This window comes from Caretta caretta, chromosome 3 (assembly GCF_965140235.1).
Source record: "Caretta caretta isolate rCarCar2 chromosome 3, rCarCar1.hap1, whole genome shotgun sequence".
NCBI classification, from domain to species: Eukaryota; Metazoa; Chordata; order Testudines; family Cheloniidae; genus Caretta; species Caretta caretta.
Window position 1 is genome coordinate 193,084,284 of NC_134208.1, and position 123,583 is coordinate 193,207,866.

A 123,583-nucleotide genomic window follows, 5' to 3' on the forward strand; every position below is an offset into this window, starting at 1 on the left:
GCAAACATACAATCCCTGCTGAGAAGACTGTTGGGTGACAAAATACACTGGTGGGTGACTGGTGGGTGGCAAACTGGACCCATTCAAAGCAAAGAAATTTGACCAGAGCCAAATGCAAGGTCCTATAACTAGCAACAGGGCATGCCGGTCACACCTCCAGAATGGGGAAGTATATCCAGGAAAGCAGTGACTCTGAAAGGGTTTTTGGGGCCATAGTGGAGAAGCCTGTCATCATGAGCTCCCAGTGTGATTCTGTTGTGAACAGAGCTGAAGCAATCATTAGACGTAGGAGCAGAGCGGTGAGTAGGATAGGGTGGTGACAGATCATGAGTGAGACTGAGATTGGAATACGGCATCCGGTTTTGGTGTCCTCATTTGAAAAAGATGTTGAGACATTGGAGCTGGGGCATCAAAGAGCCACCAAATGTTCTGAGAGCTGGAGAAAAATGCCTTCCAGTGAGGTATTGAAAGAGCTCAACCTGTTTAGTTTATTGAAACAGGATTGAAAGGTGACTTCATTGAAGTGTTGAAGTGCCTTAATGGAGAGAAAATATTGGGTATGAAGGGGGTCGTTAATCTAGCAGAGCACGGCATCACAAGACCCAATGGCTGGAAGGTGAAAAGAGAGAAATTCATATTTCAAATAAGGAACAAATATTCAACAGCGAGGATGATTCACCACAGGAACTAGCCACCAAGGAAAGTGATGGATTCTCCATCTCTTGATGTCATTTAATGAAGACTAGATGCCTATCTGGAATGTGTTTTCCCCGAAAGGAGCTATTGTGGTCTACAGGACTATCACCAGCAGGAGAGTGAATTTGTGTGGGGGGGTGGAGGGTGAGAAAACCTGGATTTGTGCTGGAAATGGCCCAACCTGATGATCACTTTAGATAAGCTATTACCAGCAGGACAGTGGGGTGGGAGGAGGTATTGTTTCATATTCTCTGTGTGTATATAAAGTCTGCTGCAGTTTCCACGGTATGCATCCGATGAAGTGAGCTGTAGCTCACGAAAGCTCATGCTCAAATAAATTGGTTAGTCTCTAAGGTGCCACAAGTTCTCCTTTTCTTATAGGAGGCCTCTGATATGCAGGGGGTCAGATGAAATGCTGTAATGGCCTCTTCTGGGCATACAGTCTCCTAGTTTCTGAAAAACTGAGTGTAGCATTGGGAGCAGCCTCTGATGTTTTACTGTCAAGCCGGCTTGCTTCCTGGAATGAACCCTCATTGAGTGGGATGATCCACAGGGTACTAGTCACTGAAACCTCCAAAGTGTCTGGACAGCTGCAGGACATCAGCTCTGCAGGGGAGGGGTGGGTGTGGCATTGAGATCACAAAGGCCTTTTGCAGGAGCTCAGCCTATTGGTCAAAGGTGATGGGGAGGTGGTGACCTCACAGAGAGATGCTAACATCAGCCAGGTAGGACAGGGGTGTAGGGCCAGGGGAACGTCAAGAGATCCCTGTGGCTTTGCTTCAGCAAGTCTCCTTCTCGAGGTCTCTCTTTGAGGACTGAGAGAGTATTAGGGTTCACGTACGTGAGGACGAGGAGGAACCTCTTTGAAGTTTTCTCCTTTCCTTTTACAGATTTTACGAGAAAACAGATGTCCCTTTTGAGAAGGTAAGAGCCTCTGAGAGGTTTGGAACCTGTTCAATCTGATCCATCTGGTGCCAGGTGAATTCTAGGCATGGAAAACCCTAGTTTAAGGTGGCAGAATTTTATTCCCCACCTAGGATTTTGTCCCTTAGAATCACTGGGGACATTAGGGTTTGTCCTTTGGGTGGTTTTACCTTTTCCTCCATCCCTCCCTCCTTTCTCTTCATCTCTTACTTCTTTTGTCCTTTCCCCAGTTCCCCATCCCACCACCAGGAGAGGGGTGTGTGTTTGTGTCCCCCGGGGGGTGCTCTGCAGCTTCCATTGTGGGATGTCCACCCAAAAATGTGGGGCTGAAATAGTGCTCGGAAAGTGATCCGCACCGGCGACCGGGGCCATCCTTTGTGCTCTCTGGTGAGAAACCACAGCCTCCCGCCCTTCAGTCTTTACCCTGATTGACTGAGGTGGACCTTGACGTGGGGAATGGTTTTCTAGGAGAAGTCTGGACTCCTGGATTCTGTTCCTTCTCTAGCCTGGGTTGGGAGTGTGGCCTGGGATGGCAGGAGGCAGCTGCTTGTTCAAAGTGACCAATGGTCTTTGTGACTGACCCCAGTGCTGGAAAAGGAGGAGACTCCCCAGGTATTGCTGCACCAGGGATGACGAGGCGGAACGCTGGGACTAGATGATGCAATGAACTCCTGGCAGTGTGTGTAGATTGCACTCCCTGCACCCCTGTGTCTAGCTGGCTTGCTTCCCAGAATGAACCCCCATTGACAGCAGCAGGACATTAGCTGTGGAGGGGAGGGATGGGTGTGGCAGTGAGATCACAAAGGCCTTTTGCAGGAGCTCAGCTTATTGGTCAAAGGTGATGGGGAGGTGGTGACCTCACAGAGAGATGCTGACATCATCCAGATAGGACAGAGGCACAGGGCCAGGGAAACGTCAAGAGATCCCCGTGGCTTTGCTTCAGCAAGATTCCTACTCAAGGTCTCTCTTTGAGGACTGAGAGAGTATTAGGGTTTACGTTCATGAGCGCAAGGAGAAATCCCCTTGGAGTTTCCTCCTTTCCTTTTCCAGATTTTACGAGAAAACAGATGTTCCTGTTGAGAAGGTAAGAGCCTCTGAGAGGTTTGGAACCTGTTCAGTCTGATCCATCTGGTGCCAGCTGAAATCTAGGCATGGAAAACACTAGTTTAAGGTGGCAGAATTTTATTCCCCACCTAGGATTTTGTCCCTTAGAATCACTGGGGAGATTAGGGTGTGTCCTTTTCGTTTTACCTTTTCCTCCATCCCTTCCTCCTTTCTCTTCATCTCTTACTTCTTTTGTCCTTACCTCTGTTCCTCATCCCACCACCAGGAGAGGGGTATATGTGTGTCCGGGGGTGCTCTGCAGTTCCCATTGTGGGATGTCCCCCAAAAATGTGGGCTGAAATAGTGCTCGGACAGTGATCCCCACTGGTGACCGGAGCCATCCTTTGTGCTCTCTGGTGAGAACCCATAGCCTCCCGCCACTCTCCCCTGATTGGCTGAGCAGGGGATTATTAACAGGGAGTTGACTCAGGTCCTTGTTGGTCTCTTCTAAGACCAAGTAAATAAGACCTAACCAGTCGTATGGTTGACAAATTTTGCTGCTTCTCTGCATTAATTGTCTCTGAGCAGTTCATGATTCTCTCTAACATTCCAGTTATTATAAAATACTTTGTGAATAATTACTTTGAACTGTGGTTGTTCATTTGAGAACACTTTATTCAGGTCTCAGAGTAACAGCCGTGTTAGTCTGTATTCGCAAAAAGAAAAGGAGTACTTGTGGCACCTTAGACGAACCAATTTATTTGAGCGTAAACTTTCGTGAGCTACAGCTGACTTCATCGGATGCTGTAACTCACGAAAACTTATGCTCAAGTAAATTGGTTAGTCTCTAAGGTGCCACAAGTACTCCTTTTCTTTATTCAGGTCATTCAATGTATGAAATTCAAGATGCAATGGTTAGTCTGAAAGTCTGGGCTCTTGGGTCCTATTCCCAACTCTGCAAATGACTGCTGTGTGACCTAAGACAAGTCAATTCTCCTTTCTCAGTCTTTGCTTCTCCCTCTTTCAAGTAGGGATAAGAATCCGCTCCTACCTACCTCACGGTGCGGGGAGAATGGGTATCCATTGGAGAGTATCACTTGGAGCAGGAGATAATAAGAGGTGTCCTATCACGTTTACTCAGATCAGATTATGACCTAATCGAAGAGCTGAAATATTCTATTTGATTTGTATTTTATTATTTTGAAATTGTTAAGAGCAGCAGTCTCCAGGAAAGTGTGTAAAGTGCTGGGATGTCAGGATCTGGGAGGCGATGTCTCCCCTGCACTAGGGCAGTGTTCTGCACCCCCTGCTGCTGGCTGAGTTACTCCGTCCCTTGGCAATAAGACAGACTTTTGGTGGCTCTTTGCAGCCCCAGCTCCAAGGTCTCAACATCTTTTTCAAATGAGAACACCAAAACCGTATTCCAGGGTATGTCTACACTACGAAATTAGGTCAAATTTATAGAAGTTGGTTTTGTGGAAAGCGTTTTTATACAGTTAATTGTGTGTGTCCCCACCCAAATGCTCTAAGTGCATGTAGTCGGCGGAGTGTGTCCACAGTACCGAGGCAACCATCCACTTCCGGTAGCTATCCCACAGTTCCCGCAGTCTCCGCTGCCCATTTGAATTCTGGGTAGAAATCCCAGTGCCTGATGGGGCTAAAACATTGTGGCGGGTGGTTCTGGGTACATATCGTCAGGCCCCCTTCCCTCCCTCCTTCCGTGAAAGCAAGGGGAGACAATCATTTTGTGCCTTTTTTCTTGAGTTACTTGTGCAGACGCCATATCACAGCAAGCATGGAGCCCGCTCAGCTAACCTTCACCGTATGTCTCCTGGGTGCTGGCAGATGTGGTAATGCATGCTACACAGCAGCAGTTTATTGCCTTTTGGCAGCAGACAGTGCAGTATGACCGATAGCCGTCGTCGATGTAGTCCTAGGTGCTCTTTTAACCGACCTCGATGAGGTCAGGGGCGCCTGGGCAAACATGGCAGTGACTCAGCCAGGTCATTTCCCTTTTAAGTTTCGTCTCATGGCGATTCAGTCCTACCGGCAGTGCACTGTCTTTTAATCAGCAGCCAGAAGATGATGGCCAGCAGTCATACTGCACCATCTTCTGCCGAGCACCCAGGAGATGATGATGGCTAGCGGTCGTACTGCACAGTCTGCTGCCAGCAAGATGTACAAAGAGAGATGAAGTGGCTCAAAACAAGAAATAGACCAGATTTGTTTTGTATTCATTTTCTCCTCCCTCCCTCCGTGAAATCAACGGCCTGCTAAACCCAGTTTTGAGTTCTATCCTTGAGGTTTTGAGTTCTATCCTTGAGGGGGTCATTCTGTTTCTCGCAAAGCCACCCCCTTTGTTGATTTTAATTCCTGTAAGACAACCCCGTAAGCCATGTCGTCAGTCGCCCTTCCCTCCGTCAGAGCAACGGCAGACAATCGTTCCACGCCTTTTTTCTGTGCAGACACCATATCACGGCAAGCATGGAGCCCGCTCAGATCACTTTGGCAATTAGGAGCACATTAAACACCTCATGCATTATTCAGCAGTATATGCAGCACCAGAACCTGGCAAAGCGAAACCAGGCAAGTAGGCGACGTCAGCGTGGTGACAAGAGCAATGAGGATATGGACACAGACTTCTCTCAAAGCACGGGCTCCGGCAATGTGGGCATCATGGTGCTAATGGGGCAGGTTCATGCCGTGGAACACCAATTCTGGGCTCAGGAAACAAGCACACACTGGTGGGACCACATAGTGTTGCAGCTCTGGGATGATTCCCAGTGGCTGCGAAACTTCTGCATGCATAAGGGCACTTTCATGGAACTTTGTGACTTGCTTTCCCCTGCCCTGAAGCGCACGAATACCAAGATGAGAGGAGCCCTCACAGTTGAGAAGCGAGTGGCAATAGCCCTGTGGAAGCTTGCAATGCCAGACAGCTACCGGTCAGTCGGGAATCAATTTGGAGTGGTCAAATCTACTGTGGGGGCTGCTGTGATGCAAGTAGCCAACGCAATCAAAGATCTGCTGATATCAAGGGAAATGTGACCTGGGAAATGTGCAGGTCATAGGCGATGGCTTTGCTGCAATGGGATTCCCTAACTCTGGTGGGGCCATAGATGGAACCCATATCCCTATCTTGGCACCGGAGCACCAAGCCGGCGAGTACATAACCAAAAGGGGTACTTTTCAGTAGTGCTGCAAGCACTGGTGGATCACAAGGGACGTTTCACCAACATAAACGTGGGATGGCCGGGAAAGGTACATGACGCTCGCATCTTCAGGAACTCTGGTCTGTTTCAAAAGCTGCAGGAAGGGACTTTATTCCCAGACCAGAAAATAACCCTTGGGGTTGTTGAAATGCCTATTGTTATCCTTGGGAACCCAGCCTACCCCTTAATGCCATGGCTCATGAAGCCGTACACAGGCAGCCTGGACAGTAGTCAGGAGCTGTTCAACTACAGGCTGAGCAAGTGCAGAATGGTGGTAGAATGTGCTTTTGGACTTTTATAAGCACGCTGGCGCAGTTTACTGACTCGGTTAGACCTCAGCAAAACCAATATTCCCATTGTTATTACTGCTTGATCTGCGCTCCACAATATCTGTGAGAGTAAGGGGGAGACGTTTCTGGCGGGGTGGGAGGTTGAGGCAAACCGCCTGGCCGCTGGTTTCGCACAGCCAGACACCAGCGCGGTTAGAAGAGCACAGGAGGGAGCGGTGCACATCAGAGAAGCTTTCAAAACCAGATGCATGACTGGCTAGGCTACGGTGTGACAGTTCTGTTTGTTTCTCCTTGATGAAACCCCCTGCCCCTTGGTTCACTTTACTTCCCTGTAAGCTAACCATCCTCCCCTCCTCCCTTTGATCACCCCTTGCAGAGGCAATAAAGACATTGTTGCTTCACATTCATGCATTCTTTATTCATTCATCACACAAATAGGGGGATAACTGCCAAGGTAGCCCAGGAGGGGTGGTGGAGGAGAGAAGCACCAGGAGGGGTGGTGGAGGAGAGAAGGACAAAGCCACACAGCACTTGAAAAGTTTAAAACTTTAAAACTTATTGAATGCCAGCCTTCTGTTGCTTGGGCAATCTTCTGTGGTGGAGTGGCTGGGTGGCCAGAGGTCCCCCACCGCGTTCTTGGAGGCTATGGAACTTGGGGAGGAGGGCGGTTGGTTACACAGGGGCTGTAGCAGCAGTCTGTGCTCCTGCTGTCTTTCCTGCAGCTCAACCATATGCTGGAGCATATTAGTTTGATCCTCCAGCAGCCTCAGCATTGAATCCTGCCTCCTCTCATCACGCTGCCGCCACCTTTCAGCTTCAGCCCTCTCTTCAGCCCGCCACTTACTCTCTTCAGCCCGCCACCTCTCTTCCCGGTCATTTTGTGCTTTCCTGCACTCTGACATTGTCTGCCTCCATGCATTCGTCTGTGCTCCGTCAGTGTGGGAGGACAGCATGAGCTCACAGAACATTTCATCGTCAGTGCGTTTTTTTCACCTTCTAATCTTCGCTAGCTTCTGGGAAGGAGAAGATCCTGTGATCCTTGAAGCACATGCAGCTGGTGGAGAAAAAAAAGGGAGAGTGGTATTTAAAAAGACACATTTTATAGAACAATAGGTACACTCTTTCACGGTAAACCTTACTGTTAACATTATATACATAGCACATGTGCTTTCGTTACAAGGTCACATTTTGCCTCCCCCCAGCGCGTGGCTAACAGTGGGGAACATTTCGTTCAGCCACAGGCAAACAGCCCAGCAGGAATGGGCACCTCTGAATGTCCCCTTAAGAAAAGCACCCTATTTCAACCAGGTGACCATGAATAAGATCACTCTTCTTAGGATAACACAGAGAGATAAAGAACGGATGTTGTTTGAACGCCAGCAAACATACACTGCAATGCTTTGTTCTACAATGATTCCCGAGTACGTGCTACTGGCTTGGAGTGGTAAAGTGTCCTACCATGGTGGATGGAATAAGGCTGCCCTCCCCAGAAACCTTTTGCAAAGGCTTTGGGAGTACATCCAGGAGAGCCGCGAATGCCAGGGCAAATTTTTCATTCAACATGCTTGCTTTTAAACCATGTATAGTATTTTAAAAGGTACACTCACCAGAGTTCCCTTCTCTGCCTGGTAGGTCCGGGAGGCAGCCTTGGGTGGGTTTGGGGGGGTACTAGCTCCAGGTCCAGGGTGAGAAACAGTTCCTAACTGTCGGGAAAACTGGTTTCTCCGCTTGCTTGCTGTGAGCCATTTACAACCTCATCATCATCATCTTCTTCATCCCCAAAACCTGCTTCCGTGTTGCCTCCATCTCCATTGAAGGAGTCAAACAACACAGCTAGGGTAGTGGTGGCTGAACCCCCTAAAATGGCATGCAGCTCATCATAGAAGCAGCATGTTATGGGCTCTGACCTGGAGTGGCCGTTTGCCTCTCTGGTTTTCTGGTAGGCTTGCCTCAGCTCCTTAAGTTTCACGCGGCACTGCTTCAGGTCCCTGTCATGGCCTCTGTCATTCATGCCCTGGGAGATTTTGAAAAATGTTTTGGCATTTCGAAAACTGGAACGTAGTTCTGATAGCACGGATTCCTCTCCCCATACAGTGATCAGATCCCGTACCTCCTGTTCGGTCCATGCTGGAGCTCTTCTGCTATTCTGGGACTCCATCATGGTCACCTCTGCTGATGAGTTCTGCATGGTCACCTCTGCTGATGAGCTCTGCATGGTCACCTGCGGCTTGCCACGCTGGCCAAACTGGAAATTGAAATTCAAAACTTCGCGGGCCTTTTCCTGTCTACCTGGCCAGTGCATCTGAGTTGAGAGTGCTGTCCAGAATGGTCACAATGGAGCACTCTGGGATACCTCACGAAGGGCAATACTGTCTAATTGTGTCCACAGGACCACAAATTTGACCCAGCAAGGCCGATTTCAGCGCTAATCCCCTTGTCGGGGGTGGAGTAAGGAAACTGATTTTAAGAGCCCTTTAAGTCGAAAAAAAGGGCTTCGTCGTGTGGACAGGTGCAAGTTTAAATCGATTTAACACTGCTAAATTCGACCTCAACTCCTAGGGTAGACCAAGGCTTACTGATGCTGTGTCACCTCCCTATCCTGCTCACGGCTCTGCTCCTACGTCTAATGATGCCTTTAGCCCTGTCCACCACAACATCACACTGGGAGCTCATGTTGACAGGCTTCTCCACTATGGCCCCGAAAACCCTTTCAGAGTCACTGCTTTCCTGGACACACTTCCCCATTCTAGAGGTGTGACCGGCATGCCCTGTTGCTAGCCATAGGACCTTGCATTTGGCTCTGGTCAAATTTCTTTGCTTTGAATGCGTCCAGTTTGCCAAATGAGCCAGATCCTTCTGTATCACTGCCCTCTCCTCATCAGTAATTACCACACTGCCAGTATTCTGTCACCCATCAATATTATCAGCAGGGATTGTATGTTTGCTCCTAAATCACTGATAAAAATTATTTTAAAAAATTTGTCCTTGAGAGCTTCTTCAGAGGCTTAGTACCCAGGACCTGTGCCGCACAGCACAGTGAGAAAAGGACCCCTGCCCCTCCCCTGTCTCTGTCCTCCCTCCAGCAGCTGGGCGCTGTGTCTCGCTCACCATAATCCTCTCCACCACAGCCACCTTGCAGCAGTGTGGCTCCAATGTGTCCTGTGCTCTCTGCTGTGCAGGGAGACACGCAGGGTGGATGGCATGCAGGAATATGAGTTGCTGGGCCTCATCCTGCACCCACCAGGAGTGGGGTTAGGGGAGAGAGAGCCAGTGAGCCAGGGACCTCCCTGCCCCACCACACCAGCTGCAGGACTCAGGCCTGAATGGGGGACAGTGGGGACCCGGCCATTGTCCAAATCACCCACAGCTCCTACACAAACAGGGTCAGGAACTGGGACAGTGCATGTTGGGGGAGGAGACTCTGACTGGTCTGTGACAAACACCCCTATTTTGGGGATCCACGATCATAGTGGAGAAAAGTCCCTGTTAGAGCTGGTGGATCATCAGAGACAAGACCCTCTGCAGGGGGTCAGGGTGCTGGGAAGGGGAAGGAAAATCTCAGTTCCAGCACAGCTGGGGAAGGTTTCTACCTTTTCTCAGCCTTGGAACTGCTCTCGCATGTTCTTGAGAGCAGCCTCCTCATGGCCATGTCCACGGCTACCTACTCCTCGTCCTCTGGGTCCCTGGCGGTCCCTGCACCAGGGAGAGAAAGGGACAGGTTGACTCCTGTTGCCACGCAGGGGAAGGACAGGGGTATGGTGGGGCAATGTGCCCCCTTCCCACCTGCGGGACCCAGGGAAGATCAGGAACCACACTTCCCCCTCTCAGTGATGCCTTCAGCCCCCAACTCCTTCAGATGCCCATAGCAAAGAGACCCTCCCTCCCCCACAGTGTCCTGGACTCCCTGCGTGGTGTCTCACCCGCCCCCAACTGGAGCATCAAGGACCAAAGTGGCAGCATCTAGTATCAGTGGCGTTCATGTGGCTCAAGTCAGACACCTGGGCTGGGGACCCATCCCCACAGCACTGGTCGAGTGCCTGGGCCCAGGGTGTTCACAGTCCCCTCCTCACCCCTCCCTGAGCCCAGCCTGGTTCCTCACCTGGAACAAAGCAGCGGCGCACCTCGGCCTCGCTGCTTCCTGATTCCCAGGTGCTGCTGCTGTCCCATGGGGAGCGGGCTGAGTTGCTGGTGCTGGGACAGAGATCCACCACCTTCTCCCCTGCGGAGTCTGGAACGTCCTCAGTGTCGGGGCAGGGCAATGCCTCCTCCTGGGAATCAGGGCTGGGCTCCTGGGACCTGTGCTTCCCACACAACAAACCCCAGAGCCACCCAGCCCGGCTCCCCTCCTTGTCTGAGTCTTGCCTGCCCAACCGCATCCTGGGACAGCTCCATTTCGGCCTGGCCTCTGCCCCTCCCATCTCGGCGCTTATGCCGGGAGCGGGTTTCCTCCGCCAGAAAGCTGGGCGCTTCCACTTCCTGGCTCGGGCGGGAACTCCTTCCCCGCCAGAGGGGACAAAGGGACCGTTCTGTTCCTGCGGAAGATGGCAGCTGCTTCCCTCAGGCTCTGAGGCCACCTGCAGAGCCTTCTTCCTCAACATCATCAGGAGCCTGGCCAGAATGGAACCAAGCAGGGAGCAGGCGTGAGTCTGGGCTCAAGGCAGCCTGTCACTAACCAGCCTCTTTGTCCCTCCCCATCCCTGTCTCTGCCAGAGCAGCTCCTCATCCCCCCACAGAGGTGCAGGGAGTGCAATCTACACACACTGCCAGGAGGTCATTGCATCATCTGCTCCCAACGTTCCCCTTCGTCATCCCTGGTGAAGCAATACCCTCAAGGGGAGTCTTCTCCTTTTCCAGCACTGGGGTCAGTCACAAAGACCACCTGTCACTTTGGACAAGCAGCTCCCTCCTGCTGTCCCAAGCCACACTCCCGCTCCAGGCTAGAGAAGGAACAGAATCCAGGAGTCCAGACTTCTCCTGGGAAACCATTCCCCATGTCAAAGTCCCTAGGCATAGCAAGCCCAGGGTTTGACGAAGTGGGACTGTTCTTAATGTTTCCTTTGAATATTAAGGGGGTGCCTCAGCTTCCCCTATGCAGTTCTTAAGTATCTAGGTGGTGGGAGAAGGGTGTAAGATTGTTGCAGAGCCCTAGAGGGCAGGTGTGTGCAGGGGTCTGGACACAGAGAATGGCCGACATCCTGTTTCCTGGCAACTGATGGCCTGGCCCTTCCCCCCTGCAAGGTGAGAGCTAAAGGGTTGGAGAACAAAGGAATCAGGTGGCCTCCTGACCTGGGAAAGGAACAAAGCCCAGAGGAGGAGGGGCTGGAGAGAGTTTCAGTTTGGGGCTGGCTGGGGACATGGAGTGAAGTGCAGACGGGGTTGTCTGGCTCACTGACCCCCAAAATGGACCCAGCTGAGGGGTCCTGTTCTCTGCACCTACAAGCTCTGGTTGAGACCATGTTCCTCTCATCTAATAAACCTTCTGCTTTACTGGCTGGCTGAGAGTCATGTCTGACTGCGAAGTTGGGGTGCAGGACCCTCTGGCTTCCACAGGACCCCGCTTGGGCGGACTCGCGGTGGGAAGCACATGGAGGGGCAGAGGAGGCTGAATGCTCCGAGATCAGACCCAGCAAGGTGGAAGCTGTGTGAGCTGTGTGTCCTGAAGACAGTCTGCTCACAGAAAGGAGACTTCCCCACAGTCCTGACTGGCTTCATAGGGAGTAGTTCCAGAGCATCGCCCAGGGACTCCGTGACACAGGGTCCCCTTGTTTCCCATTGATTTCCATGCTCAGCAGTTCACAGGGTCTGGCCCAGTTCAGAGACTCTCAGGCTTGGGAACAGTCTCCCACAAGGGAAGGCCTGGGAGCCCCATTGCTGGGACCTTTCCAAACACACTGGAGATGGCTCTGGAGAGACTCCTGGGGTCGGTTTGCAAACCCAATCTCCTTTGGGAGAAGCCCATCCCTGGACTGAGAGCAAGGGGCTCCTTGGGTCGGTTTGCAAATCCGGTCTCCTTTCGGAGACATTCTCTCCACCTCTTTCTGCCTCTCCCCAGACAGACGGGGGACGCCACAGGGGAACCCTAATGCCACTCACTTCCTCTAGGTGATGGACCGATGAAGGGCGGATGTTCAGGGTCGCCAGCTATCACTCGCCCTCCTCCTCATTCTCCAAACTCAAGGCAGGCTGGAAAGGGTGGTGACCTGAGGAATTACCATGCCGAGCCAGCAGGCAGGGTGGTGACACTGGGTGATCAACTGGCTGTGAAGAAAGAGTCTGTCTTATTGCCAAGGACGGAGGAACTCAGCCAGCAGCAGGGGGTGTAAAACACTGCCCTAGTGAGGGGGGGACAGCGCCTCCGAGCTCCTGACATCCCAGCACTTTACACACCTTCCTGGAGCCTGCTGCTCTTAACAATTTCAAAATAATAAAATACAAATAGAATATTTCAGCTCTTCTATTATCTCATAATCTGATTTGAGGAAACGTGATAGGACACCTCTTATTATGCCCTGCTCTGAGTGACACTCTCCAAAGGATCCCCATCCTCTCCCCACAGTGAGGTAGGTAGGAGCGGATTGTTATCCCTACTTGAAAGAGAGAGAAGCTAAGGCTGAGAAAGGAGAATTGACTTGTCTTAGGTCACACAGCCAGTCAGTGGCAGAGTGGGGAATAGGACCCAAGAGCCCCGACTTTCAAACTAACCTTCGGACCTTGAATTTCATACATTGAATGACCTGAATAAAGTGCTCTCAAATGACCAACCACAGTTCATAGTAATTATTCAGAAAGTATTTTAGAAGAGCTGGAATGTTAGGGAGAATCATGAACTGCTCAGAGACAATTAATGCAGAGAAGCAGCAAAATTTGTCAACCATATGACTGGTTATGACTTATTTCCTTGGACTTAAAAGGGACCAACAAGACTTGAGTCTCCTCCCTGTCAATAATGCCCTGCTCAGCCAATCAGGGTAGAGGGGTGGGAGGCTGCGGGTTCTCACCAGAGAGCCCAAAGGATGGCCCTGGTCACCAGTGGGGATCACTGTCCGAGCACTATATCAGTCCCACATTTTTGGGTGGACATCCCACAATGGGAGCTGCAGAGCACCCACACACACACACACACACACACACACAGACACCCCTCTCCTGGTGGTGCGAGGGGAACAGGGGAAAGGACAAAAGAAGTAAGAGATGAAGACAAAGGAGGGAGGGATGGAGGAAAAGGTAAAACCCAAAGGACAAATCCTAATGTCCCCAGTGATTCTAAGGGACAAAATCCTAGGTGTTTGGCCGAAAATTCTGCCACTTTAAACTAGTGTTTTCCATGCCTAGATTTCAGCTGGCACCAGATGGATCAGACTGAACAGGTTCCAAACCTCTCAGATTTCAGAGTAACAGCCGTGTTAGTCCGTATTCGCAAAAAGAAAAGGAGTACTTGTGGCACCTTAGAGACTAACCAATTTATTTGAGCATGAGCTTTCGTGAGCTACAGCTCACTTCACCTATAGCTCAAGAAAGCTCATGCTCAAATAAATTGGTTAGTCTCTAAGGTGCCACAAGTACTCCTTTTCTTTTTGCGAAACCTCTCAGAGGCTCTTACCTTCTCAACAGGGATGTCTGTTTTCTCGTAAAATCAGTAAAAGGAAAGGTGAAAACTCCAAAGAGGTTCCTCCTCGTGCTCACGTACGTCATCTCTTCTACTCTCTCAGTCCTCAAAGAAAGACCTCGAGAAGGAGACTTGCTGAAGCAAAGCCACAGGGTTCTCTTGACCTTCCCTGGCCCTGCGCAAGACCCTATGCAGATCCTGCAAAGCAAGGGAGAGCCATGGCTCAGAGCTAGGGAAACTGGGGCTACACCTGCCACAGGATGGGAAGAAGGGTCTCTGGGAAGCGCTGGTGAGACCCCCAAAACACATATCCTGGCCTCCCTCATTCACATCCCACTGCAGGCAATTAGCCAGGATTCATGGCAGGATGACAGCAGGCCCTTCGATCCATGATTTAAGCATGATCTACCTGGAGGTGGGTGGTGTCCTTCTCCGTGCCCAGGGTGAAGACGGCATGCGGGGCAGCTCGAAGGAGGTGGGTCTCTAGCTCTGGCTCCAGGGCAGCTGTCGTGGTGCTGGCAGGAGAGAGGAGCTGGTATTAGACCGTGCAGTGCGGAGGCGGCACTGGTACCAACCCGGACGTGAAACTGCAGGGAAATAGGCCCAGTCTGGCGAGAATGGAAACTGAGGCACCGAGCCAGGGAATGACAAGGCCAAGGTTTCCCAGACAGACAGTGGCAGGGTAGGAATAGAGCCTGTTCCCTGGACCCTGCTGCCCCCTCTTCTATCTGATCCTGGGAGTGAGCCTCTCCCCAAAGCCACTGCAAAGTAACTGGAGGGAAAAGAACAGCCCAGCCAGGAGAGTGTGTACCTTCCCAGCACCTCTGCCACAGGAGTCACCCTTGGGAGGTGAGCGGGGAGTGGGAGGGGCAGTGACTCCCAGGCGTGGGCCTCAGCAGCACCAGGATTAGGGGAACCAGGCGGGAGGATCTCGGTACCTGAGGTTGCCCACAGCAATCAGGGAGTTAGCGAGGATGGCGCTGGGTGGAGAGATATCAGGCAGCTCCTCAATGAGCTCCTGTGAGACCCAAAGGAGACAAAGGAGCGTGAGATTTGGGCCTGACTGACGCTTCTCAGTGAGGAGATGACACAGCCAGCACCCCACACAGCCCGCAGGTCCCCCCACCTGCCTCCTGCTCCTCCGATTCCTACGCAGTAGTGACCAATCTCAGAATTTCTCCCATCTCTTCTCCCCAATCTTCAGCCCCAGCAATCCCTGGCCTCAGCTGCCCCTCCAGCACCAGCCATCCCCCATCCATTAGCCCGGGGAGACCCCTGCCCCTCCCATATCTCTTTCCTGCCTCCAGCAGCTGGGTGCTGTGTCTCACTCACCACAATAATCTCTAAAACAGCCGCCCTGCAGCAGTGCGGCTCCAATGTGTCCTGCTCTCTCTGCTGTGCAGCGAGACATGCGGGGTGGATGGCATCCAGGAACATGAGCTGCTGGGCCTCGTCCTGCACCCACCAGGAGTGGGGTTAGAGGAGACAGAGCCAGTGAGCCAGGGACCTCCCTGCCCCACCCACACCAGCTGCAGGACTCAGGCCTGAATGGGGGATAGTGGGGACCCGGCCATTGTCCAAATCACCCACAACTCCTACACAAACAGGGTCAGGAACTGGGACAGTGCTTGTTGGGGGAGGAGACCCCGGCTAGTGTGTGACGAACACCCCCATCCTGGGGGTCCCAGATGAGGGTGGAGAAAAGACCCTGTTACGGCTGGTGGATCATCAGAGACAAGACCCTCTGCAAGGAGTCAGGGTGCTGGGAAGGGGAAGGACAATCTCAGTCCCAGCACAGCTGGGGAAGCTTTCTACCTTTTCTCGGCCTTGGAGCTGCTCTCATTCCCATGTCCACGGCCACCTCCTCCTCGGCCATCTGCATTCCTCCTCCTCATCCTCTGAGTCCCTGGCGTTCCCTGCACCAGGCAGAGAAGGGGACAGGGTGACTCCTACTGCCACGCGGGGAAAGGACAGGGACATGGTGGAGCAATGTGTCCCATTCCCACCTCCAGGACTCGGCGCAGATCAGGCCCCACACTCACGCCTCTCAGTGATGCCTTCAGCCCCCAACTCCTTCAGGAGCCCATAGCAAAGACACCCTCCCTCCCCCACAATGTCCTGGACTCCCTGCGTGGTGCCTCACCCGCCCCCACCTGGAGCATCAAGGACCAAAGTGGCAGCATCTAGTATCAGTGGGGTTCATGTGGCTCTGGCCACACACCTGGGCTGGGGATCCGCCCCCACAGCACTGGTCGAGTGCCTGGGCCCAGGGAGTTCACAGCCCCCTCCTCATCCCTCCCTGAGCCCAGCCTGGCTCCTCACCTGGAACAAAGCAGCGGGACACCTCGGGCTAGCTGCTGCCTCAGTCCCCGGCGCTGCTGCTGTCCCATGGGGAGAGGGCCGAGCTGCTGGTGCTTGGACAGGGTTCCTCCACCTCCTGCCTTCGGGAGGCTAGAAGGTCCTCAGTGACCGGGTAGGGCGATGCCTCCTGCTGAGAATCAGGGCTGGACTCATGGGGCCTCTGCTTCCCACACAACAAGCCCCAGAGCCACCCTGCCGGCTCCCGTCCTGGGCTGAGTCCTGCCTGCCCAGCCACATCATGGGACAGCTCCATTTCAGCCTCCCTGGTGCCTCTCCCACCTCGGCGCCTGCGCTGGAGCGGATTTCTTCCGCCAGAAGGCTGGGCGCTTCCACCTCCTGGCTCGGCCGGGAACTCCTTCCCCGCCAGAGGGGACAAAGGGACCGCTCTGCTCCTGGGGAAGATGGCAGCTGCTTCCCTCAGGCTCTCGGGTCACCTGCAGAGCCTTCTTTCTCAACATCCTCAGGAGCCTGGCCAGAATGGAACCGAGCGAGGAGCAGCCGTGAGTCTGGGCCTAAAGCAGCCTCTCACTAACCGCCCTGTTTGGTCCCTCCCCATCCCTGTCCCTGACAGAGCAGCTCCTCCTCCCCACACAGGGGTGCAGGGAGTGCAATCTACACACACTGCCAGCAGTTCATTGCATCATCTGCTCCCAACGTGCCCCTTCATCGTTCCTGGTGCTGCAATACCCGGGGAGATCCCAGCACTGGGGTCAGTCACAAAGACCACCTGTCACTTTGGATGAGCAGCTCCCTCCTGCCGTCCCAGGCCACACTCCCTGTCCGGGCTACAGAAGGAACAGAATCCAGGAGTCCAGACTTCTCCTGGGAAACCGTTTCCCACGTCAAAGTTCCTAGCCATAACAAGCCCTGGGTCCCCTTGTTTCCCATTGATTTCCATGCTCAGAAGGTCACAGGGTCTGGCCCAGCTCAGAGACTCTCGGCCTGGGGAACAGTCTCCCACAAGGGAAGGGCTGGGAGCCGCATTGCTGGGATCTTTCCAAACACACTGGAGACAGATCTGGAGAAGCCCCTCCCTGGACTGAGAGCGAAGGACTCCTGGAGTCGGTTTGCAAATCCGATCTCCTTTCGGAGAGATTCTCTCCCCTCTTTCTGCCTCTCCCCAGACAGACAGGGGATGCCACAGAGGAACCCTAATGCCACTCACTTGCTCTGGGTGATGGAGAGATGGATGGCAGATGTTCAGGGTGGCCAGCTTTCGCTTGCCCTCCTCCTCATTCTCCAAGCTCAAGGCAGGCTGGAAAGGGTGGTGACCTGAGGAATTACCCTGCCGAGACACCAGGCAGGGTGATGACACTGGGCGATCGACTGGCTGTGAAAACAAAAATCTGTCTTATTGCCAAGGGACGGAGTAACTCAGCCAGCAGCAGGGGGTGCAGAACACTGCCCTAGTGCAGGGGGGTGGGGAAACTGCGCCTCTCAGCTCCTGACATCCCAGCACTTTACACACCTTCCTGGAGCCTGCTGCTCCTATCAGTTTCAAAATAATAAAATACAAATCAAATAGAATATTTCAGCTCTTCGACTAGGTCGTAATCTGATCTGAGTAAACGTGATAGGACACCTCATACTATGCACTGCTCCGAGTGACACACTCCAATGGATCCCCATCTTCCCCCCACCGTGAGTTAGGTAGGAGCGGACTGTTATCCCTACTTGAAAGAGAGAGAAGCTAAGGCTGAGAAAGGAGAATTGACTTGTCTTTGCCACAGACTGGCTGTGTGACCACAGTTGGGAATAGGACCCAAGAGCTCCGACTTTCAAACTAACCTTCGGACCTGGAATTTCATACATTGAATGACCTGAATAAAGTGCTCTCAAATGACCAACCACAGTTCATAATAATTATTCAGAAAGTATTTTTGGAGAACTAGAATGTCAGAGAGAATCATGAACTGCTCAGAGACAATTAAAGCAGAGAAGCAGCAAAATTTGGCAACCATATGACTGGTTATGACTTATTTCCTTGGTCTTAAAAGAGACCAACAAGGACCTGAGTCAACTCCCTGTCAGTAACCCCCTGCTCAGCCAATCAGGGTAGAGGGGTGGGACGTTGCAGGTTCTTACCAGAGAGCACAAAGGATGGCCCCGGTCACCGGTCGGAATCACTCTCCGAGCACTATTTCAGTCCCACATTTTTGGGTGGACATCCCACAATGGCAGCTGCAGAGCACCCCCCAGGACACACACAAACACACACACCCCTCTCCTGGTGGTGGGAAGGGAACAGGGAAAAGGACAAAAGAAGTAAGAGATGAAGAGAAAGGAGAGAGGGATGGTGGGAAAGGTAAAACCACCCAAAGGACAAACGCTAATGTCCCCAGTGATTCTAAGGGACAAAATCCTAGGTGTTTGGCTAAAAATTCTGCCATCTTAAACTCGTGTTTTCCATGCCTAGATTTCAGCTGGCACCAGATGGATCAAATGGAACAGGTTCCAAACCTCTCAGAGGCTCTTACCTTCTCAACAGGGACGTATGTTTTCTCGTAAAATCAGTAAAAGGAAAGGAGAAAACTTCAAAGAGGTTCCTCCTCGTGCTCACATACGTGAATCCTAATACTCTCTCAGTCCTCAAAGAGAGACCTCGAGAAGGAGACTTGCTGAAGCAAAGCCACAGGGGATCTCTGACGTTTCCCTGGACCTGCACCCCTGTCCTGCCTGGCTGATGTTAGCATCTCTCTGTGAGGTCACCACCTCCCCATCACCTTTGACCAATAGGCTGAGCTCCTGCAAAAGGCCTTTGTGATCTCAATGCCACACCCACCCCTCCCCTGCACAGCTAATGTCCTGCTTCTGGCCAGACACTTTGGAGGTTTCAGCTACTAGTACCCTGTGGATCATCCCACTCAATGAGGGTTCATTCCAGGAAGGAAGCCGGCTAGACAGTAAAACATCAGAGGCTGCTCCCAATGCTACACTCAGTTTTTCAGAAATTAGGAGACTGTATGGTCAGAAGAGGCCATTAGAGCATCTCATCTGACCCCCTTTATATCACAGGCCTCCTGTAGACCACAATAGCTCCTGTCGGGGCAAACACATTCCAGGTAGGCATCTAGTCTTCATTAAACGACATCAAGAGATGGAGAATCCACCAGTTTCCTTGGCAGCTAGTTCCTGTGGTGAATCATCCTCGCTGTTGAATATTTGTTCCTTATTTGAAATATGAATTTTCTCTCTTTTCACCTTCCAGCCATTGGGTATCGTGATGCCGTGCTCTGCTTGATTAACGAGCCCCTTCATACCCAATATTTTCTCTCCATTAAGGCACTTCAACACTTCAATAGCTCACTAGAAGGCATTTTTCTCCAGCCCTCAGAACATTTGGTGGCTCTTTGATGCCCCAGCTCCAATGTCTCAACATCTTTTTCAAATGAGGACACCAAAACCGGATGCCGTATTCCAATCTCAGTCTCACTCATGCTCTGTCACCTCCCTATCCTACTCACCGCTCTGCTCCTACGTCTAATGATGGCTTTAGCCCTGTTCACCACAGAATCACACTGGGAGCTCATGATGACAGGCTTCTCCACTATGGCCCCGAAAACCCTTTCAGAGTCACTGCTTTCCTGGATATACTTCCCCATTCTGCAGGTGTGACCGGCATGCCCTGTTGCTAGTTATAGGACCTTGCATTTGGCTCTGGTCAAATTTCTTTGCTTTGAATGGGTCCAGTTTGCCACCCACCAGTCACCCACCAGTGTATTTTTTCACCCACCAGTCTTCTCAGCAGGGATTGTATGTTTGCTCTCAAATCACTGATAAAAATTATTTTAAAAATTACTCCTTGAGAGCTTCTTCAGAGCCTTAGTACCCAGAACCTGCGCCCCACAGCACAGTGAGAAAAGGACCCCTTCCCCTCCCATGCCTCTGTCCTCCCTCCACCGGCTGGGCGCTGTGTCTCGCTCACCACAGTCCTCTCCACCACAGCCGCCTTGCAGCAGTGGGACTCCAATGTGTCCTGTGCTCTCTTCCGTGTAGCGAATCACGCGGGGTGGATGGCATCCAGGAATATGAGCTGCTGGGCCTTGTCCTGCACAAACCAGGAGTGGGGTTAGGGGAGAGAGAGCCAGTGAGCCAGGGACCTCCCTGCCCCACCCACACCAGCTGCAGGACTCAGGCCTGAACGGGGGATAGTGGGGACCCGGCCATTGTCCAAATCAACCACAACTCCGACACAAACAAGGTCAGGAACTGGGACAGTGCATGCTGGGGGAGGAGACCCTGGCTGGTCTGTGACAAACACCTCTAATTTGGGGGTCCACGATCATAGTGGAGAAAAGTCCCTGTTAGAGCTGGTGGATCATCAGAGACAAGACCCTCTGCAGGGGGTCAGGGTGCTGGGAAGAGGTAGGACAATCTCAGTTCCAGCACAGCTGGGAAAGGTTTCTTCCTTTTCTCGGACTTGGAACTGCTCTCGGATGTTCCTGAGAGCAGCCTCCTCATGGCCATGTCCACGGCTACCTCCTCCTCGTTCTCTGAGTCCCTGGAGGTCCCTGCACCAGGGAGAGAAGGGGACAGGGTGACTCCTGTTGCCACGCGGGGAAAGAACAGGGGCATGGTGGGGTAATGTGCTCCCTTCCCTCCTGCGGGACCCAGGGCACTTCAGGACCCACACTTCCCCCTCTCAGTGATGCCTTCAGCCCCCAACTCCTTCAGGAGCCCAGAGCAAAGAGACACTCCCTCCCCCACAGTGTCCTGGACTCATCTGCCCCCACCTGGAGCATCAAGGACCAAAGTGGAAGCATCTAGTATCAGTGGGGTTAATGTGGCTCAAGCCAGACACCTGGGCTGGGGACCCGTCCCCACAGCACTGGTCGAGTGCCTGGGCCCAGGGTGTTCACAGCCCCCTCCTCACCCCTTCCTGAGCCCAGCCTGGTTCCTCACCTGGAACAAAGCAGCGGCGCACCTCGGCCTGGCTGCTGCCTCAGGCACCGGCGCTGCTGCTGTCCCATGGGGAGCGGGCCGAGCTGCTGGTGCTTGGACAGGGTTCCTCCACCTCCTGCCTTCGGGAGGCTGGAAGGTCCTCAGTGAATGGGCAGGGCAATGCCTCCTCCTGGGAATCACGCTGAGATGCTGGGGCCAGTGCTTCCCACACAACAAGCCCCAGGGCCACCCTCCCTGGCTCCCCTCCTGGTTTGGGTCTTGCCTGCCCAGCCACATCCTGGGACAGCTCCATTTCGGCCTGGCTGGTGCCCCTCCCACCTCGGTGCCTGCGCTGGGAGCAGGTGTCCTCCTCCAGAAGGCTGGGCGCTTCCACCTCCTGGCTCGGGCGGGAACTCCTTCCCCGCCAGAGGGGACAAAAGGACTCCTCTGCTCCTGGGGAAGATGGCAGCTGCTTCCCTCAGGCTCTGAGGCCACCTGCAGAGCCTTCTTTCTCAACATCCTCAGGAGCCTGGCCAAAATGGAACCGAGCGAGGAGCAGCCGTGAGTCTGGGCCCAAGGCAGCCTCTCACTAACCGCCCTGTTTGGTCCCTCCCCATCCCTGTCCCTGACAGAGCAGCTCCTCCTCCCCACACAGGGGTGCAGGGAGTGCAATCTACACACACTGCCAGGAGTTCATTGCATCATCTGCTCCCAGCGTTCCCCCTCGTCATCCCTGGTGCAGCAATACCCGGAGAGTCTCCTCCTTTTCCAGCACTGGGGTCAGTCACAAAGAGCACCTGTCACTTTGGACAAGCAGGTCCCTCTTCCAATCCAGGCCATACTCCCCCTCCAGGCTACAGAAGGAACAGAATCCAGGAGTCCAGATTTCTCCTGGGAAACCATTCCCCACGTCAAAGTCCCTAGACATAGCAAGCCCAGGGTCTCCTTGTTTCCCACTGATTTCATGCTCAGCAGCTCACAGGGTCTAGCCCAGTTCAGAGACTCTCAGCCTTCGGAACAGTCTCCCACAAGGGAAGGACTGGGAGCCCCCTTGCTGGGAACTTTCCAAACACACTGGAGATGGCTCTGGAGAAGCCCCTCCCCTGACTGAAAGCGAGGGACTCCTGGGGTCGCTTTGCAAATCCGAACTCCTTTTGGAGAGATTCTCTCCCCCTCTTTCTGCCTCTTCCCAGACGGACGCGGGATGCCACAGAGGAACCCTAATGCCACTCACTTGCTCTAGGTGATAAAGCGATGCATGGTGGATGTTCAAGCTTGCCAGCTGTTGCTCTCCCACCTCCTCATTCTCCAAGCCCAAGGCAGCCTGGAAAGGGTGGTGACCTGAGGAATTACCCTGCCGAGCCAGCAGGCAGGGTGGTGACACTGGGTGATCGACTGACTGTGAAGAAAGAGTTTGTCTTATTGCCAAGGGACGGAGTAACTCAGCCAGCAGCAGGGGGTGCAGAACACTGCCCTAGTGCAGGGGAGACAGCGCCTCCCAGATCCTGACATCCCAGAACTTTACACACCTTCCTGGAGCCTGCTGCTCTTAACAATTTCAAAATAATAAAATACAAATCAAATAGAATATTTCAGCTCTTCAATTAGGTCATAATCTGATCTGAGTAAACGTGATAGGACACCTCTTATTATCTCCTGCTCCAAGTGATACTCTCCAATGGATCCCCATCCTCCCTGCACCGTGAGGTAGGTAGGAGCGGATTCTTATCCCTACTTGAAAGAGGGAGAAGCAAAGACTGAGAAAGGAGAATTGACTTGTCTTAGGTCACACAGCCAGTCGGTGGCAGAGTTGGGAATAGGACCCAAGAGCCCAGACTTTCAGACTAACCATCGCATCTTGAATTTCATACATTGAATGACCTGAATAAAGAAAAGGAGTACTTGTGGCACCTTAGAGATCTAACCAATTTACTTGAGCATAAGTTTTCGTGAGTTACAGCATCCGATGAAGTCAGCTGTAGCTCACGAAAGTTTACCCTCAAATAAATTGGTTCGTCTCTAAGGTGCCACAAGTACTCCTTTTCTTTTTGCAAATACAGACTAACACGGCTGTTACTCTGAGACCTGAATAAAGTGTTCTCAAATGAACAACCACAGTTCAAAGTAATTATTCACAAAGTATTTTATAAGAACTGGAATGTTAGAGAGAATCATGAACTGCTCAGAGATAATTAATGCAGAGAAGCAGCAAAATTTGTCAACCATACGACTGGTTAGGTCTTATTTACTTGGTCTTAGAAGAGACCAACAAGGACCTGAGTCAACTCCCTGTTAATAATCCCCTGCTCAGCCAATCAGGGGAGAGGGGCGGGAGGCTATGGGTTCTCACCAGAGAGCACAAAGGATGGCTCCGGTCACCAGTGGGGATCACTGTCCGAGCACTATTTCAGTCCCACATTTTTGGAGAACATTCCACAATGGGAACTGCAGAGCACCCCCGGACACACACATACCCTTCTCCTGGTGGTGGGATGGGGAACAGAGGTAAGGACAAAAGAAGTAAGAGATGAAGAGAAAAGAGGGAGGGATGGAGGAAAAGGTAAAACCAAAAGGACACACCCTAATCTCCCCAGTGATTCTAAGGGACAAAATCCTAGGTGGGGAATAAAATTCTGCCACCTTAAACTAGGGTTTTCCATGCCTAGATTTCAGCTGGCACCAGATGGATCAGACTGAACAGGTCCCAAACCTCTCAGAGGCTCTTACCTTCTCAACAGGAACATCTGTTTTCTCGTAAAATCTGTAAAAGGAAAGGAGGAAACTCCAAGGGGATTTCTCCTCGCGCTCACGAATGTAAACCCTAATACTCTCTCAGTCCTCAAAGAGAGACCTTGAGTAGGAATCTTGCTGAAGCAAAGCCAGGGGATCTCTTGACGTTTCCCTGGCCCTGTGCCCCTGTCCTGTCTGGATGATGTCAGCATCCCTCTGTGAGGTCACCACCTCCCCATCACCTTTGACCAACAGGCTGAGCTCCTGCAAAAGGCCTTTGTGATCTCACTGCCACACCCACCCCTCCCCTCCACAGCTAATGTCCTGCTGCTGGCCAGACTCAATGAGGGTTCATTCTGGGAAGCAAGCCAGCTAGACACAGGGGTGCAGGGAGTGCAATCTACATACACTGCCAGGAGTTCATTGCATCATCTGCTCCCAGTGTTCCCCCTCGTCATCCCTGGTGCAGCAATACCCGGGGAGTCTCTTCCTTTTCCAGCACTGGGGTCAGTCACAAAGACCATTGGTCACTTTGAACAAGCAGCTGCCTCCTGCCATCCCAGGCCACACTCCCAACCCAGGCTAGAGAAGGAACAGAATCCAGGAGTCCAGACTTCTCCTAGGAAACCATTCCCCATGTCAAGGTCCACCTCAGCCAATCGGGGTAAAGGCTGAAGGGCGGGAGGCTGTGGTTTCTCACCAGAGAGCCCAAAGGATGGCCCCGGTCACCGGTGGGGATCACTTTCTGAGCACTATTTCAGCCCCACATTTTTGGGTGGCCATCCCACAATGGAAGCTGCAGAGCACCCCCCGGGGGACACAAACACACACCCCTCCCCTGGTGGTGGGATGGGGAACTGGGGAAAGGACAAAAGAAGTAAGAGATGAAGAGAAAGGAGGGAGGGATGGAGGAAAAGGTAAAACCACCCAAAGGACAAACCCTAATGTCCCCAGTGATTCTAAGGGACAAAATCCTAGGTGGGGAATAAAATTCTGCCACCTTAAACTAGGGTTTTCCATGCCTAGAATTCACCTGGCACCAGATGGATCAGATTGAACAGGTTCCAAACCTCTCAGAGGCTCTTACCTTCTCAACAGGGACATCTGTTTTCTTGTAAAATCAGTAAAAGGAAAGGAGAAAACTCCAAAGAGGTTCCTCCTCGTGCTCACGTACGTGAACCCTAATACTCTCTCAGTCCTCAAAGAGAGACCTCGAGAAGGAGACTTCCTGAAGCAAAGCCACAGGGATCTCTGGACGTTCCCCTGGCCCTACGCCCCTGTCCTGCCTGGCTGATGTCAGCATCTCTCTGTGAGGTCACCACCTCCCCATCACCTTTGACCAATAGGCTGAGCTCCTGCAAAAGGCCTTTGTGATCTCAATGCCACACCCACCCCTCCCCTGCAGAGCTGATGTCCTGCCGCTGCAGGTCCCCCACCGCCGGTGAGGTCCCCCACCGCGTTCTTGGAGGCTATGGAACTTGGGGAGGAGGGCGGTTGGTTACACAGGGGCTGTAGCAGCAGTCTGTGCTCCTGCTGTCTTTCCTGCAGCTCAACCATATGCTGGAGCATATTAGTTTGATCCTCCAGCAGCCTCAGCATTGAATCCTGCCTCCTCTCATCACGCTGCCGCCACCTTTCAGCTTCAGCCCTCTCTTCAGCCCGCCACTTACTCTCTTCAGCCCGCCACCTCTCTTCCCGGTCATTTTGTGCTTTCCTGCACTCTGACATTGTCTGCCTCCACGCATTCGTCTGTGCTCCGTCAGTGTGGGAGGACAGCATGAGCTCACAGAACATTTCATCGTCAGTGCGTTTTTTTCACCTTCTAATCTTCGCTAGCTTCTGGGAAGGAGAAGATCCTGTCATCCTTGAAGCACATGCAGCTGGTGGGGAAAAAAAAAGGGACAGTGGTATTTAAAAAGACACATTTTATAGAACAATGGGTACACTCTTTCAGGGTAAACCTTACTGTTAACATTATATACATAGCACATGTGCTTTCGTTACAAGGTCGCATTTTGCCTCCCCGCAGCGCGTGGCTAACAGTGGGGAACATTTCGTTCAGCCACAGGCAAACAGCCCAGCAGGAATGGGCACCTCTGAATGTCCCCTTAAGAAAAGCACCCTATTTCAACCAGGTGACCATGAATAAGATCACGCTTCTTAGGATAACACAGAGAGATAAAGAACGGATGTTGTTTGAACGCCAGCAAACATACACTGCAATGCTTTGTTCTACAATGATTCCTGAGTACGTGCTACCGGCTTGGAGTGGTAAAGTGTCCTACCATGGTGGATGGAATAAGGCTGCCCTCCCCAGAAACCTTTTGCAAAGGCTTTGGGAGTACATCCAGGAGAGCCGCGAATGCCAGGGCAAATTTTTCATTCAACATCCTTGCTTTTAAACCATGTATAGTATTTTAAAAAAGTACACTCACCAGAGTTCCCTTATCTGCCTGGTAGGTCCGGGAGGCAGCCTTGGGTGGGTTTGGGGGGGTACTAGCTCCAGGTCCAGGGTGAGAAACAGTTCCTAACTGTCGGGAAAACTGGTTTCTCCGCTTGCTTGCTGTGAGCCATTTACAACCTCATCATCATCATCTTCTTCATCCCCAAAACCTGCTTCCGTGTTGCCTCCATCTCCATTGAAGGAGTCAAACAACACAGCTAGGGTAGTGGTGGCTGAACCCCCTAAAATGGCATGCAGCTCATCATAGAAGCAGCATGTTATGGGCTCTGACCTGGAGCGGCCGTTTGTCTCTCTGGTTTTCTGGTAGGCTTGCCTCAGCTCCTTAAGTTTCACGCGGCACTGCTTTAGGTCCCTGTCATGGCCTCTGTCATTCATGCCCTGGGAGAATTTGAAAAATGTTTTGGCATTTCAAAAACTGGAACGTAGTTCTGATAGCACGGATTCCTCTCCCCATACAGTGATCAGATCCCGTACCTCCTGTTCGGTCCATGCTGGAGCTCTTCTGCGATTCTGGGACTCCATCATGGTCACCTCTGCTGATGAGTTCTGCATGGTCACCTCTGCTGATGAGCTCTGCATGGTCACCTGCGGCTTGCCACGCTGGCCAAACTGGAAATTGAAATTCAAAACTTCGCGGGCCTTTTCCTGTCTACCTGGCCAGTGCATCTGAGTTGAGAGTGCTGTCCAGAACGGTCACAATGGAGCACTCTGGGATACCTCACGAAGGGCAATACTGTCTAATTGTGTCCACAGTACCACAAATTTGACCCAGCAAGGCCGATTTCAGTGCTAATTCCCTTGTCGGGGGTGGAGTAAGGAAATTGATTTTAAGAGCCCTTTAAGTCGAAAAAAAGGGCTTCGTCGTGTGGACAAGTGCAAGTTTAAATCGATTTAACACTGCTAAATTCGACCTCAACTCCTAGGGTAGACCAAGGCTTACTGATGCTGTCACCTCCCTATCCTGCTCACGGCTCTGCTCCTACGTCTCATCATGCCTTTAGCCCTGTAAACCACAACATCACACTGGGAGCTCATGTTGACGGGCTTCTCCACTATGGCCCCGAAAACCCTTTCAGAGTCACTGCTTTCCTGGACACACTTCCCCATTCTAGAGGTGTGACCGGCATGCCCTGTTGCTAGCCATAGGACCTTGCATTTGGCTCTGGTCAAATTTCTTTGCTTTGAATGAGTCCAGTTTGCCAAATGAGCCAGATCCTTCTGTATCACTGCCCTCTCCTCATCAGTAATTACCACGCTGCCAGTATTTTGTCACCCATCAATATTTTCAGCAGGGATTGTATGTTTGCTCCTCAATCACTGATAAAAATTATTTTAAAAAATTTGTCCTTGAGAGCTTCTTCAGAGGCTTAGTACCCAGGACCTGTGCCCCACAGCACAGTGAGATAAGGACCCCTGCCCCTCCCCTGTCTCTGTCCTCCCTCCAGCAGCTGGGCGCTGTGTCTCGCTCACCATAATCCTCTCCACCACAGCCGCCTTGCAGCAGTGTGGCTCCAATGTGTCCTGTCCTCTCTGCTGTGCAGGGAGACACGCAGGGTGGATGGCATGCAGGACTATGAGTTGCTGGGCCTCATCCTGCACCCACCAGGAGTGGGGGTAGGGGAGAGAGAGCCAGTGAGCCAGGGACCTCCCTGCCCCACCCACACCAGCTGCAGGACTCAGGCCTGAATGGGGGACAGTGGGACCCGGCCATTGTCCAAATCACCCACAGCTCCTACACAAACAGGGTCAGGAACTGGGACAGTGCATGTTCGGGGAGGAGACCCTGGCTGGTCTGTGACAAACACCCCTATTTTGGGGGTCCACGATCATAGTGGAGAAAAGTCCCTGTTAGAGCTGGTGGATCATCAGAGACAAGACCCTCTGCAGGGGGTCAGGGTGCTGGGAAGGGGAAGGAAAATCTCAGTTCCAGCACAGCTGGGCAAGGTTTCTACCTTTTCTCAGCCTTGGAACTGCTCTCGCATGTTCTTGAGAGCAGCCTCCTCATGGCCATGTCCACGGCTACCTATTCCTCGTCCTCTGGGTCCCTGGCGGTCCCTGCACCAGGGAGAGAAGGGGACAGGGTGACTCCTGTTGCCACGCAGGGGAAGGACAGGGGTATGGTGGGGCAATGTGCCCCCTTCCCACCTGCGGGACCCAGGGAAGATCAGGAACCACACGTCCCCCTCTGAGTGATGCCTTCAGCCCCCAACTCCTTCAGAAGCCCACACCAAAGAGACCCTCCCTCCTGGACTCCCTGCGTGGTGTCTCACCCGCCCCCAACTGGAGCATCAAGGACCAAAGTGGCAGCATCTAGTATCAGTGGCGTTCATGTGACTCAAGCCAGACACCTGGGCTGGGGACCCATCCCCACAGCACTGGTCGAGTGCCTGGGCCCAGGGTGTTCACAGTCCCCTCCTCACCCTTCCCTGATCCCAGCCTGGTTCCTCACCTGGAACAAAGCAGCGGCGCACCTCGGCCTCGCTGCTTCCTGATTCCCAGGTGCTGCTGCTGTCCCATGGGGAGCGGGCTGAGTTGCTGGTGCTGGGACAGAGATCCACCACCTTCTCCCCTGGGGAGGCTGGAACGTCCTCAGTGACGGGGCAGGGCAATGCCTCCTCCTGGGAATCAGGGCTGGGCTCCTGGGGCCCGTGCTTCCCACACAACAAACCCCAGAGCCACCCAGCCCGGCTCCCCTCCTTGTCTGAGTCTTGCCTGCCCAACCGCATCCTGGGACAGCTCCATTTCGGCCTGGCCTCTGCCCCTCCTATCTCGGCGCTTATGCCGGGAGCGGGTTTCCTCCGCCAGAAAGCTGGGCGCTTCCACCTCCTGGCTCGGCCGGGAACTCCTTCCCCGCCAGAGGGGACAAAGGGACCGCTCTGTTCCTGCGGAAGATGGCAGCTGCTTCCCTCAGGCTCTGAGGCCACCTGCAGAGCCTTCTTCCTCAACATCATCAGGAGCCTGGCCAGAATGGAACCAAGCAGGGAGCAGGCGTGAGTCTGGGCTCAAGGCAGCCTGTCACTAACCAGCCTTTTTGTCCCTCCCCATCCCTGTCTCTGCCAGAGCAGCTCCTCATCCCCCCACAGGGGTGCAGGGAGTGCAATCTACACACACTGCCAGGTGGTCATTGCATCATCTGCTCCCAACGTTCCCCTTCGTCATCCCTGGTGAAGCAATACCCTCAAGGGGAGTCTTCTCCTTTTCCAGCACTGGGGTCAGTCACAAAGACCACCTGTCACTTTGGACAAGCAGCTCCCTCCTGCTGTCCCAAGCCACACTCCCGCTCCAGGCTAGAGAAGGAACAGAATCCAGGAGTCCAGACTTCTCCTGGGAAACCATTCCCCATGTCAAAGTCCCTAGGCATAGCAAGCCCAGGGTTTGACGAAGCGGGACTGTTCTTAATGTTTCCTCTGAATATTAAGGGGGTGTCTCAGCTTCCCCTATGCAGTTCTTAAGTATCTAGGTGGTGGGAGAAGGGTGTAAGATCGTTGCAGAGCCCTAGAGGGCAGGTGTGTGCAGGGGTCTGGACACAGAGAATGGCCGACATCCTGTTTCCTGGCAACTGATGGCCTGGCCCTTCCCCCCTGCAAGGTGAGAGCTAAAGGGTTGGAGAACAAAGGAATCAGGTGGCCTCCTGACCTGGGAAAGGAACAAAGCCCAGAGGAGGAGGGGCTGGAGAGAGTTTCAGTTTGGGGCTGGCTGGGGACATGGAGTGAAGTGCAGACGGGGTTGTCTGGCTCACTGACCCCCAAAATGGACCCAGCTGAGGGGTCCTGTTCTCTGCACCTACAAGCTCTGGTTGAGACCATGTTCCTCTCATCTAATAAACCTTCTGCTTTACTGGCTGGCTGAGAGTCATGTCTGACTGCGAAGTTGGGGTGCAGGACCCTCTGGCTTCCACAGGACACACCTTCCTGAAGCCTGCTGCTCTTAACAATTTCAAAATAATAAAATACAAATAGAATATTTCAGCTCTTCTATTATCTCATAATCTGATTTGAGGAAACGTGATAGGACACCTCTTATTATGCCCTGCTCTGAGTGACACTCTCCAAAGGATCCCCATCCTCTCCCCACAGTGAGGTAGGTAGGAGCGGATTGTTATCCCTACTTGAAAGAGAGAGAAGCTAAGGCTGAGAAAGGAGAATTGACTTGTCTTAGGTCACACAGCCAGTCAGTGGCAGAGTGGGGAATAGGACCCAAGAGCCCCGACTTTCAAACTAACCTTCGGACCTTGAATTTCATACATTGAATGACCTGAATAAAGTGCTCTCAAATGACCAACCACAGTTCATAGTAATCATTCAGAAAGTATTTTAGAAAAGCTGGAATGTTAGGGAGAATCATGAACTGCTCAGAGACAATTAATGCAGAGAAGCAGCAAAATTTGTCAACCATATGACTGGTTATGACTTATTTCCTTGGACTTAAAAGGGACCAACAAGACTTGAGTCTCCTCCCTGTCAATAATGCCCTGCTCAGCCAATCAGGGTAGAGGGGTGGGAGGCTGCGGGTTCTCACCAGAGAGCCCAAAGGATGGCCCTGGTCACCAGTGGGGATCACTGTCCGAGCACTATATCAGTCCCACATTTTTGGGTGGACATCCCACAATGGGAGCTGCAGAGCACCCACACACACACACACACACACACACACACAGACACCCCTCTCCTGGTGGTGCGAGGGGAACAGGGGAAAGGACAAAAGAAGTAAGAGATGAAGACAAAGGAGGGAGGGATGGAGGAAAAGATAAAACCCAAAGGACAAATCCTAATGTCCCCAGTGATTCTAAGGGACAAAATCCTAGGTGTTTGGCCGAAAATTCTGCCACTTTAAACTAGTGTTTTCCATGCCTAGATTTCAGCTGGCACCAGATGGATCAGACTGAACAGGTTCCAAACCTCTCAGATTTCAGAGTAACAGCCGTGTTAGTCCGTATTCGCAAAAAGAAAAGGAGTACTTGTGGCACCTTAGAGACTAACCAATTTATTTGAGCATGAGCTTTCGTGAGCTACAGCTCACTTCACCTATAGCTCACGAAAGCTCATGCTCAAATAAATTGGTTAGTCTCTAAGATGCCACAAGTACTCCTTTTCTTTTTGTGAAACCTCTCAGAGGCTCTTACCTTCTCAACAGGGATGTCTGTTTTCTCGTAAAATCAGTAAAAGGAAAGGTGAAAACTCCAAAGAGGTTCCTCCTCGTGCTCACGTACGTCATCTCTAATACTCTCTCAGTCCTCAAAGAAAGACCTCGAGAAGGAGACTTGCTGAAGCAAAGCCACAGGGTTCTCTTGACCTTCCCTGGCCCTGCGCAAGACCCTATGCAGATCCTGCAAAGCAAGGGAGAGCCATGGCTGAGAGCTAGGGAAACTGGGGCTACACCTGCCACAGGATGGGAAGAAGGGTCTCTGGGAAGCGCTGGTGAGACCCCCCAAACACATATCCTGGCCTCCCTCATTCACATCCCACTGCAGGCAATTAGCCAGGATTCATGGCAGGATGACAGCAGGCCCTTCGATCCATGACTTAAGCATGATCTACCTGGAGGTGGGTGGTGTCCTTCTCCGTGCCCAGGGTGAAGACGGCATGCGGGGCAGCTCGAAGGAGGTGGGTCTCTAGCTCTGGCTCCAGGGCAGCTGTCGTGGTGCTGGCAGGAGAGAGGAGCTGGTATTAGACCGTGCAGTGCGGAGGCGGCACTGGTACCAACCCGGACGTGAAACTGCAGGGAAATAGGCCCAGACTGGCGAGAATGGAAACTGAGGCACCGAGCCAGGGAATGACAAGGCCAAGGTTTCCCAGACAGACAGTGGCAGGGTAGGAATAGAGCCTGTTCCCTGGACCCTGCTGCCCCCTCCTCTATCTGATCCTGGGAGTGAGCCTCTCCCCAAAGCCACTGCAAAGTAACTGGAGGGAAAAGAACGGCCCAGCCAGGAGAGTGTGAACCTTCCCAGCACCTCTGCCACAGGAGTCACCCTTGGGAGGTGAGCGGGGAGTGGGAGGGGCAGTGACTCCCAGTCGTAGGCCTCAGCAGCACCGGGATTAGGGGAACCAGGCGGGAGGGTCTCGATACCTGAGGTTGCCCACAGCAATCAGGGAGTTAGCGAGGATGGCGCTGGGTGGAGAGATATCAGGCAGCTCCTCAATGAGCTCCTGTGAGACCCAAAGGAGACAAAGGAGCGTGAGATTTGGGCCTGACTGACGCTTCTCAGTGAGGAGATAACACAGCCAGCACCCCACACAGCCCGCAGGTCCCCCCACCTGCCTCCTGCTCCTCCGATTCCTACGCAGTAGTGACCAATCTCAGAATTTCTCCCATCTCTTCTCCCCAATCTTCAGCCCCAGCAATCCCTGGCCTCAGCTGCCCCTCCAGCACCAGCCATCCCCCATCCATTAGCCCGGGGAGACCCCTGCCCCTCCCATATCTCTTTCCTCCCTCCAGCAGCTGGGCGCTGTGTCTCACTCACCACAATAATCTCTAAAACAGCCGCCCTGCAGCAGTGCGGCTCCAATGTGTCCTGCTCTCTCTGCTGTGCAGCGAGACATGCGGGGTGGATGGCATCCAGGAACATGAGCTGCTGGGCCTCGTTCTGCACCCACCAGGAGTGGGGTTAGAGGAGACAGAGCCAGTGAGCCAGGGACCTCCCTGCCCCACCCACACCAGCTGCAGGACTCAGGCCTGAATGGGGGATAGTGTGGACCCGGCCATTGTCCAAATCACCCACAACTCCTACACAAACAGGGTCAGGAACTGGGACAGTGCCTGTTGGGGGAGGAGACCCCGGCTAGTGTGTGACGAACACCCCCATTCTGGGGGTCCCAGATGAGGGTGGAGAAAAGACCCTGTTACGGCTGGTGGATCAGCAGAGACAAGACCCTCTGCAAGGAGTCAGGGTGCTGGGAAGGGGAAGGACAATCTCAGTCCCAGCACAGCTGGGGAAGCTTTCTACCTTTTCTCGGCCTTGGAGCTGCTCTCATTCCCATGTCCACGGCCACCTCCTCCTCGGCCATCTGCATTCCTCCTCCTCATCCTCTGAGTCCCTGGCGTTCCCTGCACCAGGCAGAGAAGGGGACAGGGTGACTCCTACTGCCACGCGGGGAAAGGACAGGGACATGGTGGAGCAATGTGTCCCATTCCCACCTCCAGGACTCGGCGCAGATCAGGCCCCACACTCACGCCTCTCAGTGATGCCTTCAGCCCCCAACTCCTTCAGGAGCCCATAGCAAAGACACCCTCCCTCCCCCACAATGTCCTGGACTCCCTGCGTGGTGCCTCACCCGCCCCCACCTGGAGCATCAAGGACCAAAGTGGCAGCATCTAGTATCAGTGGGGTTCATGTGGCTCTGGCCACACACCTGGGCTGGGGATCCGCCCCCACAGCACTGGTCGAGTGCCTGGGCCCAGGGAGTTCACAGCCCCCTCCTCATCCCTCCCTGAGCCCAGCCTGGCTCCTCACCTGGAACAAAGCAGCGGGACACCTCGGGCTAGCTGCTGCCTCAGTCCCCGGCGCTGCTGCTGTCCCATGGGGAGAGGGCCGAGCTGCTGGTGCTTGGACAGGGTTCCTCCACCTCCTGCCTTCGGGAGGCTAGAAGGTCCTCAGTGACCGGGTAGGGCAATGCCTCCTGCTGAGAATCAGGGCTGGACTCATGGGGCCTCTGCTTCCCACACAACAAGCCCCAGAGCCACCCTGCCGGCTCCCGTCCTGGGCTGAGTCCTGCCTGCCCAGCCACATCATGGGACAGCTCCATTTCAGCCTCCCTGGTGCCTCTCCCACCTCGGCACCTGCGCTGGAGCGGGTTTCTTCCGCCAGAAGGCTGGGCGCTTCCACCTCCTGGCTCGGCCGGGAGGTCCTTCCCCGCCAGAGGGGACAAAGGGACCACTCTGCTCCTGGGGAAGATGGCAGCTGCTTCCCTCAGGCTCTGAGAGCACCTGCAGAGCCTTCTTTCTCAACATCCTCAGGAGCCTGGCCAGAATGGAACCGAGCGAGGAGCAGCCGTGAGTCTGGGCCTAAAGCAGCCTCTCACTAACCGCCCTGTTTGGTCCCTCCCCATCCCTGTCCCTGACAGAGCAGCTCCTCCTCCCCACACAGGGGTGCAGGGAGTGCAATCTACACACACTGCCAGAAGTTCATTGCATCATCTGCTCCCAACGTGCCCCTTCATCGTTCCTGGTGCTGCAATACCCGGGGAGATCCCAGTACTGGGGTCAGTCACAAAGACCACCTGTCACTTTGGATGAGCAGCTCCCTCCTGCCATCCCAGGCCACACTCCCCGTCCGGCCTACAGAAGGAACAGAATCCAGGAGTCCAGATTTCTCCTGGGAAACCATTCCCCACGTCAAAGTCCCTAGGCATAGCAAGCCCAGGGTCTCCTTGTTTCCCACTGATTTCATGCTCAGCAGCTCACAGGGTCTAGCCCAGTTCAGAGACTCTCAGCCTTCGGAACAGTCTCCCACAAGGGAAGGACTGGGAGCCCCCTTGCTGGGAACTTTCCAAACACACTGGAGATGGCTCTGGAGAAGCCCCTCCCCTGACTGAAAGCGAGGGACTCCTGGGGTCGCTTTGCAAATCCGATCTCCTTTTGGAGAGATTCTCTCCCCCTCTTTCTGCCTCTTCCCAGACGGACGCGGGATGCCACAGAGGAACCCTAATGCCACTCACTTGCTCTAGGTGATAAAGCGATGCATGGTGGATGTTCAGGCTTGCCAGCTGTTGCTCTCCCACCTCCTCATTCTCCAAGCCCAAGGCAGGCTGGAAAGGGTGGTGACCTGAGGAATTACCCTGCCGAGCCAGCAGGCAGGGTGGTGACACTGGGTGATCGACTGGCTGTGAAGAAAGAGTCTGTCTTATTGCCAAGGGACGGAGTAACTCAGCCAGCAGCAGGGGGCCCAGAACACTGCCTCCCAGATCCTGACATCCCAGCACTTTACACACTTTCCTGGAGACTGCTGCTCTTAACAATTTCAAAATAATAAAATACAAATCAAATAGAATATTTCAGCTCTTCGATTAGGTCATAATCTGATCTGAGTAAACGTGATAGGACACCTCTTATTATCTCCTGCTCCAAGTGATACTCTCCAATGGATCCCCATCCTCCCTGCACCGTGAGGTAGGTAGGAGCGGATTCTTATCCCTGCTTGAAAGAGGGAGAAGCAAAGACTGAGAAAGGAGAATTGACTTGTCTTAGGTCACACAGCCAGTCAGTGGCAGAGTTGGGAATAGGACCCAAGAGCCCAGACTTTCAGACTAACCATCGCATCTTGAATTTCATACATTGGATGACCTGAATAAAGAAAAGGAGTACTTGTGGCACCTTAGAGACTAACCAATTTACTTGAGCATAAGTTTTTGTGAGCTACAGCATCCGATGAAGTCAGCTGTAGATCACGAAAGCTTATGCTCAAATAAATTGGTTAGTCTCTAAGGTGCCACAAGTACTCCTTTTCTTTTTGCGAATACAGACTAACACGGCTGTTACTCTGAGACCTGAATAAAGTGTTCTCATATGAACAACCACAGTTCAAAGTAATTATTCACAAAGTATTTTAGAAGAACTGGAATGGTAGAGAGAATCATGAACTGCTCAGCGACAATTAATGCAGAGAAGCAGCAAAATTTGTCAACCATATGACTGGTTAGGTCTTATTTACTTGGTCTTAGAAGAGACCAACAAGGACCTGAGTCAACTCCCTGTTAATAATCCCCTGCTCAGCCAATCAGAGAAGAGGGGCGGAAGGCTGCGGGTTCTCACCAGAGAGCACAAAGGATGGCCCCGGTCACCAGTGGGGATCACTGTCCGAGCACTATTTCAGTCCCACATTTTTAGGGGACATCCCACAATGGGAACTGCAGAGCACCCCCGGACACACACATACACACATCCCTCTCCTGGTAGTGGGATGGGGAATAGGGGAAAGGACAAAAGAAGTAAGAGATGAAGAGAAAGGAGGGAGGGATGGAGGAAAAGGTAAAACCAAAAGGACACACCATAATCTCCCAAGTGATTCTAAGGGACAAAATCCTATGGGGAATAAAATTCTGCCACCTTAAACTAGTGTTTTCCATGCCTAGATTTCAGCTGGCACCAGATGGATCAGACTGAACAGGTTCCAAACCTCTCAGAGGCTCTTACCTTCTCAACAGGAACATCTGTTTTCTCGTAAAATCTGTAAAAGGAAAGGAGGAAACTCCAAGGGGATTCCTCCTCACGCTCACGAACGTAAACCCTAATACTCTCTCAGTCCTCAGAGAGAAACCTTGAGTAGGAATCTTGCTGAAGCAAAGCCACAGGGATCTCTTGACGTTTCCCTGGCCCTGTGCCCCTGTCCTGTCTGGATGATGTCAGCATCTCTCCGTGAGGTCACCACCTCCCCATCACCTTTGACCAACAGGCTGAGCTCCTGCAAAAGGCCTTTGTGATCTCACTGCCACACCCACCCCTCCCCTCCACAGCTAATGTCCTGCTGCTGGCCAGACTCAATGAGGGTTCATTCTGGGAAGCAAGCCAGCTAGACACAGGGGTGCAGGGAGTGCAATCTACACACACTGCCAGGAGTTCATTGCATCATCTGCTCCCAACGTTCCCCCTCGTCATCCCTGGTGCAGCAATACCCGGGGAGTCTCCTCCTTTTCCAGCACTGGGGTCAGTCACAAAGACCATTGGTCACTTTGAACAAGCAGCTGCCTCCTGCCATCCCAGGCCACACTCCCAACCCAGGCTAGAGAAGGAACAGAATCCAGGAGTCCAGACTTCTCCTAGGAAACCATTCCCCACGTCAAGGTCCACCTCAGCCAATCGGGGTAAAGGCTGAAGGGCGGGAGGCTGCGGTTTCTCACCAGAGAGCCCAAAGGATGGCCCCGGTCACCGGTGGGGATCACTTTCCGAGCACTATTTCAGCCCCACATTTTTGGGTGGCCATCCCACAATGGAAGCTTCAGAGCACCCCCCGGGGGACACAAACACACACCCCTCTCCTGGTGGTGGGATGGGGAACTGGGGAAAGGACAAAAGAAGTAAGAGATGAAGAGAAAGGAGGGAGGGATGGAGGAAAAGGTAAAACCACCCAAAGGACAAACCCTAATGTCCCCAGTGATTCTAAGGGACAAAATCCTAGGTGGGGAATAAAATTCTGCCACCTTAAACTAGGGTTTTCCATGCCTAGAATTCACCTGGCACCAGATGGATCAGACTGAACAGGTTCCAAACCTCTCAGAGGCTCTTACCTTCTCAACAGGGACATCTGTTTTCTCGTAAAATCTGTAAAAGGAAAGGAGAAAACTTCAAAGAGGTTCCTCCTCGTGCTCACGTACGTGAACCCAAATACTCTCTAAGTCCTCAAAGAGAGACCTCGAGAAGGAGACTTGCTGAAGCAAAGCCACAGGGATCTCTTGACGTTCCCCTGGCCCTACGCCTCTGTCCTGCCTGGCTGATGTCAGCATCTTTCTGTGAGGTCACCACCTCCCCATCACCTTTGACCAATAGGCTGAGCTCCTGCAAAAGGCCTTTGTGATCTCAATGCCACACCCACCCCTCCCCTCCAGAGCTGATGTCCTGCCGCTGTCCAGACACTTTGGAGGTTTCAGCTACTAGTACCCTGTGGATCATCCCACTCAATGAGGGTTCATTCCAGGAAGCAAGCCAGCTTGAAATTAAAACATCAGAGGCTGCTCCCAATGCTACACTCAGTTTTTCAGAAATTAGGAGACTGTATGCCTAGAAGAGGCCATTAGAGCATCTCAGCTGACCCCCTGCATATCACAGGCCTCCTATAGACCACAATAGCTCCTTTCGGGGCAAACACATTCCAGATAGGCATCTAGTCTTCATTAAATGACATCAAGAGATGGAGAATCCATCACTTTCCTTGGTGGCTAGTTCCTGTGGAGAATCATCCTCGCTGTTGAATATTTGTTCCTTATTTGAAATATGAATTTCTCTTTTTTCACCTTCCAGCCATTGGGTCTTGTGATGCCGTGCTCTGCTACATTAGCGACCCCCTTCATACCCAATATTTTCTCTCCATTAACGCACTTCAACACTTCAATGAAGTCACCTTTCAATCCTGTTTCACTAAACTAAACAGGTTGAGCTCTTTCAATACCTCACTAGAAGGCATTTTTCTCCAGCCCTCAGAACATTTGGTGGCTATTTGCTGCCCCAGCTCCAATGTCTCAACATCTTTTTCAAATGAGAACACCAAAACCGTATTCCAGGGTATGTCTACACTACGAAATTAGGTCAAATTTATAGAAGTTGGTTTTGTAGAAACTGTTTTTATACAGTTGATTGTGTGTGGCCCCACCCAAATGCTCTAAGTGCATGTAGTCGGTGGAGTGTGTCCACAGTACCGAGGCAACCGTCCACTTCCGGAGCTTTGCACTGTGGGTAGCTATCCCACAGTTCCCGCAGTCTCCGCTGCCCATTTGAATTCTGGGTAGAAATCCCAGTGCCTGATGGGGCTAAAACATTGTGGCGGGTGGTTCTGGGTACATACCGTCAGGCCCCCTTCAATCCCTCCTTCCGTGAAAGCAAGGGCAGACAATCATTTTGTGCCTTTTTTCTTGAGTTACCTGTGCAGACGCCATATCACAGCAAGCATGGAGCCCGCTCAGCTAACCTTCACCGTATGTCTCCTGGGTGCTGGCAGACGTGGTAATGCATTGCTACACAGCAGGAGTTTATTGCCTTTTGGCAGCACACAGTGCAGTATGACTGATAGCCGTCGTCGATGTAGTCCTGGGTGCTCTTTTAACCGACCTCGATGAGGTCAGGGGCGCCTGGGCAAACATGGCAGTGACTCAGCCAGGTCATTTCCCTTTTAAGTTTCGTCTCATGGCGATTCAGTCCTACCGGCAGTGCACTGTCTTTTAATCAGCAGCCAGCAGATGATGGCCAGCAGTCATACTGCACCATCTTCTGCCGAGCACCCAGGAGATGATGATGGCTAGCGGTCGTACTGCACAGTCTGCTGCCAGCAAGATGTATAAAGAGAGATGAAGTGGCTCAAAACAAGAAATAGACCAGATTTGTTTTGTATTCATTTTCTCCTCCCTCCCTCCGTGAAATCAACGGCCTGCTAAACCCAGTTTTGAGTTCTATCCTTGAGGTTTTGAGTTCTATCCTTGAGGGGGTCATTCTGTTTCTCGCAAAGCCACCCCCTTTGTTGATTTTAATTCCTGTAAGACAACCCCGTAAGCCATGTCGTCAGTCGCCCTTCCCTCCGTCAGAGCAACGGCAGACAATCGTTCCGCGCCTTTTTTCTGTGCAGACACCATATCACGGCAAGCATGGAGCCCGCTCAGATCACTTTGGCAATTAGGAGCACATTAAACACCACGTGCATTATCCAGCAGTATATGCAGCACCAGAACCTGGCAAAGCGAAACCAGGCAAGTAGGCGACGTCAGCGCGGTGACTAGAGCAATGAGGATATGGACACAGACTTCTCTCAAAGCACGGGCTCCGGCAATGTGGGCATCATGGTGCTAATGGGGCAGGTTCATGCCGTGGAACACCAATTCTGGGCTCAGGAAACAAGCACAGACTGGTGGGACCACATAGTGTTGCAGCTCTGGAACGATTCCCAGTGGCTGAGAAACTGCTGCATGCATAAGGGCACTTTCATGGAACTTTGTGACTTGCTTTCTTCTGCCCTGAAGCGCACAAATACCAAGATGAGAGGAGCCCTCACAGTTGAGAAGCGAGTGGCAATAGCCCTGTGGAAGCTTGCAATCCCAGACAGCTACCGGTCAGTCGGGAATCAATTTGGAGTGGGCAAATCTACTGTGGGGGCTGCTGTGATGCAAGTAGCCAACGCAATCAAAGATCTGCTGATATCAAAGGTAGTGACCCTGGGAAATGTGCAGGTCATAGGCGATGGCTTTGCTGCAATGCGATTCCCTGACTCCGGTGGGGCCATAGATGGAACCCATATCCTTATCTTGGCACCGGAGCACCAAGCCGGCGAGTACATAACCAAAAGGGGTACTTTTCAGTAGTGCTGCAAGCACTGGAGGATCACAAGGGACGTTTCACCAACATAAATGTGGGATGGCCGGGAAAGGTACATGACGCTCGCATCTTCAGGAACTCTGGTCTGTTTCAAAAGCTGCAGGAAGGGACTTTATTCCCAGACTAGAAAATAACCCTTGGGGATGTTGAAATGCCTATTGTTATCCTTGGGAACCCAGCCTACCCCTAAATGCCATGGCTCAGGAAGCCGTACCCAGGCAGCCTGGACAGAAGTCAGGAGCTGTTCAACTACAGGCTGAGCAAGTGCAGAATGGTGGTAGAATGTACTTTTGGACTTTTAAAAGCGCGCTGGCGCAGTTTACTGACTGGGTTAGACCTCAGCAAAACCAATATTCCCATTGTTATTACTGCTTGATCTGCGCTCCACAATATCTGTGAGAGTAAGGGGGAGACGCTTCTGGCGGGGTGGGAGGTTGAGGCAAATCGCCTTGCTGCTGGTTTCGCACAGCCAGACACCAGGGCAGTTAGAAGAGCACAGGAGGGAGCAGTGCACATCAGAGAAGCTTTGAAAACCAGATGCATGACTGGCTAGGCTACGGTGTGACAGTTCTGTTTGTTTCTCCTTGATGAAACCCCCTGCCCCTTGGTTCACTTTACTTCCCTGTAAGCTAACCACCCTCCCCTCCTCCCTTTGATCACCCCTTGCAGAGGCAATAAAGACATTGTTGCTTCACATTCATGCATTCTTTATTCATTCATCACACAAATAGGGGGATAACTGCCAAGGTAGCCCAGGAGGGGTGGTGGAGGAGAGAAGGACAAAGCCACACAGCACTTGAAAAGTTTAAAACTTTAAAACTTATTGAATGCCAGCCTTCTGTTGCTTGGGCAATCTTCTGTGGTGGAGTGGCTGGGTGGCCAGAGGTTCCCCCACCGCGTTCTTGGAGGCTATGGAACTTGGGGAGGAGGGCAGTTGGTTACACAGGGGCTGTAGCGGCAGTCTGTGCTCCTGCTGTCTTTCCTGCAGCTCAACCATATGCTGGAGCATATTAGTTTGATCCTCCAGCAGCCTCAGCCTTGAATCCTGCCTCCTCTCATCATGCTGCCGCCACCTTTCAGCTTCAGCCCTCTCTTCAGCCCGTCACTTACTCTCTTCAGCCTGCCACCTCTCCTCCTGGTCATTTTGTGCTTTCCTGCACTCTGACATTGTCTGCCTCCATGCATTCATCTGTGCTCCGTCAGTGTGGGAGGACAGCATGAGCTCAGAGAACATCGTGAGTGCGTTTTTTTCGCCTTCTAATCTTTGCTAGCTTCTGGGAAGGAGAAGATCCTGTCATCCTTGAAACACATGCAGCTGGTGGAGAAAAAAAAGGGACAGTGGTATTTAAAAAGACACATTTTACAGAACAATGGGTACACTCTTTCACGGTAAACCTTACTGTTAACATTATATACATAGCACATGTGCTTTCGTTACAAGGTCGCATTTTGCCTCCCCCCAGCGCGTGGCTCACAGTGGGGAACATTTCTGTTCAGCCACAGGCAAACAGCCCAGCAGGAATGGGCACCTCTGAATGTCCCCTTAAGAAAAGCACCCTATTTCAACCAGGTGACCATGAATAAGATCACGCTTCTTAGGATAACACAGAGAGATAAAGAACAGATGTTTGAACGCCAGCAAACATACACTGCAATGCTTTGTTCTGCAATGATTCCCGAGTACGTGCTACTGGCCTGGAGTGGTAAAGTGTCCTACCATGGTGGATGGAATAAGGCTGCCCTCCCCAGAAACCTTTTGCAAAGGCTTTGGGAGTACATCCAGGAGAACCGCGAATGCCAGGGCAAATTTTTCATTCAACATCCTTGCTTTTAAACCATGTATAGTATTTTAAAAGGTACACTCACCAGAGGTCCCTTCTCTGCCTGGTAGGTCCGGGAGGCAGCCTTGGGTGGGTTTGGGGGGGACTAGCTCCAGGTCCAGGGTGAGAAACAGTTCCTAACTGTCGGGAAAACTGGTTTCTCCGCTTGCTTGCTGTGAGCTATTTACAACCTCATCATCATCATCTTCTTCATCCCCAATACCTGCTTCCGTGTTGCCTCCATCTCTATTGAAGGAGTCAAACAACACGGCTGGGGTAGTGGTGGCTGAACCCCCTAAAATGGCATGCAGCTCATCATAGAAGCAGCACGTTTTGGGCTCTGACCTGGAGCGGCCATTTGCCTCTCTGGTTTTCTGGTAGGCTTGCCTCAGCTCCTTAAGTTTCACGCGGCACTGCTTCGGGTCCCTGTGATGGCCTCTGTCATTCATGCCCTGGGAGATTTTGAAAAATGTTTTGGCATTTCGAAAACTGGAACGTAGTTCTGATAGCACGGATTCCTCTCCCCATACAGCGATCAGATCCCGTACGTCCTGTTCGGTCCATGCTGGAGCTCTTCTGCGATTCTGGGACTCCATCATGGTCACCTCTGCTGATGAGTTCTGCATGGTCACCTGCAGCTTGCCATGCTGGACAAACTGGAAATTCAAAACTTCGCGGGCCTTTTCCTGTCTATCTGGCCAGTGCATCTGAGTTGAGAGTGCTGTCCAGAACGGTCACAATGGAGCACTCTGGGATACCTCACGGAGGGCAATACTGTCTAATTGTGTCCACAGTACCCCAAATTTGACCCAGCAAGGCCGATTTCAGCGCTAAACCCCTTGTCGGAGGTGGAGTAAGGAAATTGATTTTAAGAGCCCTTTAAGTCGAAAAAAAGGGCTTCGTCGTGTGGACAGGTGCAAGTTTAAATCGATTTAACACTGCTAAATTCGACCTCAACTCCTAGGGTAGACCAGGGCTTACTGATGCTGTGTCACCTCCCTATCCTGCTCACGGCTCTGCTCCTACGTCTAATGATGCCTTTAGCCCTGTTCACCACAGCATCACACTGGGAGCTCATGTTGACAGGCTTCTCCACTATGGCCCCAAAAACCCTTTCAGAGTCACTGCTTTCCTGGACACACTTCCCCATTCTAGAGGTGTGACCGGCATGCCCTGTTGCTAGCTATAGGACCTTGCATTTGGCTCTGGTCAAATTTCTTTGCTTTCAATGGGTCCAGTTTGCCAAATGAGCCAGATCCCTCTGTATCACTGCCCTCTCCTCATCAGTAATTACCACGCTGCCAATATTTTGTCACCCATCAATATTATCAGCAGGGATTGTATGTTTGCTCCTAAATCACTGATAAAAATTATTTTAAAAAATTTGTCCTTGAGAGCTTCTTCAGGCGCTTAGTACCCAGGACCTGCGCCACACAGCACAGTGAGAAACGGACCCCTGCCCCTCCCCTGTCTCTGTCCTCCCTCCAGCAGCTGGGCGCTGTGTCTCGCTCACCATAATCCTCTCCACCACAGCCGCCTTGCAGCAGTGCGGCTCCAATGTGTCCTGTCCTCTCTGCTGTGCAGGGAGACACGCAGGGTGGATGGCATGCAGGAACATGAGTTGCTGGCACTCAACCTGCACCCACCAGGAGTGGGGTTAGGGGAGAGAGAGCCAGTGAGCCAGGGACCTCCCTGCCCCACCCACACCAGCTGCAGGACTCAGGCCTGAATGGGGGACAGTGGGGACCCGGCCATTGTCCAAATCACCCACAGCTCCTACACAAACAGGGTCAGGAACTGGGACAGTGCATGTTGGGGGAGGAGACTCTGACTGGTCTGTGACAAACACCCCTATTTTGGGGGTCCATGATCATAGTGGAGAAAAGTCCCTGTTAGAGCTGGTGGATCACCAGAGACAAGACGCTCTGCAGGGGGTCAGGGTGCTGGGAAGGGGAAGGAAAATCTCAGTTCCAGCACAGCTGGGGAAGGTTTCTACCTTTTCTCAGCCTTGGAACTGCTCTCGCATGTTCTTGAGAGCAGCCTCCTCATGGCCATGTCCACGGCTACCTACTCCTCGTCCTCTGGGTCCCTGGCGGTCCCTGCACCAGGGAGAAAAGGGGACAGGGTGACTCCTGTTGCCACGCAGGGGAAGGACAGGGGCATGGTGCGGCAATGTGCCCCCTTCCCACCTGCGGGACCCAGGGAAGATCAGGAACCACACTTCCCCCTCTCAGTGATGCCTTCAGCCCCCAACTCCTTCAGAAGCCCATACCAAAGAGACCCTCCCTCCCCCACAGTGTCCTGGACTCCCTGCGTGGTGCAGGTTCTCACCAGAGAGCCCAAAGGATGGCCTCGGTCACCAGTGGGGATCACTTTCCGAGCACTATCTCAGTCCCACATTTTTGGGTGGATATCCCACAATGGGAGCTACAGAGCACCCCCCCAGGACACACACACACACACACCTCCTGGTGGTGGGAGGGGAACAGGGGAAAGGACAAAAGAAGTAAGAGATGAAGAGAAAGGAGGGAGGGATGAAGGGAAAGGTAAAACCAAAAGGACACACCCTAATGTCCCCAGTGATTCTAAGGGACAAAATTCTAGGTGTTTGGCTGAAAATTCTGCCACCTTAAACTAGTGTTTTCCATGCCTAGATTTCAGCTGGCACCAGATGGATCAGAATGAACAGGTTACAAACCTCTCAGAGGCTCTTACCTTTTGAACAGGGACGTCTGTTTTCTAGTAAAATCAGTAAAAGGAACTTCAAAGAGGTTCCTCCTCGTGCTCACGTACGTGAACCCTAATACTCTCTCAGTCCTCAAAGAGAGACCTCAAGAAGGAGACTTGTTGAAGCAAAGCCACAGGGATCTCTGACGTCTCCCTGGACCTGCACCCCTGTCCTGCCTGGCTGATGTCAGCATCTCTCTGTGAGGTCACCACCTCCCCATCACCTTTGACCAATAGGCTGAGCTCCTGCAAAAGGCCTTTGTGATCTCACTGCCACAACCACCCCTCCCCTGCACAGCTAATGTCCTGCTCCTGGCCAGACACTTTGGAGGTTTGAATTACTCCCTGTGGATCACCCCACTCAATGAGGGTTCATTCTGGGAAGCAAGCCGGCTAGACAGTAAAACATCAGGGACTGCTTCCAATGCTACACTCAGCAACACTTCAATGAAGTCACCTCTCAATCTTCTTTCAATAAGCTAAACAGGTTGAGCTCTTTCAATAGCTCACTAGAAGGCATTTTTCTCCAGCCCTCAGAACATTTGGTGGCTCTTTGCTGCCCCAGCTCCAAGGTCTCAACATCTTTTTCAAATGAAGACACCAAAACCGGATGCCGTATTCCAATCTCAGTCTCACTCATGCTCTGTCACCTCCCTATCCTACTCACGGCTCTGCTCCTACGTCTAATGATGGCTTTAGACCTGTTCACCACAGCATCACACTGGGAGCTCATGTTGACAGGCTTTTCCACTATGGCCCCAAAAACCCTTTCAGAGTCACTGCTTTCCTCGACACACTTCACCATTCTGGAGGTGTGACCGGCATGCCCTGTTGCTAGCTATAGGACCTTGCATTTGGCTCTGGTCAAATTTCTTTGCTTTGAATGGGTCCAGTTTGCCAAATGAGCCAGATCCTTCTGCATCACTGCCCTCTCCTCATCAGAAATTACCACTCTGCCAGTATTTTGTCACCCAACAGTATTATCAGCAGGGATTGTATGTTTGCTCCCAAATCACTGATAAAAATTATTTGAAAAAATTTGTCCTTGAGAGCTTCTTCAGAGCCTTAGTACCCAGGACCTGCTCCCCACAGCACAGTGAGAAATGGACCCCTGCCCCTCCTCTGTCTCTGTCCTCCCTCCAGTGGCTGGGCGCTGTGTCTCACTCACCACAATAATCTCTACAACTGCCGCCCTGCAGTAGTGCGGCTCCAATGTGTCCTGCTCTCTCTGCTGTGCTGCGAGACACGCAGGGTGGATGGCATGCAGGAACATGAGCTGCTGGGCCTTGTCCTGCACCCACCAGGAGTGGGATTAGGGGAGAGAGAGCCAGTTAGCCAGGGACCTCCTTGCCCCACCCACACCAGCTGCAGGACTCGGGCCTGAATGGGGGATAGTGGGGACCCGGCCATTGTCCAAATCACCCACAGCTCCTACACAAACAGGGTCAGGAACTGGGACAGTGCATGTTAGGGGAGGAGACTCTGACTGGTCTGTGACAAACACCCCTCTTTTGGGGGTCCCAGATCATAGTGGAGAAAAGTCCCTGTTAGAGCTGGTGGATCATCAGAGGCAAGACCCTCTGCAGGGGGTCAGGGTGCTGGGAAGGAGAAGGACAATCTCAGTCCCAGCACAGCTGGGGAAGGTTTCTACCTTTTCTCGGCCTTGGTACTGCTCTCGCATGTTCTTGAGAGCAGCCTCCTCATGGCCATGTCCACGGCTGCCTCCTCCTCATCCTCCCTATCCCTGGTGGTCCCTGCACCAGGGAGAGAAGGGGACAGGATGACTCCTGCTGCCACGTGGGGGAAGTACAGGGGCATTGTGGGGCAATGTGCCCCCTTCCCTCCTGCGGGACCCAGGGCAGATCAGGAACCACACTTCCCCCTCTCAGTGATGCCTTCAGCCCCCAACTCCTTCAGAAGCCCATACCAAAGAGACCCTCCCTCCCCCACAGTGTCCTGGACTCTCTGCGTGGTGTCTCACCCACCCCCACCTGGAGCATCAAGGACCAAAGTGGCAACATCTAGTATCAGTGGGGTTCATGTGGCTCAAGCCAGACACCTGGGCTGGGGACCCATCCCCACAGCACTGGTCGAGTGCCTGGGCCCAGGGTGTTCACAGTCCCCTCCTCACCCCTCCCTGAGCCCAGCCTGGCTCCTCACCTGGAACAAAGCAGCAGCGCACCTCGGCCTCGCTGCTTCCTGATTCCCAGGTGCTGCTGCTGTCCCATTGGGAGCGGGCTGAGTTGCTGGTGCTGGGACAGAGATCCACCACCTTCTCCCCTGCGGAGTCTGGAACGTCCTCAGTGACTGGGCAGGGCAATGCCTCCTGCTGGGAATCAGGGCTGAGCTCCTGGGGCCCGTGCTTCCCACACAACAAGCCCCACAGCCATCCTGCCTGGCTCCCCTCCTTGTCTGAGTCCTGCCTGCCCAACCGCATCCTGGGACAGCTCCATTTTGGCCTGGCCTCTGCCCCTCCCATCTCGGTGCTTGTGCCGGGATCGGGTTTCCTCCACCAGAAGGCTGGGTGCTTCCACCTCCTGGTTCGGCCAGGAGCTCCTTCCCCACCAGAGGGGACAAAGGGACTCCTCTGCTCCTGGGGAAGATGGCAGCTGCTTCCCTCAGGCTCTGGCACCACCTGCAGAGCCTTCTTCCTCAATATCCTCAGGAGCCTGGCCAGAATGGAACCGAGCTGGGAGCAGGCGTGAATCTGGGCTCAAGGCAGCCTCTCACTAACCAGCCTTTTTGTCCCTCCCCATCCCTGTCCCTGCCAGAGCAGCTCCTCATCCCCACACAGGGGTGCAGGGAGTGCAATCTACACACACTGCCAGGAGTTCATTGCATCATCTGCTCCCAACGTTCCCCCTCGTCATCCCTGGTGCAGCAATACCCGGGGAGTCTCCTCCTTTTCCAGCACTGGGGTCAGTCACAAAGACCACCTGTCACTTTGGACAAGCAGCTCCCTCCTGCTGTCCCAGGCCACACTCCCGCTCCAGGCTAGAGAAGGAACAGAATCCAGGAGTCCAGACTTCTCCTGAGAAACCATTCCCCACGTCAAGGTCCACCTCAGCCAATCGGGGTAGAGGCTGAAGGGCGGGAGGCTGCGGGTTCTCACCAGAGAGCCCAAAGGATGGCCCCAGTCACCGGTGGGGATCGCTTTCCGAGCACTATTTCAGCCCCACGTTTTTGGGTGGACATCCCACAATGAGAGCTGCAGAGAACCCCCCGACACACACACACACACACCCCTCTCCTGGTGGTGGGATGGGGAACTGGGGAAAGGACAAAAGAAGTAAGAGATGAAGAGAAAGGAGAGAGGGATGGAGGAAAAGGTAAAACCAAAAGGACACACCCTAATGTCCCCTGTGATTCTAAGGGACAAAATCCTAAGTGGGAAATAAAATTCTGCCACCTTAAACTAGTGTTTTCCATGCCTAGAATTAACCTGGCACCAGATGGATCAGACTGAACAGGTTCCAAACCTCTCAGAGGCTCTTACCTTCTCAACAGGGACATCAGTTTTCTCGTAAAATCTGTAAAAGGAAAGGAGAAAGCTCCAAAGAGGTTCCTCCTCGCGCTCACGAACGTGAACCCTAATACTCTCTCAGTCCTCAAAAAGAGACCTTGAGTAGGAAACTTGCTGAAACAAAGCCACGGGGATCTCTTGACTTTTCCCTGGACCTGCACCCCTCTCCTGTCTGGATGATGTCAGCATCTCTCTGTGAGGTCATCACCTCCCCATCACCTTTGACCAATAGCCTGAGCCCCTGCAAAAGGCCTTTGTGATCTCACTGCCACACCCACCCCGCCCCTGCACAGCTAATGTCCTGACGCAGGCCAGACACTTTGGAGGTTTGAGATACTACTACACTGTGGATCACCCCACTCAATGAGGGTTCATTCGAGGAAGCAAGCTGGCTAGACAGTAAAACATCAGAGGCTGCTCCCAATGCTACTCTCAGTTTTTCAGAGATTAGGAGACTGTATGGCCAGAAGAGGCCATTACAGCATCTCATCTGACCCCCTGCATATCACAGGCCTCCTGTAGACCACAATAGCTCCTGTCGGGGCAAACACATTCCAGAAAGGCATCTAGTCTTCATTAAATGACATCAAGAGATGGAGAATTCACCACTTTCCTTGGTAGCTAGTTCCTGAGGTGAATCATCCTTGCTGTTGAATATTTGTTCCTTATTTGTAACATGAATTTTTCTCTTTTCACCTTCCAGCCATTGGGTCTTGTGATGCCGTGCTCTGCTAGATTAACGAACCCCTTCATACTCTTCTTTCAATAATCTAAACAGGTTGAGCTCTTTCAATAGCTCACTAGAAGGCATTTTTCTCCAGCCCTCAGAACATTTGGTGGCTCTTTGCTGCCCCAGCTCCAACGTCTCAACATCTTTTTCAAATGAGAACAACAAAACCGTATTCCAGGGTATGTCTACACTACAAAATTAGGTCGAATTTATAGAAGTTGGTTTTGTAGAAAGCGTTTTTATACAGTTGATTGTGTGTGTCCCCACACAAATGTTCTAAGTGCATGTAATCGGCGGAGTGTATCCACAGTACCGAGGCAACCGTCCACTTCTGGAGCGTTGCACTGTGGGTAGCTATCCCACAGTTCCCGCAGTCTCCGCTGCCCATTTGAATTCTGGGTAGAAATCCCAGTGCCTGATGGGGCTAAAACATTGTGGCGGGTGGTTCTGGGTACATATCGTCAGGCCCCCCTTCCCTCCCTCCTTCCGTGAAAGCAAGGGCAGACAATCGTTTTGTGCCTTTTTTCTTGAGTTACCTGTGCAGATGCCATATCACAGCAAGCATGGAGCCCGCTCAGCTAACCTTCACCGTATGTCTCCTGGGTGCTGGCAGATGTGGTAATGCATTGCTACACAGCAGCAGTTTATTGCCTTTTGGCAGCAGACAGTGCAGTATGACTGATAGCCGTCGTCAACGTAGTCCTGGGTGCTCTTTTAACCGACCTCGATGCGGTCAGGGGCGCCTAGGCAAACATGGGAGTGACTCAGCCAGGTCATTTCCCTTTTAAGTTTCGTCTCATGGCGATTCAGTCCTACCGGCAGTGCACTGTCTTTTAATCAGCAGCCAGTAGATGATGGCCAGCAGTCATACTGCACCATCCTCTGCCGAGCACCCAGGAGATGATGATGGCTAGCGGTCGTACTGCACAGTCTGCTGCCAGCAAGATGTATAAAGAGAGATGAAGTGGCTCAAAACAAGAAATAGACCAGATTTGTTTTGTATTCATTTTCTCCTCCCTCCCTCCGTGAAATCAACGGCCTGCTAAACCCAGTTTTGAGTTCTATCCTTGAGGGGGCCATTCTGTTTCTCGCAAAGCCACCCCCTTTGTTGATTTTAATTCCCAGAGGTCCCTTCTCTGCCTGGTAGGTCCAGGAGGCAGCCTTGGGTGGGTTTGGCGGGTACTGGCTCCAGGTCCAGGGTGAGAAACAGTTCCTGGCTGTCGGGAAAACTGGTTTCTCCGCTTGCTTGCTGTAAGCTATCTACAACCTCATCATCATCATCTTCTTCATCCCCAAAACCTGCTTCCGTGTTGCCTCCATCTCCATTGAACGAGTCAGACAACACAGCTGGGGTAGTGGTGGTTGAACCCCCTAGAATGGCATGCAGCTCATCATAGAAGTAGCATGTTTGGGGCTCTGACCCGGAGCGGCCGTTCGCCTCTCTGGTTTTCTGGTAGGCTTGCCTCAGCTCCTTAAGTTTCACGCGGCACTGCTTCGGGTCCCTGTGATGGCCTCTGTCCTTCATGCCCTGGGAGATTTTGAAAAATGTTTTGGCATTTCGAAAACTGGAACGTAGTTCTGATAGCACGGATTCCTCTCCCCATACAGCGATCAGATCCCGTACCTCCCGTTCGGTCCATGCTGGAGCTCTTCTGCAATTCTGGGACTCCATCATGGTCACCTCTGCTGATGAGCTCTGCATGGTCACCTCTGCTGATGAGCTCTGCATGGTCACCTGCAGCTTGCCAAGCTGGCCAAACAGGAAACTGAAATTCAAAAGTTCGCGGGCCTTTTCCTGTCTACCTGGCCAGTGCAACTGAGTTGAGAGTGCTGTCCAGAACGGTCACAATGGAGCACTCTGGGATACCTCACAGAGGCCAATACTGTCTAATTGTGTCCACAGTACCCCAAATTTGACCCAGCAAGGCCGATTTCAGCGCTAATGCCCTTGTCGGGAGTGGAGTAAGGAAATCGATTTTAAGAGCCCTTTAAGTTGAAAAAAAGGGCTTCGTCGTGTGGACAGGTGCAGGGTTAAATCGATTTAACGCTGCTAAATTCGACCTCAACTCCTAGTGTAGACCAGGGCTTACTGATGCTGTGTCACCTCCCTATCCTGCTCACGGCTCTGCTCCTACGTCTAATGATGGCTTTAGCCCTGTTCACCACAGCATCACACTGGGAGCTCATGTTGACAGGCTTCTCCACTATGGCCCCAAAAACCCTTTCAGAGTCACTGCTTTCCTAGACACACTTCACCATTCTGGAGGTGTGACCGGCATGCCCTGTTGCTAGCTACAGGACCTTGCATTTGGCTCTGGTCAAATTTCTTTGCTTTGAATGGGTCCAGTTTACCAAATGAGCCAGATCGCTCTGTATCACTGCCCTCTCCTCATCAGTAATTACCACTCTGCCAGTATTTTGTCACCCACCAGTCTTATCAGCAGGGATTGTATGTTTACTCCCAAATCACTGATAAAAATTGTTTTAAAAAATTTGTCCTTGAGAGCTTCTTCAGAGCCTTAGTACCCAGGACCTGCTCCCCACAGCACAGTGAGAAAAGGCCGTCCAGCCCTGCTGGTACTTAGGGGAGAAGCACAGAACAAACACACCTTTAAGACCTGTGTTGTCCATTGGCTCTGAAAAACATGTGGGGGTCAACAGCTTACAAATGCACTACAGGCCTGTAGTGTAGACAGGTCCCAATGGTGTCTCGGTTTCCCACCCTCTAACATAGGGAGAACCAACAAAACCTTGATTAGCTCTATTTGATAGCTGGGGAAACTGAGGCACCTAGCAGTGAAGAGACTCACTCATAAGTCCAAAAGCAGGAATAGAAAATGGCAGGTCTTCTGATAGCCAGTCCTGGGACCTAGCCCCGCTTATCCTGGCCTCACTGCTCTAGCTTTGGTCACAGCCTCCTAACTTTGGTCACAGCCTCCTTGGCTTTTCCTCCATGTCCCTTAACCCCACGTCACTGCAGAAGAAAGATTTTCTGTTAGCCAGCTGGCTCTAATGCACGTGGATGTCATTCCAAAATACGTGGTCTTGCTCAGTCCCATGTTATGGTTGGCGGAAGGAACCACTTGGTGACATTCTAGGGCCAGAATTATACAGGAGGTGCCACTAGATGCACATAATGGTCCTTTCTGACCTTAACATCTATCAATCTCTACATTTTCTGCTGCTAGGAAGATAACTCTGGACCTATTTTCTCTCATTTACTTTCAGTTGGAATGATTTAAATCCAGGCCAAAGGATTTCCTCTTCCATTGTGTCTTCAGCACCTTTGAGAGCAAACAGTTACTGTTAGCCCACAGGTTTCCAGTTCCAACCTGACCCAGGGTGACATGGCCAGGAAAGGGGTTGGAGCTGAACTGCACCTAGCCCAGGTTATGCAGCTCCCTAGGGTGAAGGGAATAATTGTGGGGGTCACGTGACAAGAAGCAGCATATGACTAGGACCCAGGCCTCCTGAGAGATATAAGGGCAACCTGTGCTCAGCCAGAAGAGAGACCCCAAGGGGAGCAGGCATGGGACGGGCTTGGATAGTCCTTTAAAGGTCAGGGACAATTTGTGTGCAGGTGGTTCCCAAGCTGGATTGGGGAAACTGCCTCCTATTTGCACCCCCCGCTTCCCCTCTCCCACAGAGTCAAATTCAGAGTTTAGAAACAGAAAGGGGTATTTCTCCAAGGTGCTCCAAGGGCTCTTTGAACACCATAGCTTGTTTACAAATATAAATGCACAGTGCTCTGAAAGGGTCCATGATGATAGGATCTGCCAGAACTCAGCTCTATTCATTTTAAAGAATAAAGGACATTTGCCCCCAGGATCACTATGGACGTTAAAGGTTTGAAGATTGCTCCAGTTATCCTGGGAGACCCATCTTATTCCCGGCTTCCCTGGCTCATGAGGCCATTCACAGGCCACATGGACAAAAGGAAAGAACTGTTTAACTGTTGCCTCAGTAATTGCAGAGTGACAGTGGAGTGTGTGTCTGTCCGTTTTAAAGGAAGATGGTGCTGTTTGCAGAATAGGTTGGAGGCAGGAGAAAAAAGTACGTCGAAGATTATAGTGGCATTTGGTATTTTGCCGAATATTGGGGAGAGTAAGGGAGAAAATATTAGCAGTGGGTGGGAGGCTGAGGTGCAGAGACATGCTCATTGGGTCCTACCAGCAGCATGTGCTGCAACAGGGCACTTTGGCTTTGAATTGCCTCCAGGAGCTGCCTGTGCCTCTCCCTATATTTTTCCATGTTGTCTTTGGCCATGGCGACACTGTCCCTGGCAATTGCCACCTTGTCTTTGGCCACTGTAACGATCTCCCTGGAAAGATCCCTGTCTGTTTCCCTGTCGGTCTCCAAATTCCACCTCCACTTCTCCACTGTTTTCAGGTATTCGTGGTAGGCGGGTAGGGAACTCTGCAATGAGGTCCACAAACATTTCAACTTTTTTTTCACACTCAGGCTAGACAGCCAGTCAGCACTGATAGAGGCCTGTCCTTGAGAGTGTGGCCACTGAGCTTGCTGTGACTCAGGGACTAGGAAAAAACTGACAAGTTGTTATTGTTCTTATTCCCAAGAGGGTGGTATCATTTTTACATGCATTTCAGACTTACCCTCCTGGAGATTCTTCAGAGATGGTAAGTGCTGTGTGCATGAGGAAGGCTAGATCGGGATATTTGACTGTGCAGCATCTGCTCTTTGAGTTTGCCATTTGCATCCGAGACTGCAGAAGGCTGGGAATTGTGTAATTGGCATTGTAGTTGTGCTGTGCCTTCGAGGTGCTTATATAATGTCAGAGGGCTAAGTGGAAGGCATCTGGGAGCAAGCTGGATTGCAAACCCCTCGACATCTCTGAAGGAGGCCACATATCCACTTTTATACTGGATTGTCCCCTTTTTTGGTCCGATACACAACAGAGGACCTCATTTTAAAGAGCATGCCACTCTGCCCCCGCTGGCATGCAAGGTCACACTGGCAAGTGCAGGGTAGTGCACTCTTCCAAATGACATCCCCCAGGTAGCTTGACCTTACATGCACCATGCGTATGAGGTCGCACAGGCAGGGGCAGGCTCATGCCATTCCTGGAAGTGCCAGAATGTATGGTATTTCAGGAACATGTGAGTGGCCCCTGTGACAGGTTTAGTCACAGAGATCCCCTTGGGACTGTCACCTGAGGTGCTGCAATTACCTCTGAGCCCGTTTTCCCTGCCAGCCTGGGACTCCAGAACCCTGACTTGTTGAGCCAGACATGCTAGCCTGCTGCAACCCAGACTCAGGGTCTGGGCCACCATCCAAAGCTGCAGACTTTAACCAAAAACAGCTCAGCGGGTTACTTCTCCAGCACCCAGACACCCAGTTCCCAATGGGATCCAAACCCCAAATAAATCCGTTTTACTCTGTATAAAGCTGATACAGGTAAATTTGTAAATTGTTCACCCTCTATGTCACTGATAGAGAGATATGCACAGCTCTTTGCTCCCCCAGGTATTAATCACTTACTCTGGGTTTATTGATAAACAAAAGTGATTTTATTAAGTATAAAAAGTAGGATTTAAGTGGTTTCAAGGAATAACAGACACAACAAAGTAAGTAGCTAAGTTGCTACTAGATCTCTCAAGGTCCCTTCCAGATCTAAGATTCTATGAAAAGTAGCACTAGAAACCAACCCCCCCCAACCCCCGCCGCTCACACACACACACCTACCCACCTGATCTCCAAATGTCTCAGGTGGCTAGTGTGAGGTGGGAATAGACCCAGAAAAAGGGGAATATTTTCTCCCCAGTGAAAGAAGCTGTAAGTCTGGCAATCAGATCACCATTATCTGGGTTGAAAAATGTCACTTGCTCAGTTTCATAGTTTACATAGATCCGTACCTTCTTGGGTGGCTCACTCAGTGGCAGGGGGCTCTCAGGGGCGGTGAGAAGTGAGTAGTGATCCCTGGTCTGTTCTAGCTCCCAGATCCCCTCCTCGGGGGTAAATTTGATTTGTTCTTTCCTCCTCACAGACTCTCTGGCGACCCCTATGACCCAGATTCTCCCCATCTCCTCCACTTCCCAGTAAATTCTCCCTGAAGTGAATCCCTCAGAGCCCAGCACACAGGAAACTTGGTCAAATCTCTTGAGATTCTCACACAGAACCTGAGGTTTGGATTGCCATGTCACAGTCTTCAGGTCCTTAGACAGCTTCAGCCCAGGATTAGCTGTGGATGGATCCAGAGTCACCTTCACTTCTGGAAGAGAGGATCAGAGCATCAGAGGCAGAGCTCAGCTCTGGGGGAGGACTTAGCAGCCCTGCTCTGGCCAGGACAGCCCCTAATTTTCTGTCTTGCTGCCAGGAGCTGACACTACTAGAGCTGGCCAAGGATTAACTGCAGCTCCCTCCGCCCAGGTACCTGGATCTGCTGCTGTGCTGTTTGCAGGTCTGGGATGGCCGGGTCTAGGCCCACCCAGGACTAAGGCCCATCCACTCAACTAACGGAGAGGAACCACTAAGCCCAGGCCACAGTTGAGTACCTGGGACAACAAAGGAGAAACCAGGAGCAGGAGTGAGCTAAAATATGAGGGATCTGGAGGGGGACACCAAGCAGAGAACCCCTGCCCGCACCCCCCAGCCCCCACCCGCCACAGGCCTCTCAGAAGTCAGTGGACACTGGCCAGAGGTGTGATCAGACAAGGGAGAGTAAATAGGCTACACAGTCACAGAGCACCACCCCCGTCCAGCTTCCGCCTCCTGGCGTGATGGATGCTGTCTTGGCCAGCACCAGGAGGAGGCTGAAGAGGAGGTCCTGTGACTTAGCTGCCTCTGCCTCTCTCCTCCCTTGCTGTCTCTTCTGCTTTGGTACTCTGCTGACACTGGTCCTGGCATTTGCTCACGGGCAGCAAACGAGGAGTGGGCATATCACTACACTCCTGCCAGGACCCTTTGGCCTGCGCAGAAGTAAAGGGATCCCTGCCCGGCTTTGGGGGAAGAATGGGGTTTCTGTGGCACTAAAACCTCATTCAAAAAAAAGGGCTTGAATGCCACTCTGGAGTGTTCTGGCACCATTCCAGAGCTGCCTACCGCTGCCATTTTTTGGGGAAGATTGTATTGGCCAGGTGCACATTATTTGTAAATACGCAAATTAGCACAAGAAATAATTTGTAGACATTTCACACATGAAGCTTCACAAAATATTGCAGCTATGGTTGTAACAGCTCTGGCATTCTTCATGGGCATACACACACAGATTTGCATCAAAATAACTAAGGATGTGATATCAAACTGACTGAGTTATTTTGGTTCCAGTTACCAGGTCGGCAAACTCAAAAATCTACTAGGCCCAGAGAATGAAGTTAAGATCCCAGGAGGTTTCAAAATGCTTAAGTGACTTAGTCAAAACACTTAGTACCTCAGTTCTGCTTGGGGGCAGATGGCATGGTATGGTATTGCCACTCTTACTTCTGCGCTGCTGTCTGCAGAGCTGGGCCCTCAGTTAGCAGTTGCCACTCTCTGGCCACCCAGATCTGAAGGCACAGGAGAAGTAAGGGTGGCAATACCGCAATCCCCCTAAAATAATCTTGTAACCCCTCTGCAACTCCCTTTTCGGTCAGGACCCCCAATTTGAGAAACACTGGTCTCCACCATGAAATCTGTAGAGTATAGGGTAAAAGCACACAAAAGACCAGTTTTCACAGGGGAAGACGAGATTTCACAGTCTGTGGTGTGTTTTTCATGGGCATGAATTTGGTAGGACCATAACTATAGTTATAGATATCTTGCTACTAGGAAGAGAATATTCAGCAACTTAATGATTAGATAATGTCAATACAGGGTCAATATTTGGCATAAAACAAGGACTAACCCGAAAATGCATGGCTAAATTCAGTGGAGAATTAGGTCCATAATGCCTAGGGGAAAATATCCCCTCACTACTCACCGCTTTAGTAAAGGGGCACATCCCTAGTCTATAAAAAACCTAGGGAACCATCTGTCTCTTCCCATCCCCACTGAAATTACTATTTTTAATCCTTTACTTTTCACGTGAGACTCATTCACTGTAAAAGAGGGGGAAGCAGAGAACTATTGGGGTCAGGTCAGATTTTGACATTGGTAAAACATCAGCTTTATTTACCTCGATATACTTGAGTTTTTCTCCAACCTGAAAACAAGCACAAGCATAGAGATGAGAACTCCCCTGAACACAGATAGTCTGAGTATGACAACAATTTTTACAGAGTTTAGACTAAAGATAAAAGGAACTTACAAAGATCAGTCTTGAGCTCGTCTAAAAAACAAATAAAAAGAAATTAATATCTAATAAATTACAAAGAAGCTCTTGTTCAAGTAAGTCCGTATTTTGATAATGGTTTTGCTCATAAAGAATTCCTTTACTTAGAAACTGAAACCGAAAACTTAGTTAACTTTAAGTTAAGGTTAATATTATCAAAATAAACTGTATAGTCTAGTATAGAGACAGACAGACAGACAGACAGATAGATAAGAGGATGCGTAGAACTCCTCCAATAGCTGTTTCACTGGAGGAATAGAGATGAGAACTCTACTGAACACAGACAGATTCATAGATATTTAGGTCAGAAGGGACCATTATGATCATCTAGTCTGACCTCCTGCACAACGCAGGCCACAGAATTTCACCCACCACTCCTACAAAAAAAAAAAAAACCTCACACCTATATCTGTGCTATTGAAGTCCTCAAATCGTAGTTTAAAGACTTCAAAGAGCAGAGAATCCTCCAGCAAGTGACCTGTGCCCATGCTACAGTGGGAGGCGAAAAACCTCCAGGGCCTCTTCCAATCTGCCCTGGAGGAAAATTTCTTCCCAACCCCAAATATGGCGATCAGCTAAACCCTGAGCATATGGGCAAGATTCATCAGCCAGATACTACAGAAAATTCTGAGTATGATAACATTTCTTGCAGAGTTTATACTAAAGATAAAAGGAACTTACCAAGCTCAAACTGGAGCTTTACTAAAAAAACAAATAAAAATAAATTAATACATAACAAATTACAAAAGAGCTCTTGTTCGATGAATACACATTTACCTAGCTACTGAAACTGAAAACTTAGTTAACTTTAAGGGAAGGTTAATATTTTCAAAACAAACTATAGAAGTATATCTCTATATCTATATAGATATATAGATCAGGAGGATGTATAGGACTGGTCCAATAGCTATTCCATGGGTGGAATAGCAGCTTACACCTGCTGTCATCTAATGTAAGTAGTCCTTTAGCTCAAATGGTAGCGGGACATACTACAATATTAAAGGGCTGGGATGCAAAATTTAATGATGTGAGCTGAAGACATCTTAATTACAGATTTTTTTAAAACTAAAAACCTATGAACCTATTGACAAACTATGTTGATATAATGAAGTGATCTGTAGCTCACGAAAGCTTATGCTCAAATAAATTGGTTAGTCTCTAAGGTGCCACAAGTACTCCTTTTCTTTTTATGTTGAAATAATGTTATTTAGGTTGCCAGGTCAAGCACTCAAAATTAGAAAATGCCAGAATTAAGTTTCCTTGTACAACTTTAATTCAGGCCCCTTTTGCATACTCATACAGTCTTTAATGAAATGATCACATAGTAGTTTTTTCACAGAACCCTTGTCTCATTCCATACACAGGCCTATTCAATCCCCATGTAAACCAAAAGGGCCTCCAGGACCAGAAAAAAAAAACATGGATCAATTGATTCTGGGGAACAACAACTGAAAAAACAGGAATGGAAGTGCGGGTCACAGGTTTACAATCAGGGTTCCAGAGGGAAGACATGGAGCAGAGAACATTGGAAAGTGCACACTGCTCCTCAAAAGAGTCCAGGAAGCTAGCTGATACCGTGCAGAGGAACTCTGCCGAGAGATGTGAATTGACAAGTGCACAAAATTGAGTCCCACAGTCTTAGTCGCAGGGAACTCCTCCATCTAACCCCTCCTCCCTGATTAATATATGGCCAACAGGAGGTTGAGGAGGTTCCACAACTTCATGGAGCCAAGGATAGGAAATGCATAAATAAAAAGGTACAGGGAAAAGTGCAACCAGAACCTCAACAAGAGGTTCTGGAGGAGGCAGAAAAGGGACTGCAACCTGATGCACTGTAGGTATGCATGTGCCAGGGCCTCCATCTCACCACAATAAAAAACATCAGGGGAGTCTGAAAACCACATCAGCAACATGTCCATGAACTGGGGTTCAGCAAGGAGGCCTACACACTCGGTGACTACAATGGACCTGGCTGCAGAGATCAACTTCCAGGTCCTGAGGAGGTTCTTGTGAAAGACCAGCAACCTTGAGAGATCTTGAGGGAGACCTCTTGGATGGAGATAAAACAGCAGCCAGTCATATCAGGTGGCTGAGGAAGGTGTGCTCCATGTCAGACTATGCTCAGTATAAAGGAGATTCTACAGGGCCTCAAGTGGAAAGCATGGACTTTGTTGTGAATGCAACCTATGCTGTGCCCTCCCTCTTCCAGAGGGAGGCTCACAATACTTTCAGAGACCTAGTGCTTCCCCAGCCAGAAGAAAGTCCAGGACTTCCCTCTGGAGGTTGGCCAGAGTATCCAGGGGTGGGTTCAGGCTGTTGAACTGGTGTCCAAATGACTGGAGGATAGCTAATGTGATGCCAATTTTTGAAAAGGCCTCCAGAGGTGACCCCAGCAATTGCGGGCTGGTAAGTCTGACTTCAGTATAGGGCAAACTGGTTGAAGCTGTAGTAAAGAACAAAATTGTCAGACACACAGATGAACATAATTTGTTGGGGAAGAGTCAACATGGTTTTTGTAAAGGGAAATCATGCCTCACCAATCTACTAGAATTCTTTGGGGGGGTCAACAAGCATGTAGACAAGGAGGATCCAGTAGATAAGTGTATTTAGATTTTCAGAAAGCCTTTGACAAGGTCCCTCACCAAAGGCTCTTAATCAAAGTAAGCAGTCATGGGATAAGAGGGAAGGTCCTCTCATGGATTGGTAACTGGTTAAAAGATAGGAAACAAAGGATAGGAATAAATGGTCAGTTTTCAGAATGGAGAGAGGTAAATAGTGGTGTCCCCCATGGGGGTGTACTGGAAAAAGGAGTAAACACTGGGTTATCTGTAGCACAAGAACAGGAGGCGAAAGAATGTTGTAGATGGTACTGCAGACTTGAAGTATCCTTTCTTTCACATATAGTGCCATTCCCTCACCAGCATGACTGCTCTGTCCTTCCGATATATTTTGTACCCTGGTATTACAGTGTCCCATTCATTATCTTCATTCCACCAAGCTTCTGTGATGCCTATTATATCAATATACTCATTTAATATGAGGCACTCTAGTTCACCCATCTTATTATTTAGACAGCTAGCACTGGTATATAAGTACTTGAAAAACTTGTCACTTTTTAGCTGTCTCCCATTACATGATGTAATTGAACGGGACTTTTTTTCATTTGACTGTTTCTCATCAGATCCTACCTGTATTTTATCATCTTCCATCCTCTCCTCCTTACTAGGACATAAAGAATCTCCATTAAAAGATTCTCCCCTAAGGGATGTCGCTGTCCAAAGGACGTGCTCCTCCGCACCTGTCAGCTTCCCCCCAGCCCTTAGTTTAAAAACTGCTCAACAACCTTTTTAATTTTAAGTGCCAGCACTCTGGTTCCATTTTGGTTTAGATAAGTTCATGGAGGACAGGTCCATCAATGTCTATTCGCCAAGATGGTCAGGCACACAACCCCATGCTTTGGGTGTCCCTTAATCTCTGACTGCTAGAAGCTGGGACCGGATGACAGGGGCTGTATCACTCAATATATTGCCCTGTTCTCTTCACTTCCTCGGAAGCATCTGGAACTAGCCACAGTTGAAAGACAGGATATGGGGCTTGGTCTGGATCATTGGTCTGACACAGTATAGGCTGTTCTTATGTTCTTATTAGGAGCATCAAAGTATTTTGGTTCAACAGTACAGACACCTTTTGTTTCATAGTGTTAAAATGTTTGATTTCAAGTTGCTTGTGTTCAGTTATTTCATTTATACCTGTATATTACATTAAAATATTAAATGTGGAGCACAGACATAATACTATACGTATTATATAAATACAATATAATTTAAAAATAATATTTTAATATAATATAAAAGTCAAAACAAAATGAATTAAAACGATGATGTCAAAACAAAACATTTTGACGTTGTTTGACGTCACATTTCATCTTTTTCCTATTGAAAATTTCATCAAAACATTTAAATGAAACTTCATCTTTTGTTGGAAAACTCTTCAGTTACAAATTCTTTGACCAGCCCTAATTGTTGCAGGACTGTGTGTCCATAATCTCTTTCATTGTCCTAAACTCAAGGTTTAACTCAGGAAATAGCTATGTCTAGGAATCACTGGGCTACTAGTAGTCTGTCGACAGACTCCAAGAGGAAAAGGTTCAGCCCAGACCATTCATGGTGCCTTTGCTGACAGAGTCAGGGAGGGGTATGACTGGGCTTCAACCGTGGAGAAGGGCATCACCAAGATGGCCCAGCCCCTCTCCTCCCAATGAGGTTGGCAGCCTTGCTGGCTGTGTTTAGAAAATCCTCCACGTCATCTTCCAGGCCAGTTTGGGCCTCAAACACCCAAGAGACACCCCCCCGGTGGTCTTTAAATTTCCATCCAGGACAGATCTGTGAACTGCCACAGGAGACCTTCTCTCCGCTGGTGAGTCCTTTCTTGCTCAGCCAATTGCACCTCTATCTGCCAGCCCATGAACTGTTCCTGCTGCTGACAGAGCTGGGTTTGCAGCAGCTGCAGCCGTGCAGTGGGGTCTGCTGCTATAGCTAGGCAGGATCATGAGGTTGTTGCATCAGTAGAAGAGATCTTCCATGATCCCTCATCCCATTAACCACATCATCCAGAGAAAAAGAGACAAACGCTCATTTTCGCCCCTCCTTTGGAGACATTTACATACAATTGCTAACACATTGTCACTGGCCCGAAACGTTTACCTCTCTCGCTCTCCATTTCTGATTTAAAGAAAAAAAAGGGAAAAATATGCAATCTCATGCTGTCAGGTACCTGAGGATAATTCAGACTGTAATTTAATGTAGCTGCGCTGTGATTATTAAAGAGATTGACTGACAGTGTGACATGGATAGACCTCACTCTGGAGGCCAGAATACAATCAATCAGAAGCTAGAATATCTTAATGTAGATTTAGTTGTTGCTTTATTTTATGTCTTTGTAAGTAGATGAATTTTGATGCGTTCTTTCAAAATTATGATGAGAGCATCACCCTATGAGCTTGTTTTTCTCTAATTTGTCAAAAAGTGCAAATATGCCCTTCCTTATATCTTGCATACCATTCTGTAGGGCACATTTCAAAGAACATTACAACAAACACAAAACTTCCCCAAACTCTTTTTAAGCCTGAACTCCATGCTGAGCAGATGTGCCACCAGCCTTCCCACCCCCCCAAAAAAAGTCAAAAAAGAAAGTATTTTAAACTCTCAAACTTTTATAATTGTGGAAATTAAAACTTATGGTTCCACTTTTAAAAATACTAAAAAATAAAACTACTGAAAACCATACTTAGTCACCCAAACAAATTGAACTCTAGCAAGAAGTCAATATAGGAGTAAAGCTTGTGAGTAGAGAACTGAAATCTTGGCACTGGTTCTCCAGCATACTTGTCTCTGATACTAAATGTGATCCTTCAACGTGACCCTGATCTCATTCTGTGTTAGTGCCAGAATGTTATGATCTCAGCTTTGGAATTTATATAGAAATGCTCAAGCTTAACTGGAAACAAATGGTTTTGTGTTGGAATATCCTTGTTTTGTGTAAGTGTAGGGACGTGGGTGTGCATGGAGTTGGCAAGGGTCAATGTTGGTGAGGTGGTGGGAAATGATTGTGGGGGTCATGGCAATGTGGAAAGGCAAGTAAGAGTCATGGGCCAGGATGCGACTCACGAGTGAGAGTGTAGAGGCAGAGTCAGGCAGCTGGCGGAGACCATCTGAAAGTTGAAGGGCAGAGGGAGACTTGGGCAAGGAAGACAGAGGGAGTTGGGGGATGTGTAATGTCAGGTCAGGTGGGTATGTGGATCAGGGAAGTTGCATCCCCCTGTGGAACAAGGTTTATAACAGGGAGAGGGTTATGACACTTACCAAGGTCATCAACGAGTTTCCCTAAAAACAAGAACAGAATGTATTGTAGGTTTCTCAATAGCACATCACATAAATAATTCCGTAAGAGTTCGGGCTCAGGGCCTACCTCAGTCCCATAAAAGTCAATGGAAAGACAATTATCCCAAATGGAAAATGCTGTTAACTTTAAGAACTTGAGGCTGTGGTTAAAACAAACCATAAAATAATGTTCTAGTGAAGAAATTTACCAAAACACAAGTTTAAGATGTCAGAAAGGCTGGAAATTCACAGTTCTGCTTCTGATACTGACCTTTTCCCAGCCACTCTGCCCCAGCCACCATCTACATAAAGGTTATGTTATAAACTTAGGAGGATGTGAAAAACACCTTCACCTCATTGACATCCCAGTGAGTGACAGAGTGAAGGGTCACTGTAACGTACACTTGCCTCCACCCTATGCCTGTCCATGTGGGGCAAACTCCTGCCATCCTTGGGGATCTCTGGGGTGCACTGCAGAGACTTGCAGGGTAGGAGCAGGGCGGGCAGCAACTCTGCTTTGCATATAATAACCACCGAGCTGACCATTCGTTCATCAGAACCCCTAACAGAAGGCACCAGCAACTTGTTCCAAACCTCGAGATGCCCCCCCACTGCAGTTCCCATAGAAGAGCCTTACCTTTCTCTGCAACATGCGCCGCTATGAGAGAAGAGGAGAGACTTGTTAGAAAGGGGGAGAGTCCAGTACAAATGCTGCACGGTCTACAAACCACTGGTTGGCTGGTAATGAACTGTATCAACAGACTTCCACTAGAACCACTCCCACTGACCCCCTTGTATTGTGTCTCACAGGGGCCTGCGCTTGCCTGTCGTAGCGATCCTCCCGCCTGTGGTTAAAGTTCTCCTGTTCAACTGGAACCCAAACCCTGTAACATATTTGTGCAGCCTCCTCAACTGACTTGGGGAATAAAGATCAGCTTGGCTGGATTGGACTGGTTCTGAGCTAGGCCCAACAGCATGAAACTAACCAAATCTCCTCAGCTACCCAGGCTTCAGTCACAGCCCATTTCAATACTCCTGTGGAGAACAGCCTCCTGTGCCTGACTGGGAGCCAGCCCCTGAGAATGGCTATCCACGCTGAACTTGGGAGTACAGAAAAATACAGAATTGCTGGAAAGGAGATAGTGAATCTGCAGCCCCATAGGATTGGGCACCATTGCTTCACCCCTGTGCAGGATAAAAAAAACAGGCTACAAGAGAGGAAATGGGACTGACACTACCAGAGCTAGCAGGCAACTTGTGAGTCTCAGACACTGCAGTGATGAACATCATGGGAAAGCCAATGAGGAAATGAATAGCTCCATATTCAGAGCAAGGTTTGGGTGGTGACTGTCAATAATGCCACGCTGCAGGAAGGGAAATAATAATTGCAGGTGTTATTTTTAAAGTGGTCTCTATTTAGCTAATCATTGGTCCTCTGCCTTAGATCTTGATAAGCTAAAGGAAGGGGGCGGCCACCTTCGTAGACAGGGCCCTGAGAGGCAGGGGTTTGAACCCTAGCCTGGGACTCGCACCACAGCTCAATTCCTGGCTCTACCACAGACTCTCTGTGTGAGTGAGGGCACGTCACCAAGGGCTTGTCTCCACCTAAAAGTTGGGCTGCTTTAACCTTGCTGCTATACAATACCTAGCTGTGCTCTCTGCTAAGGGTTCTGAAGTGCACAAAACCAATCAGAGGCATATGTAAGCCCAGAACTCTCATTTCCAAGCCCACTGCAGTGTTCTTAGGCTAAGGGCATTTTGACAGGTGAGCATCTCTCTACTGTGCTGCGCAGGTGCTCTATTAGCACTCTGTTTTTCCAAAGGGAAGGGCTCATCATTTCATATTGTAAATCATGGACATTGGTTTTGGTATTTGGTTTCATCTGTTAGACACTACCTATGGGAATCCAGTGATATGTTTCATGTGGCTCCTTTTTTTATTCATTTATTTCCCAAGATATGGGCAAAAAAGTAATGGAAGACTTCAGATTTCCCTCACAAATTCCACCCGAGGGCCTGTCCTGAACTCCCAGTTTAGGGTAATCTGACTTTTCTTGAGAAATTTAGAGAGGGTGCAAAATGTGGCTTCACATAAAAATGTAGCTGCATCTTTAACTGTGGAGAAGCCACCTCCACTCTCATCTCATTTATATTTTAAAGCAAATCTCTGAGTACACTGTAGTGCCCCCTTATAACTTTACCTTTTGCCTTGTGTTGCTTCCAGAAGAAGTAGCTTGCTGTGAAAGTGAGAAAACCCAAAACAACCAAGAGTATGTACACACCAACCTTCCAGGGGTAGCCTCTCAGGAAGAATGGATCTGTAAGACAAAACCTCATCCTCATTAACTTGGAAACACTGACAGAACAGATGTGTGCGACCTTTGTGGTGATCATGGCATTGTGCCACTGGTTGGAAGCAGAGGTGGTCAGGAATTTTTCAACTAAATTGTTTTGTTTTTTTTGTCAGAAAATGCCACTTCATCATAACCAAATATTTTTACAGGAAAGGGTTCTTGGGTCCAGGATGGGATTTCTGGTCAAAACCACAGAAGGAGTGAAACCCCTGAATATCCACTCGCCTAGTGGCTAGGACACTCACAGAGGATATCCAGGGTCAAATTCCTGCTGATTTGGAGCAGGGATTTGACCTAGCAGACTATTGTGACTCTTCTCTCTCTTGTTTTTAATGAAAACTTTTGAAAAGTGTCAGTTTTGTCCCCATGGGGAAAAGGAATTTGTTTTGAAAACTAGAAAATCTTCATGGGACAGGAAACCATTTCCCTCCCAGCTCCAGTTTGTGAGAGCCCATTCTGGCTGCACAAAGGGGCCTTTTCTACACTACAGAAATTTTCCAAGCCTCCCTCTCCATTGTGAATGCCAATTCAACTCCAGGCATGTTAACTGTGTTAACAATAATAAGACACACTATTAAACACACCTCCCCCCAAAATTAGCCATGTTTCATTATACTTCATCTGCAGCTTGGAAGGCCGGTTCATGAAGTCTAACCTCCCCTAAATTCACCACACATGGTGTTTAATGAATAGCCTCTGAGCAGCGCTATTCACATGCACGTTGTAAATCCAATATTTAAATTAGCCCTAAACATACCCCCTTTTTGGTGAGTGGCTGAACTGTGTGGCTTTGATGAACACCAACCTGCAATGTAGACCACAGACTCTTTCCATGGGTTGAGGTGGGAGTTCCTGACAGAGCAGGACAGATCCTGAATGGAAGTTTCTGTTGCAATAATGGAAATTTGTGCTTCAAACAGGCCGTTATCATGTTGAGTTATTTTTTCTGTCAGGGATGGTAAGTGCTTCCCACTGAGGTCTCTCCACTGCACCTGGGGCTCCGGGTACCATCCAGCAGACTCACACACCATGTGGATCCCTCCGCTCTGGTAGCTGTCAATAGAGATGCGAGGCGTAGAACCCAGACCTGGAGGGAAATGGAGTGAACCTGTGTGAACCCTACACAAGCATTATGCATCTCTTCAGCCTGGAAGGTAAGCATTTAATTCTTCAGGAGAAGGGAAAAGTGGATCATTGTCCCTCCTGCAGAAGGGCAAGAGCCTTTCGCTGTGTCACTGCTGGGCTCTGGCTGTGAGAAGTGTTTCATTATTGCCTGAGTCCTAAAGCTGGAAGCCTATCTCAATGTGAATAGCATATTTCAGCTCCAGGATAAAATGATAGGCCGTATCATTGAACAGAAAGAGCAGCCCAACTAAACTGGCTGTGAGCTCCAGGAAATAACAATTCCAGTGGCAGGCAGTTGAAGCCAGACAAAATATGGTGCAAATTTTTCACAATGTGTGTACTTAATCACTGGAACAAAGGACATGGTGGATTCTCCATCTCCTGTAGTCCTTCAATCAGAATTGTAAGTCTCTTCCTTAAAAATAAATTAATTAATAAATAATTGCTCTAGCTCACCCATAAGTTACTGGGCTGGATGTAGGAATCACTGGGTGAAATTCTCTGGCCTGTGTCATACAGAGGATCAGATTAGATGATCATAAAAGTGCTTTCTGGCTTTAACATCTATGACTCTATGGAATGTTTGAGGGGCTGAGGATTAGAAACCTTAAGTACCAAGCTGCAGTAGCAGGTGAGCAGTTACTGCACAGCCTTAGTACAGAGTAAGGGAGAAGAGCATATATGGCCTGTTGCCTCTCCCCGGCCCCCACTCTCTCTCTCACACACACACACATTTGCGACCAGGACTCGTATGACAATTGTCTACAGAGATGACATGCAGAAGCAGATTGAGCTAGTGGTAAAAATTAAGTGCCAGCAGGTTAAGTGTTAACAATCTCAGATCCACGCAGGTGAAGATTTAACAGCAATCAGTGCTGTAATTCTCTACGCATGCCTCAGGCCTGTTTGTTTGAGAAGTTCAGTTATTTATTGGGACAAGTTTAAAGAATGAAGAAAGGGTGATGCAGCAGTATATTGTATTTATAGTCTCTTTAAAATTAGTTGTTTAATCATCAGAAGGCCTCCCATTTTCAGGGGTCTCTCACATGAAGCAGATACATGCACGGGCTGTATGCTGAAAGTTTGTAGGAGCCATCTTGTCATGTCACAACGAGAGCTCTGGTTTAAACTTTATATCCCTGGTCCTGCTCTGTTTCCTGAAGTCTGTAGCACACTCATAAGGAAGATACTCTCAGAAGCCTGACAATGTTAGAAAGCAAGACAAACCTAGTGTAGACACGGTTATACTGGCAAAGATGCAACCATTCCCCGTAAAACTTGATTTGCTCAGTGTGGGTGAAATAAGGTGGTACAAAGTCACTTTGCCAGTATAAGCCACCAGGAACACTTTGCCGGTATAGTGTATGTAGTACAAAGAGGGCCTGAAACATAAGCCCTTGTATCAGAGGCCTGGTGTGAGGCCTGAGGCCTGAACTAAAGTAGTTTTTTTGAAATAAAGCGAAGAAGCAAAGTCGGGTTTTGCCTGCTTGGAAGCAGACAGAATCTGGCAAGAATAGGGCTGATATTGCAGAAACACACATTCCTAAGTAGTATTAGGCACAAATATATGCAAGCACATTCCAGAAAGGTGGCACCAGAACACCTCAATAGCAAACACGTTCCCCAAAGAGAACAGGAACACACTGAGCCATCTTAAGGAAAAGGTCAAGATGACAGCATGATGGATAGCAATTTTTTGATCCAACCAACATGTACAAGCTAATGGGTATCTCCTCGATACGTCAATGGGTGGCACCCTAATACGTCAGAGGGTGGCACCGTGGTACATACTGAGTAAAGTGTAACTTGTTTGTCTCTGTGTATAAAGATGTATCTCAGAAGGCGTGTCTTTGTCTGGCCAAGGGGAGAATGGAAAGTCCCGCCATTCACTGAGCTGGTCCATTTTCACGGGCATACATGTGTTAGTGCATTAGCACCATGTCTCGTCAGCAATAAACCTGACCAAGTACCTTTGCTGAAAACCGAGTCTGTAGATTTATTGGGTGGTTCAATCAAAGTCTGCTGTCTCTGCTACCTGCGCAGAGCTGAAAGAACACACACACAGCCAAGTATCTCTCAACATCTGACGACAGTGTACTCTGGGAACAAACTCCTCGGGTAGACCTGGGCTGTGGCACCATGGGCTGCTTCAGGTTTTAGGGACTAAGTTGCTAAACATGGGCCTTGTGAAGCAGCAGTGATTTCACACAAGGTGTAAGTTTAAAACCATCTAGTTAAACAAATATGGAACTGATTTTTCCATAAGAAAGGCCTTTTAGAATATAGAATATCATAGAATATCAGGGTTGGAAGGGACCTCAGGAGGTCATCTAGTCCAACCCCCTGCTCAAAGCAGGACCGATCCCCAATTAAATCATCCCAGCCAGGGCTTTGTCAAGCCTGACCTTAAAAACCTCTAAGGAAGGAGATTCCACCACCTCCCTAGGTAACCCATTCCAGTACTTCACCACCCTCCTAAGTGAAAAAGTTTTTCCTAATATCCAACTGTAGCGGGGTAGTCACCCCGCTCCGGCCCTGAAGGGGTTAAAACAGCCCCGGGAGAGGGCTTCCCTGGGGAGCCAATAGTAAAAGCAGCCCTGGAGAGGGCTGTGGCTGAGAACAGCTAGGCTGATTGGCGGAAGCAGCCACAGCTGGGGCCACGCCCCAATCAGGGCCCAGCTGGCCCTTATAAGAGGGCTGTGGGCCAGAAGTTGGAGGAGTCTCACTCTAGCCCTGGAGTGGGAAGGGCTAGCTGCCTGGAAGTAAGATATCTGAGGTGGAGCAGTGCTGGGGAATGGCTGAGGAGCTCCAGCCTGGCAACTCTCCAGGCTGAGGCCTTGTTGCAGGCCTACAAAAGGTACTGGGGCTACAGAGGTGCAAGCCTGGGATTAGGCAGAGGCAGCAGGTCCTAACCCCTTGCCAATGATGAGTGGCCATTACAGTCTGCAGTCTGCCCCAGTGAGTGGGGGCTAGTTGATGACTGGCAGTCACCACTGAGGCAACGTGGGGATAGAGCACTGGAGATTCCCTGGGATGGGATACCCAGACTGCAGGGGTACTGCTGGGGCAGCACCCCAAGGTAAAGGGGCACTGGGGTCTGGGAGGGACACAGTGGCAAGTGAGACATCAGCCTGCAGAGGGCACTCTGTAAACTGGAAAAGAGCTAATTCCCAGATGACCAGCAGGAGGTGCTGTGCCGGTGAGTCTCACCCTCACTACACCAACCTAAATCTCCCCCACTGCAACTTGAGACCATTACTCCCCGTTCTGTCATCGGCTACCACTGAGAACAGCCTAGATCCATCTTCTTTGGAACCCCCTTTCAAGTAGTTGAAAGCACCTATCAAATCCTGCCTCATTCTTCTCTTCTGCAGACTAAATAACCCCAGTTCCCTCAGCCTCTCCTCAGAGGTCATGTGCTCCAGCCCGCTAATCATTTTTGTTGCCCTCTGCTGGACTCTCTCCAATTTATCCACATCCTTCTTGTAGTGTGGGGCCCAAAACTGGACACAGTACTCCAGATGAGGCCTCACCAATGCCGAATAGAGGGGAATGATTACGTCCCTCGATCTGCCAGCAACGCTCCTACTTATACATCTCCAAATGCTGTCAGCCTTCTTGGCATCAAGGGCACACTGTTGACTCATATCCAGCTTCTCATCCACTGTAACCCCTAGGTCCTTTTCTGCAGAATTGCTGCCTAGCCACTCAGTCCCTAGTCTGTAGCGGTGCATGGGATTCTTCCATCCTAAGTGCAGGACTCTGCACTTGTCCTTTTGAACCTCATCAGATTTCTTTTGGCCCAATCCTCCAATTTGTCTAGGTCCCTCTGTATCTTATTCCTACCCTCCAGCGTATTTACCACTGCTCCCAATTTAGTGTCATCTGCAAACTTGCTGAGGGGTGCAATCCACGCCATCCTCCAGATCATTAATGAAGATATTGAACAAAACCAGCCCCAGGATCGACCCTTGGGGCACTCCACTTGATACCAGCTGCCAACTAGACGTGGAGCCATTGATCACTATCCGTTGAGCCCGATGATCTAGCCAGCTTTCTATCCACCTTATAGTCCATTCATCCAGCCCATACTTCTTTAACTTGCTGGCAAGAATACTGTGGGAGACTGCATCAAAAGCTTTGCTAAAGTCAAGGAAAAACACGTCCACTGCTTTCCTCTCATCCATAGAGCCAGTTATCTCGTCATAGAAAGCAATTAGGTTAGTCAGGCATGACTTGACCTTGGTGAATCCATGCTGACTGTTCCTGATCACTTTCCTCTCCTTGAAGTGCTTCAAAATTGATTCCTTGAGGACGTGCTCCATGATTTTTCCAGGGACTGAGGTTTTTCCAGGGACTTCTGTTTTGTTTGTTTTTAACTCGGTTTGGAACAGGTTTAATTAAACCAGTGATAGCTGCCTTTAAACAAGAGATCTCAAAGTCCCATCCTGCAGGCCAGGGCCATCCCTAGACATTTTTGTGCCCTACATAGCCCCCCTGTGGGGAGGGCTGGCCCCAGACCTCCGCAGGAGGAGGAGGGGGGCGTCCCCAGGCCTCCACAGGGGGGCTGGTTCCAGGCCTCTGTGGGGGTGCAGGAGGAGGCTTGGAGGGCAAGGGGGAAATCACCCCCCAGCATGAGTCAGTGGAGCGGAGCGGGTTGGGGCTGGCTCACTCCACTTCCCTGCTGCCCTGTGAGTGCAGGGCACGCCTGACCCCTGCTGCAGTCCCCTGGGATGTAGCTCAGGGGAAGGGGTGGAGTGGGGGTGGGGCAGGGGCTTTGGGGAAAAGGCGGGGTGGGGGCGGAGCCAGGGCGGGGGCTTTGGGAAAGGGGCGGAGCAGGGGCAGCTTTCCTGGCTGGCTCAGCAGGCTGGGGGATTGACCTAATTTGGTGCCCCAAATTTCCTGGTGCCCTACGCAGCTGCACAGTTTGTGTATGGCTAAGGACGGCCCTGCTACTGGCCATCTGCAGCCCTAGAACCTCCCCACTGCGGCCCATGGAGGAGAGACGCATGCAGACACGCTGCCGGCAATGTCTGCTGCAGGCGTCGCCCCCCGTCGCTCGCTCCCCCCCGCAGCTCCCATTGGCTGGGGGAGAGGGACAGAGATACCATCACTAGTCGCTGGGCAGAGTGAGCCATGGAGGCAGCATCACTTTTTTCCACAATGAATATAAACAAGTCTAAATACCAAACACAACTATCTGACGCGCACCTTGATGCAATCCTGAAGGTTTCAACTGCTCAGTCATTGAGGCCAAACATCAACAAACTGACAGAACTGAAGCATTGCCAGGTGTCTGGCAAACACTAAAAACTCTCTGGCAGGCGAATAATTGTATAAAGTTGTATGACAGTTTTATTATTTCTAAGAAATTTGAAATAAAGAATACACTATAAACATTTTCTTTTCTGAACACCATCTTCAGTGACATTACTGGCCCGCTGGGAGGATTTGAGGACTGGCACCGGCCCTGAGGTAAATTGAGTTTGAAACCCCTGCTTTAAATGGATATAGGAGTGTCCACACAGGAGCTTGCACTCATCTAAATAAACTGGATTAAAAACCAATTTAATTCCAACTGATAAAACTTTCCCATACTGTGAAGGCCAGAGGCTCTAAGGCCTGGTCTACACTTAAAATGTAGATTGACACAGCTGTGTCACTCAGGGGTGTGAAGAATTACAATAGAGTGCTTCTATTGCTAGCTCCTGTTGCTTGGGAAGGTGGATTACCTACAGCAATGGGAAAACCCTGCCATTGCTTTAGTCTAGGTCTGCACTCTGGGGTTGCAGCGGCATAGCTGGGGTGCCATGGCTGTGCCACTGTAGCCCACATAGTGTAGGAGAGCCCTAAGTCACATTTTGGCAGTCTCGTTGTGAAGAGGCACCAGGAGCTGCTTGGCAGCTCTGCCTGGGGAGCTCATGGTGTATTTATTGCCTCAGTGAATATTCTCTCACTGTGCTGAGCAGTGGAAGCTGAGACCAAAAGGGTGAAATCCAACAAGGTTTATTAAGAGAACAATGAAGCAACACCCATACTTACAATTCCTGTTTCCTGTTGGTTTCTAAATAAAGACTACAGCTCCCAGCAATCAATGCTGGATCTAGCAACACCACATATCCCTTGTCTTAGAACAAACTCAATCTTACAGCAGTAATAATAATCCAATAACCTGCTACTATAATAATAAACAAATTATGTAATTAACAAATAAACAATAACTAAGAAGTAGTTATGTAACTGTAATTAGAATTCAAGTTATAATAGAAGACTGTTCCTTTAATAATTACAGAACACAGTCTCTAGCCAATACAGTTGGCTGTCAGACTCTAACAGCATATTCATCAGGCCCAATATCCTGTCAGTTATCCTGTATTGTCAGCAGCAAAGTAAAATAATTGGGGCTAATTAGGTCGTATGAACATTGCACTTTGTCTTAGTAAGCAGGGACAAGATGAACAGTGCTCCAGACTGACCATCTGACAGCTTGTAAGTGTGAGGTCCTTGTGACGGGGTCCCTGGGGTGCAACATGGACTGTGGGACCACTGAGCCCTCTGTCCCTCCAACACAGGGTGCCCCTCAAACTGTGATGCTGTGTCAAGCCACAAACCTCTGGCAGGCACTACACTTACACAGCCATCCATAGACAGCAACACACCCAGCTGAGTTACATGAACGCTTCTCCCAGTCACTCATGAACCGACAATAGAGAGGCCCCAGCCAATTCCCCCCAGCTCCACAGCCATGCACACCATGTACCGTCTTGCCCTGGTCAGAAGCCTAACCAGTATAAGTTCATTATCCAAACTGCCCCTTCTTTGATGTAAACTGAGCTGAGATTTCCCAAGCACTTCTACCAAACCACACTGTTTGAGGTAAAATATAAACTATAGAAAGATAGATTTTAAGTCATTATAGGTAGCAAGCGTAGAGATCAAAGTTGGTTACCTAAGAAATAAAAGTAAATTCACAATCTGAGTTCTATAAACTAGACAGGATTTCAATCAAGCAGTGTCTCACCCTGACAAATAGTATAGTTCCTCAATACACAGACTGGAACTGCCCACCACGTACAAAGTCTTTGTCCTCCAAACCTGTTTCCAGGTGTTGAGTTGTGGGGGGAGTGAGGTCAGGTGATGATGTCACTTCCCCTCTTTTACAGTTTCTTCCAGCTTGCTGGAAAAATCCTTTGCTGTGGTGTGGGGATCAGGTAGTCTCCATTGGTCAAGCAGTCTCCATTATCTACATGTTCTCTCTGAGAAGTTTCCATTATATACAGTTTCTGAGATCCCTTCCTGGATGGGTGTTGATGAGCCAATAACCACTGTCTGCCTCCTCCATTGTTGCACCTGAAAGGTTGGTTGTTGGTGTTCCCAACCTCACAACATATTTCAGTAACACATACATAGCAAAACTTCATAACTTCTCACACCATGATAGCACATACAGTCCAACAGGATATTAATGTTCAACAGATCAAGACTTTTAAAATGATACCTCTCAGGGCAGACTGTACAAAACATATCATAATTATATGACAGTGATGAATATGGGAGGTCCAGGGTGCTACTCTGAGGTACAGAGTGTCAGTCCTTTTTAGAAACAATTTTCGGTTGAGAAGTGAACCTGGGTTCTCCTTTTCCTAACATTCGAGGTTTTCATACTTTTATAAATAAACCACATTTGAATTTCAATTCCCTGGCCCCACAACATTTATCTGCATCTTTTATTTTTGTAGTTTCCACTGAACTTTTTGTCGGATATCCGGCAGCAATGATATATGAGATATAGGCCGGTGTAATCCAGCAGTGTTTAATTTAGTATGCACCTCTCTACCGTGCAATAATTCAGCAGGTGACTTTTGCATTGTGGCATGGCGTGTAGCCCTGTAGATTTATAAGTAATTGTTATGAAGGTTGTCCACACTTTCCTTTCCAGCACAGCTGTCTGCAGACTGTCTTTCAAACTTCTATGGAATTGTTCAATTTCTCCATCAATTTGAGGGTAATACATGATGATTTTCTACATCTAAAGTTAAAGTGTCATAGAATCATAGAAGATTAGAGTTGGAAGAGACTTCAGGAGGTCATCTAGTCCAACCCCCTGCTCAAAGCAGGACCAACCCCAACTAAATCATCCCAGCCAGGGCTTTCTCAATTCAGGCTTTAAAAACCTCTAAGGATGGAAATTCCAACACTTCCCTAGGTAACCCATTCCAGTGCTTCACCACCCTCCTAGTGAAATCATTTTTCCTAATATCCAACCTAAACCTCCCCCACTGCAACTTGAGACTGTTACTCCTTGCTGAATTGGAATTCATTTGCAAATTGGATACTATTAATTTAGGCTTAAATAGAGACTGGGAGTGGCTAAGTCATTATGCAAGGTAGCCTGTTTCCTCTTGTTTTTTCCTACCCCCCCCCCCCCCAGATGTTCTGGTTTAACTTGGATTTAAACCTGGAGAGTGGTCAGTTTAGATGAGCTATTACCAGCAGGAGAGTGAGTTTGTGTGTGTATGGGGGTGGGGGGGATGTGAGAAAACCTTGATCTATGCAGGAAATAGCCCGACTTGATTATGTAAAGAGTTGTCACTTTGGATGGGCTAGCACCAGCAGGAGAGTGAATTTGTGTGGGGGGGTGGAGGGTGAGAAAACCTGGATTTGTGCTGGAAATGGCCCACCTGTTGATCACTTTAGATAAGCTATTACCAGCAGGACAGTGGGGTGGGAGGAGGTATTGTTTCATGATTTCTGTGTGTATATAAAGTCTGCTGCAGTTTCCACGGTAAACATCTGATGAAGTGAGCTGTAGCTCACGAAAGCTCATGCTCAAATAAATTGGTTAGTCTCTAAGGTGCCACAAGTACTCCTTTTCTTTTTACTCCTTGTTTTGTCATCTGCCACCACTGAGAACAGCTAAGCTCCATCTTATTTGGAACCCTCCTTCAGGTAGTTGAAGGCTGCTATCAAATCCTCCCTCACTCTTCTCTTCTGCAGACTAAATAACCGCAGTTCCCTCAACCTCTCCTCATAAGTCATGTGCCCCAGCCACTAATCATTTTTGTTGCATGCCACTGTACCCTCTTCAATTTGTCCACATCCCGTAGTGGGGGAGCCCAAAACTGGATACAATACTCCAGATGTGGCCTCACCAGTGCTGAATACAGGGGAATAATCATGTCCCTCAATCTGCTGGTAACGTTTCTACTTATGCAGCCCAGTATGCCTCCTTCTTGGCAACAAGGGCACACAGTTGACTCATATCCAGCTTCTCGTCCACTGTAATCCCCAGGTCCTTTTCTGCAGAACTGCTGCTTAGCCAGTTGGTCCCCAGCTCTAGCGGTGCATGGGATTCTTCCGTCCTAAGTGCAGGACTCTGCACTTGTCCTTGTTGAACCTCATCAGTTTTCTTTTGGCCCAATCCTCCAATTTATCTAGGTCACTCTGGACCCTACCCCTACCCTCCAGCATATCTACCTCTCCCACCAGCTTAGTGTCATCCACGAACTTGCTGAGGGTGCAATCCATCCCATCATCCAGATCATTAATGAAGGTGTTGAACAAAACTGGCCCCAGGACCGACCCCTGGGGCACGCCGCTTGTTGCTGCCTACCAACTAGACATCGAGCCATAGCTCACTACCCGATGAGCCTGATGATCTAGCCAGCATTCTGTCCACCTTATAGTCCATTCATCCAATCCATACTTCTTTAACTTGCTGGCAAGAATACTGTGGGAGACCGTATCAAAAGCTTTGCTAAAGTCAAGGTATATCATGTCCACCACTTTCCCCATATCCACAGAGCCAGTTATGTTCCCTTCTGCCAGAAAGGTTTCAAATTCCAGTGAGGAAAATTGAGCTCCATTGCCCAACACAAATTTTTCGGGTTCCCTTCCCTGCTACAGTCGACACGAACTTGATGAGTGTAGCAGAGGTGACATATAATAATAATGGACATATAATATCAATGGCAAGCTTTTCCCATGCGGCATTTGGAAGAAGAACAGCCTGAAATGGTGCCACATGCATCACCACCATCTTGTCGTGTAACTGGCTAGTAATGCTTGTTTTTACAGCTGCTTCAACCTGAGCATGCATTCTCGGCCCCAATACAGGTCAGATAGACACTGTTTCATTCTTTCAGCCTCTTGATGTGTATCATGTGCCAGATGTATGAATTTTGTCTACAGTGTGTCTAGTATAATCAACCAGTCAGTACCTCATAATACCCATCCATCTTGTACAAAATTTTTTTGAGTACTCTACAGTAAAGTGGCAAAGCTAGCTCAAGCATTTGGGGTTGTGTGGCCATTTTGTTATCAGCTGTTCCTGCAGTCTTTGTTGAATGGGGCATGCTAAGCAAGCAGCTTTGAATTATTCTTGTGTAACAGCTGTGGGGGTGCCTGCTATAAGTGCAACTATATTGTCATCATCTGTCTGTTCGTCAGGTGAAGGCAAGGGCAGGCAGGACAAACAATCAGCCATCACATTTTGAATTCCAGCCTTTATTCTGTGACATATATGAAAGACAGTAGTCTTGCTGACCATCTAGCAATTTTGCCTCCCACTCATCCAAATCCTTTAGAAGTTAACAGTGTCATCAAAGAGCTATGATCTGTATGCCACTTGAAAGTCTGGCCCCAGAGCTAAGTTCTCCATTTTTCCACAGTCCATAGCAAGCAAGTGCTTTCTTTTCAACAGATGAATACTTCCTATCAGCTTCTGTAAGTGTTCAAATGCAACAGTCTCCTCCATGTTGTCATCATGGATTTGAGTAAGTGTTGCTCCCAGTCCATAGTCTGAGGCAGGGTCAAACTATGCAAGTGCTGGACTATTTTCAATCAAATCTTTCACTGTTTCAAAACAACTCATGCAACAGTCATCCAGGCCAAGCTTGAGATTCCCTGGCGTATGTCTGTAATGATGACTGAAGTGTTGTTCAGAATAAACTTGGCATACCATGACGTAAAAGCTAAGAAAGCATGTAAGATTTATGTGTCTTGGAGGTGGTGCTTTTATAACCACCATGACATGGTCCAGGTCAGGTTTCAGTCCAGTTTCCAAAATTATGTGCCCCAGAAATAACAACTCTGTTTGTCAGAATTGGCATTTGGCCAAATTCAGTTTCAGCCCTGCTGTTTTGATGTGGTGTAGTACTGCATGGAAATGTTTTTCATGTTCCCCACAAGTCTTCTCAAACACAATAATTTCATCCAAATAATACTGGACTCCAGGCTGATTCTTCAGAATCACTGACATCTTTGGAAAGTGCTGGGTGCCAATACAAGTCCGTATGGTGCACGTTTCAAATGGAACAGATCTTCAAGCATAATAAATGCTGGGAGATCTCTCTGTCCTCCTGTAGTATAACTTGGTGATATGCATTCTGTAGATCGAGAGTAGAAAATATCTTTGTGCCACAAAGATCCACCAATGCTGCTTCTATGTGTGAGTGGATAGCTGTCAATCATAATGGCTTTATTAGGCTCCCTTAAGTCTATGCTAAGACAAATACCTCCAGTCTTTCTTTTTGTCACCACTATTGGTGAGACCCATTCAGATGATGCAATCTCTTCAATAACACCATTCTATACTGATTTTTTAACCTCTTCTGCTACAGCATCCCTGACTGAGAACGGTAGAGAGGTAAATTCTGTCCTACAGCTGTCACTTGAGGTCAAAATTTAGTTTTGTGAGCAAATCCAAATGCACAGCCACGGGGCTCCTCTGTACCATCCTCCTTAAGAGCAGAGACCAGAGTTTGTGCTATCGTGGTGCCAGGTGGGGCAAAAGCAATGTGCCCATTGACTGCCTACATGTTTGGTGAGGGAAATAAATCGCTGTTTAGGATAGCAGTACCCCAGGCATAAGACAGAATTCTGCCGGTATGCGTTATGTATCAAAAGTCTCGGTTGCAGGTAGTCAACCAAGCACAGGGATGCGGTTCATCAAGTAGCATGCCAGGCGTAAGCTCAGCGCAGTAACTGACACATGTCCAAAGTATTGCAGGCAAATCAATTCAGGTAGTATAGAAACTGCTGAGCCCGTGTTCAACATTCATTCCACCACCTGGGGCTTCACTCCTGCTGCAGCAGAGACATGGACAGCACATGTTATTTTATCCACAATGTATGCGGTGCTGCTTCCATCCACGCTCAGTGCAGTAACTTCAGGCATGGAAACTGCACATACCTGTTGATTAGGCTGGGTTGCTTCAGCATCCCTTAGAGAAATGTCCGCTCTTTTTGAAGGCCACTGAGCTCCCTCTGCAAGCCTTCCTGTGTAGTCTGAAGTGTGGTGTGTACATTCAGAGTGGTGACATTCTTTTCCTTGTATGTTTTGAAATCATTGGGCATGTTACTTCTTATTTACATTGCCATTGTCATTTTTAAACTGCCTTGTTGTAGTCCAGATGCAGTGGTTCCCTGGTTTGCATCGGACCCACTGTACCTGAGCTCATTATTTTCACCTCCACCATCTCTGGCTCGATGGGATTAACAATAGTTATGGCTTTCTGTAATGTCAATTCCGATTCAAGCAGTAGGTGCTGTTATAACTATAAAGGGAAGGGTAAACCCCTTTAAAATCCCTCCTGGCCAGAGGAAAAATCCTCTCACCTGTAAAGGGTTAAGAAGCTAAAGGTAACCTCGCTGGCACCTGACCAAAATGACCAGTGAGGAGACAAGATACTTTCGAAAGCTGGGAGGAGGGAGAAAAACAAAGGGTCTGTGTCTATCTGTGTGATGCTTTTGCCGGAGACAGAACAGGAATGGAGTCTTAGAACTTAGTAAGTAATCTAGCTAGGTATGTGTTAGATTATGATTTCTTTAAATGGCTGAGAAAATAGCTGTGCTGAATAGAATGAATATTCCTGTCTGTGTGTCTTTTTTGTAACTTAAGGTTTTGCCTAGAGGGATTCTCTATGTTTTGAATCTAATTACCCTGTAAGGTATTTGCCATCCTGATTTTACAGAGGTGATTCCTTTTTACTTCTATTAAAAGTCTTCTTGTAAGAAAACTGAATGCTTTTTCATTGTTCTAAGATCCAAGGGTTTGGGTCTGTGGTCACCTATGCAAATTGGTGAGGATTTTTACCAAACCTTCCCCAGAAAGTGGGGTGCAAGGGTTGGGAGGATTTGGGGGGGAAAGACGTGTCCAAACTATATTTTTTCAGGAACCCAGATAAAGTTTGGTGGTGGCAGTGGAAGTCCAGGGACAAAGGGTAAAATAGTTTGTACTTGGGGAAGTTTTAACCTAAGCTGGTAAAAGTAAGCTTAGGAGGTTTTCATGCAGGTCCCCACATCTGTACCCTAGAGTTCAGAGTGGGGAAGGAACCTTGACAGGTGCTCTCTAATACGAGGCACAGCTGTTTTCTCTATGAGCCGATCTCGAATAATTTCATCTGCCCTGTTGCCAAAATCACATGTGACAATCAGTTCTCTTAAAGCAGCAATATACAGATCTGTCAATTCCCCTGGTTTCCACGCTCGTGGAATTTATAGCATGCAGCTACCACATTCACTTTAGACACACATACAAAAATTAATGCAGTAAGTGCTGTATCATATTTATTATTCAGAAGGGAAGAGTGTAAAATATACGCTGCCCTTCTGCTCCAAGGCACTAAATAAGCAAAGCACATTTTCTTGCTTCAGAGAGTTCTCTGTCATTAATTGCAAGGACATAGTACTCAGATACTCTTATCCAAGCATTAAAGGCAACTGGAAGCTCTCCTAGGCTTTGAAGAAAGGGTGCAGGTGGATTCAGGGGCAGGAGAGCCATCCTAGTTACCAATTTGTTGAGCAGTGGAGGCTGAGACCAAAAGAGTGAAATCCAACATCAAGCAGCTCCAGAAGCAGCTGCTGCAGCAGCCGCTGGCCTCAGCACATACATATGCACTTCCCCTTCCTGCTAGTTTTCTAACCTCAAAGATTGCAGCTCCCAGAAATCAATACTGTATCTAGCAATATTACACTGTGCTCCGCTAGGCCTTGTTTGCACACTGTGGGGAGTTGGGTTGGGGACTCTCAAGTATTCACAGAATATCCCCACAAAGCATGGAAGGGAGGCAATTGACTGCATTGCCTTTGTTGTAATAACCTGGAGCTATCCCCGCTCTGAGCACTGAGTATTTTTCCAGGGGAATCCCCTCACTTCACACGAGAGTCCCAAAGTGGATTTGGATCTCAGTCAGTGTAAGTCAAAGACAAAGAAACATAATCAAAATAAGAAATAAAAGATCTGGTCCTGCTGATGTAGATACTGCTCTCTCTGTAGCTTCCAGCCCTTTCTAGGATGGACACTTCAAGCCATCAGAAAAGGATGTTTCTCTTTCTCCTGCACACACTCTTAGAAGTTGTGTGGCAAGAAACAAGAGCTGATTTTAAAGTATTTTTCTTCACCTTTTTATCTCCTCTTGCTGTTTTCTCCAAAATTAAAGGTCTAATAGTCTTTAAAAGGCTTTCATAGGTTCATTCATAGATTCCAAGGCCAGAAGCGACCATTGTGATTCTGACAGCAGACCTTTTAGAAAAACAGCCAATCTTGATTTTAAAATTGCCAGTGAAGGAGACGCCACCACAACCCTTGGTAAGTTGTTCCAATAGATCAGTGGTTCTCAAACTTTTTTTTTCACGGACCACTTGAAAATTGCTGAGGGTCTCAGCGGACCACATAATGATCTTTCCAAATGTTGTTTGTACCATTAACTGACTATTGTAAAGCGCTTTGGATAACAGCGATATATAAAAAACCACCTTAATAATAATTAACTTTTTTTGTTCTACAAATAAAAGCACACAACTCATATTTTAATATACGTATTCTTACCTTTCTAATGCGATGGATGTACCTCTCTCCCCTGCCGTGGCAGCCCCCAAGCTGGGGCTGGGAAGGAGAGGGATCTCTCCCCCGCCACAGCAGCCACAGAGCTGGGGCTGGGAAGGAGAGCCTTCTCTCCCCAGCAGCCGCAGCCTTGGAGCTGGGGAAAGTCGCCTCTTTCTCTGGCCGCTGCAGCCCTGCACGTCCCAAATTCCCCCACCCCCTCTTCTCACCCCACTGCCCTCTCCCACCTAACCCCTAGTCCCCCCAAGGCCACCACCTCACCTTACATGCACATCTTCTCCAGGGTCCAGGCACCTAATTAGTGGAGCCACGCCCGCGCAGCTTCACTAATTAGGTGAGTGGCCCTTCATTCTCTCATGTGCGGCCGCCCAGGCGCGCACCTTAGAGAGAACTATCCGCGGACCCCCTGAATGGAGCTCGCGGAGCACTGGTGGTCCACAGACCACAGTTCGAGAACCACTAATTAATTACTCTCACAATTAAAAGAAGTATGCCTTATTTTCAATCTGAATTTCTCTAGCTTCAACTTCCTGCCATTAGCTTGTGTTACACCTTTCTCTACTAGACTGAAGAGCCATTATCAAATATTTGTTCCCGTGTAGGTACTTATAGACTTTCTCACAGTTCTTGCACAACAAAGTTGTGAAAAAAACATCCAGAGTGTGGAGAGAGACACGTTGAAATCTGTCAGCTTATGCCCAGGGCATAGGCTCCTGAACAACTGATGGGAAATAACTGGCAGATAGAAGGGAATTCTGGATACTGGCATGAAAATAAGACACATCTAGTTCCACCTCAAAATAAATTATTATTCTGCTGAGAATTCAAATTAGCAGCCCAAGTTACTGACCTGACACCTTCAGTTCCAGAACGGCTTCTGCATAAAAGCTGTGTGATTGGAAGGAACAGATAAACTGCCCATGGTCAAAGGGGGTGATGTTGCGTATATGCAGGACAACGCTTCCATCCACAATACCATCCTTCAGAAGCTCTGTTCTGCCCCGATAATTTGGTATTTGCTGCTCAGGCTGATCTTTTCCATCCTGATACAGATGGACAGGTTCAGATGACGTGAATTGGTACCAGCGCACCTCCATCTTCTGAGCACTCATGCTGGGGGAGAGGTAACAGGGTAAAAGGGCATCTTCACCTGCAGAGGCCATGATGGGATGATCAGGTCCAATCACCTTGAAATTCACTATTAAAGGAACCAAGACAAACAGAAAATTAGACCAGAGGGGAGCTGGATTGTTTTCATAGGTAATAAATGCTGATCTCTCACAATTGCCTAGGCTGCAACTTGACCAACTAAAAGTGAGCTAATGGTGTCTCAGTGTATCTGCACTGGAAAACAGGTCAAGTTAGGACAGGCTTAGCTAGCACATTAGCTGACCGTTGAGCTAAACTCACAGCCACTTTTCCTAGTCAATACCAATCCAGAGAGGATTAAAAAATGGGTGACCTCTGTTTCTAAATTTTGTGAGCTGGTTAATGTCTGCAACCAGAACAATTAACCTGTGGAAGACTGGTTTCAGAGTAGCAGCCGTGTTAGTCTGTATTCGCCAAAAGAAAAGGAGTACTTGTGGCACCTTAGAGACTAACAAATTTATTTGAGCATAAGCTTTCGTGAGCTACAGCTCACTTCATCGGAGGCAGACTGTTTGCTAGACTGGAACCAAGGCAGGTGGCCTCTAGAGAGAAGGATGATACAGAACACCTGAAAGGAGAGGCTGTCTGTGACATGCTGTGGAGCTTAAGGCCTGGTGTACATGGGAAAGTTTTACTAGTTATGCAGGTGTAATTATACTGGTATAACTCCTATGTGGACATCCTTATTCTGGTATAATAGTGACCTTTTTCAGATTGCCTTAAACCCCTTCCCCAGTGACATAAGCTAAACTGAAAAAAAAAGTATTTTGTTTTATATTTGTAACTTGCTATGTATCCTTTCAAATATAGGTATTTGAAAAACAAGAAAAAATAGTACAAAATCCTTCTTTACCCCTTCCACTTTTGACATTCTCTACTTGGTAGCACATCACACAAAATGAATTTACAGCATGTGTCAGTTACATTCAGCAGCACAAGATCCAGCAAACAGAGCTGTAAACAGGGGAGTCTGAGCGGGAGTTTACAATGGGAGTTTGGGGGGAAGACTAAGAGAGCCAGGGAGAGGAACAGACAGGCTAGTGACGGGAGTGTGTGGTGGTCTGGCAGTGTTTTGGTGCTCATTGAGGGTTTGTTTTGCTGTGGGTGGTGGTGTTTTGATTTGGTTTGTGTTTCCCAGACTAACAGGATGTAGGTGAGAAGGCTATGACAGATACAGAGGCAGTAGTGGTAGTGACCCAAGCAGTGGAAGACATAATGAAGACGACTGGATGTGGAAGCTGCGGTATGTACATGATCCTGGAGGGGGTTCCTGAAAAGAGTATCGTCTGCATGAAGTGCCGCCTGATAGAGCTGATGGAAGAAAAGATCCGAGGACTGGAGAAGCAGGTGGAAACTCCGGCTGAGTTCAGAAGGGGGTTCGAGCGGATGATGGAGCAAAGACATGAGGAGGCTGAAGGGAAAAGCTCAGACTTGCAGATGGAAGCAGGACCAAAGAACTCTTAGGGGCGACTGCTGGGTGAGGAAAGTAGACAGTGGAAGCATAAGAGACTAACAGACCAAGAGAACCAGGCAGAGGAAAAGATGGGCTAATGAAGGAGAAATAGAGCTCAGGAACAGGTTTGCCGAGTTGGAAAATGAAGAAGGGGCACAGCAGGTGGTCACGGAAGGTGGAAGGGCAAGGAAGAAGAGAAGAGCAGCTATTCCTATAGGAAGAGGGTAAGAGTCAATGGAGATAACACCACCAAATATGAACTCCAGGAGGATACGGGATGGGTTGCAGAGGATTGCAAGGGACAATAGGAATCGAGAGGACTTGCAGCCAGAGGGAACAGGGGATAGACCGGAGAATCGCACCATCATCAGGAAAAGGCAGGTCTACATGACTGGGGACTCCTTACTGAGAAGAATAGACAGGCCTCTAACCAGACCTGATCCAGAGAACAGAAGGGTGTGCTGTCTGCCGGGTGCTAAGATATGGGATGAAGAAGGTCCTAACAGGAGCAGGAAAGAATCCACTAACTGTCCTTTATGTGGGAACAAATGATATGGCTAGATTCTTGCTGGAACGTATCAAGGGAGACTATGCCAGACTGGGGAAGACGCTTAAGGAAATTGAGGCTCAAGTGATCTTCAGTGGGATTCTTCCTGTTCCTAGAGAAGGGCAACAAAGATGTGACAAGATTATGATGATCAACAGATGGCTCAGGCAGTGGTGCTATAAGGAGAGCTTTGGGATGTATGGCCACTGGGAAGCATTCATGGACAGAGGACTGTTCTCTCGGGATGGATTTCACCTGAGTAGGGAGGGAAATAGACTTCTAGGATGGAAGCTGGCACAACTGATTAAGAGAGCTTTAAACTAGGAATTTGGGGGAGATGGTTGGGAGATGTCCAGGTAATCTCCACGCTGGATTTTAACATTGAGAGGGAAGAAAACGAAGAAAGAGAGGATACTGCTATGGATAGGAGAATGGACATAAGGAGGAAGGGTAGTGTAGATGCCAGTCTAATAGGTGATACTGGTGGTAGAATGTCTGTGCCTAATTGGGTAAAGAATGTGAGAGAAGCCAAACAGCAAAAATTAAGATGTTTGTACACCAATGCGAGGAGCCTAGGTAACAAAATGGAGGAACTAGAGCTATTGGTGCAGGAAGTGAAACCAGATATTATAGGGATAACAGAAATGGTGGAATAGTAGTCATGACTGGAGTATAGGTATTGTAGGGTATGTGCTGTTTAGGAAGGACACAAATAAAGGCAAAGGTGGTGGAGTAGCATTGTATATCAATGATGAGGTAGACTGTAAAGAAATAAGAAGTTACGGAATGGATAAGACAGAGTCTGTCTGGGCAAAAATCACACTGGGGAAGAAAGCTACTAGAGCCTCCCCTGGGATAGTGCTTGGGGTGTGCTATAGACCGCCAGGATCCGATTTGGATAAGGATAGAGACCTCTTTAATGTTTTCAATGAAGTAAATACTAATGGGAATTGTGTGATCATGGGAGACTTTAACTTCCCAGATATAGACTGGAGGACAAGTGCTAGTAATAATAATAGGGCTCAGATTTTCCTGGATGTGATAGCTGATGGACTCCTTCACCAAGTAGTTGCTGAACCAACAAGAGGGGATGCCATTTTAGATTTGATTTTGGTGAGTAGTGAGGACCTCATAGAAGAAATGGTTGTAAGGGACAACCTTGGTTCGAGCAATCATGAGCTAATTCAGTTCAAACTAAATGGAAAAATAAACAAAAATAGATCTGTGACTAGGGTTTTTGATTTCAAAAGGGCTAACTTTAAAAAAATAAGGAAATTAGTTAGGGAAGTGGATTGGACTGAAGAACTTGTGGATCTAAAGGCGGAGGAGGCCTGGAATTACTTCAAGTCAAGTTTGCAGAAACTATCAGAAGCCTGCATCCCAAGAAAGGGGAAAAAACTCATAGGCAGGAGTTGTAGACCAAGCTGGATGAGCAAGCATCTCAGAGAGTTGATTAAGAAAAAGCAGAAAGCCTACAAGGAATGGATGATGGGAGGGATCAGCAAGGAAAGCTACCTTATTGAGGTCAGACCATGTAGGGATAAAGTGAGAAAGGCCAAAAGCCATGTAGAGTTGGACCTTGCAAAGGGAATTAAAACCAATAGTAAAAGGTTCTATAGCCATATAAATAAGAAGAAAACAAAGAAAGAAGAAGTGGGACTGCTAAACACTGAGGATGGAGTGAAGGTTAAGGATAATTTAGGCATGGCCCAATATCTAAACAAATACTTTGCCTCAGTCTTTAATGAGGCTAATGAGGAGCTTAGGGACAATGGTAGGATGACAAATGGGAATGAGGATATGGAGGTAGATATTACCACATCCGAGATAGAAGCCAAACTTGAACAGCTTAACAGGACTAAATCGGGGGGCCCGGATAATCTTCATCCAAGAATATTAAAGGAACTGGCACATGAAATTGAATGCCCATTAGCAAGAATTTTTAATGAATCTGTAAACTCAGGGGTTGTATCGTATGACTGGAGAATTGCTAACATAGTTCCTATTTTTAAGAAAGGGCAAAAAATGGTGATCTGGGTAACTACAGGCCTGTTAGTTTGATATCTATAGTATGCAAGGTCTTGGAAAAAAATTTGAAGGAGAAAGTAATTAAGGACATTGAGGTCAATGGTAACTGGGACAAAATACAACATGGTTTTACAAAAGGTAGATCATGCCAAACCAACCTGATCTCCTTCTTTGAGAAGGTAACAGATTTTTTAGACAAAGGAAATGCAGTGGATCTAATTTACCTGGATTTCAGTAAGGCATTTGATATGGTTCCACATGGAGAATTATTAGCTAAATTGGAAAAGATGGGGATCAATATGAAAATTGAAAGGTGGATAAGGGACTGGTTAAAGGGGAGACTACAACTGGTCATACTGAAAGGTGAACTGTCAGGCTGGAAGGAGGTTACTAGTGGAGTTCTTCAGGGATCAGTTTTGGGACCAATCTTATTTACTCTTTTTATTACTGACCTTGGCACAAAAAGTGGGAATGTGCTAATACAGTTTGCAGATGACTCGAAGCTGGGAGGCATTGCCAATACAGAGAGGGACTGGGATATCATACAGGAAGATCTGGATAACCTTGTAAACTGAAGTAATGGTAATAGGATGACATTTAATAGTGAAACGTGCAAGGTCATGCATTTAGGGATTAATAACAAGAATTAATAAACTGGGGACGCATCACTTGGAAGAAACAGAGGAGGAGAAGGACCTCGGAATATTGGTTGATCACAGGATGACTATGAGCCACCAATGTGATATGGCTGTGAAAAAGGCTAATGCGGTCTTGGGATGCATCAGGCAAGGTATTTCCAGTAGAGATAAGGTGGTTTTAGTACCGTTATAGAAGGCACTGGTGAGACCTCATCTGGAATACTGTATGCAGTTCTGGTCTCCCATGTTTAAGAAGGATGAATTCAAACTGGAACAGGTACAGAAAAGGGCTACTAGGATGATCCGAGGAATGGAAAACCTGTATTATGAAAGGAGACTCAAAGAGCTTGGCTTGTTTAGCCTAACCAAAAGAAGGCTGAGGGGAGATATGATTGCTCTCAATAAATATATCAGAGGGATAAATACCAGGGAGAGAGAGGAATTATTTAAGCTCAGTACCAATCAATCCCCTCCATAAGCTTCAAGTCTAAACTTCCTGATGGCCAGTTTATATCCATTTGTTCTTGTGTCTTCTTGGAGAAGGCACATATGCAATGGGGCAGCCTAGCCCACGTCACAGCAAGGATCTTTCTAGCAGCTAGAAGAAAGCATAAAAGAGAGATCGTGACATCATCTCTTGGCCTCTCTCCCCGTCACCTCCATCTCAACACTTGGAAGATCGTCTAGAAGACAAAGATTTTTAACTATGGAGATTGGTCCCAGGCTGGTATCACAGGATGACTATGAGCCACCAATTGGTCCATCCGTGTATTAAGGAAGTGTAAGCTACCTGTAACATCTGTTAGGGTGAGAGACTACTTGGTTCAAATCTTACCTAGTCTTTTAAAGTTAAAATTTAGACTGCATTTCTATATTTATTACTTAGGTAACCAACTTTGATTTCTATGCCTGCTACTTATAATCACTTAAAATCTTAGTTAGCTTTTTTTGCATCTCCATCACAATGTTGACTTGTATTTAAGGCAAAGATTTTGGTATGGGTATTTTTAATAAAAGTCAGGGGCAGGCTGTGGGCAATAAACAATAAATCATGGAAGCCCAAGCTCCGCCATATGGGGCTGGAGCCTGAGCGCCACCTCCCCGGACTGAAGCCTTAGCTCTGCCGCCCAGAACTGAATCATAATTTTCAGGAAGTCACGGATTTCCCATAAAATCATGGAATCCATGACCTCCATGACTGACTTGTAGCCTTATTCATATTCAATCGGTGATCCACCATAAGCCCTGGATCCTTTTCAGTAGTGTTACCACCTAGTCATTTATTCGCCATTTTATAACTGTGCATTTGCTTTTTCCTTCCTTCCAAATTGAACAGCTTTGAACTTGTCTTTATTGAATTCCATCCTGTTGATTTTGGACCAATTCTCCAATTTGTCCAGGTCATTTGGAATTCTCATCCTGTCTTCCAGAAGTCTAGCAACCTCTCCCAGCTTGGTGTCATCTGCAAATTTTATCAGCATACTCTCCAGTTCATTATCCAAGTCATTAATGAAAATATTCAATAGTGATAGGTAGAGTGGCACAAGTTTAAGGTGAAACATGATGTAAAAGTCCACTGAGTACAGGTTACACTGAGACCAAGGGGAGTAAAAAGGAAGAAAAATCAATATCTTCCCCTGCCTCCCCTCCAAAAAAAGGATTTTATTTCTCAAATTTACATAAAATGCTCTTCTTATGAATTGTTTCAAAATAACAAAAGATCAATGGTATTAAAACTGTTGAGAGAAAGTAGAATACACTCTGTGACAAGAGGCTTCCTACCTGGTTCCAGTGTAGAAACACGGACAGTAAAAAAGAAAATGAGGTAACTGGACAGAGAGGGGTTGCCCATGGCACAGTGCGAGTGGAAGGAAATCCTCATCTTCATTGTAACGTGATCCAGACATCAGAAAGGAAAAGAAAAAACAAATGCCAAGTGAGCAACATGCTGTAATTCAAATTCATTGAGCACAAATACAAATTCATTGAGCACAATATGAACCCTAGGACATGTGCTAGTTAATAATTGCATCAAAATGTGCATGCTTGCTACTGTTTTTGTCAAAAGACATGTTACAAGACATAGCAAAACTCAGCTTCACCGTTCACCATCTCAAATTACAGTCCAATATTCTGGACAAAGGCCTTAATACTAGCATTTGCAAAATTCATTGAAAAATATTATCACAAAAATCACTAACTTTTGTAGAGTAATAGTCTGGTTGTAGAATTACAAAGAGAAAGTCACCAAGAAGAAAAAACCCTTAATGTATTTTGTATCTGTTTTTATAATGCAGTGTGAGAAAAGGCATTGCAATTTCTAGGTCTGGGTCACTTGGATAAATACAGATCATCTAAAGTCATTAATGAACCTTTTCAAGTAGAAAAAGAAGCATTTTAAAAACAAATTAAAGGATGAAAACTTCCTGCCACCTACCTCATGAACCTAGGAGAAACTTCCCAGCAGTTACAGGATCACTGGGACATTTCCAGCTTCTCACAGTCAGTGAAATGGACCCTTGGTCCGGGAGGTGCCTTACAATGAAAGAATTCATATTACAGTATAAAGCAAAAATAATTTAGGAAAAGAGAATCGGTTCAGTATCATCTGTCCTTGTGCAATTTTATGATAATGTTTTGTAAATAGCAGCAGAATTTACTCTTTTCTCCTGCATGTTGCAAGGTTGAAGATGCAAGTTAAATTGTAAAGCAGAAAGCCACCATTATCATTTAGATGGTGATATGAAATTAAAGAGTCCTTATGGAAATCTGCACGCAGCAATGTGCTTATCCTCTCAAACCCAGCAGGTTTAGCCTCACACACATCCCGGTTGGATCAGAGTCTGCTTCATCCCAGTATGATGGAGTGATGATAGTCACTCCATAGTTTAAGACTCTAATAGTTTCCTTTATAACCCTGATTTTTGACCCTACATCTATAAACTACAGGAAGATCCTATCACCTTCAAAACTGGAATGTTAGATCTGGGGCTGAAGTAAACTATATCTACTAAATTTGATGTGAATTGGACAAGTGGTTGCTGAATTATAACATCCTGTAAAAGAAGGTTCACCAAAATTAAAAAAAAAAATTTTTGCTGCTTTATAGCATAAAAAACAAATACAACCACGCATTTTGTTATGGTTCCCTGGTCCCTCTGCTCCCTGTACCCTCTACAGCAGAGGTTCAGGGGCTGCCCCACATATCTGATCCCTGGCACAGCACCCTAACCCTCTGAACATTCTGCTTTACGAGACTTGCCCAATGCTTGGCTCTTCCTGCAGCCTCTTGCCTCGTTCACGTGGCTGGGCAGGGGTAGCTCCATTGCACAGACAGCATAGCTAAGCACATAGATTCGGCACACTCATTGCAAAAGGCAGTGGCTAGCTAGGAGTGACTTGGGTCTGCCCCAGGAGAGACTGACGTTCTGTTCCTAACTCTGCTAGAAGTCACCTTGGGCAATGTCTCAGGTCCTCAGTTAACGCCTCTGTTAGAAGGGGGAGGCCTCCTAGAATAGGGACATGGGGTGGTATTCACAAAGGTACTTACATGCTCGAGTCCCATTTTTAGGCATTGCTGAGACCCACAAAACCACTGCTTGGCTGCTCCCCAACTCTGTAGGTGCCTTAGCTCACTTGGCTGCTCAGTGCCAAAGTTTCTGCAGCACATATTCCCTATGTGCCTAAGTTTCTGCCTCCGTGCATGTGCACTGCTGCCTCCTTCTAGGGTTCCAGATTCCTATCCCCTACCTCACCCCCAAAACAAATCACACCACTGGAAGACAGCAGCACCATGTTCAATCCCCGCTCCTTCCTCAGCAGAGAGGGGGATGTAAACCATGGGTTCCCATATTCCAGAAGAGTCTCTCTAGCCCCTGGGCTAACCATTATTTTGTGTGACACTAGGCAGCCTGAGCCCAGATTGGGCCCCACACCCAAGTTGGGCAGAGGAGCACTTATCCTCCCTCGGCTCCGGAATCACCAGCAGACCTAAGCACATTCCTGCAGTCTGTCTCTGAGGGAGGGGCAGGGCTTAGCACACACCCCTTTTGCTTTGCTCCCTCTGGTTATTCACATAGCTGGAGTAGTGTAACTTAGGTCAACTTACCCTGGTAGTGAAGACAAGCCCAAAGATTGTGAAGTGCAGAGGAACGTTAACACTAGAAGTGAGACTAAACCACATGATCTCCTGGCTCCCAGCCCACTACACCTCTCTCTAGCCTCAGGGTGTTAAACTCATTCTGTGCATGGGGCCAAATTCCATTTTTATTATGATCTCTGTGCCAGGGCATCCATTTAGGGCTCACCACTCTCCTCATTCCAAAGTGGTGCCCCCATCAACCCCAATGGTAGACTGAGAGCAGAATGCAGCCTTTATAGAGTAAATTCACTGTTCATTATCATCAGTGTGTTACTTCTTCAAGATCTTTGTTATCACGCTCACCATCACTCAGTGGGGAAAATGCTCACTACTATTCTCTCTGTCCTATCTTCCTTTTTCTCTATTTCTTCCCTTACTTTGCGGGTCTCCTCCTGTCTTCCCTCAGCATTCCTTCCCTTCCGCTACCACCACTTCACCTTCAGGACTTCCCACCCACCCCCTTCCCTATCCCAGTGGCTAAAATGGGTGAAATAGTTAATGCTAAGGTACTGACAGAAAACAACCCCACGTGCACACCCGACACACCATTGCAATAATGTTTGTACAAGGTATGCCTTCTGAGGTGTCATTTAAAAACTTATCGTTTGCTGATCAATCATATCATGGCAAAATGTGTGTAGGAGTGTTTTATGTTAAATTATCAACATAAACTAAAATCATAACTAAAAATATGTTTTCTAGGTAAATCTGGGGAGTGGCCAAACTACTTCCTCAGAGACAAAGGGCAAGCTGACACCTCAGCCAGGTGAAAACAAGGATGATGGACCAATACCTGCTAAGTGGCCACTCTTTGGCACGGAAGGGGGAGAGACAAAAATCTACATCCTGGCAAAGAAAAAGCATGGAGTTTCCATCCACACAGACTGCCTGTTACCTTGCTCCCAGCTGGAAATGCTTCTCAAAGGGCGGACGGGATTATAAAAAGGAGGGGTAGACAACTCTAGGGTCCCTCCTCTCTCTCTCTCTCTCCCTGCCAATCACATTTTCTCCACCTGAAAAGACATAGGAAGCAACTGTTGGACTATAGGGAAGGGGTCCTGACTTAAAGAATTTGGTCTCTAAGACTGCTGACAGCATAGGTGAAAAACTTGGCTTGAATCTAATATAGTTTGTTAAACTAGACGTTAGTCAGTTTTCTGTCTTTATTTTTCTTGTAACCATTTCTGACTTTAATGCCTCATTACTTGTACTCACTTAAAATCTATTTCATTGTAGTTAATAAACTTGTTTTAATGTTTTACCAATCACAGCCCTGGAGCACCCATGGAGTCAGTGCCTATGTACAAGAGGGTCCTGTTTGAACTTCACTGAGAGCAGTTCCAGAGCACTGACCCTGTGCACACCATGAAAAATGGCATGGGGTCTTAGTTGGGGAAAGAAAACTGAGCCTCCTTCCGAATACAGTGAAGCGGAGACACAGATCCAGCTCTTGGTCTGCAAACAAAGGGTGGCAATGTATCTATTGCTTTCTGTATTCTGTATAGTGCTGTACTAATCTCTGGTTGATAATCTTAGATTAAATAATTCCAATTGAGCCTGATATTCAACAATCTTGAGTCACTAACTCAGACATGCAACACTACTTTGTAAATGGAGATAACCACACATTCCTTTGTTTAAGATGGACCTCTTTAACAACTTTTGCCTAGGCAGGTCTCTGTGGTTTTGAACGTGCTAATAACATAATACAGGGGGATGTCATAACTTTACATGTAATGTTGCTACAAACATTTCACCAGGATATTACTGACCAGTGAGATTTTTTCAGAAGATACCTCACAAGGCATATTTTGTACTAAGATTATTACAATGGTGTGTAGGATGTGAACACAGGGTGCATTCCCTCACACCGACACAGTAGATCTCAGCAGAGGGAGTCCAGTGGCGTGATTTATGTGTCTCCTCTCCTTCAGCGTGTAGCACACTTGCCAGACAAACCAAGGGGGAACCCCAAGAAAACATGAGACAATATTGGCCAACATGCATCCAGACACTAGATGGATTCACCACGTTCTGGTTTTTAAAAAGCAGGAAGGAGTGTGGGGAAACATACTGCTTCATTACCGCATAGTTTCTCTCCTTCATGCAGTTACTCAATCCTTCATGCTGCCACATGGCTTTTGTCTTTTCAAACATTATTTTTTATTGAAACACACATGGAAATATAGCATATCTGGAGTGACATTTCCCTCAGTGCTTTACCTAAAATTTTATTGTAAACCCTCAGTTGAAGAGTGTCATGTTCAGGGTCTCAAAAGTGTGTGCGTGGGGGGGGGGGTGTTAACGGCAGAAACCCATCTCAGTGGCTCCTTGGGAGGAAAAGGAGCCAAAGGGGCCAGCTAGGCCCTGGCAGAGAGCCCAGGGCTGGGGTTACCTGGATAGACCCCTCAGATCGCCTCCTGTTGCAGCAAGCAGGGGTCTAGACGGAGACACCGCATGCAACAAGCTCAGAGCCCATTGGTCCTAGCTTGAGTTACTGAGCCCCTACCACAGGGATCAGGCTGTCCCTCCCTTGCAGATCAGGGGAGTCACAGGAGGGGACTCCTTTTATTCCTATGATGTGAGTAAAAAAGCATTTGAAGGCTAGTGGGTGTTGAAATCAACTCATTTGTCAGGTGCTCCAGCTCTGCAATGCCTTGTCCAAATAACTCCAGATTTCCCCACAAACACAATCTCACCCCGACCTTCGGCAGAGCTGACTTATCTTTTGGAATTTAGAGAAGATGCAAAAGCTGTCTTTAAACAAAAACTTTGCTGCAGACTTAACTCTGGAGAGGCTGCTGCCTATGTCTCCAGCTCTCCTCCAAGGCCCATGCTGATTTCTGCCAGCCGCTACCCTGGTCAGGGTTTCCAATGGCAGAGGGTTTACCAGGAATCCAGGTTACGGTGGCACTTGTTGTGTTCACAGCATACACGGAGAGAAGTTAAATAGCAATAATTTTTCTTCTAGGAATTCAGAACACACAAGAACGCAACACTTAGAGAGACAGACAAAGCTGGCTGCTCCCTAAAACAGGGATGGGGCGGAGAGGAGATGGGGCATGGGATGGGGAAGAGAAGGGAATAGGGGAAGCGGGGGCAAGGGGAAGAGGCAGAGGTCGGATGGGAATGAGATGGAGTGGTGGGAAAGGGGCATGGGATGGAGAAGAGGTAGTGGGGATGAAGGGGGTGGGGTGGAGAGGAGATGGGGCAGTGGGGAAGGGGCATGGGAGAAGAGAGGAGGGGATGGGGGAAGCGGGGGTGTGGGGAAAAGAGGCAGTGGGGACAAAGGGGGTGGGGTGGAGAGATGTCACAGTGGTGAAGGGGCATGGGATGGGGAAGAGAAGGAGATAGGGGAAGCGGGGGCAGGGGGAAGAGGCAGGGGTCAGATGGGAATGAGATGGAGTGGTGGGGAAGGGGCATGGGATGGGGAAGAGAAAGGGATGAGGGAAGCGGGGGCCCAGCATGCGGAGCCCCTTGGCAGCAGCTGGGGCTCCCCTGTTAAGCAGGCCCATTAAACTCTCACCCTGACAAGCCCCACCTCCCCTGCATCTGTACCACCCCGATGAACCCCCCCAGACACCCTCCCCACTGAGCCCCAACCACCTACACCTGGACCCCCACCTTCCCTGCACCCAGACACACACACACACACCCTGCTGAGCTCCAACCACTTTCACTTGGCCCCCCCTGCAGACTCCCATTGCTCCTGCACCTGGAACCTCCCTGTGCATCCAGATCCACTGAGCTGCCTGCACTCAGATTGCCCCACACAGAACCCTCTTACCCCCATCTGGATCCCCCCACACTAAAGTCCCTCTGCACTTGGATCCTGCTGCCAGGCTGAGCCTCCCTGCCCACATCTGGTGTGCCTAGCGCAAAAGGGGCAGGGCCCCAGGGTGTTTCTGTGGCAGGCGTGGCCCTTGTGCTGGGTCAGGGTCAGGTTCAGCCTCACTGCCAAGTCCCTGTCCTGGGGGAGGCTGCGGGGTATTCTCCCAACTCCATGCAGCCAGTGGTCTGTGTTCCCCACTGCCATGGTGGAGCTTCCACATTTATTTATTGTAAAAAAAAAAAATGCAGAATTTCGAAATATTATGCACAGAATTTGATGTAGAATTCCCTCAGGAATAAGGGGCACTGTACAGCTGTGATGCTGGGAATGTGAAGGGGGTGCTGGACAGTAGGGAATCTGTAGGTGGGGGAGCTGGGCAGGGGGTATGGCATGTAGGGTGCTGTGCAGTTGTGGTGGGATGTCAGCAGGAGGAGTCTCTGGGCAGGGGGTGCTGGGCATAGGAGGTCCGGGGGCATTGGGATCTGTGGGGGAAGTCTCTGGGTGAGGGGGTGCTGGGTATAAGGGCAGGGCACTGGGCAGGGGTTCAGTGTGGAAGGGGCACACTGGCAGCGCAGGGCTGGGTGGGCCAGTGTGTGTCTAACAGTTGTGAATTTGTAAACAGTGCCCTCGTGCTGGACTGAGTGGGGCCACTCTCACTGCGCCTCATTGCCCCCAACTGGCCCCTCGCTCTGCAGACCGTCCCCCATCACATGCCCTATTCCTCAGTGGGGGCCCACAAATATGTTTGGTGCCGGGCCCACAAAAAGTTAATCCAGCCCTGGGCCCAACGTGCTGGAATTGACCCCTCCCTGCACCAGCCTTATTGAATCTGGCCTACGGCATTTCCCTTCTTCTAGTCTCTTAAAGCAGAACTTCAGTGGAGTGAGCTGATGGCAAATACACACAGTCACCAGAGAAGGAGAAAGCACACACTCCTCTGCAGTCTCTAATTCCAGGAAATCATGCAGAAGAGCAAATAAACAAACACTATTTCAGTCTGTGTTACAGGGTAATGGAAAAGGGCCCCAAAGGTCTCTGAGCATTTTAAACATTTCTGCAGCAATACTGAAAGTAGGTAACTGAGAGCCCCAGATGGACTGCCGCCCATAGGAACAGCTTCTACGAAGAATAACAGAGCCATCACCCACAGCAATTGAGGGCTGACACTCACCTGCCTGCTGGATCTTACAGGGATGGGCTTCCAGCTATAGCTGCATTGCCCCCGGGCATGTCTGACTCCAGTCTGTTCAGACAACTATTGCTGGATAAAGTACAGCAATTTTATGGGAACTGAAACATTCTCCATGCACCCAGCAGCTCTCAACTGAAAGTGAAAGTGAAAACACACACACAGTCCTAGGGCAGTGACAGTTTTAGTTTTTAAGGCTTTTCCCTGCTTGCTGAGAGTCACAGTCACAACAATCAGTTGTATTTCTGTCGTACACACACACACACACCCCTCCCCCCAAGGCTGTCTGCCCCTACGAGCACTACACTTTTCAGACCGAAGCAGTGTGCCAGAGGGGTGCAGAACTAATCAGACCTCAGTAGTAGTCCTTGGCCAAGTTAGGAAAGGCCTCCCTATGGTTGCAGGTAATTCACAAGTCTTCTGGTGCAAAATAAAACAAACTCTCTGAGACACAGGCCACATTCTCCTTCCACAGTGGGGAACAAACAACAAGAGCCATATTCTGCCTGGCCTTCATGCAGGTGGGTAGTGTGAGTTTAGAGAGACTTTCCCTCCCTGCTTGCATGGCCTAGATAAAGTCCCCCCGACCCTGTGCCAGCAGGACTAGAGCAGGGCAGGCAACCCTACGAAGTGGTGCAGCAGTTGGCATGCTCCCACTGCATGTGCTCTAACCCAACCAATATCCACCTACCTCCAGAGCTCTTTGTCCTGGTTTCTAATCAGAAAGGCCCTGTCCGGTACAGGAGAAGGGACCAGCCCCTTCACCAGAGCCTAATGGGTCTTTCTTTATTTGATAGAGTTATGGGGGAGGGTTGAGGGTTGTTCCTGGGTGGCTAGCAGGGCTGTTTTGCAGCTTTGATTTATTGCCTGAGTTCATTCATTGCGTGTGGGATGATGCTTTCCTGCTGGGTGGGCACCATTAGCTGTTCATAGAATATCAGGGTTGGAAGGGATCTCAGGAGGTCATCTAGTCCAATCCCCTGCACCAGTCTCCAATTTTTGCCCCAGATCCCTAAATGGCCCCCTCAAGGATTGAACTCACAACCCTGGGTTTAGCAGGCCAATGCTCAAACCACTGAGCTATCCCTCCTGTTGGAACCCTAACGAATTGGTCAGGCACCCGGAGCTCTTTGCAGGTGTATTTTGGTTGGTATTTCATGCTAAGAAAGGCTAATAGTAAATAACAGAACTGGTTTTCCATGTTTTCCGCCAGGGGAGGTGTCAGAATGCAGCAGTGTCCCACAACTCAGCCAGCCTGCCCAGGAGACTGGGCTCCCCCACGGAGGCTCCCCCACTCATGTTCACAACAGGGCTGTCCGCCTCTGATCCAAACATTCCATGCAAACTGCTGCTGGAGGCTGGAGGACGCAGGGAGAACTGGTAGCTACAGGGCGGTGAGGTTCCAGCTCCATGCAGCCTGCCGCTGCCCCATCCACCTGCGTTGGCATGTGAGTACACAAATGAAGGATGCTGCACAAAGCAAACAAGAAGAAAAGGAGTACTTGTGGCACCTTAGAGACTAACCAATTTATTTGAGCATGAGCTTTCATGAGCTACAGCTCACTTCATCAGATAAGATGCCACAAGTACTCCTTTTCTTTTTGCGAATACAGACTAACACGGCTGTTCCTCTGAAAGCAAACAAGGTGTGGCCAGTACCCACAGACAGTATTTGCACAGAAAGAGCCTGATTGGCTCAGTGCCAAGTGGGATAGCTGGTCTGGGCTGGTCTCTCGCACCAAAAGAAGCTGGGCCAATAAAAGATATTACCTCACCCACCTTGTAAAACAATAACTGGAAATCCAGGCTCAGAGCTCAGGGTCCTTCTAGCATCTCTCTGCTCTTCCCCATCCCACCCCCCAATACACAAGGGACCCCAGGCTTCCAGCCCTACCTGCAGGGTCTCAAAAGTGTGTGTGTGGCGGTGGGGAGGGGGAGGGGGAGGGTAATGGCAGAAACCCATCTCAGTGTCTCCTTGGGAGGAAGAGGAGCCAAAGGGGCCAGCTAAGCCATGGCAGAGAGCCCAGGGCTGGGGTTACCTGGACAGACCCCTCAGATCGCCTCCTGTTGCAGCAAGCAAGGGTCACTGCACAGATCTGCCCTGATGTCACCTCCCCTACTGCCATGGATCCATACGATTGGTGCTACACTCTGGCTTTGGAACAGTCTCTCAGGAAGCCCTTTGATGTGCCAGACCCCTCCCCAGAGGTCTCACTCCTTCCTCCAGGGTCATCACACGGCTTCACTGCCTGCTGTGACTGGACCTCTGGGCCTTCAGCACTCCTGCTTCACACCAGGAGCAGCGTTCAGCGAATCCAGCTGAGAGACTCCTGATATGGACTTGTCCACACTTCAGGGATTAAGGCACCTCACCAAGCATTTGCAGTGACATTCAGAGCATTGACAACAGAGTGACCGCCTGTTCCGAATTGGGCAGGACAGTCTCGAAAGGCAGAGATCAAGCCCCGGTCCCAGGCTGAATGACTCCAGGACAGCTTCTCCCTCTGGGTCATTTGTTGCTAGGTGTCAATGCCTGAGCAATTCGGTTTGCCATCTTCTTCTCAACTGCTCCATTGGTATGGGGAGAAAGCTAGGTGACATCCACATTTGTGTCTCTTAGCCTGCCTTGAGAGCAAAAAATCATTTTTCATTTTTCACTGGGTAACAATGCAGCATATGGGGTAAACTGAGGCACACACAGAATTCATAAAATTATTACCCAAAAATCCCCACTTCATCATAGCTCTTCCCCCTTTGAGACTGAACTGAGCAGGGTCACATTAACCAAGGACCTGGGGAACTCTGAATCCCAAATGTTATCCATAGATGTCAGCATCTTTCCAGCCTCCTTGGTAGGTGTCCTACCAGGAACTTCCAAGATTCTTATAGCTTAGTTGCTAATCAATCAAGGTCACGGTTTTCAAGACACAATTCAGCACAGTGTCATGTCCTCCCTTAGGTCTGGTCTGGTCGATGACACTAGCAGGGTGTACATGGGGAGTTTTCATTGGGCCCCATCCCCTTTTGCCACCCCAAAATCTTTGGGTTTGGAGCTGGACTGCCACTCCCTCCTCCCCATCTGCCAGGGAGTAAGGAGGGCAGTGACCCCACATTCTTCCATGTGTCAGCCATCTTGGCTGCAGCCTGGGGTGCCCTGACCTCTAGGCTGGTGTAGAAAGTGACCCCTTAAGCATTTGGTCTTAACCCAGCCATATGTCTGGGGTTCTGGTGAGGCAGGTGTGCAGGGTGGTCCTGCACATTGACTGGCCCCCTCTGGAGTCATGTCCCAACTCCAGGGCTGTGCATATGCAGGGAGCCCATTTCCCCTCTTGGAGTTAACCTGTTGCCCTCACCCCCAGGACAGTCCTCTCTCAGCTTCCCTTCCTCCACCCCCTACCTGGAGGGCTGTGGTTCAGTTTCTCTTGGTTAAGAGAACCTACCATGGCCATGGCCACACTCCAACTCAGCGTCTTTGTTACCAGCAGTGACCTTCCAGCTGCTTTACCTTCTCTGGGGCTTCTCCCACTCCTGGAGAGGGCAAACATGTCTGGCGGTCATCCTTCCCTTCCCTTGTCTCTCCATGCTCAGCTGGGGTTTCAGCTACCACCATGATCAGCTCTGCCTCTACTTCCCCAGTAAGAGTAGGCTGTGTGTCCTGAGCTTAACAGCCTTTCTTGTGTGCTGAAAGCAAGGGGGAAAAAAACCCTCCTTCTCCCTGCCAACCAAGCTATTTGCATTGTCATCCCCACCTCCTTTCTGAGCCTTCTGGCTTGCTTGGTTCGAATCCTCAGCTGGTACAGAAACTGGGACTGAATTTTGTCTCAGTGATAGTCATTCCCCAGAATGATATCCTGGAGAACCCCAACTACCCCCACACCCAATCCCTCCTGGGTCTGCACAGGGACCTGAGCCATCACTAGGGCAAATAGCTCCACACCTGGGACTTTAGCCCAGGTCACAGTCCTTCATCACTTGATGGGGTTGCACCACACAGGGTGTGACAAGGGGTCTCTCTGTCCCAGAATCTTTCCACCCCGGATGTCTTTCCATTATCCACCACTTCCACTCCCACTGGGGGTCAGCTGAGTAAACTAGCACATGTATACTGGTGCCTGGAGTGGGAACCCACCCATCCCTGCCCCGAGAAGCTGAAGGGGTGACTGCTTTCCTCCAAATGTTCAGTCACGTAATTCACTCTCCGAGCGTGAGCTACAGGTTGCCTAAGAATACCTAAAAGCAGCATACAGATAAATCACTGATCACACCTCCAGCTGCACCAGGTACTACGCAGGGCACCACATTCTGAAAACAAAGGTAAGAGAAGACTACAAATCCCACGCTGCATCAGGGCCCGCTGTTCAAAACACCACAGTTTTGACATGATGATTGTTTACACGGCTCTCATGCCAGCCCTTCCCTCCTGCAGACTGGGTACGGGATGGGAGTAAGGGGAAGTCTTTAACCAGCAACCCAAACCCATTCCTTACCTAGGCCTGCAGCAGAGCCAAGGTGACATGAGAGGCATCCATGGAAACAGCAGAGCTCTCCCTTTTAAAAATGATGGAGCCATGGCCCCTTCATTGCTGTGCCCCTGGGCCCCACAAGCATTGCCCTGCCTGCTGGCCAGTCAAGGTAATACATAGAGTGGGTTTCCTATAGAAGAGCAGTGACACCCAGTGGCCAGCAGGGGCAGTGCCAGCCCCTCCCTAGTGCAGGGGGTGGGCTGAAGTGGACTAGAGTTGTGCGGGCTGTGCCTGCCCCCTGCCTCCCCCCACCTGTCTCCATGGCCCTGGTCCCTGCTCCTCAGTTTAGTGCCAGCACCGCCTCCTTCCCCCCACCCCCTGTCCAGGTCGGAGGCCGGAAGCTGGAGCTGGACAGTGCGGGGCAGCTGCTGTGCTGGCTGGTACTCACACCACCTTCCCCCCAGCACTCTGACTCCCAGGACCCAGCATGATTCTCTTCCACCCCTCCCCATCCTCCCATATTGCAAGCTCCTAAGACCAAGCAAAATTAGCAGATGATACAGAACTACTCAAGATAGTTAAGTCCCAGGCAGACTGTGAAAAGCTACAAAAGGATCTCACAAATCTAGGTGACTGGACAACAAAATGGCCGATGAAATTCAATGTTGATAAATGCAAAGTAATGCACATTGGAAAACATAACCCCAACTATACATATAAAAAGATGGGGTCTAAATTAGCTCTTACCACTCAAGAAAGAGATCTTGGAGTCATTGTGGAGAGTTCTCTGAAAACATCCACTCAATGTGCAGCGGCAATCAAAAAAGTGAACAAAATGTTAGGCATCATTAAGAAAGGGATAGATAATAAGACAGAAAATATCATATTGCCTCTATATAACTCCATGGTATGCCCACATCTTGAATACTGTGTGCAGATGGGGTCACTCCATCTCAAAAAAAGATATATTGGAATTGGAAAAGGTTCAGAAAAGGGCAACAAAAGGATTAGGGGTATGTAATGGTTTCCGTATGAGGAGAAATTAACTTTTCAGTTTGGAAAAGAGACAACTAAGGGGGAATATGATTGAGGTCTATAAAATAATGACGTGCGTGGAGAAAGTAAATAAGAAGGATTATTTACTCCTTCTCATAACACAAGAACTAGGGGTTACCAAATGAAATTAATAGGCAGCAGGTTTAAAACAAGCAAAAGCAAGTATTTCTTCATACAACGCACAGTCAACCTGCGGAACTCTTTACCAGAGGATGTCGTGAAGGCCAAAACTATAACAGAGTTCAAAAAATAACTAGATAAATTCATAGAGGATAGGTCCATCAATGGCTATTAGCCAGAATGGGCAGGGATGGTGTCCGTAGCCTCTGTTTGCCAGAAGCTGGGAATGAGCGACAGGGAATGGATCACTTCATAGAATCACAGAACTGGAAGGGACCTCAAAAAGTCATCTAGTCCAGTCCCCTGCACTCAAGGCAGGATTAAGTATTATCTAGACCATCCCTGACAGGTGTTTATCCATCTTGCTCTTAAAAATCCCTAGTGATGGAGATTCTACAACCTCCCGAGGCAATTTATTCCAGTGCTTAACCACTCTGACAGTTAGGAAGTTTTTCCTAATATCCAACCTAAACCACCCTTGCTGCAATTTAAGCCCATTGCTTCTTGTCCTATCCTCAGAGGTTAAGAACAACAATTTTTCTCCCTCCCCCTTGTAACAACCTTTTATGTACTTGAAAACTGTTCTCATGTTCCCTCTCAGTCTTCTCTTCTCCACAATAAACAAACCCATTTTTTTCAGGTCTTCCCTCATAGGTCATGTTTTCTAGACCTTTAATCATTTTTGTTGCTCTTCTCTGGATTTTCTCCAATTTGTCCACATCTGTCCTGAAATGTGGCGCTCAAAACTGGACACAATACTCCAGCTGAAGCCTAATCAGCGCGGAGTAGAGAGGAAGAATTACTTCTTGTGTCTTGCCTACAATACTCCTGCTAATATATCCCAGAATGATGTTTGCTTTTTTTGCAACAGCATTACACTGTAGACTCATATTTAGCTTGTGATCCACTTTGACCCCCAGATCCCTTTCTGCAGTACTCATTCCTTGGCAGTCATTTCCCATTTTGTATGTGTGCAACTGATGGTTCCTTCCTAAGTGGAGTACTTTGCATTCGTCCTTATTGAATTTCATCCTGTTTACTTGAGACCATTTCTCCAGTTTGTCCAGATCATTTTGAATTTTAATCCTATCCTCCAATGAACTTGCAACCCCTCCTAGCTTGGCATCAGTTGCAAACTTTATGAGTGTGCTCTCTATGCCATTATCTAAATCATTGATGAAGATATTGAACAGAACCAGAAACGATCCCTGTAGGACCCCACTCATGCCCATCCCACATGACCGTGAACCACAGATGACTACTCTCTGGAATCAATTTTCCAACCAGTTATGCACCCACCTTATAGTAGCTTCATCTAGGTTGTATTTCCCAAGTTTGTTTTTGAGAAGGTCATGCGAGACAGTATCAAAAGCCTTACTAAAGTCAAGATATACCACATCTACCACTTACCCCCCATCCACAAGGCTTCTTACCTTGTCAGAGAAAGCTGGTTTGACACGATTTGTTCTTGACAAGTTTATGCTGACTTATTTTTCACCTTATCATCTTCTAGATGTTTGTAAATTGATTAATTATTTGCTCCATTTTCTTTCCGGGTACAGAAGCTAAGCTGACTGGTCTTTAATTCTTCGGGTTGTCCTTATTTCCCTTTTTATAGATGGGCACTATATTTGCCCTTTTCCAGTCTTCTGAAACGTCTCCCGTATTCCATGACTTTTCAAAGATAATTGCTAATGGCTCTGACATCTCCTCAGTCAGCTCCTTGAGTATTCTAGGATGCATTTCATCAGGCCCTGGTGATTTGAAGACATCTAATTTGTCTAAGTAATTTTTGACTTGTTCTTTCCCTATTTTAGACTCTGATCCTACCTCATTTTCACTGGCATTCAATATGTTATATGTCCAATCACCACCAACCTTCTTGGTGAAAACTGAAGTCATTAAGCATCTCTGCCATTTCCACATTTTCTGTTATGGTCTTTCCCCCCTCATTAACAGGCCTACTCTGTCCTTGGTCTTCCTCTGTCTTCTAATGTATTGGTAGAATGTTTTCTTGTTTCCTTTTATGTCCCTCATTAGTTTGATCTCATTTTGTGCCCTGACTTTTCTAATTTTGTCCCTACATATTTATGTTATTTGTTTATATTCATCCTTTGTAATTTGACCGAGTTTCCACTTTTTGTGGGACTCTTTTTTGAGTTTTAGATCATTGAAGTTCTCCTGGCTAAGCCAGGGTCGTCTCTTGCCATACTTCCTATCTTTCCTACACAGTGGGATAATTTGCTTTTGTGCCCTTAATAATGTCTCTTTGAAAAACTGCCAACTGTCTTCAATTGTTTTTCCCCTTAGACTTGCTTCCCATGGGATTTTACGTACCAACTCCCTGAGTTTGCTAATGTCTGCCTTCTTGAAATCCATTGTCTTTCTTGTGTTGTTCTCCCTCCTACCATTCCTTAGAATCATGAACGCTACCATTTCATGATCACTTTCACCCAAGTTGCCTTCCACTTTCAAATTCTCAACCAGTTCCTCCCTATTTGTCAAAATCAAATCTAAAACAGCCTCCCCCTAGTAGCTTTCTCCATCTTCTGAAATAAAAAAAATGTCTCCAATACATTCCAAGAACTTGTTGGATAATCTGTGCCCTGCTGTGTTATTTTCCCAACAGATGTCTGGGTAGTTGAAGTCCCCCATCACCACCAAGTCCTGTGCTTTGGATGATTTTGTTGTTTAAAAAAAGCCTCATTCACCCCTTCTTCCTGGTTTGGTGGTCTGTAGTAGACCACTACCATGACATCACCCTTGTTTTTTACCCCTTTTATCCTTACCCAGAGACTTTCAACAAGTCTCTCTTATTTCTATCTCAACCTCACTCCAAGTGTATACATTTTTAATATATAAGGCAACACCTCCTCCCTTTTTTCCCTGCCTGTTCTTCCTAAGCAAGCAGTATCCTTCTATACCAATATTGCAGTCATGCATATTATCCCACCAAGTCTCCATAATTACCTTGATGATTACCTGTTGTGTTCATTCCCTCTGGGGCACCTGGCATTGGCCACTGTTGGAAGACAGGATACTGGGCTAGATGGACCTTTGGTCTGACCCAGTATGGCCATTCTTATGTTCTTAAGCCTGTCGGGATGCACACCTGCCCACGTCCTATGAAGGGAGACAGGACAAGGGCAGACAGGGAGAGTGTGTGTTGACCAACACAATAGAGAAGAGACGGTGGGGGGAAATAGGAAATTAACTCAGAGCTGGTGGATACTTTCCTGGATCCAGACCTCTGCTGGGGAAGACACATTACTACTATCTGTCTCCATTGGGAAGTTATCTCCACCTGCACCTCAGCTGATCAGGAACCATTTCCTAGAAACCCAGGCTGTAGCAGGGTTATTGGCCTCCAAAGCACCCTCTTGTGACCTGGGGTAAATCTGCACAGCACTGCCTCAGTTTTCCTTTTTTGCTCAGGGCCCTTTACAAGTCCTCACAAATTAGATAAATAATAAAAGCATTCCCCTTCTGGGGTCCATTTTAATAAATCCTGCAACTTCTCCACCTCAGTACCAAGCTGAGCACAGACCTTCAGCCCTGACTGCATGCCTTTCCTGCAGAACTGAAACACACTCCTCTTCCCTTGAGTCAAGAGTCCCCAGCCCTCCTTCCCGGAGCTGGCTTCAGTTCAGTCTCTGTCCTGGTATCTGGAGCCCCAGCTCTCCTCAAAGAGGGCTTCTCTTCCTTCCCTCCCTGCAAGAGCCAGTTTTGCTCCTTACAGCACACTCCTGCAGCTACTTCCTCGCTACAGCTTCTCAGGCATGTGCCCTGCCTGAGGCCCACTTAGCTAGTTAGGCTCCCACCTGAGTTCCCTTCCCCAGGGTCAGTTTCCATATGATTCCACATAAGGAGGATTATTGGCCACATATTTTCAGATTTACTATGAAACAAGGGCTTTTCTGTCCTTATGGAGCACCTCTATGCTTTGCCCTAGGGAGAAGGCTCTCGAAAAAGAAAAGCAAACAGGGTGAGGCAGCGAAGTAGCTTCCTACTCCGTAAAGCCTGCATCCCACACACACGCCCCCCGCTAGTAAAGGGCTGTTAGAAAGAGTTCTCTGTTTCCCAGTGTGTAACCACCCGGGGATGACAACACACTCCTGCCTTTGAGCCGGTGAAGGCAAAGCCCCGCAGAGCAGCCAGGCATCCTGATGGTGCCGACACTGGACCCCAATCCCCCGCCCGCCTTTGATGGCTGCTTGTCGTGGTGCCCTTAGGAGCCCCAACCCCTAACACAAGCGCCCGGACGCTGGTTTGTGCCGCCGACTTTGTGGTGGGAGATTCCCCGGGGCTCTGGCTCGGAGGGCCGCCGCGTGGCCTTTACGTGCCCGGGCCCCCAGAGGGCCTGGCCGGGCTGGTGCAAACCCTGGTGCACCCGAGCAGGCCAGCCCCTGGGGAACGGGCAGTACAGCCACACGGGGCCGGGCCGCAGCTGGGGGGAGGGGGGGGCGGGGTCTAGGGCGACCCTCGGGCCCCGCCTGGACGACGCCGACCCCACAAGAGCGGCAAACGCAGCTCGCAGCGGGGCGTGGGGCTGGAGGTGACGTTGCCCCGGAGGTGACGTTGCCCCAGTGCTCTCGCTATTAGAGTCCAACCTGCAACTGGGACCGGAAGCTATGTTGCCCCGGTGCGCCAATATTAGAGTCCCACTGTGCCCGGGTACCGGAAGTGACACCTCTCAGTCCCCCCCAAGGGATTCCCAACGGGAACAGTGGGCGGAGGTTGCCCCGCTTCCATAGAGGGGAGATGGGGAGCTAGGGGAGAAGGGCGGGGCTGGCGGCATTGAGACTAGGGGCACTGAGGAGGGGCAGCGGTGTGGGGGTCCCGGCTGCAGTGCAGCCAGCTGGAGCCTGCACCCGCGCGGCGCCCTGGGGCTGGTGCAGAGCGGCCCGCGGGGGGGGGGGCCTTCCCAGCGTCACGGCAGCTTCCGCGTTCGGCCTCGCACCACCGGTGCCTCGCTCTAGAAATGGGAAGGCGGGGCGGGCCGGGCAGCTGCTGATGGGAGTTGGAGGCAGGGGAGACACTACATCTCCCATGGTGCTACGGGGCCCGCAGTGGCTGATGGGAGTTGGAGGCAGGGGAGACACTACATCTCCCATGGTGCTACGGGGCCCGCAGTGGCTGATGGGAGATGGAGGCAAGGGAGACACTACATCTCCCATGGTGCTACGGGGCCCGCAGTGGCTGATGGGAGATGGAGGCAAGGGAGACACTACATCTCCCATGGTGCTACGGGGCCCGCAGTGGCTGATGGGAGATGGAGGCAGGGGAGACACTACATCTCCCATGAGGCATTGCCTCACTCCCCTCTCCCCGCCCCCTCCCCCGCCACTGCTTCTTATTGCAGGGGCAGCCTCACCCAGTTACTGAGCTTATGGCCCCTCCCCGGCCCGGAGCCCCCCGCCCCCAGGTTCCCTAGGGTTTGCAGGTGGGGTGCCCTGGGAGGTTGGGGTCAGGAGAAGATGGGAGGGTTGGCAGGTGCAAGGGGGCTGGGGAGCAACCAGGCGGTGAAGGTGGCCACTCACATGGTCCCTGAATGCCGAGAGACGGGGCTGGGAGGTAATACCTGTTATTGAACCAACTTCTCTTGGGGCGAGAGACAAGCTTTTGAGCCAGGCAGGGCGGGGAAAGGTGCTCAGAGCATCGCAGCTAAATACAAGGTGGAGTCCTCTGCCCAGAACAGCAGCCATTCCAGAGCTTCTGGGGACAGCGTGGGCCCATCCACACCCGAATGACCAGCCCTAGTGCCTAACCCAGAGGTGGTGCCTCTTAGCACAAGGCCTCCAGTGGTCACTGCTCCGCTGGGGGTGGTACACACAGGGCACTGCCTGGCCTAGCCACCAGGGGGCACTGCCGCAATGGTTGTCGGGGGAGGCAATTCACACAGGCCACTGCCCTACCTGGCCACCAAAGGTCACACAGCATGCACTGTCTTATCTACCAGGGGTCACTACGGCAATGGTGGGGTGGGAATACCTGCAGGACTCTGCCGTTCCTGGCCACCAGGGGGCACTGCCACAAAGGTGTGGGCAGATACATTTAGGGCTCTGCCACGCGATGCCACTTGGGGGAAGGGCTGTCCTCCAATTGATGGAGATACCCAGAGGGCAGTGCCCCAGCTAGCCAGCAGAGGTCACGATCTGTGTGTGTGTGTGGGGGGGGGAATAACCAGAGGGCACTGCCTCACTTAGCCGCCCCGGGTCACTGTCCAAATGGGGGAGAAACACGCAGTGCCCTGCCCCAGCTGGCCAGCAATGGTCACTGCCTCATTTGGGGACATGTACACAGGGTACTGCCCCATTCTGGCACCAGTGGACAAGTCCCCGTTGCAGAGCAGTGATATGCACTGGGAACAAGGGTCACTGCCACAATGGGGTTGGAATAGACCCAGGGTACTGCCTGACCTGGCCACCAGGGCTCACTGCCACTATGGTGGGGGTGGGTCACACAAGTAATTGCCCTCAGTGGCTACCAGGAGTCGCTGCAGAAATGATGGGGTGTGGGTGGGGGTAATACATACAGGGTATTGCCCCATCTGGCCACCAGGGGTCACTGCTCCAACAGGGAGGCACCTCCAGGGCACTCCCTTGCCTGGCCAGCAGGGGTCACAGTGGTTGTGGTTCTTAGAATATGCGCAACCTGCCGCAAGTGGCATGTGACCAGGATTCATCACCGAATTTGGTCCGGCGGTTGGATCATTAGATTCCCTGGCCTGGGCTGGGCATTCACGGGGTGTGTGACATGCATGCTGATCTATGCCCTGCAGTGGGGGCGGTGGGGATGCACATAGGACACTCCCACACCTGGACACCACATGGAGATATACAAAGGGCACTATCCCACCTGGCCAGCAAGGGTCACTGTCCCAGTGGGAGATATTCACCATGCACTGCCCAACCTGGTCACCAGGGGCACTGCAGCATGACACACGCCCACTGAGTGTGGTGGAGCATGTCCATGTGTTATTCTGCACTTTAAGAAACAAGCCCAATGTCACAGATTAATTTTATTTACATTTGTGACAAAAAAGTTACAACCTCCACCTTGCCATGCACCTGCCCTAAGCTGGCGCAGTGTCCCTGAGCAAAGCAGCTGCCCCAGAACAGAGAGACTCAAAGGGGAAGGAGCTTTAATGGGCAGAATTGAGACGCTGCTTAGAGACCCTGGTGAGGGGCACACGCAGCATTCATACAAAATTTTATGCAAACTCCCCGCTTCATCACACATATGAGTTAAAAGAAAAGGAGGACTTGTGGCACCTTAGAGACTAACAAATTTATTTGAGCATAAGCTTTCATGAGCCACAGCTCACTGCATCGGGTGCATTCCGATGAAGTGAGCTGTAGCTTACAAAAGCTTATGTTCAAATAAATTTGTTAGTCTCTAAGGTGCCACAAGTCCTCCTTTTCTTTTTGCAAATACAGACTAACACGGCTGCTACTCTGAAACATATGAGTTGTAACCAGAGTCCATGGAGGATAAGTGTGGAAAGAAAGAACACACAGAAAATTGGCATTTCAGCACACACAGGTGAAAAGAAACAGCACAAAGTCTCCTTCCCCCACTCGACTCCCTGCCTCCTTGCTCTCGGCAAGAAAGAACTGGAACTAGGGTTCATGCTCAGGAAAACGGTGCACATCCCTGAAGGCAGTGCCAAAGCAAGCAGCAGTGCAGAAGTATCTGCCTAACATTTGAACTTTGCATTGGAAGGCCTGGCTACAAGGGGGGGCTAAGGCATATTTTGGGGTGGATATAACTCATGTGCGTTTCCCACAGGGCAGCAGTGACACCTGGTGGCCATTTATGGTAATGCACAGAGTGTTTCCCCTGGAGCAGCCGTGACATTTGCACTGGCATGGGTGGGTATGGGGGAGGGGCTAGCCAAATTTGGGGGTATTTATAAGCCACTGCACAACCTCTCCCACCACCATCCCTGATCTTACTGAGAGTAACAGCCCTCTGCTCTCATCTGACATTCCCTGGCATCTGTCTCAAAGACAGGCTGTCCTACGTCTTGGTCTCAGGCCAGAGCTGAAATTATTCTCTATCCATTCTCCCTTGCAGAAAATAAAACCCACAAAGACCAAATTCGTGGCAGAAACTTCAATGGTATGTGTCTCTGGTGCTTGCTATTCCAGAAGGACTTTTCCTACATCTCCCCAAAGCAGTCATGGCTACTCCCCCGCACAAAATCATCACCCCACACAGCATTCTATTGTCCTTTTCCCTCGCCTTCACCCCACAGGGGTTTGCCCTACCCAGAATGCTCATGTCCTCTGAAGCAAGCAAGAGGCAGTAGAGAGGAGGATGAGAATGCTGTGACCAGGGAATATCACCCAATGATGTGGGAGGAATAAATTTAGGACTGAGCAGCTCTGCTTGCATGCAAGTTGGACAAGTTAACTACTGAGACAGGGCTGCAAAGACTGTTGTCTATGGAGAGAATTTATGTTAGTCTGGGATGGTCTTGAGGAAAGGCCTTTGCCTCTAAATGGGGCACCATGACCTGGGGGGAGCCCATTCAGCCCTGTCAAGGAGTTGTAGCCGGTGATGGAGTCTTCTTGAAGTATGGTAGCTTCCTGAAAAGCAAATTTCAATTTGCTCTTACTCCACAGCTCACTGTCTGACTTCTATCCTCTGGGATGGGCTCAAGATGGCTGCTGCTTCTCTTGATCTCTGCCAGAGGCTGGCCATTCTCTCATCTACACAATGTCATGAGGAACTGAGACGAGAGAGAGAGAACACTTGTACCCTAGGCCACCACTGGTGCAGGGAAGACAGACACACAAAATTGTCTCCTGGCTACTGCTCCTTGGAGCCCCCTTTTCTATTTCCCTCCAGCCTACCCAGTGCCTGAAATGGTCAGAACTGAAAAGGAAGTATAGCTCCCGTGGGTCTCTCCACACCGTGAAGTGAGAGAGACCCAGGCCTACCCGGGATGCTCTGGTCCTCTGAAGAAAGGGATGATGGAGTATGCACATCAAGATCAATGTGGTGTCCAATGATTCACATCCAGTGATGTGAAGGACAGACCAGCAATAACCGAGCATCTCTAGTTGCACTCAGGCCTCCCTTCTTCACATTTAGTCCTGGGAAAGCTGGGGTAGAGGACAAGCCCAGACAATTACAAGCCAAAGGCAGAGCTCCTCCTTCCACAGAATGGGTCCTGCGGAAATAAGAAGCATCTCTCTGCTCTCAGGGAGGAACCTTGCTACTCAGACACTGGATAGAGAGACATAATTTTTCCAAAATTGACACCTGCTCTTCCTTTGTCCTTGTCACCACCAGACAGGACTTGAGAGCTACTCAGTGTCAACCCCCACCCCACCCCGTTTCTTCCACTATCCATGGCACCAGTTAGTGCAGCAGCCGCCCTGCCCTATCCAGCTCAGCTCTGCCTTCTGGCCTCTGACCTGGGTACTACATTACACAATGTTACTGTTCCTACAATGCCAGGCTCCAGCTGTACTTACCTTTGTGTCCTTGGGACCTTCTAAGTCCTGAAATCAGCCCAGAGAGAAAGAAGTGAAAATTCCTGTGGGAGATTCATACTGAGCCACATTCAATGCAACATTAAGGCCATTAACTACCCTACAGACATCTGCCGCATGGCTGTGTCTGTCGAGGGGCTGACGGGGTGTGATCTCAGATGGACAGAGCTGTGCCAGGAAAAGTGTATAGTGGAGACACAGTTATACCAACAACTCTGTGCTTTTACTGTTTTAGCTTGTTTCACTGGTGGGGGTGGGGATTTACAAAGTGCCTAAATGCCTTTTGAAAATGAGACCTAGGTGCCTAAATCCACTAGGCATTGCTATGCTGAGCGCAGCAGCACCTAAATACCTTTACAATCTGGGCCCACATGACTTGCCCAATATCCCGATTTTATAGGGACAGTCCCGATTTTGGGGTCTTTTTCTTATATGGGCTCCTATTACCCGCCACCTCCTGACCCGATTTTTCACATTTGCTGTCTGGTCATCCTACCCAAGGGAGTCCTCAGTGGCACAAGGAACTGAACGCAGATCTCCCATATTAGCATCCTACCCCTGGGCCAGCCTTCCTCTGCAAGGCATGCTCTCAGCTCTCTCGAGCTGTGCTGGCATCCCCAGTGAGGGCTGTGTGACAGGGTCAGGCCAGATGGCTACAGGAGAGTGGGTTTTTTTGTTTTTTGTTTTTTTTCACGCTTAGTTCAGTTTTATTTATTGCTGAGTAGAGTAAAAAGACATCTGATTACACTGGTAAAAACTCAACCATAGGATTTAAATCTGTACTCAGAAAAACACTACACATGCAAAGGGAACAATATCCTGCTAATACAACTTCATTTGCTGCTGCATTTGTCTAATGTTAACAATTATAAACAGAGCAGTGCAACTAGGATTTGGAACGATCCTTACAGTGTTAGAGTGTCAGGCACAAAACTTCACTTCTCTTCACACCACTGGTTCTCTTTGCGTACCTGTGCTTCTTCCTCTTCAGTGAAGTCATTCTTGATATTGAAGGTCTTGCGAATTTCTTCTGGAGTTTTCCCCTTAATCATATTTGCAACAGTCTTGCATGTGACATCAAGCAAACCTTTAATGTCTAAGTAATCTGCAGCCAGGATAAGTTCAAAAAGTGTTCCTTGGTCTACTTTCAGGAATTCTTGGTCCCATACAGGGAAGTCATCTGTTCATTTTTCCTTGTTCTCATTGTCCTCAGGGGGAGGTGGATCATCCTTGTGGTGGGTGCACATTGGATCACCTTTTTTAATACAGCTGCATTAACATTTGGAAGAGGGGCTGGGTAATCATCTCCTTCATCGTCCATTCCCAGATCTTCCAACATAGTAGTTACAGATTGCTTTGCAATTTCAACGTCAACTTCAAAAATTTCTCCATCTGAACTCCGCAGTTTAATGGAAGGCATCACGAGACGGCGCCCGGCTCCACGTCCTTCTGCGCTGACCAAGACCCGGTGGCGTTAAAAGGCAGATATATTATTCCCCGATTAAGCAGGTCCATTTTCCCTGGGTAAGGTAATAGGGGCAGTTCCAGAATAAGAAGGAACTTGCTGGAATCAATTAGGGCAGGCTGGCTAATCAGGGCACCTGAGTTTAAAAAGGACCTCACTCCAGTTTGTGGCGTGCGTGCGAGGAGCTGGGAGCAAGAGGCACTAGTTGCTGAGAGTGAGAAGGTGTACTGCTGGAGGACTGAGGAGTACAAGCATTATCAGACACCAGGAGGAAGATCCTGTGGTGAGGATAAAGAAGGTGTTGGGAGGAGGCCATGGGGAAATAGCCCAGGGAGTTGTAGCTGTCACGCAGCAGTTCCAGGAGGCACTCTAGACAGCTGCATTCCACAGGGCCCTGGGCTGGAACCCGGAGTAGAGGGTGGGCCCGGGTTCCCCCCAAACCTCCCAACTCCTGATCAGACACAGGAGGAGTTGACCTGGGCTGTGGGTTCCACCAGAGGTGAAGGTCTCTAGGCTGTTCCCTGACCCACATGGTGGATCAGCAGAGACTGCGGGGATTGTTCTCCTTTTTTCCCATGCTGGCCAGTGATGAGGTTAGCTGAGTGAACGGCAAGTTTAAGCCACTAACAAAAGTGGCCAAACTGAGGGCTGTCATGAATCTCCGAGGAGAGCAAATCCGCCAATAAGCGCAGGACCCACCAAAGCAGAGGAGGAACTTAGTCACAGCTGGTATTATCTGGACACCACACTGCGCCTCCTGGACGGTGCGGGTGCCACAGACTTCACACCACCATGACTATTTCACACAGCGTTCAGAATGCTGAGTTGTGTACCAGGAGGCCAGCGGCTCAAAGGGAGCTACAAAACCTCCCAAACCACCTCAAAGAAGTGTTCTAGACACAGAAATGTCACAGCTCTGAAGTCTGATATCCGAAGCCCTTGCTGGGCTAGTCCATTGGCACGTTCCCCTTTCCAGGGCTAGCCAGATCCTCTTGGGTCATGAGATTTTGCACCTTAAACTTGGTTCTTGCCTGTGTCATTAAGGGTGGGAGAGACAGATTTCACATTCCTCTGCAGCCTCCAAGCCTCACACTCTCTATCAGCTTTCCCCTCTCACTTCTGGGAGGCATGCCACAGCTGGGGGACGGAGGCACAGCCTACATTAAGTGACTTGGCTAAGGTCAGTGAGGATGTCTGAGCCTGAGCTGGGACTTAAAGCTGGGATTCCTAAGCACCAGGCCAGTGCTCTGTCTGCTAGCCCATCCTGCCTGTCCCAAGGGGCAGAGGAAGAAATGTTTCCATGGCAGGTTGATTTAACAAATACATTTTCTCAAAGGGTTAGAAAAGCTGGCCTGGTGATAGATAATGACAATGAATGAGCTCCATCTCCTCACAAGCTGTGTTGCCAAAGTGATGAACTTTAGCTGGTGTTGGGTTACAAATCACTTTAGTATTAAATGCGGGGGCAGTGAAATGTTGCTACTCTTATTGTATGAGTAAAGGGCAGCAGAGCTGTACTTAGCATGTCCTGACTGACGGGGTCACCCTCAAATGAACAGAACTCACTAAGCCAGGAGCTCAAATGCCAGACCTCTGTGAAGGGAAGAGGTGATGGGGGGCAAGTGTCCCTGCCAGGAGGTGGGGGTGCTACCTGAGAGTCCTGGGCATGGTTTAACCTGCTTCTCCCCCGTGTTCAAAGCTCGAGTTAATTAAAGTTCTAGTCGAAGTCTTTTGTGTTGTTAAGTGATCACTAGAACTGGAGTCACTTGTTGTGGGACAGCATTTCTGTCCAGCCTGCTTCAGCAGGGTGGGGACGTTCCTTCCCTGAGAGCTGGGTAGAACCTCAAGAGACTGACCTGCAGGGGTTACGGCAGAGCAGCAGGTGGCCGTAGAAGGCGAAAGCGTGCAGCAAGGCAGCCAGGGGAATGGAGCTGATGGAGTGGCCAGCAGAGCAGCGGGCGGGGTGGCGATGCCAGAGTAAGTGCATAGAGCATGGAGCAAGCAAGGTGCCTTCCTCCCTCCCCCCCACCAGGTGGGAGGTGAACTCACACAGATGCACCTCTGAACTCTGGGGCCTCTCTGACCAAGGAAGGACAACCACTGTGGGTGGGGTGTGGTGAGGGAGCAGAGAGGGACATAGTAAAGGATCCTTTGTTGAACTCAAGAACCTGAGGCAAAAGACACTGCCCAGCATAGTCTGGGGTGGGGCTTTTGCTCATGGTTGAATCCTGCTTGTGGCGTTTTCCCTAATTAATGCTGAGTGACTTCCCTCCTTTCATTAAAAGTTTCTTTTCTACACTCAGACTCTGTGCTTGCAAGTGGGGCAGTATTGCCTCTTAGAGGCACCTAGGGGTGGTGTGTAATTTTCCCAGGTTACTGGGTGGGGATTGAGCTAGTTCTGTGTTGTATAGTTGAAAAGGAACCCCTAGATATTGAACCTGGCCCTGGTTGCTGCCGACTCCACCTGGCAGAAGGGTTAATGATGTTTTACCCAAAGCATTACGCTGATATAATGGGTTATAAAGACAGCATGTTGCCCAGTGGATAGAGCAGTAGACAGGGAATCAGGGCAGCCTTGGTTCTAGTCCTGTCACTGGACTTTTGCAAGTCACGCCCTATCTGTGCCTTGGTTTCCCCATCTGTAAAATGGCAGTAATGATACTGATCTCCTCTGTTCAGCACTTTGAGATCTACTGCTGATAAACTCTAATCCCGGTAGCTTGTTCCCTTGGTGACAGATAACTGGGTGTTCCTCTGCATCCCCAGTTCCAGGCATCCATTCTCCTCAGCTGTAAAATGGGTACCCTGCTGCTTATGTTTTCCTGTCTAGAAACTCCCCCCCCACCCCCGGAGACTAACACTCAATCTAGTGAAAAAATCTAGTGAAGGTGAAAAAACCCCAAGGTCATGTCAATCTGAGCTAGGACAAAATTCCTTCCCAACCCCTAATCTGGTGATCAGTCTGAGCCTGAGCATGTGAGAAGGACCCACCAGCCAGGCATCTAGACAGAGGATTCTCTGTATCACCTCAAAGCACTGGTCAACCCAATCTAGTGTCCCATCTCCAGCTGTTGTCCATCCCTGATACTTCAAAGGAAAGCAAAAAACGAACACACAAAAAATCCCAGAATACAATTGTGCACTGGGGAAAGAAATTCCTTCCTGGTCCCTGCAGGTAACTGGCTGAAAGCCTGAAGCATGAGAGTTGATTATAGTCAATATCTTAGATAGAGGGGGTGTATGGAGATGGATAGATAGACAGATTAGATAGATAATGACAATGAATTAGCTGCATCTCCTCACAAGGTCCCAGCTCTGCGGTGTTTCCCTGGGAGGCCTCCCCATCCTGCTGTTACACTGACCTAATGAACCATGTGGGGAGCGTCTTTTACCCACAAATCCCCTCAGTGCTGCCAGCAGACTGCTCCCTTGAGGAAAAGCCTTGGTCCTCCTGCCCAGCTTGTGGGAAATGAGCACCAAACCCTGCAAAGTCTCCTTCTCAGCCCTGCAAGGGACACGAATGTGTTTGTTTATCTCATGACTACATCCTAAATTCCCAACCCGTACAGCATCTAAAAGGGCCCTCAGGGTGAAAAGCAGCCCCCCAGCCCCATTAATAGTGCCTGGAGCCAGCCTGGCCCCCAAGGAGGGGTTCTGCAGCCCAGAGTTGTGGGGCAATCCCCTCTTTCAGGATGGTTCACAGAGCCACAGTGGCAGCAGCCCCAGGGCGATGGGGACAGAAGGGGTTTGGATCCAGAGCGTGAGACCGTCCTACAGTCGTGGGGCTGGGTCCGTAGCCTGGTCTCTGAACCTCTTCCCAGCACAATGGGGCGCGATGGGCAGATGGAGCCCGGACGTACCTGCTGACAGCATTTCTGACACCCTAGAGGGGAACGAGAGACAGAGCAGAGTCAGCGCCCTGGGACCAGCCCAACCACTTCTGCCCCAGATGGGTCGCTCTGCTCTCTCAGCCCCAGCCCTGCCTGCTGGGGAACTGCTCATTCCCAGGCTTCCAAAGCTTTGGGTTCATGTTTAAACTGAACTGGGAGTCTCTTGGCTTTGTAATGACTGGGGTTTGGCTGGGGTTTCTAGCAGGCATGGGCGGGGGTAGCATAGGCCGGGGAAGGCTGTGCCTCCCCAAACAGCCTGGCATGGCCCTGTCCACGCTCCACCTCCAGGCTCCCTCCTGCCTGCTTCCAGTTCCCTTCCTGCTCTGTTGTCAGTGGCCGAGAGGCTGGGGGAAGCAGGCTGGACGTGCTGGGGCTGGGGGCGCTCCGGCCACATCGCCTGCCCGTCCGCCCTGCGCTCTGGGACTGGAGCTGGGAGGGTGCGGGGGGGGGGGGGGGGGGGGCTGGCAGCAGTGTGTGTGGGGGGGCGTGTTCTGGGCTCTAGTGGGGGAGGGGGAGTGGAAGGGGCGGGGCCTCAGCCAGAGGGGGAGGGACCAGGGGCTAGCTTCCCCCAACAGCTCGTTCACCTGGAGGGCCTATGAGAGTCAGGTGCCCAAGTCCCATGGGAAGTCAGGGGGCACTGGGGGCTCCTTGGTCTCTTTGAAACCCAGCGGTAGAGCAGTGTGGTGGCTGTGGACACTGAGCTGGGAATCAGGCGGGGTGAAAGTGAGCGGGTACGGTGTACCGGTAAGAAGCCGGCACCAGCCCGTATGAACGTGCCACGGCAGCACTTTAACGTCCCTGCCTCTTTTGCCTCCCCCGCCAGCAGGGTCCATACCGGTAGGGCTGCCGATGGCGGGGGTGGGGTGGGGGGCAAGAGGGCAGCTGCCTCAGGGCCGGCCATTTAATAGGGCCCGGGGCTCCCGGCCACCACCGCTGCTACTACAGCAGCAGCCAGAGCCCCAGGCCCTTTTAAATCACCGCTGGAGTCCCGGGCGATGGGGGCCAAGCAGCCGAGATGGGCTGGCAGGGGAAGGCTGACCCCCCCAACCCCGCCCCTTCCACCAGAGGCCCCTCCCCTTCCTCCCAAGGCCAGTCCCCCCATCAGTAAGAATTTATTATTACTTTCACCCCTAGAATTAGAACATCTGGGTTCTGACACCCCCTCTGCCACTGACTGGGGACAAGTCCCTGTTTGCCTCAGTTTCCCCTCCCACCCTGCATCTGCCTGGTCTGTTCAGAGTGTGAGTCCTTCAGGACCAGGCTGGTCTGTGTAGTGCCTGGTACAATGGGGCTCTGATCCCAGCTGAGGCCACCAGATGCCACTGTGATGCGAGTTAATGGAACAACAAACTGAATATCTCCCAGGGGCCAGATCCTCAGAGGAGCTGAGGCACCAACACAAACAGCTGCTTTGTGGAGATGCTCAGCACCGACCCAAACGTGTTGTCATGGCTACGGATCAGCTGCCCTTCTGACCCCGACCCCTTCTATGGGTGTGCTAAGGGAACATCTACACTGTGAAAAAAGACTCGCGGTAGCAAGTCTCAGAGCCTGGGTCCACTCACTCAAGCTCGTTCTGCAGTGTAGACGTTTGGCCCAGGCTCTGAGACCTGGCAAGGGGGGAGGGCTTGAAGCCTGGGCTCCAGCCCAAGCGGGAAAGTTGACATGGCTATTTTTAGCCCAGTAGCACAAGCCTGAGTCAGTGGAGCCAGGCTCAGAGACTCCCAGGTGTAGATCTGTTTTTGCAGTATAGATGTACCCTGAGTGACCCAGACAGCTGTAAAGCCTCATGCCTTTACTTGCCTGGGTGGGATCACATCGTTCTCCCAAGCTCAGACCAGGTTTTAGGTTCCAGCACCCAGTGGCTCAACGGTGCTTCCGCAACAGGTGCAGCTGGGTTTGGTACCCACAGTTCTGCTCTCGGAAGCTTGGCCAGTGGTGGATACAGCCTTAATTACCAAAATTCTGTCTACAGTTATCAATAGCAACAAAGCAGAACATAAGGGGAAAAGTTCCAAAGGCAACAAAAGGCCTAGACACGTCTGTCTTCCCTAACAGCTCAGCCCCCCTGGCAGGGAGCCCAGGCACGGCTGGCACGCTCGAGTCCCGCCGCTGTAGCCTGGATTTGCCGGGCGTGAGTCTCCCTGAACTCCAGCCAGGGGCCTGCCGCTCTTCTGTTTTCTGGGCCTGGTTAAAGCCGTTCGGGCAGCTCAACAGGAACTAGAACATCGTCGTTGCGGATGTGTGACGCGGGAGGGTGTTGTCCAGGCTTTTGTCCCGCCCCTGCCGGCACCTAGACAGAGCGAGAACTCGTTACATGCATTCACCAGCCATTGCAATAGCCCGGTCAGCTCCTGGCACCAGTAAATCCGTCTCCCTGGCTGAGCACGTGCAGCCCTGACACTGGCCTTCTCTGGGAAAAGGGCAGCGTTATCCCTCTCCTGCTCTCTTGCCGCAAGGTGGCAAACACCAGTCCAGAGGCCTTAGCCTGTGCCAATCCCTCCTGTAGGTACATGCCCAAATTCAAGAACTGCTCGTGTGATTCGTTCCAAGCTCGTGTAATTCTCCAATGGCCCACAGTGTACCCACTTGGGGCTGCCACCCCTTGTGTGGGGGGAGGGGGCAAAACTCTGGCTGATGGTGGATGTTCAGCTGAGGCCTTCACTAGGTTCCTCATGGTTATTGCTGCCCCTTTGCCCCTCATGGCAGGGCCACGCAGTCTGCGCTCCAGCTACCCCGCTCCAGAGCTCACCCCTGCCCCAGAGCTCACATAGGATGTCGCTCGCCTGCCCAAGGTGGCGCTGCCAGGCACCCACCCCTGGGAAAAGGAGCCTGGCCGAGGCATTGAGCCTTGTGACGTTCCCTGGTGTTATCTGGACCGGTGATCTACTAGGTCACTCCAATCCTTGACTCTGGGAGCCAGCCTTAGTTCTGAGAACCCCCACTCCTGGGCTGTTCCTGCATAGCCTCTGGCATGTCAGCTGCTCCCAGCTACGGGAGTGAGCACTTTGGGCCAGCCGCTGCTTGGATTGTGCAACCGAATGACACTAGCCAATATCTCCGGTCCCAGACACAACCCTAGGAACCTCCATCTTGCAGTTTTTCAGATTTTTCAGGGGAGTTGTTGGACAAAGGGAGGAGGGGTGGTTCAGATTTTGGGGGGGTTCCCTCATTTGCAGAGGCAAGATGAAAAATGAAAGAAGATTGAGAAAAGGGAAGTTAACGTTTTCCCTAAAGACCTCTGAAAATTGAAAAAAGGCAAAGTAATTGTTCCTCTTTTAAACCCACAAAGTAAAAGCGAAAACTTAGCATTAGCTCAACCTTGACGCCAGTTATTCTGCCGTCCTGATTCTGCAGAGAGCTGTGTGTGCTCTACTCCCAGCAGAGTCACTCAGGGAGGCCACCCTGTCACATCTCCCAGAAGTGTCTACATCTACACGGATTGCTCTGCTGTACCTCCTACACCCACAACTACACCCAGGAGAGCTCCATGGAGCCCACTCTGCAGGTGGCCTTTTAGCTTTCCCTCTCACCACTCCCAGCCAGAAAAGCGGCACACAAAAGTGTTGAGGAGGTGGCAACTGGAAGAGCTCCCGTGCTAGAGAAGGTGGCCCCACCAACAGGCATTCCTACACTACCTCCCCAAGGTAGCCTACGCATTTCAACCTGCCATGATCTCAGGCAACCTCCAGCTTCCCTTGGAGCCTTTCACCACCACCCAGGCAACCCTCATGCTTCTCATCACTGAACCCTCCCATCCAAGCACCTTCTACTACCCACCCTAAACATCTCTTCACCTCACTTCCCTAGAGCCTCCACCCAATCATTCAGCCTACCTCACAGCAATGACCCTCACATCTCAGCAGCTGCCCCAGAAAACTCATCCCACCCACCGCTCAGCTATCTTTCCTTCTCACCTACCCTAGGGAAGAGGCTACATGTGTGAGCATAAGGAGGACTTTTTCCACTCTATTTCTGGGGAGGGCAGGGAGAATAAGCTATTACACACACACACACACACACACACACACAGAGAGCTAGGGTGGGGAAGGAAGTCAGTGAGTTTTCTGTCCTCCGTGAGAAGTATCACACATTTCTGCCCAGAGGTTGGTGAGTTTCTTGTGGTGAATGTATCTGAGTTTTTGCCCTAATTTCCACATTTCCATCTGATGTGTGATGTGCCTCTCCATCTATGACTCCTCTCCTACAGCAGTCTAGTTTCCAAGGGTGGGGCTGCTAGCATGAGTTTGTTTCACAACGAAGCAGAATGTGGGTCTGAAGTCAGTGGTTTCACTTGCCACAGAGGAGAAATACATAGAAGTGACAAGTATGTGGCATTAGGGGTATGAGTATAATTAGCAAATTTCTATACTAGTCAGATTCACTGTAGGAAACACAGAATAAGTGGGTTTTTTAAGAGACAAAGAAATAGATTCCATGTAGAAGTCATGATTCAGTGGATGCTATCTTGTTCCTATTCTGGATTTAGGCCAGCTGTATGCCACATCTTCATCAGATCAAGAGATCTTCCAAGTGGGGTGTTTAGTCAGAAAGGGGCATTTTTAATTAATTGCATCCCAAATGGAGATTCTACAGCCCTGACACTGACTAAAATTAGAGCTGTTTCAAGGTGCAAAGAATATTTCACACCTTTGATGGAATAAGAGATTGAAGAGGCTCCTGCATGATAGAGCACACATCTTTCAGCATATATCCCAATATAAAACAGTGTGAGGACTGCGGTGTGCTCTTGGGGCATGCCCTGCAAATATTGTACCCATTAAAATGCATGGTATCTTGAGGCAGATATCACCCTGCTCCCAAATGTTATGTGCAATTTAAAGGGAAATTGCATTCATGAATCTCAGATTGGCATTGAAATTTCAAAGAATAAGCACATCTCACTGAATAATCTCTGAAATACAATTGAATACACAGAGACATTGATATTTGGTGTCATCTTTTGACAGACCAAGCATTGGGATACCCCAGAAGGGTACAGTTTTCTAACGATATACAATACATTTGACTCAAGACTCAAGTTCACCCATAACCAGCCTTGGTAAAAGTTCCACCTGTACTCATGAATCAGCAGTGTTAACTTTAGGTTTGAACTGTAATCTTCTCAACAAAGCTGGGTAACAAGCTGCTTGGATTTCTCTGGATAGCCATGAAAGTGTTGAGGCTACTGTTTGTCAATGCTCTTGGCGTTTGAAAACACCCCTCTAAAAATCATATGAGAAAGCACCTGGCACAATGGCACCCTCATCTTAATTGGGGCATCTAGGCACTAATGCAATACGTCACAATGTTTTCTAGTGGAGCTACTAGTCCCCCACTTCCAGTACTAGCAAACCAGTCAGCATGAACCTCGTCTATGGGTCTGACCAAAAGCACCCCTGTATCATACCCTACACACTACTGCAATAATCTTTGAACAAAATACACCTTGTGAGGTATCATTTGAAGACTAAACTCGCTGGTCAATGACATCATGGTAAATGTATATAGCAACATATGTAAATTATTAAATTCCCCTCTGATATTCTTAGCATGTGTTCAAAACCACATTCTTCTGCCTGGGCAGGGCTATTCTGGCTGAAGAAATGTGTGTTCACCTCAATTTACATATAAGTAGTTGTGATAAATAAAGTGAAGGGGAGGTCCCTTTTATGGACACCCAGCCAGCCAGTTAGCTATAAAATCCCTCTTGGTAGCTGTTCTCTGCTTGTTTTACCTGTAAAGTGTTAACAAAGTTCCCCGGGGTAAAGGAAAAGGAGTTGGCACCTGACCAAAAGAGCCAATGGGAGGGCCAGAACTTTTTTAAATGGGGAAAGAAACTTTCCCTTTGTCTATTCTCTCTGGGCTGGAGGGACAGAGCAGCCATGCTATAAGCAGCTTTTTGCCAGGTATGATCATAAATCATCAGATCATACCTAGAACTACTTATCTGAACTCCAAAATGTGTAAGTAGATCAGAATGTTTAGCTAAACGCAATTAGGTTTATTTTTTAAGGCTTGTGGATCGCCTCTGTGCTAACCCCTGATGCTTTTGCTTGCTTGTAAGCTTTAAGCTGAACCCCCCCACCCCCGCCCCAAAAAGCTATTTTGGGTGCTTAATTTTTGTAATTGTTTCTTTTAAAATCTAGCAAGAAGCCTAAGTTCCAGATGGATTGTTTTCCTTTTTGTTTTTAATAAAATTTACCTTTAAGAACGGCATTGGATTTTTGGTGTCCTAAGAGGCTTGTGCATGTTGTTTGATTAGCTGATAGAAAACAAAGGAAATTAGCTGTGGCTTTCTCAGCTCTTCCCTGGACGGGGGTGGTAAAAGGACTTGAGGATACCCCACAGGGAGGAATTCCCCAAGTCCTCCTTCCTAGGTTCAAAGGGGGGGGGGTTGCATTTGGGTGGTCTGGCAGTGTTTACCAAGCCAAGGTCAGAGAAAAGCTGTGACCTTGGGAGTTTAGTACAAGCCTGGAGTGGCAAGTATTAATTTTTAAAATCCTTGTGGGACCCCACTTCTGCACTTGGAGTGGCAGAGTGCAGATTCAGCCTTAACAGTAGTAAACAGGGTCCTCAAGACAGCAGGGAGAAGAAATGGCAGGAGACAAAGCAAATTTGC

At 49.6% G+C, this 123,583-nt stretch overlaps 1 protein-coding gene, 3 long non-coding RNA genes and 1 pseudogene across 11 annotated transcripts; all 5 read right to left on the bottom strand.

Moving 5' to 3' along the window:
* Positions 1 to 13,892: 13,892 nt before the first annotated feature.
* On the bottom strand, positions 13,893 to 14,875 carry LOC142071462 (uncharacterized). The gene is made up of 3 exons (XR_012667494.1): positions 14,711 to 14,875; positions 14,182 to 14,287; positions 13,893 to 13,970 (listed from the first exon to the last, which is right to left on the bottom strand). It is a non-coding gene; the product is annotated as an uncharacterized LOC142071462 (long non-coding RNA).
* A 1,575-nt stretch (positions 14,876 to 16,450) lies between these two features.
* LOC142071463 (uncharacterized) lies at positions 16,451 to 20,170 on the bottom strand. Its single transcript, XR_012667495.1, has 3 exons — positions 20,059 to 20,170; positions 17,299 to 17,463; positions 16,451 to 16,601 (listed from the first exon to the last, which is right to left on the bottom strand). It is a non-coding gene; the product is annotated as an uncharacterized LOC142071463 (long non-coding RNA).
* An 11,166-nt stretch (positions 20,171 to 31,336) lies between these two features.
* On the bottom strand, positions 31,337 to 32,356 carry LOC125629833 (uncharacterized). Its single transcript, XR_012667496.1, has 3 exons — positions 32,275 to 32,356; positions 31,746 to 31,851; positions 31,337 to 31,534 (listed from the first exon to the last, which is right to left on the bottom strand). It is a non-coding gene; the product is annotated as an uncharacterized LOC125629833 (long non-coding RNA).
* A 22,164-nt stretch (positions 32,357 to 54,520) lies between these two features.
* On the bottom strand, positions 54,521 to 106,532 carry LOC125633452 (butyrophilin subfamily 1 member A1). Of its 8 annotated transcripts, none has more exons than XM_048842743.2 (15): positions 105,922 to 106,532; positions 105,071 to 105,223; positions 103,534 to 103,854; positions 96,444 to 99,086; positions 89,737 to 89,834; positions 89,082 to 89,181; positions 82,335 to 82,682; positions 66,320 to 66,601; positions 65,362 to 65,478; positions 63,798 to 63,818; positions 63,143 to 63,163; positions 57,963 to 57,983; positions 57,258 to 57,278; positions 57,126 to 57,152; positions 54,521 to 55,244 (listed from the first exon to the last, which is right to left on the bottom strand). In XM_048842743.2, exons 6-15 carry the CDS (start codon positions 89,179 to 89,181, stop codon positions 54,739 to 54,741), a joined length of 1,464 nt encoding a protein of 487 aa, XP_048698700.2. In that variant the 5' UTR covers positions 89,737 to 89,834; positions 96,444 to 99,086; positions 103,534 to 103,854; positions 105,071 to 105,223; positions 105,922 to 106,532; the 3' UTR covers positions 54,521 to 54,738. The 8 variants fall into 8 exon arrangements, with proteins under 8 accessions (XP_048698700.2, XP_048698698.2, XP_048698696.2 ...); XM_048842741.2 differs by having other exon boundaries at positions 96,444 to 96,596; positions 98,501 to 99,086; positions 105,071 to 106,532; XM_048842739.2 differs by adding an exon at positions 92,336 to 92,453 and having other exon boundaries at positions 105,071 to 106,532.
* A 5,770-nt stretch (positions 106,533 to 112,302) lies between these two features.
* On the bottom strand, positions 112,303 to 113,050 carry LOC125634933 (S-phase kinase-associated protein 1 pseudogene; annotated as a pseudogene).
* Positions 113,051 to 123,583: the final 10,533 nt, after the last annotated feature.

Excerpts from the sequence above, each read along its gene's own strand:
- LOC125633452 (XM_048842738.2), bottom strand. The coding sequence starts at position 89,187 with ATGAAGATGAGGATTTCCTTCCACTCGCACTGTGCCATGGGCAACCCC. Across the intron at positions 57,984-63,142 it reads GAAACTCGTTGATGACCTTG|TAAAGCTCCAGTTTGAGCTT; the intron begins GTAAGTGTCATA and ends TTGTTTTTTTAG. Across the intron at positions 57,279-57,962 it reads AAAGCTCCAGTTTGAGCTTG|ACGAGCTCAAGACTGATCTT; the intron begins GTAAGTTCCTTT and ends TTTGTTTTTTAG.